General features: G+C 37.9%; 1 long non-coding RNA gene across 1 annotated transcript; it reads left to right on the forward strand.

Moving 5' to 3' along the window:
* Positions 1 to 131,090: 131,090 nt before the first annotated feature.
* Positions 131,091 to 135,146, forward strand: LOC103879349. The gene is made up of 2 exons (XR_639940.3): positions 131,091 to 133,763; positions 134,790 to 135,146. It is a non-coding gene; the product is annotated as an uncharacterized LOC103879349 (long non-coding RNA).
* The last annotated feature ends 9,033 nt before the right edge of the window (positions 135,147 to 144,179 follow it).

A 144,179-nucleotide genomic window follows, 5' to 3' on the forward strand; every position in this document is an offset into this window, starting at 1 on the left:
ATTATGTGAATGTGGTCTCCATCTCTATCAAAATATCTTATTTTACTGTAGATCTTAGCAACCTTGACATACAATCTCTTTCTTTCCTTATGAAATTGAGAACTTTCACCTTTTCACTTAAAGGAAGCACTTTCTGGCTTATCTTCAGCATATCCGATTTGCCAGCATCGTTACTCTTGTGCTTTGGGGGCCATTATTAAGTAAAAGAAGGATCATTTGAACACAAGCACTGTAGTACTGCAGTGTGCGGAGTGAGACTGACCTCGTACTGTGGCTTTCTGGGCCTCAGTCCCGACCTCATCAAAACCATGTTACATTTAATTATACTCAAGGAGCATACTGTTTTCAAAAATAGAATTATTCTTTTCAATTGTGGCGAGGGTTGGGAGATTCTGTGGGGTAGATGAGCCTCACGAATTTCTAGGGTAGGGGACCCTCACAGAAAAGCCTAATTTTCTTTCATCTAAGTATGCAATAGTTCCTATAAACATAGGTTGTGACAGAGATATTTGTGTTCCTGGTGTGGGAGAAAGAAAAATAATTTTCGTGATGAGTTCCAAAGTCAGTTATTTTTCAAAACTGTGAATGGCTTAAAAAATGACATTTATTTTGTTCGTTAACCTGCATTTTGAGCAGGGCTTGTTGGAGATAGTTTGTTTTTCTCCAACTTGGCCTCAACTGGGGCAGCTTGAAGTCTGGATGCTGGAATCATCTGAAACTTGCTCATCCAAATGTCTGATGGTTAGTGCTGGCTGTTGGCTGAGACCACGACTGAGACCATTACCAAACATATACATGTGGGCCCCCATGAGGCCTGGGTTTTCTTACAACATAGTGACTGGGTTCCAAGGGTGAGCATCTTGAGAAGAGAAGAGAGATAGAAAAAAAGAGAGATGGAAGCCATATTGCCTTTTATGGCCTAACCTCAAAAGTTATACAGGCATCAATTCTGCCATATTTTATTCTTTCAGGAAATCCCACAAAAGGTGGCCCAATTGCAAGGACAACAAAAGAAATCTCACCTTTTGATGGGGGAGTGGCAATTTCTGGAAGAGCATGTGGGACTGAAAATATTGCTTTGGTCATTTTGGGGAAACAAAATGTCTACCATTAGCCCTCTGGCTATTGCAATATAATAGTAAGATACACTTGCCCTCTTCCAGGGCTTCTAAAATCCCATTTTTGTTTCAGCATCAGACTTAGTTTTGAGGTTCAGAATCTCGCTATTAAAATGAAATCCATATCTGTAATATGCTCTATGGGTGTAGATTATCAGGTCTCTGAGGCCTATTTTTCCTGGTCTAAAGATCTGTGAACTAAAGAGATAAATGACCTGCCTCTTACATAATCCATATGCCATGGGAGGGCAAGCACAGACAACTGCTATTGACATTCTCCTTCAAAAAGGGTAATGGGAGGAGGGAAATGGGAAGAATACAGCAATGAGTGGTCCAAAGAGACTTTGAAATCCAACTGGATGTATCTTTCCAATTCCATATTTGATTCTCAGTCCTACTACCTAACAGTAGGTTGAAAAATCTTCACAAGGCCTCTCCATGGGTCTTGGGCTTCCTCACAACATGGATGCTAAATTTCAGTTGCGATAGTCAGATAGTGAAGAAAATTGGTAATTTTTAAGCTATGTGGAAAATTACCTTAGTCAACACTGTAAGACAGTCTATTGAAATTTTATCTAGTTTTTACTAAACAGGATAGGAACAAAGTGGCATTTGCCAGTGAATGGGTAACATGTAATATATACTGTGGTTAAAAAATAGAGCCCTCTGTAGAATTACAAGTTCAGTTTTGGCAGCATAATTTGAAAGAATAAAATAATAAGAAACCCTCATGTTTATAGTAAAATGTTTTTACTACATACATAATAGTTTCCTGTAAACTATTATCTAATGTGAAAGGAGAAATACTCTTTATAAAATGAGTTCTACAATTAGGGCAATTCTAGAAGTATGCTTCTTTATATCTTACTGTGGCCTAAAAACTTGAACTCATGGGAAAGATTCTAAAAGGGAAAGATTTCAATTTGGGAGGGAATACGGTAGGAAAACAAGCATGGAAAATGTTCTGGTTATCTACTTGTGTATAACAAACTGTCGAAGCTTAGTGGCTTAAAGTCACTATTTCTTTCATTTCCCTCTCCATAATGTAGATCATGAGTTTGGGAATGGCCCCACAGGGATTACTCCAGGGCAGTTCAGGCTGTGGCATCCACTTCTGAGATGGTTTCTTTATCCATATATTTGGCACATCAGTGCTCCTTGGCCTGTTACTCTCTCTCTCCACGTGGTGTCTCACTGCTATGGACTGAATGTTTGTTCCCTCCCCTGCCAAATTTGTGTGTTGCAATCCTAACCCCCACTGTGATAGTACTAGGGGTTGGGGTCTTTGGGAGGTCGGGAGGGTTTGGCCTTCACAAATAGGATTTGTGCACTATAAAAAGAGGAGGATACATGGGTTGCTCTCTCTACTCTCTGCCAGAGATGCCACCTGCAAACCAGGAAGCAGGCCTTTACCAAGCACTGGATATGGTGGCACTTTGGCCTTGTACTTCCCAGCCTCCGGAACTTTGAGAAATACATTTCTGTCACTTAAACCTCCTACTTCATAGAATTCTGTTATAGCAGCCCCAGCTGACCAACATATCTTCAGGGCCCCTGCAGATGAATTATGCTTCACACAGCTAGGTGGCTTTAAGATGGTGGCCTAGGGCTGTCAGAGACTGGTGTTCCAATAAGCCCTGGCAGAATCTGCAAAGCTTTTCCTACTTGCCTCAGAAGTCCCAGCATGCCACTTCTACTATATTCTCTGGGCCAAGCATGTCATTAAGGCCAGTCAAGATTCAATGGGAGAAGCAGCAAAGATTCTGTGGACAACTTTAATCCATTAGAGTCTGCTTTTGGCCACAAATTATTTACATTCCTACCAAACACACAATACATTCATATATCCCAAAGCCCATGGAACTCATTCTTTTTCAGCATTGGCTTGAAGCCTAGGATCTGAATAGTCAAATCAGGTCCAGATGTGCATGAGTTCCTCAGGTGCAGTTCCCTGAGTACAATTCGTGTCAACCTGAAGACCTGTGAACTGCAGTCATATTTCCTCCCCCTGCCCCCAACACCCAACATAAAATGGTAGACCGGGCCTAGGAAAACCAGGTAGTCCCTCTGGTTCAAAAAGAGGGGAACAGAAGTCACATAGGTAGTCACAGGTAAGGAGCAATTATGAAATCTGGCCGGACATGTGTGAACTGCTTCTTAATTAGGGCCCAGACCTGTTCTCTGGGGGTGACTCTCTGTGGCTATTCACTCTTCCTCATGGATTCTTGCCTCTGCCCTTGGTCTCCCTCCCCTTTTGATGAGTAATAGTCCCTTTTTCCAGCTAAATAGTCCCTTTTTCCAGCTAAGTAGTTTTTTGCCTGCTTTCTCCTCAAAGAAATTAAAAGATTCGAAGGTCTGTTTCATTTTATAATCTCTTTTTCCCTCTCAGATGAAACTAATACAATTTGTTGGTCAGTGAATGTACCGAAGCCAGTCCATATTCAAGTAAAGAAAAGGGAATTTTACTGTAACTCTATGGCAGGAACAGCAAAGAGTTTGCAATCACCATTAAAGATTTCAAGAATTTGAGGCTTGAGAGATTAGGGCTGTCCATTAGATGTTAGAATTTTATTCATGCTAAAGATATTTTCCCTCCTTGAATGCACCATTATGTTGTCTTGAAAACATTTTCAGAAATTTGTAGAGTCAATCAGGGAACAGAGACAGCAATAGTTTTTAAAGACACCAAAATTTATGTATGTATTCATTAGTTTTGCTCTTTTACTAAATTTAAGGTCACCACAATATGGAAATCAATTATTACATTTATTGTGGAATATTCCTAGGCACTCAGACACTGGATATTCCCATAACTGATTACTGAATTTTACTGGGTATTTGGGTTTTCTTGAATCCAGAGAAATATAGCATTTTATTTATTTATTTTTGAGATAGAGTCTCACTCTATCATCCAGGCTGGAGTGCAGTGGCACGATCGTGGTTCACTGCAACCTCCACCTCCCAGGTTCGAGCGATTCTTGTGTCTCTGCCTCCTGAGTAGCTGGGATTACAGTTGCCCACCACCATGCCTGGCTAATTTTTTTATTTATAGAAGAGGTGGGATTTTGCCATGTTGACAGGGCTGGTCTCAAACTCCTGACCTCAAGTGATCTGCCCTCCTCGACCTCCCAAAGTGCTGGGATAACAGGTGTGAGCCACTGCACTCGGCCAGCACTTATATTTAATGTGACAGATAGTATATATTTGAAAGCATGTAACCAAAGGAACAGAAATTTCCAGTCTTATGTGGTGCTGGCTTAATGGAGAAAAATCCATGGAAAACTCACACTTCTGTCTGTATTCCCACAATCTGGTTAGTGTCATTTGTGAAACTCCCGCTGATATAGGAGGAAAAGGGATCTAGGATCCCCAGTAATTAAGACCTTGTAGGAAGAAAGAAAGCTCCTGTTAAAAATCCCCATTCTTCATATTTCTGATATTTTTTTGATTAAAAAAAATCTTTCTCAAATAAAAAGGTAGCAAGATGAAATTTCTTTCCCAGAGATAATGGTAACTTCAAGACACATTTCTAACTACCATCTATGGTCACCATGAACTTTATAAAACATGTTTTCTATTAAGTTTGTAGAGATGTCAGGCTTTGCTGAAAAACTGATGTATTTATGTGTGCATACTAAAACTTTTAAATATGTTAAAGGCATGTAAAATCAAACTTATTGACCAAGCTTTCTCAATTTTGTTGCATAGACAGTTGAATCTTAATCTTACCACAGTCTAGCTTTTGCCATTTTCTCAGCAGCCTGATAACTATTTGGCATTAAGGTTTTGTTCTCACACTTAGCGTAGACAGACATGTTGTCCAGCACACATGTAGAACTGATGGCAGTAATGAGATAATGACTTGATAACATGCATATGTTCCTCACTTTGAGTATGAGGTTGGGCAAATATCATTTATGACAGATTTGGAACCCTTATCCAAGTTGGACTAAACCAAGCCAAATATCATTGGCATTTTTCTTCTATGAATCAGATATTTCTCATGAAGCAGCTAACTTCTGACTTAGAAATAATTATTTCTAAAACCAATGCACTTCTGTTTACATATTCAGAAGTAACTATCGGTGAAAAGCAGATAATCCTTTGCAGAAGCTCTTGCTAATTTGGAAGCTGGACAGTGATCAGACAAACAAAATAAAGAAGGCATGTTCATAAAAATATAGGGTTTAGAAAAAGCAACGAACATGTTTATATTTTACTGGAGGGAGATGGTATCTGATAAGTTATTCTAATCAACAGAATTGCTGCTGCCAACGTGTGAGAAAATAAACTGGTCACCAAACTCCGGCGGAATTCTCTGCAGAGTCTGGTGTTGTCGATAAAAAATTGTTGCGTGTCTTCCCCTTCCCCCACAATATGATACTGGAATTTGGAGTTGGATAAATACCTAAAGTTGATCTAGTGATTCCGTGATCTAGGCAGTTTAAAATGCTTTCTCATTGCTCCTGGAGTTAGTGGCAGAGTCAGGTAACCCAGCTTAACCTATTTTTGAGCACGTAATGCTGCCAACCTGTATCCCACTGTTTTTGTTCTTCCTCAACTATATTTTTTATGAGAGTGATTTTATGAATTGAGTTATTTAAGAAACATGGCTGCATTGTGCTAGGAACCACAGATACAATAATGAAGAAGAAAATTTTTCTGTCTTAAAGATCTTACTCTCTAGAAGGAGATAAACAGCAAACAAAATGTTAAAAATATAATGACATTAGTAATAAATAGGAGTATTTAAAAGATGCTATGAGAGTATGAAGAAGATAGAACTCTGCTTTGAGGATCAAGAAGAATCTTGCAGAGGAGGTAACATTTGAACTGGGATTTAGAGATGAATAGACATTTCTAGGCAAAATAGAAAGAGGACACTCCAAATGGAGTGAAAAGTATGGACACTGGAATGGGAGTTTAAAGAAGCAAATGCTCAAGTCTTGTTCTCAACCCCAGCAAGGTGGGGAACATGGACAAGGCTTCCACTGTGGACAGACTTGGAGAAGACGTCTGATGGTCTTTCAAAAGACCAGAGAGAGGAGACATTGGTATGAGGGACACTGAAAGACATTAGTAGGAATACAAAATTGAGGGATAAGGTCAAGTAGAGTCAGACTATAGTTAGGAGAAATAGGATTCGTCACTATTCTAGATATATGTGTGAAATTAAGACATGAATGGAAAAGGAACCCAAGGTTCAGCATAAAGAAAAGAAGTTGGCATAATGAATGAAAGGTAGGGAGAGAGAAATGAGAAATAGGGTACCAGTGGATAAAGCATGACAGTTCTACAGCACTTTTTTGAGAGCAGGAATCTGTTTTCTAATCACACCCAAAATAGGCAAACACGCTATAGGTGGTTACTTAAGGACCTGCATATTTGGAAAAACCTATAAAATATCTGTGTATGGAAGAAGTTCTGAGAGCATGTCGTAGCATGGAGGGAAATGAGGATGGAGAGGCAGACAGTGATAATATCACAAACATCCTTATAGTCTCTGCTAAGGAGTTAGGAATTCCTCTGAAGTTATTTAGAAGACATTGAGGGATATTTAGTGTGATTTTAATTTTAGAACATTTTTTGGAAGCAGTGTCTAAGATGAAATTATGGGTATAGTCCAGAACTGGAATATAGGGCAATTAATTAGAAGACTATACCAATAATTGTTTTTCAATTCTGATGCTCTAAAGAGTGCTTTTAGTTCTTTTTTCTTTTTTTAGAGTTGAGGTCTCACTTTGTCACCCAGACTGGAGTTGCAGTGTTATGATTGTGGCTCACTGAAGCCTCAAACTCCTGGGCTTAAGTGACCCTCTCACCTCAGCCTCCTGAGTAGCTGGGTCTACAGGTGCATAGCACCATGTCTGGCTACCTTTTTGAGTAATGGAGTCTTACTCTACTGCCCAGGCTGGTCTTGAGATCCTGGCCTCAAGTGATCTTCCCACCTTGGCTTCTTAAAGTGCTGGGATTACAGGTGTGAACCACTGCTCCAAGCTTGTTTATTTTTTTAATGACCAATAATAATTGTATACATTTATGGGGTACAATGTGATGTTTCAATATATGTATACATTATGGAATGATTAGGCCAAGCTAATTAGCATATCCATGACATCCCCTACTTATTATCATTACTTTTTGTAGTGAGAACATTTAAAATCTATCTTTCAGCTATTTCGAAATACACAATACATTATTAATTATGGTCACCCCTCTGTGTTGTACACAGCATATGTTATATAATTATCTACCTCCTATATAACTGAAACTTTGTATCTTTTGACCAACATCTCCCCTTTTCCCCATTAGCTCCCAACCTGCACGTATCCTGGGCCTGTGGTAACCACCATTCTACTCTCCCATGATGTTGACTTCCAGGTTTTACATATGGGTGAAATCATACAGTATTTGTCTTTTTGTACCTGGCTTATTTCACTTAACATAATGTCCTCCAGGTTCATTCATGTTTTCTCAAATGACATTTTTTTTTTAAAGACAGTATTTCTTTGTTATATATGTCACATTTCCTTTAGGCATTCATTTATTGATAGACACTTAGGTTGCTTCCATATTTTGGCAATTTGAAGTCTTTTGTGGCTCCATACAAATTTTAGAAACTTTGTTTTCATTTCTGTAAAAATGGCATTGAAAGTTTGATGAGAATTGCACTGAATCTGTAGATTGCTTTGGGTAGTATGTACATTTTAACATCTCCCATTTAAGATGGGAGATTTGGAACATTTGAATCTCCCAAACCATGAGCAAGGGATATCTTTGCATTATTTTGTGTTTTCTTCAAATTTTTCATTAATATTTTCTAGTTTTCAGTATACAGATTTTTCAACTCCTTGGTTAAATTTACTCCGAAGTATTTTTTAATGCCATTGTTAATGGGATTTTTTTTTTTACTTTACTTTTGGATAGTTCATTGTTAGTGTACAGAATGCTGCTGACTTTTGTACGTTGATTTGATGTCCTGCAATGTAATTGAATTTGTTAATCAATCCTAAAAGTGTTTTTTTTTTCTTTTCCTTTCTTTTTTTTTTTTTTGTTTTTGTGGAGTTGTCAGGGTTTTGTATATACAGACAGTCCCTGACATATGATGGTTTCACTTAGTTTTTCAACTTTATGATGGTATGAAAGCTATACACATTTAGTAGAAACTGTACTTCTCTTGTGATGCTAGGTGGAAGCAGTGAAACACAGCTCTCAGCCACGGATTTTCAACTTATGATATTTTCTTGGTACATAACCCTATTCTAAGTCAAGGAACATCTGTATAAGATCATCATGTTGTCTGTAAACAGAGACATTTAACTCTTCCTTTCTAATTTGGATGCCTTCTAATTCTTTCTTTTGCCTAATTGCTCTGGTGAAGACTTACAGTACTATGTTAAATAGAAATGATGTAGCAGGCATCCTTGCCTTGTTCCCAATCTTAGAGGAAAAGTTTTCAAATTTCCACGCTGAGTACAATGCTAGCTACAGACTTGTCATATGTGGCTTTTATTGTATTGAGGCACATTCCTTCCATAGCTAATTTGTTAAGAGGGCTTTTTCTTTTTTATCATGAAAGGATGTTGAATTTTGTTAAATGATTCTTATGCATCTATTGAGAGGTTTATGTGGTTTTTGTTTTTCATTTTGTTTATATGGTGTATCACATTTAATTTGCATATGTTGAACCATCCTTGCATTCCAAGGATAAACCCCACTTGACCATGGTGAATATCCTTGTAATATGTTGTTGAATTTGATTTGCTAGTATTTTGTTGAGAATTTTGTATCTATTTTCATCAGGGATATTGACCTGCAGTTTTCTTTGCTTGTGTGTCTTTACCTGGTTTTGGTATCAGGGTAATGCTGGCTTTATAAATGAATTAGAAAGTTTTCCCTCTTCTTCAATTTTTTTTGGAAGAGTTTGAGAAATATTGGCATTAATTCTTTTAAAAATGTTTAGTAGAATTCAGCAGTGAGGCCATGAGGTTCTGAGCTTTTCTTTGATGACAGACTTTATTACCAAACCAATCTCCTTACTTGTTTATTGATCTGTTCAAATTTTCTATTTATGATTCAGTTATGGTAGGTTATATGTTTCTGTACTTTTTTACATTTCTCCTAGGTTATCCAATTTGTTGGTATATAATTGTTCATAATAGTCTCTTATGATCTTTTATATTTCTGTGGTATCAGTTTAATATCTCTTTTTTATTCCTAATTTTGTTTGAGTTTTTTCTTTTTTATTGTTAGTCTGGCTAAAGTTTTGTCAATTTTGTTTATCTTTTCAAAAAAAAAACCAACTTTAGTTTTATTGATACCTTCAATCTTTTTCTAGTGTCTGTTTATTTCTGCTCTGATCTTTATTATTTTCTTTCTTCTATCTCTAGGCTTAGTTTATTCTTTCTAGTTATTTGAGGCGTAATGCTAGGTTGTTTATTTGAAATACTTTTTTAAATGTAGGCATTGATTGTTATAAACTTCTTAAAACTACTTTTGCTGCATCCCATATGTTTTGGTACATTGTATGTCTATTTTCATTTGCAGAGACTATGTCAATAATTCTGGTGGAAGCTTATGAGGACCCAAATTAAGGCAGTAGTAATAGAGATAGTGAGAAAAAGAAAAAATTGAAAAATATTTAGATGCCAAAACAGACATATAAAAATGATCATATGTAAGAGATGAGTGTATTAGTCCATTCTCACACTGCTGTAAAGAAATACCCGAGGCTAGGTAATTTAGAAAGAAAAGAGGTTTAATTGATACATGGTTCCATGGGCTGTACAGGTAGTATGGCTGGGGAGGCCTCAGCAAACTTTCAGTCATGGTGAAAGGTGAAGGGGAAGCAGGTATGTCTTACATGACTGGAGTAGGAGGAAAAGAGAGTTGGAAGAGGTGCCACACACTTACAAACATCCAGATCTCGTCAGAACTTACTCACTATCATGAGAACAGTGAAGGAGAAGTCTGCCCCCGATCCACTCAGCTCCAACCAGGCCCCACCTGCAACATTGGAGATTGTAATTCGACATGAGATTTGGGTGGAGACGTAAACCCAAACCACCTCAATGAGAGAGAGTGGAAAACTGAGAATTACTTTCAGTGTTCAGCTTGAGAGATCTATTAGAAGAGATTTACTGCTGTAACAGTAACTCATAATCTTAATGTGCTTAACCCAATAAAAGTTTATTTTTTCTCATGGGACAGTCCAATTTGGTATGGTGGATAGGGGTGTCCTTGCTGTATACAATCATTCAGGGCACCAAACTTCTTCTATTTAGTGGCTCTGCAATCCCACAGGGCTTCAGACTCTGCTTCTGGGTCAGAGTCAGATGGTTAATAAAGAACGAAAGCCTAGGGGATTGTGAAATGTTTTTTAGAATCCAGGCATGGAAATGGCTCATCTCACTTCTGCTGAAATTCCGTTGGTCAGAACAGATTCATATGGCCATGCCTAATTGCAAAGAAGCCTAGAAAAGTTGGTCTCTCTGGGTGTCCAGGAGGAGAAGAAAATGAAGTTTCTGGAGACATAAGCACAGACTGTCTTTCCAATGACCAAGTATATTTATCACTATTCCTCTCTCACTTAGACATTTATCCTTTTTCCAATGGAGACAGCTTAAAGTCCCATCCAGTCACTCATTCTGCTCAAAGTGCAGAATCTTCAGATGATTTACCGTGAGATATGTGTCCCTTCCTAGTCTGGTGACTTATGGTCTGTAATAACAAATTTTCTACCTCCCCCACACCTGCATACCATTGTGTGATAGACACTGAATAAGCACAGATAAACACTCATTTAGAAAGAGACAGTGGGAAAACATGTAGTCACTGGTGTATAGCAATTCTGAAATCCACTAGACAGACATTGTGAAAAGCCCTTTCCTTGGAGGCAGAAGAAGTTCCTTGATTAGTCCTGGTTCTCTTCTCTGGGAGCAGCTTCTGGTCTATGATCCCTTTCTGCCCTCTGGGATGTTGCCTATTTGTATATTCCTTGACCACATTTGAAGTAGATGTTGGGGAGTTTGTCTTTTTGAAGAAAGCATTATTTCATAGTCCATTCTTGCTTGAGGGATGTTTTAAGGCTCACTGAACATTCACATGCATTTTTAGACCAAGGTATTCATTTTTTTATCAGAACAACTTTAAAAAACAAACAAACAAACAAAAAAAAAACAAAAAACATAGTAGCCTTCTGATTTTATTGTTTCCAGACAGTTCCATGTGCCAATAACCACATTCAAGTTTCTTTGCTAAACTAGTTCTCAGATTCACTTTTTTTCATTTTAAAATTATTTGTCATTTCCGTGTTTTCCTTTTAATATAACAGAGGCTACCTATGTCTATATGCAATAATTAGCATGGATAGGAGGTTAGGACACTTAATCAGTTTTTGCCAAGGTTGAGATGTTTCGTTTAACTGAGAAGCTTTACTTGATATTTTTTGCTTTCTTTCTCAATTTATCTCTTATTATTAAAGGTCTAGTAACAGTAGCTTTTTCTAAACTTCTATACTCTCTTCCATTTCTACTAGTAAGCAAGCCAATTCTTTTTTGAGCTCATTGCTTTCCTGTAATACCTTGCCTAAGCAAGCCCATAACAGGCATTCTGATTCTTCCTGGCTACTTCTCCTAGATCTTGAGATTTTGTTGGCAAGTGGTCTGTCTTCTAAATTGTCATGGGCAACCGTTTTATTAAATATTTTCGTGTTGCATAACATGATTTGCCATCTTTTCAGAACCTATGGCAGCTAAAACTTATGACAGCTGTATCTTTACTGCTTGATTTCCAACTGCTAAGCCAGTGCCATGTATTTTTGGTATTTATTATCATAGTTTCTCACTTCAAGATACTAATTAATTAGGAAAGGCAAACGTTTATGATTATAATCTCCCAGACCTCAATGTCCCAATACAATAAAGTTTTTCTTCCTTATATGTCAGTCTAATAATAGTCTGTCATGGGGAATGGTTCTATTCTAAATAGTCATTCAGGGACCAGGGTTCTTTCCTTTTAGTGCCTTTGCCATATCTCAGTGCCTTGCTGTCTTCACTGGATTCTGTGCATGTGACTGTCAGACAAAGGGAGGTAGAATATAAAGAATTAAGAACTGGGAGGGACAAACGTATTTTGTATCCACATTCTACTATTGATAGAGTCAGCTACATGGCTACACCTAACTGAAAAATCTGGGCGATATTTTAGTTTTTTCTTAGACTGGCAAATACGAATTGTATATGTTTATACGATTTGTACAACATGATGTTTCAATACATGTATACATTGTGGAATGGTGAAATCAAACTAATTAATATATGCATTACCTCACATACTTTTGTGTGTGTGTGTGTGTGTGTCAAGAACACTTAAAATGTACTCCCTTTGGCCAGGTGCAGTGGCTCACAGCTGTAATCCTAGCACTTTGGGAGGCCAAGGTGGGCAGACCATGAGGTCAGGAGTTTGAGACCAGTCTGGCCAACATAGTGAAACCCCCTCTCTTCTAAAGGTACAAAAATTCAACCAGTCATGGTGGTGCACACCTGTAATTTCAGCTACTCAGGAGGCTGAGGCAGGAGAATCACTTGAACCTGGGAGGTGGAGCTCGCAGTGAGCCAAGATCGCGCCATTGCACTCCAGCCTGGGCGACAGAGTGAGACTCCGTCTCAAAAAGCTAATCCCTTTGCAGTTGTCCAGGATATTATATGTTGTTGTTAACTATAGTTGCCATATTGTACAATAGATCTCTTGAGCTTATTCTATGTAACTGAAATTTTGTATTCTTTGACCAATATCACCCCTCCCTGCAACCACCCCAGACCTTTGTAATCACCATTTTACTCTCTGTTCCTATGAATTCAACTTTTTCAGATTCTACATATAAGTGACCTCATGTGGTATTTGTCTTCCTGTGCCTGGCTTATTTTACTTAACATCATATCCTCCAGGTTCATCATGTCGTTTCAAATGACAGAATATCCTTCTTTTTAAAGACTGAGTAGTATTCCATTGTGTGTATCTATTACATTTTCTTTATCCATTCATCCATTGATAGACACTTATGTTGATGCTATATCCTGGCTCTTTTGAATAATGCTGCAGTGAACATGGGAGTGCAGATATTTCTCTAACATACTGAATTTATTTCCTTTGAGTATGTATCCAGAAGTGGGGTGGCTAGATCAGATGGAAATTCTATTTTTGGTTTTTTGGAGAAACTTTCATATGGTTTTCCATAATGATTTTACTAGTTTCCATTCTCACAACAGTGTAATCTATTTTTTTTTTTTTCTCCATGTCTTTGCCAACACTTGTTTTGTTTCATGTTTTTGATAACAGGCATTCTAACAGATGTGAGGCGATATCTAACTCTAGTTTTAATTTTCATTTTCCTGATGATTAGCGATGTTGAACATTTTGTTTCACATACCTATTTTAGCCATTTTTATGTCTTCTATTAAAAAATGTCTGTCTGGGTACTTTGTGTTTCTTTTAATAGGATTGTTTTCTCGCTATTGGATTGTTTGAGATTCTTATATATTTTGGGTATTAACTCCTTATCAGATAAGTGGTTTGCAAATATTTTCTAATTTGTGGCTTGTCTTTTCACTCTGTTAAATCTTTCTTTGCAGTGCAGAAACTTTTTAGTTTGGTATAAGTTCATTTGTTTATTTTTGTTTTTGTTCCCTGTGCTTTTGGGGTAGTATCAAAAAAATCACTTGGCAATATTTTCTATTTATGTTCAGAAAGTAAAAAAAAAAAAAAAAAAAAAAAAATAGGGTTTACCACAACTGCCTAGGTAAATGACTAGGAAGTACAGTACTACTTACTTTGATTTAAAAAAAAAAAAAATACTGGGAGTGGCAGGTTTAGATGTATACATTTAGGGAAGAAGGGTGTGTTCGGATAGATGGTGTGATTTTAACCTGTTGATTTTGAAGTGTCTCTGACTCATCCCATGAGCGAGTGCAGAAAATAACCATAAACATCAACCTGGAGATCAGATGGAAGGTATAGTTTTTAGCAATAGATTTGTTAGTAATTTACAAATAGGTTAATAACTTAACCATCCAATGCAATTTTACTATATCTATTGCTTCTCAACCTCAAATCATCTCTTACTCTCAGACTACTTCTTTGCCCCCATTTTTTGTTCATTTTCCATTGTCTCTCCTTCTTTATTAGCATTTTTACTTTTCCTATTTTTTACTTTCTTCTTTTTCTTTACTCTCTTCACATTCTGCTAGTATTCTTCTTTATTTGAAGTATGTCAGTCTGTATCCTAACAAATATAATTTTAAAACAATAGCGTATTTAAGTTTTAAATTAAGAAATATGCCATTAAAGATAAATGCATACATTTTAGAATGGGTATTTAATAATAACCTAGAAAAGCCATAGACATTGATTATTACCATGTGTATTCATACTTAAGTTGGCAAAACGTTTTCTGAAAGAAGCTGGGTAGCAACTCTGGATTTCACATTTCTAAACATCATACTGATATTTTTCCAAGTTGGTGTCCAATATAATTAATCTCCAGAGTTTTTTGGGGTTTGCTTTAACTGTGGCAGATGTTTGTATATTCTCCTTTCTCTCTTGTTGCAAAAGACACACAAGAAAGATAAACTTTGTATTTGATTTCATGTACTTAATAAGCAGTTACAAAAGCTCTTCATCAGACTTATTATGGTCTTTAGCAATGACTTAAATACCTTTTGGTAAGCCGTATGTAGCTAATGAACCACTGGTTCTATGAAAGAAACAAAAATAATTAGCATAGAAAAAAAGACAGTGATATTAAAGGTGTCATTGGTAATGTCATAGAGTTGTACCTAAAGGAGCTGTGCCATGAACTTCTAATCAACATTGTGCAGTTCGTACTAACAGGAAAGTACTGGTTAGAAATTAGAAAGAATTACATCAGTCAGCAATGTCACAAACTAAGTTGAAATGAGTAATCTGTATGTATGTTACCTCACTGTGAAGAATCCGGGATGGCAGCACTAAAAACAATCTGGCCCAGAAGTATTGTAGCAGTATCTTCACATAAAAATTGTCTGGGGGATGTTCTTTTTTTTTCTTTCCTACTTTATTTTAGGGCTCTGTGGTATCCTTTTGAAGAGTTGAAGGTGATTTCCTTTCTTGGTGTGACTTCTAAGTCTGACCTGATGAACAACGGAAGGGCTTTCTTCACTCCATTGCTTTTCTGAAGCAACACTGACAAGAAACCAAGTTCAAATTTGTTTCATTTAAAGAAGCTAACAGTTACCTGAAATCTGTGTGACTCCTACTTCCAGAATATGAATGGAATACATATTCTAAAAAGTCTTCACACTGCGAAATATGTGTCCTGAATAAGCAACAATAACAGCAAGACATGTATTGCCCAGATCACAAAGAAGGAAGAGGAGCTTCCCCTCTGTGGGTTAAAAAAAAGGGGAAATAAAACATAGTAAGCATAAATTAACTGAAATAAGGGTGGTAGGTAAAATAGAAAACTCAAACTGCCTTAGGAGTAAGTATCAAAGTCAGGAACTTAAAGTTTGGAAATTAATGGCAATGAAAGAAAATGAGAGAGACATGAACTGGACCTGTAGGGAAAGCAGCTGAACTTAATATGATTGAAGTGATGACAGATTTTCTTTTTTGATTATGACTGACTAGATAAATGTACCAACTCATTGAGAGCAAAGGAATAACAATAATACTGTCAATGTTCCTAAGACTTCTTTTTTTTTTTTTTTTTTGACACGGAGTCTCGCTGTGTCGCCTGGGCTGGAGTACAGTGGCACAATCTAGGCTCACTGCAAATTCTGCCTCCCGGGTTCACGCCATTCTCCTGCCTTAGCCTTCCGAGTAGCTGGGACTACAGGTGCCCGCCACCACGCCTGGCTAATTTTTATATTTTTAGTAGAGACAGGGTTTCACCATGTCAGCCAGGATGGTCTGGATCTCCTGACCTCACGATCCACCCGCCTCGGCCTCCCAAAGTGCTGGGATTACAGGCGTGAGCCACCGCGCCCAGCCAAGACTTCTTAATAAAAACTAGGGGAAGCTAGGACACAATGGAATAATAGATTCTAAGTGCTGAAAGAAAATACACCATCTAGAATTCCATATTTAATGAAAATATCTTTTAACAATAAAGGTAGAATGAAGACATTTTCAGAGAAAGAAAACTTGAGGGATTTTTTTCACCATAGTATTTGTGCTAAAGAAAATAATAAAGGGTATTCTTCAAGGGGAAGAAGAATGATGAGAGATACAGAAAAGGCGTAAAGAGAAGTGAAAAGTTTAAACATGTAGATAAACCTAAGTAAATATTTGATGTTTCAAATAATAAAAATACTATCTTATGAGACATATATAGAACTAAAATACAAGATGAAAGAGCATGAAAGCCACAAGAAAGGAAATGCAACTAAGGAATTATAAGGTTCTTCCATCATAAAAGTACTAATTTATGTCTCCCATCAATTTAGATGCAAACATACTTAACCAAATATTAGCAAATGAAACCCACCAATGTATAAAAATAATTTTACTTTGTGACCAAGTGGGGTTTATTCCAGGTATGCAAGACTAGTTCAATATTTGGAAATAAATCAGTTTAATCCACCAAATCAGCAAGCTAAACAAGAAAAATCATATGATCATAAAAATTGATGCAGAAAAATCATTGGCAAAATCCAATGCTCAGTCAAGATAAAAACTTTTTACAAGTCGAGAATAGAGGGGAAATTACTCCAACTTGAAAAATAGCCTTTACAAAAACAAACAAATTTACAACGAATATTATTCTTAACGATGAAAGATCGAATGCTTTCCCTCTTGACTAAAAACAAGGCAAATATATCTGTTCTCCCCACTCTTATTCAAAATAGGGCTGGAACTAGTCAAGAAAAAGAAAAGGCATAAGGATTGGAAAGAAAAAGTGAAACTTTTTATTTACAATTTTATTTATAGGCAATGCCAAGAAATTTATAAATATTCCTAGAACTAATAAGTGAATTCAGTAAGGTGTCAATATAATAAAAATCCATTTTGTTCCTATACACTGTCAATGAACAGGCAGAAACTAAAAATAAATATAATACCATTTATAATCACTCTAAATGAAATGCTTAGGTATTCACTTAATGAAACAAGGAATGTATATATGCTGGAAGTTATAAAATTCTGATGAAGAAGCTGAAAGAAGATCTAAATAAACAAAAAGTCCTATCTTGTCCATTGATTAGAAGAGTTAACATAATAAGTATATCAGTTCTTCTCATATCTATCAGTTTAGTGTGGTTCCTGCCAATGCCCCATCAAAAGTTTTGCGTAGACATAGACAAGGTTACATAAAATTTATGTGGAAAGGAACAGACCCTAGAATAGCTAAAGCAATCTTTATAAATAATAAAAAGTTGGGGGAAATTACTCTATCCAATGTTAAGTCTTATTATATGACTATAGTAGTCAAGACAGTGCCATATTGGTAGAAGGGTAGACATACAGCTCAGTGGAACAGAATAGAAAACATAGGAACAAAGTCCCACAAATATGTACCATTAATTTTTAGGACAAAAAACCAAGAAGTAGAAGAAGGATAGGCTTTTCACTTTAAAAATGACAAAATTTTGGAAATAAAGAGCCGATTAATAGTTGCCAGGGATTAAGAATGGGGGTGGGGGCAATATAGAACTTTTGTGGCATTGGAACAGTTCCATATTTTTATTGTGATGATGAATATGCAATTCAGGCAATTTTTAGTCTTTGAAAGCAAACCCAAACCTTGTAAGGTCAATGCACTTTCATCAAAAACTTTGTACAATCACTTCACCAAAAAACACTGAATCTACATAAATGTTTCCAACCAAGTTAGAATCATTTCCCCTTTGACAATATGACAGTGGATATATTATATGACCACAGCTTCAATGATTACCGGGCCATTAGACACATCTCAGAAAATTTATCCAAAGTATATTAAGAAAAATGTTACCTATTTCATTTTGAACTTCATCATTGTGTTCAATTGCTTCTTGCTGTTCTTTTTCTGCAAAAAAATGAGCAAAAAACTTAATTCTACAATAAATTTACCTAATTTCCAGATGTTAATACTAAATATATGGGCCTACACAGGTGATAAAAATTATATAAAATTATATAGAATTTAATATACAGATGCAAATGAGCACAAGTAAACTGGGGACATCTGAATAAGATCAACAGATTATATCAATGTCAATATTTTGATTGTGACATTATACTATAGTTTAGCAATATGTTATCTTTTTAAAAAATGGAGCAAAGAATACAAGGATTTCTCCATATTATTTCTTAAAATTATTTCAACTGCCTGTGAATATGATTATTTCAATAAATAGTTGAATTTTTAAAAAACAAACCAAAAAACAAAGAATAGAAAAAAAAAAACCCCATAAGTACAGGTCAAATTAAAACCTATTGTGTTTAGACGAAATACCAAATACAATAGCGATTATGTCAAATGTAAATGGACAAAATAACAAAAAGACAAAGGTTGTAAAATTGAAAAATCTGTAGCTTAAAGGGGACACACTTTAAATGTAAGAACATAGGAAGTTTGAAAGTGAAAATATATAATTAAAAGGATAATATATGCAAAAAGACTAGTATGAGTACGATTTTATTATATAATACAGATTTTAGGCAGAAAGCATCCTCAGAGCTAAAGAGTGGTATTTTATAAAGTTACCTGGGAAGTTATATAATTCTAAATTAGTATTAATTTGAAGAAATTAAACTCTTTCAAATTTATTGAGAACTAAATAAAACCAGAAATAATGAAGACTAGCTGAGGAAGAACAAAGTAGGAAGATGTACTTTATTAAAACACTAATAATTAAGATTGTGGCATTAGTATAATTATACACATATAAATGAATGGGACATTTATATGTGTATAAAGTTCAGAAATATACTCAAACATAGGTAGACAACTTGGTTAAAAGAGTGACTTTTGTAGAGAATTAGGGAAGGATGAACTTCTTAATAAGTGACGCTGGGTTTATGGATATTCATATAATCCCTACCAAAACCTTATACCTACCTCATAGCATATACAAGTATCAGTCCTGAATGGATTGCAAATCTTAATGTGACATATACAACATACAACTTCTAGAATCTAATATGGGAGGGAGGATATCTTCATAATCTTGAGTCAGGAATTACTATGCAAGCAGAAGAAAAAGTGTACTAACCACAGAGAAAAAGATTGTTAAATTAGACTATATTCACATTTTTAAAATCTGTTTCTCAAAAACCACTATTAGGAGAGTTAAGCAGCAGAACTCCAGTATCAGATAAGATTTTTTGTAGCATATATACCTGACCAATTACTCATATCCAGAACATATAAAGGATTTATACTAATCAAATTAGATAATCCAGTGGAAAATCAGCAAGACGTTTGAATGGGTACAGGAAACAGTATATCCAAATAGCCAATACATGTGACAACATGGTTGAACCCAATGCAGGTCCCAGGGCAGCCACTGTGTTTGCTCTAAGAGACAGTCCTGCTTAGATGATCTCACAGAAGAGATCTTCCTAACTTGAATTATGACATGAGAGAGAAACTGTATTACATCTTGTGAAAAGCCGTTATAATTTTGAGTCTCTGTGTTGCTATAGCTTAACCAATATATTAAAAAACAAATAGCAAAATCTGTCAAGCTTACCATAACACTAATATAGAAAGATTAATTGTATTTCTGTGCTCTGGCAAGATACAGAGAGTATAACTTACAAAAACATTAGATCTATACAAATTGATATGTAGAATCAAACCAAATTTAATAACAGAATTTTTCACAAAACTTGATAAATTATTCTAAAATGGCCATGAAAGAGCAAAAGGCCAAGACTCACATGAAGAGCAAGGTGAGGGGGTTTAATTTAAAGACATCAAAAGTTATTATAAAACTGTAGCAATTTAATAATGTAACAATAGTACAGGAAAGTATACACAGGTCCATGCAAGACATTGAAATATTAGAAAGTGACCCATTCGTATCTAGAAATCTGTTATACAATGAGCAAAGAACTGTAGCGCAAAGAAAGAAAGGTGAACTCTTCAATAAGCTGTGCTTGGATTATTGGTTACCCATATGGGGAAAAAAGTAAAATTTCTATTTCATACTATACTGAAAACTTTATTCCAGATATTTAAAATATATTAATGTAAAAACACTAAAAAATTTTTAAAGGAAATATAGGAGAGAAATTTCATGACCTCATGAAGGGAAATTTTTCTTGAGAAAGACACCGAAAGGCAAAATCATCAAGGAAAAGATTAATACTTATCCTTTGCTTAAATTACAAACATCTGCTCATCAAAGGACATCATTAAAAAACAACAAGACATCACAATTCTGGGAAAAACGTATAAAGCCAACAAAGGATTTGAGCCTGTCAAAAATAACCACCTATAAGTTAATAAGAGGAAAACAAACAATTTAGTAGAAAATGTGGGCAAAAACAGATAAACTTTTCTTACAAGAAGAAACAAAAGGCCAAGAAATATATGAATATATACCTAGCCTCACTGGTAATATGAAAGACAAAATTAAGACCAAGGTCAAGTAGGATTTTCCATCCACTAGATTGCCACACATTAAAACACTGAAGGCTGGGCGCAGTGGCTCATGTCTGTCATCCCAGCACTTTGGGAGGCTGAGTTGGGCAGATAACCTGAGGTCAGGAGTTCAAGACCATCCTGGCCAATGTGGTAAAACCCTGTCTCTACCAAAAAGTACAAAAATTAGCAAGGCTTGGTGTTGCGTGCTTATAATCCCAGCTACTTGAGAGACTGAGGTGGGAGAATCACTTGAACCTGGGAGGCAGAGGTTGCAGTGAGCTGAGATGGTGCCAATGTACTCCCACCTGGGTGACAGAGTGAGACCCTGTCTCAATATAAACAAAAACAAAACACACTGGAGACTATTAAGTATTTTTTTTAAGAATTCTCTTATATGCAATGGATGGAAGTGTAAATTGGTATAACCATTTTGGGAAACAAGTTGTATTGTCTTGTAAAATTGAGTATCAATTTTTGGCATGGGAACTGAGCTACTATAAGACACTCTAAAAACCCTCGACTATGTTCACTGTTTATAGAAGCATCAATTGTAGTAGTGATGAACTGGAAACAACAAAAATTACTACTTTGAGAATGGATAAAGTGCGATAGAATGGAATAATTTATGGTAGTGAAGATTAGTGAACCATAACTACCAATGTCAACATGAATTAATTTCAAAACATAATGTTGGGAAAAAAAATCCACAAATCATAGGAGTGATGAGGGGAACATAATAGGGAAAGACACCCAGGGTTCACCAGTTTGGTATTGCTTGATTTCTTAAGCTTAGTGGTAGTTGGTTCATGTTCATTTTATCATTGTTTATAATAATACATGTATAGATTATACACATTGTATATATTTATATTGTATTATACATAAAAATGAATAAAATAATCAGTAGTTTCAGGTCTGCAACATGTAGTTAGGTAAAAAGTTAGACAGGAACACTTGTCATCAGATGACTTTATCCTCAGTTTGCTCTGCCATTTATTATGACATGATATGAAGAAAACTCAGTATGTGATGTTCCCTTATGTTGACCTGATGATAAATATGTTGCAAAAGTATATAAAATGCAGCCTCTCAGATGTTTTAGACCAAATTTGCCATTGATAAGGGTTGAAGATGTTGAATGGGTTGGAGCTCCTTCATCACTTCTCCTGTTTGCCTGACAAATAATGTTCATCCACTGACGGCAGTTGATCTCCAATCCCTCAGAGGGTGTCTTAGTCAGCTCATGCTGCTATAACAAAGTATCACAGATTGGGTGGCTTTAACAGCAGGTGTCTATTTCTCACAGTTCTGGAGGCTGAGAAGTATGAGGTCAAGGTGACAGCAAATTTTATTTTTGGTTTACCGACAGCCTATTCTCCCTGTGTTGTCACATGGTGAAGAGAGAAAGAGTGTCTCCCTCTTCCTCTAAGAGTACTAATTCCATCACTGGGGCTTCACCTTCATGAGCTCATCTAAATCTAATTACCTCCCCAAGACTCCACCTCCAAATACCATTACATTGGGAATTAAGGCTTCAACATATAGATTTTAGGGGGATATAAACATTCAGTCTATAACAGAGAAATTGGACAAAGTCACAAATTCTTTCTATAAATACTACCCTGGGTAGCTACTGTCAACTAACAAAAATTAACTCTCAAACTGGAACTCATCTGCCTTCACTATACTAGACCACAGTTTAAGACTAACTACCGTACTGGACCACATATGTGTAAAGAGAGGAGTAGTTTTGTTTTAGTTATTCTAAGTTAAGAACCAGAACAAATGAAAAAGTTACAAAAAGGTAAAATCTGGAGAGAAAAACCCCCAAAACCAACCTTTTCATTGTTTACATTTTTTGACATAAAATGTACATACAGTTAAATGTACAAATATTAAGTATCTACTTTGATATGTTTGACAAATACATAAATACATGTGTCTCCCATAACCTATCAAGTTACAGACTTTTCCATCACACCAGAGAGTTTCTTGGTGACACTTCCCAGTTAATTTCCTCACTTTTCTATTTCCCATCACAAATAGTTTTACTTACAGGAGAACTTTATATAGAGAATCATACGGTATGGTCAATAATCCCCCTTTATCTGTGGTTTTGCTTTCTGCAGTTATCCTGTCAACTGCTGTCTGAAAATACTAAATGAAAAAGTCCAGAAATAATTTCTACGTTTGAAATTACGTACCATTCCTAGAGGTCAATCAGGTTTGGTGGTATCTGAGGTTTCAGGTCTTGAACCATATTTCCCGAGGATAAGGCCGGGACTACCATGTCTGATTTCTTTCACTCAGGGTATTGGGTATGAGATTTATCCATGTTGTTGTGTATTAAAAGCTCACCCCTTTTTCTTACAGAGTAGTATTTTTTTGTGTGACTATATCACAGATTGTTTGTTTGTTTTCCTGTTGATAGACATCTGTGTTGTTCCCAGTTTTGGGCTTTTATAAATAAAGCTGTTATGAACATTCATGTACTAGTGTATTTTGTGGACATGAGTTTTCATTCTCTTGGGTAAGTATCTAAAAGCGAGAGGCAGGTCCTAGGTAGATTTGTGTTTAATCGTATGGGAAACTAACAAACACTTTTCTAAACTGATTGTTTCATTTAACACTGCCCACCAGTCTATGAGAATTCTTATGCTTCACATTCTCATTAATATTTGATGTTGTCAATATTTGAATTTTAACTATTTCAGTGGGTGTGTAATAGTAGCCAATTGCTCAATTTAATATTTACTAGCAGCCGGGCGTGCGTGGTGGCTCACGCCTGTAATCCCAGCACTTTGGGAGGCCGAGGGGGGTGGATCACAAGGTCAGGAAATCGAGACCATCCTGGCTAACACAGTGAAACCCTATCTCTACTAAAAACACAAAAAATTAGCCGGGCGTGGTGGCGGGCACCTGTTGTCCCAGCTACTCGGGAGGCTGAGGCAGGAGAATGGTGTGAACCCGGGAGGCGGAGCTTGCAGTGAGCAGAGATTGCGCCACCGCACTCCAGCCTGGGCGACAGAGGGATAATCTGTCTCAAAAAAAAAAAAAAAAAAAAAAAAAAAAAAAAAAAAAAAATTTACTAGCTAATTTAATACGCATTTTCCTGATGACAAATTATGTTGAACACTTTTTCATGTGCTCATTGGTCAGTTGTATATTTTCCTTTGTGAAGAATCTGCTTAAGTCCTTTGCCAATTTTTATTATATCTTTTGTCCAGATACATGTTTTGTGAATATTTTCTCTCAGTTTATGTTTGGCTATCATATTCTTCATGGTGACTTTTGGGAAGTATTTTTAAATTTTGATGGAGTTTACAGATATTTTCATTAATGGTTTTTGCTTCCTTTTATTCTATCTAAAAAAAAAGTCAGCCTATGTCAAGGTCACAAAAACTCAAATTTTTTTTAGATGTTTTAAGTTTTGTATTTGTCTTTAGACTTATTATCCATCTAAATTATCTTGGCTTGTGTGTTGTGAGGTGATGATCAACATTCCTTTTTTTTTTCTCAGCTGTATGCCAGTTGAAAATATTATACTTTTCCCAATGAATTACCTTGACGTTTTGTAGAAAATCAATTGACCTTATAACTGTGAGTCTATTTCTGAACTCTCTATTCTGTTGAACTTTTTAATCTGTCTTCATGTTAAACCACCATATATTTATTATTGCAGCTTTATAGTAAGCCTTGAAGTCATGTGGTATGAGTCTTTCATCTTCGTTCTTTTCAAAAAACGTTTTTGCTATTCTAGGTTCTTTGTACTCCTATTTAAATTTTGAGTTAGCTTATACATTTCTGTTTAACAATGGCTGCCAGAATTTTGATATGAGCAGCTTGAAGTGCAGAGATTGATTTGGGGAAAATTGATACCTAGTATTGAGTTTTCCAATCTATGAACATGGTTTATCTCTCCATTTATTTAGGTCTTCTCTACTTTCTTTCAGCAATGTTGTTTTTCAGGGTAGAGGTCTTACACAGTTTTTATTAAAATTATTCCTAAGCACAGTATTTTAAAGAATATTGTATTTTAAATAATATACATAAATAATATATACATATGAGTATTCTGATACTATTCTGATATATATATAGAGAGAGTAGCTTTAAAAATTATGTTTTTTAATTGTTTACTTTAAAAATAGAGAAATACAGTTGGTTTTATAATTGTCCTTATATCCTATGACCTTGATAAATTTAATTATGGTAGATGTTTTGTAGATATTTTAGAATTTTCTATGTAGGCAATTACAGTCAATAAATAGAGACAGTTGTTCTTTTTCTTTTTTTGCCTTATTACATTGACTAGGACCACCAATAAAATGTTGAAAATAAGTGGTGGAGTAGATATCCTTTCTTTCCTTTTTTTTCCAATCTTAAACATTAAATATTTCACTATTATTTTAGCTTTAGGTTTTCTGTAAAATCCCTTTGTCATGTTGAGAAAGTTTGTGTTTATCAGTTTTGCTGAGAGCTTTTTACCAAGAACGGATTTTCAATTTTATCAAATACTTTCTCTGTATATATTGCAGATCATATTTTCTTTTGCTGGTCTTTTGATATTATAAAAAACAATGATTGTATATTGAATGTTGAGCTAACCTTGTGTTACTATGATGGTCTTCACTTAGTCAAGGTGTGCTATCTGTTTTAAATATTCTTGGATTTTATTTGGCAGTGGCTTTTTTTTTTTAAAGATATGTATATCTATATTCTTGACGGATATTGGTCTGTAATTTTTTTCTTGTAATATACTTAAGTTTTCATACTGGGCTGTACACTGGCCTAAGCAGGTTGTGAAATGTTTTCTCCTGTATTTTCTGAAGGAGTTTATGCAATATTACTATTGCTTCTTCTTCAGATGTTTAATAGAATTCACCATGAATACATGTAGATTTTAATATTTCCTTTTTGTTGCTCTTTCCTTTCTAAGATTTCCACCTCAATCTTTGAGCTTCCTCTGGCAACCTCAGTCTTTGAGCTTCTTTCGCTAATAAGATTATGGCTTTCTACTTGAGTTCTAGCCTGTCCATGCCAAATGAGCAGTAGAGGACTTAAGTGAAAAGCCATATAAATGTAAATTTTACCTTGTGCGGTTCCCTGTTTTGTTTTCAGTCCCCTCTCACCAGTTTTGTTTGTTTTTGATTATTCTCTAGTGCCTTCAAATGTTTTTATATTTATATTTTTCCAGAGTTTATGACTATGAGGAAAGTTATGTCCAATATAAACGTCTCTATTACTTGGAAGTCAAATAAGTTTCTATCAGAAAAATGTTTTTAACTCCTAAAGCCAACCTATCATTTGAAGTAGCTTGCTGCATGAAGTATTGAGCTAACTGGACCCAGAATACTCAACAGGGGCTATATTAGCAGTTAATTTATCAATAATAGTTATCACATAATAGACAGCACATGGTACTAATAAAAATGAGTTTCGGATTAGAAAAACAATGGATTGGAGAATATAAATATACATATCTTAAAAAAAAAAACACTGGCAAATATTTATCCCTTCAAATTATGTCTGAAGGTCTGAACATTTCACTCTTGTAATCAGTAAAATACAGTGCTTTAGGTACTTGTCAGAGAATGTAACCTCAATTTCACTGCCACTAAGACTTATTAAATGTTTTACTGAGAGAAGTTGCATTTATGTATTGTTTTTAAAAGAATATTCAATTCACACAAAGGTTCATGGTCATCCTGAGGGTAATCCAGATATAATATTAATATACTGTTGTGTTTACAAGTATTGGCCCTGGGGTTACACACCATGGACTCTGCTGCTTTTTACCTATGTGATCATGGGCAAAATACTCAAGTTTTCCATACCTGAGTTATCTAATATATAAAATAAGGGTGAGAATAATAATCCTTATAGGCTTCTTATATTCAATGTGTAATGCATGAAAAGTTCTGAGAAAGTTTTTGACACATAAGGTGTATTAAAGGTACATGTTATAACCACAGACCTCAATTCCTGAACCCAAATATGTTCTTATTTCACAAACCTGCTTTCCATTACGCTATCACTTTGCAGTAAGGGTCATTAAAGAATATCTTATAAACTTGTTATTATGTGTAGGTAATGACATTATTATCTCCACTTTGCACATGAGAAAACAGATGCTTAGAGAGTTCTGTAATTGATCCAAGGCCATTTTGTAATACTTATACCCAGACCTGCATGATTCCATGCTCTGCTGTTAACCATGAGGCCATGTTTTATTTGGCCTGACCAATCTCAAGCATGACAGAGCACTGACTGGCTTGCTATGGATCTACAAATACTGAGTTTTTGTAGTTCACACTTATTTTCTTATGACTTTAATGATATGGCTTAGCTCTTCTGTTCAGGGTCAAAACATGCATTTAAAAGGATTACAGTGAACTAACATTAGGACAAACTCACTTTGACAGGTAGAAAATAAAATCACTACTACTGTTATCACTGTTATTATCATCCCTGGTAATTAATACGTGTGATAGTAATGATACAGAATCATATGATTGGAAAGCCCATGAAATGACACTTAGTGTCTCTCCTTTAAACATTTGCAACATCAGATGACCCACTGTCCAGGTTGGTGCAGGAGTTTCGCAGGATGGGATCTTCATTGCTAAAACCCAGAAAGTCCTGGGCAAGCTTGGACAAGCTGGCCCCACTATAAATGAATGCTAACCTTTCCTGCTTAGTTTTTGCCTTCTATCTTTGTACCAAACTGGGTGGAAACAGATGCAGCTGGTTACCATTTAAAAAAGTAATAACGCTTCACGTATCTGAAGACCATTGTCATTCTTTTAGCTGTTTTCCCCCCAGGTCAACTAACAGGCCTTTACCAAGGACTCCCTTCACCTGGTATTTCATACTCATGGACCAGGAGATGGAAAAGAAACATGATGCAAAAGCCCTGTCTGAAGGAGCTAAAGAAGGGAGTGCTAGTTCCTTTCACCTTTGCCCATAGGCCTTGTTTCCCAACCCTTTAATTATCTGTATTGATTTGCTTTGAACATTGTGCTAATTCAACATGTCCCTTGTAATTTGTGGAAACCAGAAATGTGCACAATATTGAACTGTGAAGCGACTGTGCCATGCTGCATAAAGTAAGATCCCACAGAAGCTCTGAGAACCCCTGAGATGTCTAAGGAAGTACTTCTACATTTCTATTTGTTATGTCTGCTTTGCAACCATTTTAAACTAACTCCATACCATAGCAGATTGCAGCTTGCCTGGAAGCCCTGTGTGACACTTGCAGTAAGAGCTCATCGGTACCAAGATGGAGATTTGTGTTACAAGGAGGACTATTCATAAGCCGCTCAGCCTTGTGTTAATCTCTGTGGTTTGAAATTAGAAAATTATACTTGATCTTTCATTTATAAATACTTTTCATGACAAAAAATTGAACTGCATGTATTCCATTATTCTAACCATCCCCTCTTCCAATTTGCCATCTGCCTTTTATTAAATTGCATTTGGACAACTTTCTCTAGAAAAAAAAAAAAAAAAATTCTACCCTTGCCAATTACTGTCTCACATATATTAGTTTAGGAATTCAAACCTATGTCATAGTGACCTTGTTCCTTGATTCAAATCTTTTCACCATTTAAACGTAGAAAATGTTTCTTTGGAACAGGTGTTTAGAAATACCTAGGAAACTCCCGCAGCTTACAAAGGAATGAGTTTACTTTGTGTTTCTAGATTAGGCTCTGGAAATACGTAATCATTTAGCATTTTGTTTTTGAAATACAGTATCATTTATGGTCTAGACACCACAGACAGCTGTTCAAATTCAATTCAAATGGGCCTTGTTTCTGCTATATTTATTTAAGATGTCTAGCTAAATATCTGAGTAATCTTGGCTTGCGTCCTTAAACAGGGATTAGAAAATTCCAATTGTTGATTTTCTTTTCTTTCAAGCTGTATGCTAATGGAACTTTCCTACAAAAGTTGGGTTATTTTAAGTAAAAAATGTTGTTGCTTTTTATTTGCTCTTCTTTATATGGCAGCCAGTCAGCCTTGCCAAAAATTTAGGGAAAATTAATAAAAAATGAAATGTAAATGGAAGTTTATCTTGAAATAAAATATCTTTTAAAAATAAATGTTTGGGTTTCCCTTCTCCCTGTTGACCATATTGTATGTTGCCACATTGGAAACTATAGCTTTCGTGTTTGAGAAAACTGCATCATTTACCTTATAAACATTTATTTTAAAAAAATGTGTTTTTTCTGTTCTACTCATTGACAAATATTTGTGTAAATTTCAGTACACCTGGCAATATTATTAGAGTCGAGATGTTTTCTCTTAACTTGGGTTGTTCATTAATTTATCAAAGAATAGTAAAAATTTGGATATGTTACAATACTTCAGCATATAAGCATAAAAACACATTTCTGAGTAATGTTACATTTAAAAATGATTTTACGTTAATTTACACTTGCTTCTGGAGCATTAGGAACTATAAAACTATACATGCATTATAATAAGTTTGTCTCATATAGTTGGATAAATAGAGGTGTGTAATCGCCACCTTTCCTTTCGCACCATAAGAGAGAAAGAAGAGAATCAGTCCAGGGTTTTGCGAGGCCAGCACATACTTTTGTTTTGTTGTGAAATAACTGTTTTTTGCCTGAAATCAGGCAAGCATAGCCATTTTGTGTTTCCTATGCCCTGAGGGGGGGAAATTTTCTATCTCTGATGTAATTAAATTTTTCCTTGTGGTTTTTGGTTCTCATCGTCGGCGGTGGGCGGGGGCGGGGGGAAGCAAGTAATTATTTCTGATGAGTATGATTAGTTCCACACATCTGCAATAATGCTTTGATTTATTTTTTTGAAATAAGGCTTAACTTACAGTGAAATTCACTCCTTTCATTGTACAGCTTTGCGACAGAAGCATACAATCATGAAACAACTGCCACAATCAAGATATAGAACAATTTCACTACTTGCTTGTCTATTTTTAACATGTAAATTAAAAGAAGTCCAGTGCTTTCAACAGACACATTTGGGCTGAGTGGTTCAGGTACATGAACAAGGACAAAGAAGCCTACAGGATTAATCTATCCATTTTCTTATTAATCTAATCCTTGTGGTTATAATAGTGATGATGATGGTTACAAATCACTGAAGCTAATTATGTGGCAGGCATTATGCTAAGCATTTAATATGCATATTGTATTCAACTGCATTAATAATCCAAGATCTTTCACACACATTTCATAGACTAAACAAATCTTAGATGCAGGGAGATTAAGTAACCTTCCCTCTATCACATGGCCAGAAGTGGTAGAGGTGGGATTTGTACTCCTATGATTGCTAAGTATGTGTTCTTAAACCAGGGCATTATTCTACCTGGATTTCAATGATGCCAGTGGTATTTAAAGGACTTGATCTTTTCTTGCTTTTCCTGATCCAATATTTATGAACAATTGATAAGTCATTGAACTATGTTGAAATTACTATCCTCACAAGATTAAATAAATGATTCAACATGTATTTATTGAATGCTTACAATATGGTAGGCAATGAGTGTATAACAGTGAATAAAAGAGACAAAATTCTCTGCCCACTTGGAACTTCATTGTTGGCAATGAGCAAAATTAATGAGTACAATATACAGTATGAATGTGGATTATATAGTACTATGTAGAAGGAAAAGCTGAGAAAGTGGGTAAAGAATTGAGGGAATGTTTCCATTTTTGCCATGTTGGTCACTGAAAACCTGTCATCTGCGTAAATACTTGAAGAAGGAGGGGAAGTAAACCCTTTGGACATCTGAGGGAAGAATGTTCCAGGCAGAGGGAAGCAGGAAGACCAGTTAGAAGGCTTTTGCAACCACCCTGATGAGAGCTGATGGTGGTTCAGATCAGTTGTTGGGAGAGGAGGTGTTGAGAAGTGGCAGGATTTTGGATATATTTTGAAAGTAGAGCACTCATTATCTGCTGATAGAGTCGATATGGGTTGTGAAACAGATTGAGAAATTAATGATGGATCTAGGGTTTTGGTCTAAGCCTCGAATTGGCCAGCAATGACCCATGGGACAAATCTGGCTTATGATCTGTTTTTGCATGACCCAGAAGCTAAGAATGGTTTTAACATTTTTAAAAATTGTTCAAAAATCCCCACAAATAATGTGCATCAGAAGCCATAATCTCTAGACTTTTACTGAAAAATTTCTCTGACCATTGGTGGAAACATTGAAAGAATATATGTACTATCAATGAGATGAGAAAAATTGGGGCAAGAGTAATGTTTAAGGAGGAATATTAGAAATTGAGCTTTCGACATGGTGAGTTTGAGATACCTAGCAGACACTCAGATGGCACTGAATTTCTGACTCAAGACACAGGACCTGTGCTAGAGGTAACATTCCAGACTCGCCCATGTAAAGATAGAATTTCAAGCTATGATTTAGATGGATCATCAAAAAAGTAAGAGTACACAGAAAATAGAAGGGAAGTTCAAAAGGTGAACCCTGGGATGTGCCAGCAAGGAGATGTGAAGGAGATAAGAGAGAAAACTGAGACCCCTGAGTTTGGAGTAGCAGGAGATAATGGTATCCTAGAAAAAAGGAAATTCAATAGATCATGTGAGTTTTAGTTCTGGGAAAAATATACACAGTTCATGTGCTTCAGAAGCACCTACATGGAGTGGAAAATTTGAAAGTATTTCCTATTGGCAAGGTTGTAAAATACTTAAAATTGGAAACTGCTCATAAATGACACATAGGTAATATATGGGATGTTAATCTGTGATATATCAACACATCATTGGATATCACTTTGCTGGATGTTAATTGTACACAAACACATATAAAAAAACCTTTCTCTTTTCATTTGAGAGTTTAGATGGTAAGATTGCACAAATACATGTGTAAACAAAAAGACTTTCAGTGCTTAACATGTTACCTCCAGATTCTCTAACACATGAGATGTTTTTTTTTTTTTTTTCTTGCTCATATCTGACTACTTATTCAGTGGTTTAATTTCTCAAATATCTGGAAAAGATTTTCATGGTTCCTGATACAAGAAGTTTACACTTTTGATGATAGTCAAAGGGATAGGCAAACAATTTAGAATGAATATTATCATAGGGGTTGTATCAGGACAAAATCTGGCTCTAATTGTAATGTTCTATAACATGAGGAATGGACTTAAATCTGAAAATTATTGGATATAAAAGTTTAATATATTAACTGAGAAAACTTTTGTATAAAAAGTTTCTACTACATAATGGAATTAAAAGAATAATGAGAGGATGAGGAAGATAAAAATTAACCAGGATACCAAAAATAATTAACATGTCTTTATTAAAAATAAGGTTTCTAGTTAATAAACACACTGGAAATAAATTCTTTTTACTAATGGTTTCTGAATTTACCTAGTCGTGATAAACCATTAGCCCCACACTGAAGTTGGAATAGACAACCTCTACAGTTCCTTCAGCACTAACGTTCCCCACCACCCACAGAAAGTATGAGATTCTATTTCATTCAAATATGTATTTTCTTTAAGAGATATTAATTATCCCAACAAATCAGAACATAGCCTATTCTGAGCTTTTGGAACTGAGACTGCATGCTAGCATGAAACTTTAATTTGAAAGTAAATTAAGTTGACTAAATAATGGAAATTGAATAATTACCCATTTAAAGTTTGAAGAAAAAGGTGAAAGATTTATACAATCTGAATTTAAAAAAATGGAATTGCATCAAACTAAAAGTTTGCACATCAAAGGCAACAACAGAGTAAGAGGCCATACAGACTGGGAGAAAATACATGCAAATCGTATATCTGATATGGAATTAATATCCCAAAATACAAGGAACTCGAACTACTCAACAAGAAAACAAATAGCCCTATTAAAAATGGGCAAACAGCGGTGCGCAGTGGCTCATGCCTGTAATTGTAGCATTTTGGGAGGCCGAGGCATGTGGATCACCTGAGGTTGGGAGTTCGAGACCAGCCTGACCAACATGGAGAAACCCCATCTCTACTAAAAATACAAAATTAGCCGGGCATGAAGGCACATGCCTGTAATCCAAGCTACTCGAGAGGCTGAGGCGGGAGAATTACTTGAACCTGGGAGGCGGAGATTGCAGCGAGCCAAGATTGCACCACTGCACTCCAGCCTGGGCAACAAGAGCAAAAACTCCGTCTCAAAAAAAAAAAAAAAAAAAAGGCAAAGAACCTGGTTAAACATTTCTTGAAAGATACAAATGATCAGCAGATGAATGAAAAAATGCTCAACATCACTAATCACCAGGGAAATGAAAATTAAAACCATAATAAGATCACATTATTCCTGTTAAAATAGCTATTAACAACAACAACAAAAAATTGATAACAGGTGTTGTCAAGGATGTGGAGAAAATGGAACTCTTGCCCGCTGTTGGTGGAAACATAAATGTGTACATCCATTATGAAAAGTAGTATGGAGGTTTCTAAAAAGGTCTGAAAATAGAATTACCATATGATTCAGCAATCCTTCTGGGTATATATCCAAAGGAATTGAAATCAGATTGTCAGGGAGATACCTGCGTTGCCATGTTCACTGCAACACTATTCACAATAGCCAATTTGTAGAATAAAGCTAAGAGTCTATCAGCAGATAATACATAAAGAAAACGTGGTGTAGATATATACAATGAAATACTATTTAACCTTAAAAAAGAGATATTCTGTCATTTGAGACAATATGAATAAATCCAGAGGACATTACAGTAAGTAAAATAAGTTAGGCACAGAAAGACAAATCTCATTATCTCACCTACAGGTAGATCTGCATGATATCACCTAAATGTAGTATCTAAAAAAGTCAAATTTATGGAAATAAAGAGTAGAATGGTGGTTACCAGGGGTAAGGGTACAACATTTCAGAGAGCAGGAATATGTTTCAGTGATCTAGCGCACAGCATAGTGATCATAGTTAATAAAGTATTTTATATTTTGAAGTAGCTAAAAGAGTAGATTTTTAAATTGACTCACCACAAAGTAATGATAAATATGTGGAGGTGATAGATATGTGAAATTAGTCTGATTTAATGCTAATGTATCCATGCACTCCATAAATATATACAATTAATATTTGTCAGTTAAAAATGAGATACAATTTTTTAAAGCTTGATGTAATAAAGACTTTTATGTCTGTACTTTATCTCAGCATATCAATGTCCTTATCACACTTTAGAATTGTGTCATTTGTGTGGCATGCTCATGACCTTTTGTCTTCTAGTGACTCCTTTATCAAGTTGTCTGCTAAAATCTTCCTAAAACACAACTCTAGTTATGCTATCTCTGCTCTTTAAGAACCAAAGTATTAGTCTATTTTCACACTGCTATACAGAAACACCCCAGACTGGATGATTTATAAAGGAGAGAGGTTTAATTGACTCACAGTTCCACATGACTGAGAAGGCCTCAGGAAACTTACAATCACAGTGAAAGGTGAAAGGGAAGCAGGCACCTTCTTCACAAGGAGGCAGAGGGAACAGAGAGGGAGCGAAGTGAGAAGCACCCCTTATAAAACTATCAGATCTCGTGAGAACTCACTCACTATTACAAGAACAGCATGGGGGAAACTGCCCCCATTATCCAATCACTTCCCTCCTTCGACATGGGATTACAATTCAAGATGAGATTTGGGTGAGGACACTGAGTCAAGCCGTATCACAGATTCAAGTCCAAATTCATTATTAGCTTGGTATTCATGATCACACATTAGTTGGACCCATTTATTTTCTCTATCCCACCTATTTCCTTTACTTTCCAATACCTGTCATTCACTCTTGTTAAGACAACCTCACTAGAGTCTGCTTCATACACACAGACACGCCATGGCTCTTTTTTCTTTCTTAGTGTTCTTTCTCATTGTCTGTGCCCTCTGAATTTCCCAATTAACGTACTCATTTGTTCAATCAACAGATATTTTTCAAATACAAGGTACAGGGAAGCACAGGTGAGAGCTTATATATTACATGTGTGTCTCCTTGCAGCTTTTGTTACTGGAGCTGCTTTCATGGTTTCTTCAGCCCTGTTGTGATTCCTTCAGTAATACCACCTCCCATTCAGACTGAATGATTCTGTGGTTAGAGATCTGTGCCTATTGTAATGGTCTTTTTCAGCAATCTGTATTATTAGCATAAAGACAGGTCTTTTTTAGCTAGGTTTAATAACCATAACGATAATAGTAGTAGTCAATGTTTATTAAACACTATGAGCCAAGCTCTGTTCTAAGCATTTCATGTATATTAAGCCATTGAATGATGATGACATGAGCACAAATATATTAGCTTACATACAGTAATGAGGCACTGAAAAGACTATTATGAAACTATAGGCTCGGAACTCTTGTCAGTATAGCCAACTGAGGTATGTTATTTGCTTAATCCAGTCAATAATTGGATGCCATGGGGACTGAATACTTTGTAAGCAATAATGTTATAATGTCTTTGATCCATAATGTGTATCATCCATAAATTTTATAAGCAGACTTTCAGTGCATTTACCTACATCAGATAAACACTTGAATAGGACAAGTAATGAAATAAAGCCTTGGGAAACTTCTCTTTAGTTGATATGAGTCCATCAGTTAATCCATTATGAAATAATCTTAAAACTGATTGCAGATTGTCTACCTGCAACATTGTACAAGCCATATTTCTTTGTCTTGTTCACAGCATATCAAAAACCCTCTCCAGTGTCTTGTTGAAACCCATGTACACTATATCTATTGGATTCCCATAATCTACCAGCTTAATTTAATTAGAAAAAAAAAGCTCAATTTATCATGGTTTATTGGTGAATTTGTGCTGGCTTATAATGAATGCTATTTTTATTTCCCAAAAACCTCATCAAGTCATACTATGATATATGGTAGAAACTCTTCTAGAGGCTCACTTTAGTATTCCTTTCTTGAACTTTGGTAGGGTCAGCTTTTCTTCAATTTCTGGAACCATCCTATTCTTTTGCATCATTTCCCTGATTCTAATCTTTCTATGATTCTCTCATTCTCCATGATTCACTTTTATCTTAATCTCAATTCTGTGATTACAATGGCAAACTCTGGTCATTTAGAACCATATTATTTTAAAACATTTCTCTGGTTTCTTATAGACGTCTTTGGTTTTTACTGGTGAAGATTTGAGGTTAGGCAGAAGCAAGGATTGCTAGAAAAGATAATAATATTAGAAAATAAAACTGTGCAGCATATCAGTCAGGTTCTTAGTTGCAAGCAGTGAGGTGTCTATTAAGTATATTTGCTAGATTAGAGTCATTGGAAGGGTTGGATAATAGGGCTCAAGGCAAAGTTTCCAAGCACAAGATTCAAAACCAAGCTGCCAAACCATTCGTGAGTAAACTGCTCTCTCTCTCTCTGAGCACCGGAAGTGACTGTTTGCAATGCAGCTACCTCTGCATCAGGAATTTGAGCTTGTAGTCTTTGCTTCTGTAGGCACTGCCAGGGAGAGAAAATATAAACTGCCTAGACTTTTGCTCTCTTATATCCCATGTCTAGAATCTAAGTCTGGCACTTTGATTGACAGATTCAAGGTTACGTACCTCACTCTAGGTGCAACGGAGGCTGGAGAAATAAGTATCCAACATATCGTGCTCCTATAAAGGGAGCTGGTCTTGGATCGCAGCCCAAACTCATGAAGTGAGGCGTTCCCCAAACATAAAGAAGTTCAATATAGACAGTAACGTATAAGAAAAAAACTCTAACTCCAAGAGTTCATCTGTCTGGGATCATCTCATGTCAGTGAAATAAGTCAGTCCATATACCTTAATATCTTCTGACAGTATAATTGAGATAGATTACCGCTTTCAGTGTTCGAATATAGAATTTGAGACTTGGAAGGCTTAAGTTACTTGTCCTAAGTCACACGCTCACAAAGTTTCAGAGTGAGGATATGAACTGAAGTCTCTATTTTAAATATCTGTGATTTCTTCATTATAGCATTGAGAGGTTTTTCATAGAGAAGTATTAAGTAGATGTTGGCACTAATAATCTAACAATTTTTTTCCAGCCTTTGTTTTAGGTTCATGGTATATATGTGCAGGTTTGTTACATGAGAAAATCGCGTGTCACACGTGTTTGGTGTATAGATTATTTCATCATCTAAGTAATGAGCATAGTACTCTACAGGTAGTTTTTTTATTTTTACCCTCCTCCTACCCTCCACACTTAGGTAGTTTCTGGTTTCTGTTGTTCCCTTCTTTGTGTCCACGTGTACTCCTACTTATAAGGGAGAACATGTGGTATTTTGTTTTCTGTTTCTGTGTCAATTTATTTAGGATAATGGCCTCCAGCTTCATCCATGTTGCTGCAAAGAATATGATCTTATTCTTTTTATGGCTGCATAGTATTCCATAATATATATGTACCACATTTTTTTTTAACTTGTATCTTAAGTTCAGGGCACATGTGTAGGTATGTTATATAGATAAATTTTGTGTCATAGGAATTTGGTATACAGATTATTTTATCACCCATGTAATAAGCATAGTACCTCACAGGTAGTTTTTCCATCCTCACCCTCCTTCCACCCTCCTCCCACCCTCAAATCATCCCTGGTGTCTGTTGTTCCCTTCTTTGTGTCCATGTGTACTCAACATTTAGCTCCCATATATAAGTGATAACATGTAGTATTTGGTTTTCTGTCTGTGTGTTAATTTGCTTAGGATAATCGTCTCCAACTCCATCAATGTTGCTGTAAAGGTCATGATCTTGTTCTTTTTTATGGCTGCATAGTATTCCATGGTGCATTTCTACCACGTATTCTTTATCCAGTCAATGGTTGATGGGCATTTAGGTTGATTCCATGTCATTGCTATTGTGAATACTTCATGTGCCTTTATGGTATTGTGAATATGCATGTGCCTTTATGGTATTGTGAACATGCATGTGCCTTTATGGTATTGTGAACATGCATGTGCCTTTATGGTAGGATGATTTATATTCCTTTGGTTATATACCCAATAATGGGATTGCTGGGTCTAATGGTAGTTCTATTTTAAGTTCTTTGAGAAATTGTCAAACTGTGCTTCCACAATGGCTGAACCAATTTACATTCTCACCAACAGTGTATAAGTGTTTCCTTTTCTCCACAACCTTACCAGCATCTGTTATTTTTTGACCTTTTATAATAGCCATTCTGAGTGGTGTAAGATGATATCTCATTATAGTTTGGATTTGCATTTATCTAATGATCAGTGATGTTGAGTATTTTTTCATATGCTTTTTGGCCACATGTATGTCTTCTTTTGAAATGTCTGTTTATGTCCTTTGCCCACTTTTTAATAGTGTTTTTTCCTGCATATTAATTTGTTTGTTTCTGACAGATTTGGGATATTAGACCTTTGCCAGATGCATACTTTGCAAATATTTTCTCCAGTGCTGTAAATTGTCTGTTTTACTCTGTGGATAGTTTCTTTACAAATCTTCACTGATATTGCACTGGAATTTTGAGAAAATGATTAACATACTCAGTTGGTTATCTTGAACCCAAATCTCCCTTACACATGTTTTTATAGGATTTGATTATGGCACACTACTTGAGAGTTCAAGAAAAAATTACATCATATTTAATATGCTTTGAATACTAACTCAGGAATGGTATAACATATTTTATAAAAATTTTCACTTATAATTTGGCTAAAATATAAATTATTATAGAATGGGATGTTTCAGGTGCCTGAAATGTCTATTCTACTGGAGTATTTCATTTTTCAAATATTTCAGTTATGTGCAGTATCATTGTATTTTATTATTATGATTTATTTTACATTAGTATTAGGAGAGTATTATACTTATGTCCTTATCTTCTGAATTCTGATTGTTACATCTGTGTAATCATCTATTTTTTCTCTCTTGTTGCTTTTAAATCTGTTTGTCTCTGGTCTTGAGCAATTTCACTGCAGTATGTCTGGGGTGGATTTATTCTTTTTTATTCTGTTTAGGATTAAATATGATTCTAGAATCTGATAATTCATGTCTTTCATAAATTCTGGAAAATTCTATTTCCTATCTCTTTAAGTATTTCCTTTTTGACATTATCTCTATTTTTTTGTTTTAAAAATACCACTGGACATGTTGGATTTTCTCATTCTACCCCTTGTGTCTTTATCTTTCATATTTTCCATCAGCTTTACTCTCTATGCTGAAGAGTAATGTCTTCAGCTGTATCTTTCAGCTGAGTAATTTTCTCATCAGCTGTATCACATCTACACTTACCCATTCATTTGGTTTTATATTTCAGTAAGTATATTTAAAACAAGTTTTGAAGTTCCACTTGGTTCTTTTTAAACTTTGCTGGGTTGTCTTATTTTTCTTAGTAGTATATTGTTCTTTTTAAAGTTTTGAGTCCTTCGATTATACCTTTAATCACATCAACGGAGTCATTTCAGGTTTCACTGTTTATTTCAGAGAGTCCTATCATTTGTGTTCTCTTAGGGTGAAGCTGCTAATACTGCTGCTACATCTGCTCTCTCTTCATACGGATTGTTCGATCTGTAATTCAAGATTATAAATTCATCATAAGCAGGCCTTTGTTTGTGAGAATCCCTGCCTGAAGGATTGTCCTTCTCAAGGAGTTTTGAGTTTGCTTTTGTGGTAATTTTTAATGTTAATTTCTCATTCTGGGCTTCCCAGACCACAAGAATATGATCATTTCAAATCCCAAAGCCATGGAAATTGTTACCCCATGATAAGAAATTCTCAGAGGAGATTGTTTTTACTCTGGAATCTAGACTGAGATAGACATGGTTTCTTGTTGTCTTATTGTGTGATTGGCTGTATTGTTATTTTCTAACTGGGATTGTAATCCCTCGAGTGTCCTGACATTACATGGAGTTCTTACAAGTTTCCGGTCCTCATAGGCCCAGGTCACATTTTCTGTCCAAACAGTTGGCTTTAGAACTCAGATTCCTTTTCTTTTCTCTTTTCTTTTCTGTCTTTTTTCTTTCTTTCTTTCTTTGAGAAGGAGTTTCGCCCTTATTGCTCAGGGTGGAGTGCCGTGGCGTGATCTCGGCTTACTGCAACCTCTGCCTCCTGGGTTCAAGCGATTCTCCTGCCTCGGCCTCCCAAGTAGCAGGGATTGCAGGCACCTGCTACTAGGCCTGGCTACTTTTTTTGTGTTTTTAGTAGAGACAGGGTTTCATCATGTTGGCCAGGCTGGTCTCAAACTTCTGACCTCAGGTGATCCTCCTGCCACGGTCTCCCAAAGTGCTGGCATTACAGACGTGAGCCAATGTGCCCAGCCAGAACTCAGATTCTTGATAACTGAACCCAACAAATACAAACCCACTGGGACATTTGCAGTTTCAATATGAATGATTCCATTTTGTTTTTCAGATCTGTCTTCAGGGGTGTAAGAGTCCATCCTTAGTTCCTTACAAGCTTGCCTTTCTTTTTAAAGGATGCAGATGGTATTTTAGCCAGAATTTCTAGGTGTTTTGTAAGAAGAGGTTTGCCATTTCTTTTTGCAGATTGTCTTTTCTGTAATTTTCCAAGAAAATGTAGTGTACAATTTTTTGAAAATTACATAAAAACTGTAATTTTAAAAGAATACTTTCCTACTATAAAAATCTTATTTTGGTATATCCTCTATTCTTTGAAACTAAAGTGTATTTTCTGAAGAAGAAATGAACAGCAAAATAAAATTGAAATCATGACGATTTCAGCAGTTTTTAATGGTGCTTCATTCTTGGCAAAATGTTAGTAGTTATTACAATTTGAAATCACTTTAATAAATACCTTCCATGTGTTAGAAGACAACCTTATATTTTCAAAAACAATGCACATTTTCTTAATGATAAGAATATATTTTAATAAATTTATTAAGCTATAACTGACACACAATAAATTGTGCACATCTAAAGAAGATATAATTAAGTTTTGACATATATATGCACCTGTGAAACCAGCATCATAATTAAGACAGTGAACATATTCACCACTCCGGAAAATCTCCATGTGCCCCTTTGTAATCCCTTTTTCTGGCCTGTGTCTAACACCTCAACCCTGTTTCTAGGCAACTACTCATGTGCTTACTGTCACTATGAATTCATATGTGAACTTTCTAAAGTTTTATGTAAATCGACACAGTATATTCTCTTTTATGTCTGTCTTCTTTCCCTCAACATAATTATTTTTAGATTTATCCATGCTGTTATGTATATGAATAGTTATTTTTATTGATGAGTAGTATTCCATTCTACTGATATGTCATACTTTGTTTATCCATTCACCCGTTGATGGACATCTGAGTTGTTTCTAGTTTGGAGAGCTTATTAATACAAATAAAACTTCTATGAACATTTGTGTATAAGTCTTTGTATGGACATATAGAGGTAATGATCATGGTCATTGCTTATAGAAAGTGAGAAAAAGAGATTTTTGACCTGGGCAACAGAGATAGTGTACAATCATGCATTGCTTAATGACAGGGATACATTCTAAAAAATGCAACATTAAGCAACTTCATCATTACGGGAACATCATAGAGTGTACTTACACAAACCTAGGTAGTATATAGCTTACTACACACCTAGGCCACACACTTATTGCTCCTAAGCTACAAACCTACATAGCTTGTGACTGGACTGCATACTCTTAGCAATTTTAACACAATGGTTAAGTATTTGTATATCTACATAATGAAGAGGTCCAATAAAATAGAGTATTATAATCTGATTGGACCACCAATGTAAATTTCTGTTGTTCACCAAAATGTCATTATGTGGCACATGACAATACTTGCCATGGATTAAGAAGCAGAAAGCTGCAAGAATGACAGGTTTTGCCACATTTAGGGTGTTGAGTGTAATTCAGTAATTTAACTTTGGGCAGTCTGAGTTTGAGACGCTAGTTAGAAATCTAGGTAGAGATGTGAAATAAACCATTGGAAAACTAAGGCTGAAGTTCAAGGGTGAGGTCTATGCTTGAAATATAAATTTGAGAGATGTCAAAATATATGTTACTTAAGGTTTTGATAGGCAGAATAATAGCATCCAAAGATATCCATTTCCTGTTTCCCCAAATCTGTGATTATATTTTCTTATATGGCAAAAGGGACTTTGCCAATGTGATTAAGTTAAAGATTGTGTGATGGGATTATTATCCTGAATTAACCCAGTGGGCCCAATGTAGTCACAAGGGTTCTTATAAGAGGAAGGCAGAAGGGTCAGTGTGGGGATGGGGCCAGGCAGGAAAGAGAGAGAGACAGAGAGACTTGAAGATGCTACACTGCTGGCAGTGAGGATAGAGGAAGGAACTAAGAGCCAAGGAATGCAGGCAGCCTCTAGAAGATACAAAAGGCAAGAAAATAGCTTCTCTCCTGTGCATCCACTAGGAACCTAGCCTGCTAACAGCTGGATTTTAGCCCAGTAAGTCTTCTGACCCTCAGAACTGTAAGATAACAAATTTATGTTGATATAAGCCAGTAAGTTTATAGTAATTTGTTACAGCAGCAATAGAAATTAATATAAAGCCATAAGATTGGATGACATCAGCTTATGGAGTGAGTGACAACTGACATACATGTTTAAAATATGGCAGAATATACCTAAAAAGTACAAATTTTGAAAATGTTTACTATTTTAAAAGTGTGTATAGTTCCTTTTCTAGAACTCTTCTCAGCAAGTGAATGTCTAGGTAGCTTCTCCTTCAGAGGACACATATCTGTGAGACCATTCCATGCCTGAATGTGATACAATTACAACATTGTCTTCTTTGCAACCTTAATTTCTATTTCCTGTGGATGTTTTATTTTTCACCTATGCTGTTTTAATGGCCAGTGTGTTCCAAAGTGTGCTATTCCAGTTATTTGCCCTTTATCTATATTGCCGTGTTCCCTTTTGTCCCACTGGTTACAGAAGCTACATGGACTAAATTCAATTCTCACTTCAAATCACTTTCTGCCCTGTTGGGGTGCAGATGAGGCAAGGTTTGCTTACTGTGAAATTTTAGCCTTGGATCTAATTGTTTTTCTTCACTATCTCCAAGATTTTGAATTGTTGTAAATCTTGATCACTAGGTCCACTTCTTGGTCTCTAGCTGTTTGGATACTTTTCTGACTTTTGGAAAATTACACCTTGTTGTTTGTCACTATACTGCCTTAACTTCTTGGTTCTTAGTTGTTTACCTGTTTCTGAGCATATATTCTCATCTTTGATTTGTCTTCCTGGTTTTGAGACTTTTGCACATATCTTTTAGGTATCCACTGTTTTGTTTAGTCAGCACAACATGACCACAGATGGTTCTAAATTAAACAAGATTTAGAGTTTAGACAATATATGCTCAGGGGTCCCAGTGGCAAAGCCAGGTTTGAATTGCAAATTGGTCTGATGGAAAAGTCCGTGTTCTTTGTTACTATGCTGCTTGGACTCTCTTACTCTCAGCCTTGTGACAGTTGACTTGCTTGTGACAACTTCTTTCCCTCAGGTAAACCAAGGAGGACTTCATGCTTCATGTGTCAGTCCCAACCCAACTTGTCACTGCTGCTCTTCTGACAAATGAACATGATTCTGCTGCTACCTGCCTCTATCTGTATTTATGTTTTATGAGCTATTTACACACTTTAGCTAAAGACATTTAGAACATCTGAGTTTGCACTGATTATGTTTTTGACAATTGATTTACTAGTAAACCTTCAGTTCTTCCTCTAGCTAACATAGTTGGAAGGAAGGTTCTTTTATTACTGAAATAACCAAATTCCTTCAATCCATTGCTTGAAACTCCAAAATTTTACTTAACATAAACGATGTCATTAAGAATGTCACAGTTTCAGAATGTTACCATTATGCCTAACAAACTTATTTCTGTAACTGCTCCACTCTTTTGTTATATCTTACTTAACTCCGTGTCAAAGACCTGGCTCTCCGCTAAAGATAGAAACCCAAGAGGTGCAGAAGCCAATGAGTCAGCAATACAGTCTCCCTCCCATCCCAGGAGCTTAGTTGCAAGAGATGAAGTGTGAAACTTCTATAATAAAAAAGTAGCATCAGAATTGTTATTTTTATTCAACGTTTACGTAACTTGAGTATTCTCATTCTCCAAATCTAGGCTGTTTCTTCTGGCGGTGGCAGGCCTCCAAGGAGAGCTTTCACATGTCAGGAGTTCTGGTGGGTCTGAATAATGTCTCTTGAGGTTGTTTCTGATTTCCTCAATGGGCCCCTATTGGCCTTGCTATGAATCCTGGGGAAAAGTAGGACTCTGTATGAAGCACGTAAATGCTCAGAGCTCTTGGGAAGGGGCCAGCATTATTGATGATTATGTAGCAGGTTGAAAGTGATCTTTGGGCTCTTTCCCATGTCAGGAATGCGTCAAACACAGCTGGTGTGGGAGGCTCTGCAGACCCCAGAAGCACCAGTCATGTTTTAGGGGGAGTAAACTCCTTTTCACACTACCTCTGCCGTAAGGACACACAAAGATGAATGGCCAGCCTGAATGACAGGACTGCTTCTCTCTGCAAGCTACATACAGAACGCTTTGTGTTCATGACGATTGCAATACTTCCCTTCTGGCAGAGGGAAGCTGGCTTCTCTAGAGCAGCGGAAAGTAATGCTTGTTTCTGAGTTGGTTAGAGTTCAATCTCAATTATGTCTGGAAACAACACACACTCCTTTCCCCCTTCTGTATGACTGCAGTGTTAATTTTCAAGGGAACTTGTGCAAGTTACTTTAAAGTTGAAACAGCTACACAACACTGACATTTATTGGGCACTCCCTTTGGAGCCTTCCTGGCAGCATGGCCACAGAAGGTGTTGCCTCTACGCCAGAGGCTTGGAGGCTCACTCTTTCCAGTCTTCGTGTTCCACCCTAGAGCAAGGTTGGAAGAGATTATTTGAACAGGATCACATTCAATTCTGCCTCTCCTCCACCCACACAAAGCCTAATTTCAACTTTTCCCCAAGTGGTATGAAGCTGGAACCCCAGACCAAGTCCAAGAAAGAAAAAAACAGATATTATAATTTAATTTGCTTGCCATGTAAAAGTCATTTTTATTATGCAGATGGCTGGATTCTTGGATTTTCATAGGGTAGTATGCTCACCAGTATTAACATAACTCTCAATTTTTTCTACCATTATTGTGTTTTAAAAGCCTTAGTATTTCAGCTGACCATGTTTCTGAATTCCTTTATGCCCCTCTAAAACCTACTTTATATAAACCTTGATCTGGTGAAGAAATGCATGTCATTTGTTAAAAAGGCACACAGCACAACAGTCATGAGGTGCACCTGTTTTTAGTATCTGCACATACTCAGCCAGGGCGTGTCATCGAATCTGCCCCTGCAGCTGTTGTTTTGCCATTAAAAAATTACTACTGTATTCATGTAGGTTTAAGCCTTGTGAACTCTGTAACTTGGACTTGTTAAAGGGAGGTTCTAAGACTCTGTCTGGACTGCTGATAATAGGTTAGATAAAGATCCAACACCAGCCCTCACACAATTACATTTACAGGAATGGGAGGAAATCTCTCAAACAGTATAGAGTCCAGAGGACAGCAGATGTGGACCATGCAAAATTAATGATTAACTGCATGCCAGTGTGTTTGTCAGGGAACAGTGCTGCTCTTTAAGGGCTTATATAGTCTATGAAAGAAATTAGCTCATGAGAGGGCTCATAAGGACAAAAGAAAAAAACTTAAGTAGAGGCTCGACAGATCCTGCTTTTCTCACAGGACAAAAAAATTAAACATAAAGCTCTCCTTTTAATAGTGTGACGTTCTGATTCTGAAGCTGGGGCAGATCATCCACTTGTTAAAACAAGATATGAACATTCTTGTTATTACTTAAGGGGGGAGGGGATAGTGTGCACTCAGAATGAACTCTAAGTGTACCAGAAAGAAAGGGGAAATTATTGAACAATTATCCTAGGCATTGAAGACTGTGAAACCAAAAATTATAGAAGTGACAAGAAAGCAGTAAATAAGACTTGATGTTCATAATTTGTTATCCCCTTTGATTATATGGGCTTTGAAATGCCCAGAAAGTCTAATCAAAATTCATAAGTAAAACTGGAGATAAGTTATGAGTTAAGTAGTAGGCTTGTAATTTATTAAAGATGTGTTGCAATGGACATAATCTTCTAAAATATCTAGTGAAAATGAATTTCATAATGATAATTTCTTCACATGACCTAAATTCCCTTTTAAAAATCCTAATGATGGTTCAGCAGATTAAAGATAGTAGAAATCCAGGAATTGTAAGACAAATATAAATCCTGTAATGTTCATTTGGCTGAAGAACTGCTGGGATCCCAATTCCTTGCCTGCCCTGCAGCCCCTCCAGAATGCATTTGCTTACTGCAGCCAGCACATCTTTGTAATGACAAGATTCAGTCCATAAGACTGGAATGATTGTTCACAGTCTGGTAGTTTATTTTTATTTTTTTTTATTTTTTAGGGAGGAGTAAGTTCAGTAGAATTAGGAAGAGGGAGATTGGAATTAGTAGTAGGAGAATATTCTAAAAGGAACTAATAAAGGAGGAGGAAATGCTTTGATTTTTTGCCTTATATCCAGGTTCTTCTATCAAGTTTCTAAACTTGTTCTTCTAACAAGTTTAGATGCCATCCTTCTGCCCCCATCCTGATTCTCCCATCTAGAGATGCTGGCTTGTTTGCCGGTTCTCCACATGTGTTATCTTTATAATTACTATCTACCTCCTGAAATTAACAATTCCAACATGCATTACTATTTTTCTTTTTTGGATTTAATTTACTTTTGTCTTTATTACATTGTTGAAGTAGTACATTCTCTTACACTATTGATTTTTGTTTCTTTTAAAACATATTTTAAGTTTCTTGGGGACTGAAAACAGTTCCTTGTGCATTTCCTGAGAGCTATCTGGCAGGAACTAGACATGATGAAATCAATGATTAAATAAAACTGAAGAACATGTGTTTTATTACATTTAATTCCATTTACGTTATTCTCCTTTCGATGTTAGATGGTATAGTCTGCTTTGTATAACAATAAAATGGCCACATTGTGGCTTCTGAGACTACTCCTCTTCCTATCAAATCTCCTTTCCTCTGACTCCCTGATTTTGGTGCTGAGATTGTTCCTGCCTCCCCAGGTTTCTTGCATTCCCTCACTACCCGGGCCAGTGTCAGAGGACATGGGATTGGACACTGCTTTTAAATATTATACATGCGGTCTCCTTTCTTTGTGTTTATAATTGATAGCTGTCTTTATATTATCTGAATGTGAAAAAAGATGCAGTATGGGTGATATGGTTTGGCTCTGTATCCCCACCCAAATCTCACCTTGAATTGTAATAATCCCCATGTGTCATGGAAGGACCCAGTGGGTGGTAACTGAATCATGGGGGTGGGTTTTTCCCATGCCGTTCTCGTGGTAGTGAATAAGTCTCACGAGATCTGATGGTTTTATATAAGGGATTTCCCCTGCACACGCTCTCTTGCCTGCTGCCATATAAGACATAACTTTGCTCTTTATTTTTGATAGCACATCTGCCAAAATACCATAGTCATGAATATAGGAGATGGCCAGTAGATGCCCTGAGGGGTTGGAAAACTAGAATTTCATATCTGGAAAAGTGATTTCTAGATTTTGGAACTTTATCATCTAGTAAATTTTTGAAAATTGGGGTATGGAGTTTAAAAGTATTTCATTTTTCTAAGTAAGGATGTTAAGAACATAAACAAAAATAACTTTCACATTGTTCTTCAATAATTTTTGATTAGAATTAAAATTCAATATATCTCACTTTCTGAAAAAAAAGACACATTATCTTAATTTTTCTTATTTTTCTAAGGACTGGGAACTTCATGGACCACTACTCTTTCATGGTTTAGCATTAGGAACTTCTGGCCTAGAGCAAGCAGAAGAGACTTAAACTCAAGTTCCCTTTTGTCCCTTTGCTGGCTGGGAGAGGGGGTCGTATTTTGTCTAGAGAGTCCTTGCCATGATCTCTTACTGAATAGGTGAAGAGAAAATCCTCAGGAGAGACTTGGGAAGAGAAAGGGCTCAAACACAAGCAAGGAAAAGTAGGAGAGCCTGTAAGAGAGCCCAAGGTATAGCTTGAATATCTCACATTTCTAAATCTGTTGGGAAAAGCTGGGGAGACTCTTGGAAGATGAAGCACCAATTGTTGAGATAAGACTTTATCCCATCCAAGATATGTACACTCAATTCTGCTACAGTGTGACGTACGTTTTTGCTGGATCAAATGGCAGTTCTATTCTCAGTTATTTGAGAAATATCCATATTATTTTCCATAGAGGTTGTATTTACATTCCCACCAACAGTGAATAAGCATACCCTTAGTTTTTCTGCATCCACATCAACATCTGTTGTTTTTTGACTTTTTAATTATAGTCATTCTGACTGGCGTAAGATGATATCTCGTGGTTTTAATTTGCAATTCTATCATGATTAGTGATGTTAAGCATTTTCTCAGATGTTTATTGGCCACTTGTATGTCTTCTTTTGAAAATTGTCTTTGCCCAATTTACTTATTTTATTTTATTATACATTCTTTGAGATGAAGTCTCACTGTCACTCAGGATGGAGTGCAATGGTATGGTCTCGACTCACTGCAACCTCCACCTCCTGGGTTCGAGCGATTCTCCCGCCTCAGCCTCCTGAGTAGCTGAGACCACAGGCGCATGCCACCACACCCAGCTAATGTTTGTATTTTTAGTAGAGATGGGATTTCACTATGTTGGCCAGGTTAGTCTTGAACTCCTGACCTCATGATCCGCTGGCCTCGGCCTCCCAAAGTGCTGAGATTACAGGCGTGAGCCACTGCGCTGGCCTCTGCCCAATTTTTAATGAGTTTGTTTGGTTTTTATCTTGTTGAGTTGCTTGAATTCCTTGTAGATTCTGCATATTATGTCTTTTTTGGATGCATAAATTGCAAATATTTTCTCTCATGGGAACTTAGGTTTACCATATGCTGCCTACTGTTGATGGGCATTTAGGTTGATTCCATGTCTTTGTTATAATGGGTAGTGCTGTATGTTATCTGTTTATGATTTTGATTATTTATTCTGCTGTGCAGAAATTTTTAATTTTAATTCCTATTTGTCTATTTTTGTTTTTGTCAGATTTGCTTTTGGAGTCTTAGTCATAAATTCTTTGCTTAGGCCAGTGTCCAGAAGAGTTTTTCCTACATTTTCTTCTAGGACATTTATAGTTTTGGGTCTTACATTCAAGTCTTTAATCCGTCTTGAGTTAATTTTTGTATATGGTGAGAAATAAGAGTCTAGTTTCATTCTTCTGCATGTGGCTAGCCAATTTTCCCCAGAAACATTTATTGAATAGAGTGTCCTTTCCCCATTTTAAATTTTTGTCAACTTTGTCAAAAATCAGTTGGTTGTAGGTTTTTTTGGCTTTATTTTTGTGTTGTCTATTTTGTTCCATTGGCCTATGTGTCTATTTTTGTACCAGTACTGTGCTGTTTTAGTTACTATGGCCTTGTAGTATAATTTGAAGTCAGGTAATGTGATGCCTCCAGCTCTGTACTTTTTGCTTAGGATTGCTTTGGCTATTCAGGCTATTTTTTGTTTCCATGTGAACTTCAGGATTATTTTTTTAATTCTGTGAAAAATGTTTGTAGTGTGATAGGAATGGCATTGAATCTGTAGATTGCTTTGGGCAGTATGGCCATTTTAATAGTATTGATTATTCTAACACTTGATCATGGGATGCTTTCCCATTTGTGTCATCTGTGATTTTTTAAAAATCAGTGTTTTGTGATTCTCTTTGTAGAGATCTTTTACTTTCTTGCTTAAATGCACTTCTAGTTTTTTTTGTGTGTGTGTGTGGCTATTGTACATGGGATTGTGTTCTTGATTTGGTTCTCAGTTTGAATGCTATTGGTATACAGAAATACCATACATTTTTTTCATCAGTTTTATATCCTGAAACTTTATTGAAGTCATTATCAAGTCCAGGAGTTTTTGGGGGAGTCTGTTGGGTTTCCCAGGCATAAGATCATGTTATCAGTGAACAAGAATGATTTGATTTCTCTTTTCCAATTTGGATGGCTTTCATTTCTTTCTCTTGCCTGATTACTCTGGCTAGGACATCCAGTACTATGGTGAAAGTGGACACATTTGTCTTTTTCCAGTTCTTAGGGGTAATGCTTTCAACTTTTCCCTGTTCATTATGATGTTGACTATGTATCTGTCATAGGTGGCTCCTATTATTTTGAGATATGTTCTTTCAATGCCTAGTTTGTTAAGGATTTTTTTTATCATAAAGGGATGTTTGATTTTATCAAATGACTTTTCTGCATCTAGTGAGATGATCATATGGTTTTTAAAAATTCTCTTTATGTGTGAATCACATTTATTGATTTTAGAATGTTGAACCACCCTTGTATCCCTGACATAAAACCCACTCGAGTGTCATAAACTATCTTTTTGATGTGCTTTTGGATTCAGTTTGCTACTATTTTGTTTGCTAGTATTTTTGCATCTACATTCTTCAGAAATAATGGCCTGTGAGTTTTCTTTTTGGTTGTGTCCTTGGCTGATTTTGGTATCAAGCTGATACTGATTTTGTAGAATGAGTTATAGAGAAATCCCTCCTCCTTGATTGTTTGCAATAGTTTCAGTAAGATTGGTAAGCTATTCTTTTTACATGTTCAGGTTTGTTATATAGGTAAATTGCCTGTTGTGGGAGTTTGGTGTACACATTAGTTAGCCAGGTAATAAGCATAGTACCTAATAGGTATTTCTTTTATCCTCTCCCTCCTCCTAACCTCCACCCTCATGTAAGCCCCAGTGTCTGCAGTTCCCTTATTTGTGTCCATGTGGTGTCATTGTTTAGCTCCCACTTGTAAGTTAGAACATAATAGTATTTGGTTTTAGTTCCTGCATTTGTTTGCTTAGGATAACAGTCTCCAGCTCCATCCATGTTGCTGCAAAGGTCCCATTGTTTTATGGTTTTATGATATTCCATGATGTAAATGTACCACATTTTCTTTATCCAGTCTACCATTGGTGGGTATTTAGATTGATTCCATGTCTTTTCTAATGTGAATAGTGCTGCAATAAACATATTCATGCATGTGCCTTTATGATAGAATACGTTATATTCCTTTGGGAATATACCCAGTAATGGAATTGCTGGGTTGACTGGTAATTCTGTTTTAAGTTCTTTGAGAAATCACCACACTGCTTTCCACAATGGCTGAACTAATTTATACACCCATCAGCAGTATGTAAGTGTTCCCTTTTCTCTGCCACTTTGCCAGCATCTGTTATTGTTTGACTTTTTTCATAACAACCATTCTGACTGGTGGGAGATGACATCTCATTGTGGTTTTGATTTGCACTTCTGTAATGATTAGTGATGTTGAGCATTTTTTTCCATGTTTCTTGGCTGCATGTATGTTTTCTTTTGAAAAGTTTTCATGTCCTTTGCACACTTTTTAATGGAGTTGTTTGTTTTTTGCTTGTAAATTTAAGTTTTCTGTAGATTCTGATATTAAACTTTTGTTGGATGCATGGTTTGCAAATACTTTCTCCCATTCTGTAGGTTGTTTACTCTGTTAGTTTGTTTTGCTGTTCAGAAGCTTTATAGTTTAATTAGGCCCCATTTGTCAATTTTTGTTTTGGTTACAATTGCTTTTGGCATCTTCGTCATGAAATCTTTTCCAAGCTTTATATCCAGAATGATATTTTATAGGTTTTTTTCTAGGGTTTTCAAAATAGTTTTGGATTTTATATTTAGGTCTTTAATCCATCTTGATTTGATTTCTGTATATGGTGTAAGGAAAGGGTCCAGTTTCAATCTTAGGGATAGCCAGTTATCTCAGTACCATTTATTGAATAAGGAGTTCTTTCCCTATTGCTTGTTTTTGTTGCCTTTGTCAAAGATCAGATGGTTTTAGATGTGTGGCTTTGTTTCTGGGCTCTCTATTCTGTTCTATTGGTTTATGTGTCTGTTTGTTTTACTAATACCATGCTGTTTGGGTTTCTGTAGCCTTATAGAATAGTTTGAAGTTGAGTAACATGATGCTTCTGGCCTTGTTCTTTTTTCTTAGGATTGCTGTGTTTATTTGGGCTCTTTTTTGGTTCATGTGAATTTAAAATTGCTATTTTTCTAATTCTGTGAAGAATGTCTTTGGTAGTTTGATGAAAATAGCATTGAATCAGTAAATTGCTTTGGGACTATGGCCATTTTAATGATATTGATTCTTCCCATTCATGAGGATGAAATGTTCTTCCATTTGTTTTTGTCATTTCTGATATCTTTGAGCAGTGTTTTATAATTCTTGTTGTAGAGATCTTTCACCTCCCTGGTTAGCTGTATTCCTAGGCATTTTATTCTTTTGTGGCAATTGTGAATGGGATTGTGTTCCTGATTTGGCTCTCAGCTTGGATGTTGTTCATGTATAGAAATGCTAGTGATTTTTGCACATTGATTTTGTATCCAGAAACTTTGCTGAAGGTGTTTATCAGATCAAGGAGCTTTTGGGCAGAGACTCTGGAGTTTTCTAGGTATAGAATCATGTCATCTGCAAACAGGGATAGCTTGACTTCTTCTCTTCCTATTTGGATGCCTTTTATTTCATTTTCTTGCCTGATTGCTTTGGCTAGAACTTCCAGTACTATGATGAATAGAAGTGGTGAGAGAGGGTATCATTGTTTTGTGGTGGCTTTAAAGGACAATGCTTCCAACTTTCACCATTCAGTATGATGTTGGCTGTGGGTTTATCATAGATGGCTCTTATTATTTTGAAGTATGTTTCTTCAATGAGTAGTTTACTGAGGGTTTTTAACATGAAATGATGTTAATTTTATCAAAAGCCTTTTCTACATCTATTGAGGTGATCATGTGGTTTTTGTCTTTAGTTCTGTTTATGTGATGAGTCACATTGATTGATTTTTGTATGTTGAACCAACCTTGCATCCCATGAATGAAGCCTACTGGATCAAGGTGGAATAACTTTTTGATGTACTGCAGGATTTGGTTTGCTAGTATTTTGTTGAAATTTTTGCATCTGTGTTCATCAGGAATATTGGCCTGAAGTTCTCTTTTATTGTTGTTGTGTCTTTGCCAGGTTTTGGTATCAGGATGACACTGGCCTCATTGAACAAGGTGGGAAGCAGTCCCTCCTTCCCAGTTTCTTGGAATAGTTCCAGTAGGATCAAAAACAGCTCTTCTCTGTACAGCTGATAGAATTTGGCTGTGAGTCTGGTCCTGGGCTTTTTGTGGTTGGTAGGCTTATTTTATTACTGATTCAATTTTGCAACTCATTGGTCTGCTCAGGGATTCAATTTCTGCCTGGTTCAGTATTGAGATATTGTATGTGTCCAGAAATTTATCAGTTTATTGTAGGTTTTCTAGTTTGTGCACATAAAAGTGTTCATCTTAGTTTCTTTATTATTTTATTTTATTTTATTTATTTATTTATTTTTGAGACTGAGTCTCACTCTGTCGCCCAGGCTGGAGTGCAGTGGCCGGATCTCAGCTCACTGCAAGCTCCGCCTCCCGGGTTTACACCATTCTCCTGCCTCAGCCTCCGGAGTAGCTGGGACTACAGACGCTCGCCACCTCGCCCAGGCTAGTTTTTTGTATTTTTTAGTGGAGACGGGGTTTCACCGGGTTAGCCAGGATGGTCTCGATTTCCTGACCTCGTGATCCACCCGTCTCGGCCTCCCAAAGTGCTGGGATTACAGGCTTGAGCCACCGCGGCCGGCCATCTTAGTTTGAGTGTGTTTTTTTTTTTTTCCCCAATTTCTCTGGGGTCAATGGTAATGGCTCCTTTGCCATTTCTAATTGTGTGTATTTAGATTTTCTCTCTTTTTTTCTTCATTAGCCTATCTTTAAAATTTTTTTTCAAAGAAACAACTCCTGAATTCAGTGATCTTTTGTATTTTTTTGTGTCTCAATTTCCTTCAGTTCAGCTCTGATTTTGGATATTTCTTGTTTTTGCTGATTTTGTGGTTGGTTTGCTCTTGCTTCTTAGTTCCTCTCATTGTGATACTAGGTTTTTAATTTGAGATCTAACTTTTTGATGTGGGCATTTAGTACTATAAACTTCGCTCTTAACATGTCCTTAGCTGTGTCTCAGATTCTTGTATGTTCTGTCTTTGTTCTCATTAGTTTCAATGATCTTGATTTCTGCCTTAATTTCATTATTTACCTAAAAGTCATTCAGGAACAGATTGTTTAATTTCCATGTAATTGTATGGTTTTGAGTGATTTTCTTAGTGTTGATTTGTAATTTTATTACATTGTGACCCAAGAGTGTGGTTGGTATGATTTTGGGTTTTGTTGTTGTTTTTTTGTTTTTTTTTGAATTTGCTGAATATTGTTTTATGTTCAATTGTCTGGTCAATATTTGAGTATGTGCAATGTGGTAATGGGAAGAATGTATACTCTGTTGTTTTTAGATGGAGAGTTCTGTGGATGTTTATTAGGTCTATTTGGTCAAGTGTTGAGTTCAGGTCCTGCGTATCTTTGTTAATTTTCTGCTTAGATGATCTTTCTAATACTGTCAGTGGGATATTGAAGTGTCCCACTATTAATGTGTGGGAATCTGAGTTTCTTTAAAAGTCTCTAAGAACTTGCTTTATTTATCTGGGTGCTCCTGTGTTGGCTGCATATATATTTTGGATAGTTAGATCTTCTTGTTGAATTGATCCCTTTACCAATATGTAATGCCCTTCTTTGTCTTTTTTGATATTTGCTGGTTTAAAGTCTGTTTTGTCTGAAATTAGGATAGCAATCTCTGGTTTTTTCTGTTATTCATTTGCTTGGTAGATTTCCCCCATCCCTTTATTTTGAGCCTATAGGTGTCATTACATGTGAGTTGGGTCTCTCGAAGACAACGTACCATTAGGTCTTGGTTCTTTATCCAGCTTGACACTCTGTGCCTTTTAAATGGGGCATGTAGCCCATTTACATTCAAGGTTAGTAATGATATGTGTGGATTTGATTCTGTCATTGTATCATTAGCTGGTTATTATGCAGACTTGTCTGTGTGGTTGGTTTATACTTAAGTGTGTTTGTGGTTTTTTTTTTTTTTTTTTTTTTTTGAGATAGAGTTTTGCTCTTGCTGACCAGGCTGGAGGGAAATGGTGTGATCTCTGCTCACCTCCTGGGTTCAAGCAATTCTCCTGCCTCAGCTTCCTGAGTAGCTGCGATTACAGGCACCTGCCACCACACCCAGCTAATTTTTTGTCTTTTTAATAGAGATGGGGTTTCTCCATGTTGATCAGGCTGGTCTCGTATTCCCAACCTCAGATGATCCGCCTGCCTCGGCCTCCCAAAGTGCTGAGATTACAGGCATGAACCATCGTGCTGGCTTTGTGTTTTTGTAGTAGCTGGTAAAGGTCTTTCCATATTTAGTGCTCCTTTCAGGACTTCTTGTAAGGCAAGTCAGGTGATAATGAATTCCCTCAGCTTTTGCTTGTCTGAAAAAGATCTTGTTTCTCTTTCACTTATGAAGCTTAGTTTAGCTGGATGTGAAATTTGGGGTTGAAAATTATTGTCTTCAAGAATGTTAAATATAGGCCCCAATTTCTTATGGCTTGTATGGTTTCTTCTGAAAGGTCTGCTGTTAGCCTGATGAGGTTCCCTTTTTAGATGACCTGTCCTTTCTGTCTAGTTGCCTTTAACATTTTTTCTTTTATTTTGACTTTGGCAAATCTGAAGATTATGTGTCTTGGGGATGGTTGTCTTGTGTAGTATCTGGCAGGGGTTCTCTGCATTTTCTGAATTTGAATGTTGACCTCTGTAGCAAGGTTGGTGAAGTTTTCATGGATGATATCCTGAAATATGTTTTCTAAATTGCTTGCTTTCTCTCTCTCTCAGGGACACCATTGAGTCATAGTTTTTTTCTCTTTACATAATCCCACATTTCTCAGAGGTTTTTGTTTATCTTTTTTTCTTTATTTTTGTCTGACCGAGTTATTTCAGAAAGCCAGTGTTCAAGCCCTAAGATTCCTTCCTCAGCTTCATCTATTCTGCTGTTAATACTTGTAATTGCACTATGAAATTCTTGTAGTGGGTTTTTCAGCTCTATCAAATCAGTTTGTTTCTCTTTTTTATAATGGATATTTTTATCTATCAGCTCTTATATTGTTTTATTGTAATCCTTAGGTTAGGTGTCAACTTTCTTCTGTATCTCAATTATCTTTATTCCTATCTGTCTTCTGAATTTTATTTCTGTTATTTCAGCCATTTTAGCCCAGTTAATAACGCTTGCCAGGGAACTAGCATGGTCATTTGGAGAAAATAAGCCATTGTGACTTTTTGAGTTGCCAGAGTTTTTGCACTGGTTGTCATCGTGTGAGTTGGTGTTCTTTAACTGCAGGGTAATTTGAGTACAGTCAGTAGACTTCTTTTCAGGATGTTTTCAGAGGGCTGAGGCTTTGTGCAGGGTCTTTGTAGCTGAATTCTTGTCTTTGGTTTCATACTGGGGTATAACAAAGTATTTTTGGTGTTGAAGTTTTCATCTGTGATCCAGTAGGTGGCACTTAAGTGAAATGGCCAGTAGGTAGACTGTTGCTCAGTAACATGGCTCCTCTGCATTTCCTCATGATTGCAGTTGTGCTCCCTCTTAGTGCTCTGAAAGTGTGGGCTCTTCTCCCACTCGAGTGCTGGCTGCAGATCTCAGCTTGGCATTCCTGGGCTGCACTCCTGACCACAGCTCTGGGGTGAGCTCAGGCTTTATGTTCTCTCTCCAACCTCGAGGCAGCAGGGGAAGGAACCTTAGCAGTGATTGGTGTCAGATAGCTTTTCATTTGTCTCTTAGGGCTCCATACCATAGAGGTGTGGAGCCACTATCAATCAGTGCAATCAGCCTGGTATGCTGAGGCTGCACGGTAGACCCAAGGTGGGTCAGGGGTTCTTGTTAATAAATGATGGAGCATGTGGGTCACAAGGGAGAGACTGGCCTCTTCTCCTTAGGGCACCTGCAGCTTGTTGGAGGTATGGTTAAAGCACTCAGGGTCTTTGCCCCTTCTCAGTCCCAAGGCAACAAGGAAAGTACTGCTGCAGCAGCAGTGGAAGAAGGGTTTTCCATTGCCTCTGGGAGCTCCACCTCTGAGAAATGTGGAGCCATTGCTACTGGGAATGTTCAATAGCAATGGCTCCTGAATGGTGGCCTGAGCTGGGGTTTTGCTTGTTAAGGAGCAAAGTGTTAAGGGCTCATGCGGAGGAGAGACTTAGCTCCTCTCATGTGGTGACTATGGCATGCTGGGAGTGCATGTGAAGTCCATAGGCTCTTTGTATCTTCCCCAGCCCAGTGGTAGCAGGGACACAATTGCTGCTGTGATAGTGGCAGAGGAGCTGTTGATTAGCTCTGGGAACTCCTCCCCAGGAAAACTCAGAGACACTGTCAGTGGGTGTGCTTAATCATGAGTGGGGTGGCAGATCTGTGGTCATGAGCTGGGGGCCCTGCCTGGTGAAGGGTGGATGGGGGTACTCACAGGGAAGAGGTACTGGATTCCTCTCCATGTGGTGGCTGCAGTGTGCTGGAGGTGCCAGTGTAGTGACTAGGCCCTTTTTCCTTCCCCAGCTTGAGGGCAGTTAGGGTGGTACCACTGCAGATCCAATGGTGAGGGCTTCTGGATTGTATCTGGGATTTCCTCGTTGGAGAACTGCATAGCCATCTTCAACTGATGTGTTCAAGTGGGGGTAGGATAGTTTTGCTGGAGTGCCAGGTCAGGAGGCCCCACCCAGTAAGGAGAAGTGGATTGAGGACCTGTGTAGAAAGTGGTCTGGCCACCTTTTCTGTGGGATGGCTGCATTGTGCTGGGAATCCACACCTGCCCTTAGTCATCATGCACCCTACAAAGACTGAAGGCAACAATGACAAAGATTGTGAGATAGCAAAAATGGTGGCTTGCCTTTCCCTGTGAGAGCTCGGTCCTAGGGAACTGCAGGGCTACTACCAGTTGGAAAGCCCAGTCAGGGGTAGCTGGAGTCTTGGGTTGGGAGGTCCCACCCAGTGAGGGGAAACACTTAAGAAAGAGCCTGGCCACTTTTCTGGGGGATGGTTGTGTTGCTCTGGGAATCCACATCTGTCTGTAGTCACCATGCACCCTTCAGAACCTGAAGGCAACAGCAATGAGGGCTGAATGACAGCAAAAAAATGGAAGTTTGCCTTTTCCTGTTGGAGCTCCATCTCAGGGGTGTGCATGGTTGCTACCGGCCTGAGAATCCTAGTTGGGGATGGTTGGAGTCCCAGGTTAGTGAGCTTTATTCTGTAAGGTGCAGTAGGGGTGAGGCCTGCAGTTCATTGCTGCTCATGGATTTGGTCTTTTTCTTGGGAGTGTGTGAGGGAGCCTGACCTCTGCTGTTGCTGCTGGAGCTGCAGCCACTAATGCTGGGATGCCTAGAGGTCCAAGGCTCCCATGACTCTGTATGTGGCTTAGTGGTGGCCCTGCCCAGACTTTATATAGCTCTGTGAGACAGTCGGAAGGTACCAGTGGGGTAGGCTCACAAGGGAATCTACTGAGCCCAGGGTTGCAAAGGTCCACGGAAGAAGTATGGGTCCCTGGGGACTCTCACTTACTCAACATTTTTCCAGTGTTGAGGAGAAGCCTGCCCTGACTTTGTGCCGTTCCCAGGTGGGCAGTCAACCTGTCTCACTCCTCTCCATTCTCTGTGGGTCAAGTTCTTTTCTTGATGAATCCCAATATGTCCACCTGGATGTTTGCAGTTGAAGATCTAGTGTTTATGTGCCAGTTTTCATTCTCTCTGTGGGAACGGTGCACACTAGCTGCTTCTAGTCAGCCATGTTGGCCCTAGCCTTTTCTCTTTTCTTCTTGGTTAAACTAGCTAGTGGTCTATAAATTTCTTTTTTATTTTTAATCCTTTCAAATAAACAGCTTTTCATTTTGTTGCTCCTTCATATCATTTTTTTGGTCTCAATCTCATTTAGCTCTGAGCTGATTTTTATTTCTTGTCTTATGCTCGCTTTGGGTTTGGTTCGTTCTTGTTTATCTTGTTCCTAGAGGCATGACAATAGGTTTTTAATTTTTGATCTGTCTTTTTGATGTAGTCATTTAATACTGTGACCTTTCCTCTTAGCACTGCTTTTGCTGTATCTCAGACATTTTGCTAAGTGTGTCTCTAGTTTCATTCATTTCTAATTTTTTTTTTCCTGACTTGATTTTGTTGTTTACCCAAAAGTCATTCAGGAACAATTTGTTTAGTTTCCTTGTACTTGTGTAGTTTTTAGAGCTTCTCTTGGTATTAATGTTTAATTTTATTCCACTTTTGTCTGAGAAGATAATTAATATGATTTTGATTTTTTTGAATTTATTGAGATTTGCTTTACAGCCAAGCATGTGGTCAATTTTAGGGAATGTTCCATGTGCAGATTAAAAAAATATGTATACTCTGCAGTTGTTAGGTACAATGTTCTATAAATGTCTATTAGATCCATTTGGTCTATAGTACAGTTTAAGTCCAGAATTTCTTTGTTGACTTTCTGCCTTGATGGTCTGTCTGTTACTGTCATTGGGGTGCAGAAGTCCCCCACTATTATTGTATTACTTTCAGTATCTTTTCTTAGATCTAGTAGTATTTGTTTTATGAATCTGGATTTTGGGTGTGTATATATTTAGGATAGTTAAATCTTATTGTACTGAACCCTTTATCATTGTATACTGGCCTTCATCTTATCTTTTTTTTTTTTTATTGTTATTGGCTTAAAGTTTGTTTTATCTCGTATAAGAATGGCCACTTCTGCTCACTTTTGTTTTCAATTTGTGTGATATGTCTTTTTCAATTCCTTTACTTTGAATTAGGTGTCTTTAGCCATTAGATGGGTCTCTTGTAGGCAGATTTTCTTTTTTAAAAAAATCCTATTTTTTTAAATAGGATTTGCCAGTTCATATCTTTTAAGTAGGGCATTTAGACAATTTATATTCAAGGTTAATATTGATATTTGAGGGTGTTTTTCCTGTCATTGTGTCGTTAGCTAGTTGCCTCAGAGTCTGAATTGTGTAATTGTTTTATAGAATCTGTGAGCTTTCTCACCTTTTTTTTTTTTTTTTTTGAGATGAAGTCTCACTCTGTCACCCAGGATGGAGTACAATAGTGCAATCTCAGCTCACCGCAACCTCCACCTCCCAGGTTCAAGCAATTCTCCTGCCTTAGCCTCCCCAGTAGCTGGGATTACAGGCATCTGGCACCATGTCCAGCTAATTTTTGTATTTTTAGTAGAGACAGGGTTTCACCATCTTGGTCAGGCTGGTCTCGAGCTCCTGACCTCTGGTGATCCACCTGCCTTGGCCTCCCAAATTGCTGGCATTACAGGTGTGAGCCACCATGGCATTACAGGTGTGAGCCCACTTTCCTACTTTTTTCTACTCTGATTGACAGCATGTTCTCCTGGATGATACTCTGATTTCAAGGACATTAAGATAGAATTTATTTATATAAGGCCAATCAAGGGTTATGGCTGTTCTCAAAAATTAGGGACCAGCACTGTTCCATAAATGGAACAAAAATGTTAATCACATTAAAATGAGATCTCAATTATTGAAACAAGTAAGGCTGCAATTCAGAATGATTAATTATGAGAAAACAAAAGAATCTGAGTTTTCTACTTATGTGTACTTTTATGATGGTAAGTGTTGTCTTTTCATTTCCATATTTAGAACACCTTTGAGCATTTCCTGTAGGTCTCGTCTACTGGTGGTGAATTCCCTTAGCGTTTGCTTATCTGGGATACATATTAATACATTTCAAACAACAGCAAGTTCAGTAAACAAGGCATGTAACTTGAAACCTAAGTAAACTCTTTGCCTGTGTGCAAACCAGACATTAAATTTAGACTCTGACTCTTGGTATCTAGAAAGAATAGTCTTAAACCCCTGATTCGATAGCCTGGGGAAGTCTAAGCCTCCCAAGATTTCCATGGGCCTCCTAGTTTCTGGGCTTCTGAATTCTCAATTTTTTAAAATCCATTGACCCAGATGTGAAATTCAACAGCCCCAAAGAATAAGCTCATAAAAAGAATTGGCTTCCCCTTGAGTTTTGTCAATGGGGTGGTGGGGAGCCAGTGGAAAGAGGAAAGGGTGTGTGTATTCCATGTTCTAAGCCCCCAGCTTCCTCTCTGTGGTCACCATGGGCTGACCATGTCCCAGACTGAAGGTCATAGCTTCCGAAAGATGGTCTTCATCACACAATTCACTGATAACCACTACCTCCTCTGCAACTTTGTATCAGGATAGTAACATTTCTACAGGAATTAGCCATGGAAGTACTTTGTGGCTTCCTTGCACCTTCCTCATAGATTTAAATTCTCTAAGTTCCAACTTTTAAGTGTCATCTCTTTTTTGCTACAGCCATGATTAGAATATCTGGATATGAATTTTGCTTCCATTACTTAGAGTTTAACCTTAAACAAGTTACTTAAATTGCCTGGTTTCAATGACATCATCTATAAAATGGAGGTTTATTGTAAGAATTTAAATTTGCTCTTAAAGTTAGATGGGATTAGATAGGTAGATAGATAGATCAGCATAATACAAATAATAAATAGTGAATTGAAGTAATAATTATTGTAATTGTTACATGTTTTATTACATTTGCTCCTTTCTCATTGTTTCCTATTAAATCTGAGTAACAACTAATCTTGTTTATGCAATAATCTGAAGTTTCAACTTAAGATGGCCGAAATGTCACTTTCTTTCAAATTTAAATAGCTTCATAAAGTTTACTTGAGGCCACCGTCTTATTAATAAAAGTTTATTTCATAATAAGTACTGATTATGAAAAGAATGACATAGAATACCCTCACACTAAGAGATACATCTTTGGCCTGCCTCCCATAAATGTGTCATGCTTGTTTATCACTTCCAACACGAGAGATCTTTGCTATTTGGGAGGGCAGGTGTTATTACAATTTTATAGAGGAGAAGTTAAAGTGAAGATTTACATTGAGCATCCCACATGAAACAATTTTTAAGCCTGTATGAGACATTTCTCTTCCTTAAAGTATTTTCTGGCCCATTTCTATACTGGATTTCCTTGCTTGTTAGTTTTCTTTCTCTGGACTATTCCTTTTACAGAATCCAGCCTTGATATTTACTCTTTTTATTTTCTGCTCAAATTATCCTCATTACCCAGACCTTCTAATTCCATTTCTTCTCCCCTTTATATTTCTGGATCCTACTCCTAAACTTACAAACACAAACCCATCTCCATACAATGAAGGTCATCCAGCCCCCTTAGACAGTAGGCAGAATTTCATGTGGCAGACCATTTCTTTTTCTGATACACATTCCTTTTCCTGCCACCCATGGACTTTAATCATTTTTCACAGCAGCCCCTTCCCTGTAACGGATCATTGCACATGGCAAGTAGTGGAGTCAGTATACCTTCAGGCGTGTTTTCTCCTCTGTTTAACATTTGAGATAATCTCGGGCAGCTACAGTGGCTGGTGAAGATCAAAGGTATTTTGCCTACCCGAGGTCAAGATCACTGTTGCTTTGCAAGCCTATGAGTCTGAAAGTTACGTCAGCAGATATACTACTTTCTCTCCAAAAAAGTTTTGGCAAAAAACACTAAGTGAAATATTTAAGTATTTCTGAGGCAGCTCCTAAGTCATATAAATTTGTTTCTCTGCGCTCTTTTCCTGAAATATTTTGTATGTTATAAACTTGAGGTTTCTGATGTGTCTTGACTACATGTGAGGCATTTTGGTGGTACCTTTTTGGACAGAGAAACTAAAGAAGCCATCCTCTAATGAATTATTTACCTAAGGCCCCACTTGAACACACTCTGCCTGTATCCACAGGTTGTATAAATGAGCTAGACTATATTATTCAGAGATTTAAAGTTAAAAATTAATGACTTCTGGTCAGTAGCTTTCTGGAATTTTTACCACAGATAAATATATGTGTTGTAGAAGAAAAGAAAGGGGAAAATAGCAAAATTATCAGAGTATTTCAGTGCCACAGTGTGTTTGAGAAAGAAGATTAGGGAGTTCTAAAATGATTCAAATCATCTTAACCTGTTGCTGTTTTTCATACCTTGCACCTTTAAGTTGCAAGTAAAAAATTCTAAACAAATTACCTTAGGTGAAAAAGGGGGATTTACTGAATGGACATATATGCATGTATCATAGAGTTTAAAGGCAAGAAATAACTGAGTCTTCCTAAATGCTAGAACAAGGGCCTAGAAAGTAGAGGCAGCCAACATCCTTCCATTGCTTTGCCTCTTGTTTTTACTTCTGTCGCACATCTGCTTCCTTTCCCTGTACCTGCTTACAGGCTTTCTCTACTTCTCCCATCATGTGATAGGTTGGTGTTATCCAAAAAATTTCTATAGTGAGGGAAAAATTTGCTCTATTCCACATTTGCTCTGTTCAATATGGTAGGTCACTAGCCACATATGTCTACTGTGCACTAGAAATATGGCTGGGGTGACTAAGGTTCAAAAGTTTTAATTTTTAATTATTTTAAACTTCAAAATTCCACAAGTCTAGTGATAACCATATTAGATGATAAAGTTATAATGTATGACTCTCCAATGGTGTCAGAGCTTGCATACCTGAATCCCAGTTTGAAGTTCTCAAGATAGAACCGTCGATTGACCTAACTTGCTTCAGGTACCTCCCAGGTTCAACCAGCTTTGTCAAAGTAATATGTGTATATGGTATAAACATGACAGCCAGGGTCAACCCTTATGTGTGGAGAAAGAGATACAATACTCAGAAAAATGATTATGTTCTGGGCAGTCAGTCCAAAAGATCTCTGCTCCTCATAGTAACTTCCTACCCTGATTAATTTTACTGATTAATTTTCATTTCACTTTCACTTACTACAGGCAAAAGAGATTTAGGATTCTTGTTCATGCAACAACAGGAATTACAATTTCCCTGATATCATGGAGATATGTCAGCAATACACATCTTGCCATTCAATGGCAAAGATATAACAACAACTTAGGAATGATTCGGAAATCAGAAATCAATATCTGGAGGCATTTAGCCCCATTTCAGCTTCCTTTTTTACAGAGAATTTAATTTGAGAGAACAATAGGCAATTGGATGAGGACCCTCAGAATATGGAAATATTATTCTTATATACATACTTTTTTTTTTTTTCTGTCAAAAGATAGCTCTAGTTTTTAAACAATGGAAGCAGTGGAAGAGTCCACATAGCTGGGCAATAGTTGACCCTGGGATGGAGCCCTCTGCCCCAGGGTTAAGCAACCTTTCTAGTGTGGGTAGATGGGGAGTGTCAAGTGTAATCTGAGGCCAAAGCTTTCTGGGAAGCGTGCCCCTGATGTGGGCTATCTGAATGCTCTGACCTTGTCCATCTGCCTACCTCATCTGTCCTGACCTAGGAGGCCTGTAGCTCATTAAGATCTTGGCTATTGACATCTGACTTGCTGTAGCCTCAAGCTTTGCTTTCTGGCTTTCCACTCTTCATGCTCCTTGATCTCAGTTTTTAAATCAGTTTCCCAATCTCTAGCTTGCCATGATCATATCAGCCATGGTTCCTGATTACTCAGCTTTTCTGTCTTAATGATCTTCCCTGAGGGCTCTGGCTAATGAGTCCTAGTGCCTGGCATGATGGATGAGCCTTTTAGCAAATGCTTTCAGATAAACATTTTTCCTTCTTCTTTTCTGTTAATAAGTACACATGATGCACTGATACCTCAACTAATGACAAATGCATTCTAATGAGACTTCTTAAATATTGTCAGAAACTTATAAACTAGATTGGAATAACAGCATAGTATTAGGACTTGCATTCCTACTATAAAGAAAAATTATCTAAAACCTGTAAATAAGGTCCAGAGGATAGATGCATTATCTTTTAGTGTATATTTTAGGCACACCCTTAAATTATTTGATTTTGTAGGCTGATGTACCACTATTTGACTTTACCATTTACTGTTGATTAGTGCACATACACTGAGGAGTTATGTCTTTACTAGTAGTTTTTGTTCAATAGAGATGTGAATAATTTCTGTGTGGTAAAAAAGATAAGCAATAGTTTATTACCTGGTAGGACACTAAGTAGTTTTGTGTTTAAACTGAAAATAATCTTACTCTAGTATTATTATTTTTTAAATTGCCTGTAAATAGTTTCTCAAAATGTTTTGTTTGAAATAACTTTATATCTACTGATTCCCTCATTAATACATGAGTTGAACACATTTGAACATGTTCGTTGTATATTTGTATGAGTCATGTCCTTAAGTTATGACAATTGTATTTTGCCACTGCAGATGAAATAAAAAGGTTAATAATAGTAAACTAGTATTAGCAACAAAATCAAACATGAGTCTTCAGGAGTGGGAAGATGTTGCATTGAAGATAGTGAGGTTGAAAGGAGTGAGAGAGTCCAAATTTGCACTCATTCAGGGACAAACATGCCAGAAAGAGGACACTTACACAGAACATGGAGCTCCAGTTGACACATGAGGGTTATCCTGGGCTCATTCTTCCCCTTGCTTTTATCACTAAGAAGCCATGGAAATAACTCTTTTGGGGCTTGTGGCTACTCATCTTCAGCCAAGGAAGAGTTAGTAGAGCAGTGTCCCTCCTGCCTAAGTCTAGGGTGCTGAAAGAAGGGCTAGGAGACCATCAATTATGATGCTATTCAGATTTATGTCCCTAAGAGACTCTGCACAGGTACTTTCGAAGACTGGTCTAAGGACTTTGAATGTGAGCTGCAGCTAGAAGTTTCTGAGGGTCTCTGGAACACTTAGGGAAAGCCCGCTCTGCTTGGGTCTGCCCTTCAGAACTGTGGAAGGCAAGAGCCTCAGATAAGCAGCAGCTTGGAAACACCAGAAGCCCTCCCAGGAATCTGCAGAAAGAACCAGCCTAGGAAGAACTTATTCCTTGCAGACCTCTACTTCCATTTTTCACCTCCAATTAATTTCTATGTTGATAAGGGGGTCAATCCATGGTCTAGTGAGTGTCTATCTACATGGAGTGTAGACATTGTTGGCCTGTTATACCCCTCAGCAAGGAAAAATAATCCATTTCTCTCCCAGAAATCAAGTTGGATGAGTCTCAGCAAGTTACAACAAGGATCTACCCTACTCCCAAAGTAACCAAAAACTCAACTATCAGATTCCTGGCAGAGAAAGGATGGAGGTAAACATGACAATGAACTGAGAAGCTTCAGGCTCCACTGGTAAAGCAAGTGGGAGAAAAAGGCAAGGGAAGCGCTTCTGCAGCCTCCACCCAGATTTTAAATTTATTTTTGTGTCTTTTAAATAGGTTACTCAAGTCTCTTGGTAAAATGACAAAATAAGGTTTTCAAATCTTCCTTTCACATCTCACAGATATGAATGGTACTAGGTTTACCATTTTAAAAAGTCACAGTTGAGCTTCCAGCCTGTGTTTTTTTTTTTTTTTTTTTCCCTTTCATTAATGGGTTCTTTCCAAGTCAGGAAATCAACAAGAGACGAAATTTATAGCTAGACTAAGTTAAAGAATGCTGTTTTGAGCACTAATTTTCTTTTCTGCTTTTAAATATCCCCATTTGTCTTCACATTTTCTTTTCCAAACCCCTCCCCGTCCTATTCCATGTGGCTGGAGGCTTAATATGCTAACACTTAGGAGAACAGAAGGCTTTCTCCAGAGAGAGCTACAGAGCTGTTCTGTGTAACTGCCAGAACCGCCAACCTGAGCCTCCCAACACAGACCAGCTTGGCCCTGCCAGGATGCAATCTGTCTCCAGTCCCACAGCAGAAGAGAGGCCCAGGGGCACCTTGGACTGGCTTTCTTCCTCCAGCATTGGAGGATGGCTTCAAAGATTGAGCAAAGTCTCTGCAAAGGTTTTTTTTTTTTTTTTTTTTTTAAAAAAAAGGTTATCTATTGAGGTGACCAGTTGAAAAAGATCCTAGGAACATATGACTTATTTTTTTTCGCCATTTCTCTGTTCACACCAGGCCCTCTTCTCACCCAGGTACAATCAAAGAAGGGATTTTTTTTAATTAGTTTTTTCTTTTGTTCCTTCTAGTAATATGTGCTGAGATGACTAAGAAAAAACTCTAATCTTACCATTATACAATTAATATAATTTAATTTTTATTCATTTCTTGGAATTGTGAAAAGCCATAGAAGTAAAGAAGAGGATATTATCTCACACTTCACGAAATTTCTTTTTTTCTCATTCTTTTTAATTCAAAAATAAAATGAGATAAATTTTACCAAGAAACTTGGCAAATATTATTTTTATATGATCATACCTACTAGTATAAGGAGGTAAGGAAATGGACATCTTAAACACTGCTCATAGTGAATATAAACTGCATAAATTTTTAGAGAACAATTAAAAATATACATATAATTTACAGATGAAATGACATGACATCAGGAGTTTGCTTTAAAACTATCTAGTAAGACATGAGTAGAGAGAAATAGGGTAGGAAGAATAAAACAAGATTGATCATATATTAATAACTTTTGAAGTGAAAATGCATTAAATAATTTTCTGTAATTTGTATATGTTTTTACAATTCCATAATGAACATTTATTTAAAAGGAAAAAAATATACAATGCACAACCTTTCATTAATTTGTTTATTCGTTAAATGTGTTTCCCAGGTGCCTGCGATGGTGCTAGGCACAGTTTTAAGTACTGAGGATATAGTAGGGAACAAACACACTTTCTCTGAGTGAGCTTAATTCTAGGGACAAGAAAAAGGCTTTAAGGGCATTAAAAAATGTACATAAAATATATCAAGCAGTGATCACTGCTATAAAAACAGGAACAGATAAGGGAATGGCAGGTGCAGTTAGTTTTGTGCTTTTCAAGACAAGCCTCTCTGGTAGCATGATATTTAAGCAGAGACTTAAAGAAATTTAGAAAGTAATCTCTGAATACTGTGTGGAAGAACATTCTATAAATGTTCCAGGAACAGGTAACAGTAAATGCAAAGGTGTGCTTGGTGTGTTTAAGGGCTGGCAAGGACAATCTGTGAGGAGGAGAGTGGTGTGAGATAAGAATAGAGAGATACCAAGAGGCGAGATTTTTGGGGACCTTGCAGGTCATTGGAAAGACCTTAGCATTATTCTGAAAGAGATGAAAATCCACTGGGGTTTTGAACAGATGGATAACATAATCTGGTTGGTCTAAGAAGAGTCTGTTGGAGGAGCAGACAAGCAAATGTAAAAATCAGGAGACCAGTTAAGAAGTCTTTCTCTTATCTAGGTGAGAAATGACAGTAGAGAGTTGATGAGAAGCTGTTGGATTTCTGTCCATCTTGATGTCAGTCAACAGGATCTCCTGAGAGATTGGACATGTGATAAGGGAGAAAGAGAGATGGCTCCTGGGTTTTTTACCTAAGATACAAAACAAATGAAATTTCCATTTATACATTTACAGGTAATAACAATTCAAGTGTTAGTTCTACATTTGTGAAAATAGAGATAATTCTGGTTGAGATGTTGAGTAAGCAGTTGGGTATATGAGTCTGGAGTTTAGGGAAGAGGTACTAACTGCATGTATACATTTGGAAGTAGCTGGTATAGAGATGATAGTTAAATCCATGGAAATAAAGGAAATCACCAAGAATAAGTATAAATAGAGAAGACAAGAGGTCTGAAGACTGGGGCACCTACCACTTCCATGTCAGAGGTTAGGAAGGTTAAGAAGAACCAGCAAAACACAGTGGAGAGCTACAGATGATATTCTGGGAGTGAAGTGACCAAAAGGTGTTTCAGGAAGGAAAGGCCAAATACTGCTGATAGCTCAAGAAAGGTGAGGACTGAAGTCTGCACTTCCGATTTAGCAATGTGGGGTGCATTGCTGTTTTGTGATTATGATAGGACAGAAGCATGATGGAAGTTTTTCAAGATAGAAAAAGAAGAGAGAAAGTGACAGTAAGTAATGAAAACTCAACATGAAGGGATTTGCTGTAAAGCGGCTAGCTCCATCAGTGGCATGGCCATGAACTGATGGCACACTCAAATTAGGGAATTTGGAATTTTAATAAACGGACTACATACAAAGGTTTGAACAGACAGTAGAGAACCTACAAAGGATAGTGCACTACCATGGTGCCACCTAACACTGGGCTCTGTTGCTATGCGAGACCAGATGAGTGAGGGGAGGGAGCCATGGCTGGAACCTGCAAACAGAAGGGAGAGGAGTTGCTAGACAGAACTTCCTGGCAGGACCTGTGATGCTTAGTAGAGGAATCAACCAGCCCATGGCAAAGCTCCAGGGGAGTAGAGTCAGCACCCCAACTTCACTGTCCTCTCTCCATCCTCCAATCTTTGCATCATGCCGTGGTGGCTAAACCTAAACAAAAGCAAGAGAGCCAGGGAGTTTGTTAATGAAGTTCATGCAGATCCACCTCTGAGATGCTGAAGCAGTACAGGAAGTGAATCTGAAGAGCTAAATGGGAGATACTCAGCACAAAGAAGATCAGAAATGGACCAGTGAGTGGAGGAAAGATATAGAGTTAAGAGAGCAAGAGTTGATGGTAGCAGAAATTCCACTACAGAACATTTCTTCTAAGGATATAATAATTGATACATAAAGGTTTTAGCTATAAATTGCCATCTCAAGATAGCTAATAATAGCATAAAGTAAAAAATTTATGAAAATTCATTGACACAATGAAATACTGTCTAGCAATTAAGAACAATCACATAGAAAAATATAGAATAACAAGAACAATCATGATAAATCATTAATTGGGCTGGGTGCAGTAGCTCATGCCTGTAATCCCAGCTTTTAGGGAGGCAGATGCGGGAGGATAGCTTGAGCCCAGGAGTTCAAGACTTGTCTGGACAATATAGCGAGACCCCATTCCCCACAAAAAGGAAAAAAAAATCATTAATTGAAATAGGTGTATAAATTCATAAATGCATTACATATATTTTGATTCTAATTTCTAAAAAAAGAGAAATATATCTGTTTACTTAGAAACAAAATTGGAAGCATTTGTACAACATGTTAAATACCATTCTCTTTGAATAACTTTATGGTTTTCTTTTGACTCATGCTCTTTATGGCATAGACTGCATGATAGCTCACTTCCCTTGAATGAATGCACCCCAACATCCACACCACCACGTAGTCCATGTGTATTTTAAGTTGGCCATCTCATGCTGCTGCTCTTAATTCTACAGATGCAACACATTATTTGAAGTTGAGCTCCAAGGCATCTACATGGGGCCTTAATCACATGTTCTGCTTTGACTCTATTTCTTACAATAAAAGTCACATGTTATATGTCTGGCTGCAACATATCTTTCCCATGAGGACCAAACTGGAGGAAGCACCAAGCCAGGTCTAGGGAATGGGAAACACACCTGAGTCCCATTGTTGGTGATGCTAGGATAGTAATAGATAGTAACTGCAGGTCAAAGGCACAGCTGAGAGAATCAAGCACCAAACAAAATATTGCCACATTGTAGCTTGATTTGTGGGCCCTCTATATGGGTGGTTGATGTAAAGGTAAATGGTGATTGTGATAAAACTATTTCAATTATCAATTTAATAAACAGAAGTATTTATTGAACCTGATTCTGTGCTGAATGCTAGGTTGGGAATTATGGGGGAAACATAGGAAATGGTCTTTGCACTCAGAGAACTTATTATTTAGCTAGACATAAAATTAATATACAAACAAATGAGAATGATAAGTAGGATAAATTAAATATGTAAAATTGTTTGTTACAGGACATAAATTTTATGCATTTTGGAGGAAATAAGGGTGGGATTAATCAGAGATGTGCTATTAAAATGTTGAGCTGAACTCAGAAGGAGGAGTAGGGCTGGAAGAGAATCAGGACAAAATTTTGTGAGGGAACTAGACAGCCATGGGCCTGTTAGGGCTAGATTTAAAAATTCAAGGAGCAAGCAAGGGCAGAATGATGACAGACAAAAACTTTTTGGTTTGTTTTTTTAATAAACACGAACTTTCCCAAGTTAACATGTGTGCATCAGAATACTCCTGTCCTGGGAAAATATTACATTCTTTAGCCGACTGACTGTAACAGGACAAGAGAATTAACTTTTTAAAAAAATCTTTAGAGAAAAAGAACCACTTGGTAGGGAGATGATTTAGTTTAACAGGCCACTGAACAAGTTAGGAAACATAAATTTTAGTTCCCATAACAACTGTCTTTTGTTACTAAGTCTGTTAACCACCTTGACCTTGCATCAGATGAGACAATTATTTATTGACTGCTTCCTCTATGCTAGGCCTCTTATATACATTATATTATTTAATTCTTATAACAACCTTGAGTAGGATTTTTTAAAATTATTTTAAAATTTCCAGTATACAAATGAGCAAACTGAGATGCAGAGAATACAAGAAACTTACCCAAGTTCACATAGCTAGAAGTGGTAGAGTTTTGATTAAACTGAAGCCATCTGACTCCAGGACACCATAGTGTCTCAAATAGTCCTAGTTTCAGAATGTCAGAGTGTTCCACAGTCATGCAATGAAAACACATATGGGAAGGTTTACACAAATTCCACCTTTCTAACCCTTGTAGGTTTCTGTTTTTCCATCTTGTGATAGGGCATGACTTAAATCATAACATAGCTGCACACTTCACAAGAGGACTCCTTAGAAACTGAAGTATCTGTTTCCAAATAGCACTGAAATTCTAGAGGCCAATATGTTTTCTAAGAGTGAGAAGTTCTTGGCCCGGTACCCAGGCACAAGAGTCTCCTGCTATGTGCTTCCATGGAAACGAGCCAGGGATGTCCACAGCTACACAGCAGAGGAATGTAGCCCTTGCAGAGATAGTCAGGGAGGGTGCTTAACAAGACTAGGAAATGGCTACATTTCAGTAACCTGCAGGAATTGGAATTCACAGGAAATGATTTCTTCCCTTGTGGGAGCTAAGGCGTTCAAGTAAATCTGAGCGCCTGTCAGAGAAGCAGCCGTCACTAGGCTTGCTGATTACATTGGCAGTTATAATCCAAAATCCCCACTCCTAGTAGTTCTTACTTTGAAAATTACATCTCACAGGTATCTTTGCTAATGTCTCCCTTACAAAACAGATGTAATCTTCACTGAAAATCCTTGAACTCAGAGATAAGCTACCCATGCAGATGCAAAGTAGAATGTTTTCCCAAAATGTAGGTGGAATTGGACTCCAGTGTGTTAATCAATTTCTACATACCCAGATCTGCCTGGAAGGTTAGGTAATTCTTAACAACACCACCTTTTACCTCAAATTCACAGAAGGCCATTCATGTTACTTTTGGGTTTTCAACCTGGTGTCTGATTGGTTTTTCCAGTGGGGCCATGGTTTGGTTAAGAGGACTATATTCTTTAGTCAGCCAAAAAGCAAACTATTCAGCAACCCAGAAGATGTTGGTGTAGATTATTGAGAGTTCCTTGTGAAATAATGCTGGTTCTTCTGGAAGCTTATGCAGCCAGCTAGGAAAGTCATTGCAGCAGTCTTTTTCTTTCAAAGCATTTGGAATTTCAGAAATTTTTGGTGTGTGAAGGGAGAAAAGAAGCACCTGGTAAGAAAATAATCTTTAAAAAACATATGTCTGTTTCACAAACGTGCTCCTCAGAATGGTAGAAAGGCCCCTACAAAAAAGTCAGACTAGAAATAATGATTTAATTCAGCTCCTTTGACGTGAGAACCCATCATCTTTTGTTCCATGACAGCAATCTCCATTAAATAATAATAATTTAAAGATATCCCTGGCCAAATATCAGTTTCAGAGTGAAACCCTCTTTTAAGTTATTCCCTTGCCTCCCCTTAACGTTTGTGAGGTCAGATGGGCAGGCTGCACATTTAGAATTGGAGATGGGCTTTTCTTTACAGCTTCAGAACCATAGCCTTTTTCTCTTTATCAGCCTTTTCTCTCTATATCTCCCCATTTCTTCCTCTTAAGACCTTTTCCCTTACCCTCTCCCTTTCAGATCACCCTCACTTCCATCTTTTTTCTCTGTTTTCACTTTTTGCTTTCTTTCTCTCCTTTTTCTTCTTTTTTCCTTTGTCTTTCTTTTCTCATTCTCTTTCCATCCCTTCCTACTTCCCTCTCAAAAATGAAAAATGAACACACAAACACACTCATATCTGCTGAAATGTCCATCGTAATGGAGGAACACAAGGGCTTCCAAGGAGGCAAACTTGAGCTTCAGTTTAGCTCAGCCTGTTTTGGGTGCAACCTGAGCAGGGCAGGGCCCGTTTTTAGTATGCTCTTGCTTTTAAGCTACTCTTCTAAAATTATTTACATCGCTGTAGAATTGTGAACAATTTAGAATATTATCATTGCTATGGTTTAGATGTTTGTCCCCCAAAACTTCATTGAAATTTGATACCGGATGTTAGAGGTGCAGCCTAATGGCAAGTATTTGGGTCATGGGGACAGATCCTTCATGAATAGGTCAATCCCCTCCCAGGGGCTGGGGGTATAGGGTGTAAGTGAGTTCTTGTTCTGTTAGTTCCCATGAGAGCTATTTGTTACAAAGAGTCTGGCACCCTGCCTCCCTCTCTCTTGCTTCCTCTCTCACCATGTGATCTCTGCACATGCTAGCTCCCCTTCACCTTTACCATGAGTAGAAGCAACCTGCAGGCCACAGAGATGCCCACTCTTGAATCTTCCAGTCAGCAGAACCGTGAGCTAAATAAATCTTTTTTCTTTATAAATTATCCAACCTCAGGTATTCCTTTATAACAACACTAAATGGAGTAAGACAGTCATGGGTTATTTATCATACAATTTTAAGAGTGTAATGGGCAGAAGTCATATCTTCATAGAAAAACTAGGTACTGGATGGTTAATAACTGAAATCCAGTTATAACAGAAGACTGTAACAATCAAGAGATCAACAAAACATTGTTGAATTCCTATTATGTTTAGGACATTGTAATAAGCAAGATGGGGGATACAAGCAAACATATGCATTCTCAACCTCAAGTAGCTTGTGACCACATTTGAGATGACAAAGAACTTATACAAGAAAAAATAGCTGGAAGTGGCTCGATATTTATTGAGCATTTACTGATTGCCAGCCACTGTGGTGAGCTATTTACATGTGTTCTCTCCTGTAATTCTTGAAACAAATATAACGAATGCCACATACCATTATGACCTACATTTTATAGATGAGGAAACTGAGGCTTAGAGATTAAGTAACTTGCTTAAAGTCTCACAGCATATGACAAGGTTGGCAATTGAACTAGTACAAGTCAGCAAATGTTAAGCACCAAATGAATGGGATAGAAGAATATTTATCCAGTTCAGAGCTGGAAAATCACTGTGTACTTGGTAAGTTACAAAAAGACAGCATCTCAGAACTGGAGGAGAACTCAGACACCTGAATCTTCCCCACTCTTGTCAGACTTGGAGACACTGGAAGCCAAAGGCAGGGATAATTTGCCTAAAAAGGTGGAATAGAAGTGGTATTTGGAGGATGAATAGAGGTTTGACAGACAGAGAATGCCAGAGAGCATTTCCAGGGAGGGAAACAGGAATTTTGGTTTCTTGAATAATATTCCGATTGTTTCTGATATTGTTTTATTTTCACTAAGAACTTTCTTCCACATCTGGCATTCAGAGAGAGGAGTTTGGGGAAGGGAAGAGGAGTACTTTTAACTGTTACCATCTCCTGCAGTTTGAAAGTTTTCATCCCCATGGAACTCTGGGTCACTCAATGTGACCAATTCTTGTGTATCTAATGAATGACTATGGGTATATAGGGTATATCCAGGATAGGCAATAACACAAATGAGGTAAAGCTATGGTAGAAAGATAAATAAAATAAAAAATATGTTAGAATACAACATAAAGTATTGAAGCAGAAAAAGTCAAACTTGCAGGAAAATCTGCCCTGGACTCTTTCTTCTGTGTTGTTCTAACAGAGCCTAGTTTTATATAGAATGTTTGCTGCAAAACGAGACACAAATAGTTCCGAGGATTAACTTTGAATTTCCTGGATTTGGTGGGCATAAATCAGGGCCTTCATGCTATTTTAACACTTTTTGAAAACAAGGTCCTTATGAATAAATGGCAAAAGTGGGTCAAGAAATGCTTTATTCATTAATAAGTAAAATCTAGAACTTGGAGTAATGCTCCCTAATTATGAAATGGGCAGCACTCTCTACTATGTTCTGATTGGCTGACATCAGTTTGAATGCAAAGCTTTATTTCACTGCAGAGTCCTGGCATACTTTACACATTAAAATTCTAAGCTGTCTAAGTAGGTGTGAAACTAATTTTGTGTTTATTTTTTAAAACCCACCTATGATCATTTAGGACCATCCACTTCACTTTGGGAGGGCAGCACCCGGTTGTAGGTAGGCCCTGGGAGACAATAAAGGAGAGGATAATTTCTTAAATGCCTTAAACCAGAATATTTATAGCTTCCTGGAATAGTTGTAACTACTTATCCATTTTTCCAGCCACAACTTTTCTTAATAAGAAGGGCTTTGAAAAACCTGCTAAATCTGGGCATAAAAGGAAACACAAGTTTTCCTAGAGCAGTGGAATTTTTTAAAGTCACATAGTAACCTTATTGATGAAATCAGGAAGAGAGCACTTTCAGATCAGACTTAAGGGAGGTTATTTACAAAACATAGGCTTTTCTCAGCAGAGCAGGCACATTCTGCGAGGTTTCTTGCAATACGAAGATACATACTATAGCTGGTTTTAAGCAAGTCATATGGTCTTGTGGACCCTTCTTCAATGGGAGGTGTTAAATAGCATTACTAGCAAGTGATTCATTCAGAACCACCAGCAAGGCTATTTGCAGAGGTCGCTCGACACTTTAAAAATAGTGATAATAATAGAGTCAGATTCATTAGCAGTTAAATTGGAAAAAAATATTTTTTTCTGCTTAAATAGAATGTATCTTCCTTGAATTAGGCTTCTCTTGAAAGCACTTTCTTGTTTATGAATGTCTATTCTGATAAAATCTAATTTTTAAATTTTATTGGGCCATGGACAATCTAACCTAACATACATTTTTGGAAAAGCTATATTCACACTGACCACTAAAAACAGATGCTTTGGTACCTTCCCCCATAAAGATTTTAACTGATACATTTTCTCCTAATATTCATTCTCCTTTAAAAAAATTAAGTAAAATAATTTTGAATGTTGTAAAATGTTGTGAAACAAAATCTCCCTCTCCGAACTAGTGGCCTTCCATTCTAGAGGCCACCATCCTTTTATTAGATCTCCTTCAGTTAGGTCCTTTGAACTGGAATTGATAAGGAAAAGGTTAAGTGTGGTCTACGCCTTTTGGCTGTAATCTCTTCACACTGCTGAGCCTGGCCAGGGTTCTGTAGATGCATTTCATTAGTCCTGAAACTGCTGAGAAACTGGGAGTCCATCACCATGGCACAGGTTATATAAAACACACAGATCAGCAGCATCAATTTGGAATGCAAAAAGTGTAGATCATAGCTAAATAATGAGACTGATCTTATAATAAGCACATTATATTAAATGCAAATCCCTTTTATTTTCCAACAAATATGAGACACTATACAAGTTATTACAAAGCATTAAGGAAAATGCAAAGATGAATAAGATGTAAAGCTTTCCTTCAAGAATGGTTGAAGGAAAATTTTGTTTCCAGAACTGTACATAAGATGATACATGAACACCAACAACTGAAAATAAATGGCTATAAAATAGCATAAGAATAGCATAAGGAAGAGACTGTAAGATTTAGGAAGGTTCACTTTTAGCTAAGAAAGACTGAGTAGGGGCAACTAGTAAAGATGTAAGGATGCTGAATGTCATGAACCAAGCTAGAATGTAGGCAAATATATGTGCAATAAAAATAACATTAAAGGGTGGCTCCATTATTGAGGCCTGATCTCCCAGTTACCCTCAGAGACCCTTGGGTCAGATGTTCCGTTTCTCATAACCAAAGAGGAGACATTAATTACAGTTCAATATTATTTGGTTAAAGAATAATTAGTTGACTCTTGCTAGAAATTAGATTTAGAATTCTGAAACTATATGGATGTTAATTGTTATGACTTTTCATTATCTTCATGAAAGACCAGGGCTATTAAAAATCCCATCTGATTCTCAGGAAGCGAAGGTGAAATAAAAGGTTTTAAAACTGCATTGACTCCTGACGAATTTGTTAATATTTTCCCTCAACTATTCAGTTTTCTTTAACTAATTAAGGGTTTTATTTTGAACTTACTAGCCAAATTTGGCCACATCAAAGAACACTTAGTTTTTAAACACATTTTTGAAGTGACTCATTACTATCTTATTTAAATTGTGAACTATAATGCCTTACTTAGGGAGTAAATAACTGTCCATGCTAAATAACTGAACATTTTCACAGAAATTATTTTGAAGACAAGTCTTAATCTAAATAGTTACTGTCATCTTCAAACTGAGGGATATACATAGCAAATAATAGTGTGGAACTGTGGAAGGTAAGTCACTTTCTCCCTTCACCCACTTCCCTTATTTTCTACTCTAAACTGCCACAATCTGTATCCAAAATGCAGCCTGGCTTTTCTTAGTGAACTAAGCACATTCTTAGACTTTATATGCATTTACTAAAGTCTTATAAAGGAATTATTAGTCGGAGACTGCTGGGAAACAAATCAAACACATTTCTTGCCCTCATGAAAGATAAAATCAATTAGGGTAGGCACATATCAAACAAAAAATTACACAAATAATTATTTAATTGCAGTTCTTATGAAGGGAGAGATGTGTCCTGGGAGGCTATGAAGGCATTGAGTGTCTGTAGCTTTTCCTGGTGCAAGGTGCAAGCTGTTGTTGACTCTAACATTTTGGGGTCTGGAGGATGGTGGCCGCCTTCTCACAGTTCCACTGGGCGGTGCCCCAGTAGGGACTCTGTGTGGAGGTTCCAACCCCACATTTTCCTTCTGCGCTGCCCTAGCAGAGGTTCTCCTTGAGGACCTTGCCGTGGCAGCAACTTCTGCCTGGGCATCCAGGCATTTCCATACATCTTCTGAAATCTTGGCAGAGGTTCCCAAACCTCAATTCTTGACTTCTGTGCACTCACAGGGCTCAACACTATGTGGAAGCTGCCAGGGCTTGAGGCTTGCACCCTCTGAAGCCACCACCCATGCTCTACATTGGCCCCTTTCAGTCACAGCTGGAGCAGCTGGGACACAGGGCACCAAGTCCCTAGGCTGCACACAGAATGGGGACCCTGGGTCCAGCTCATGAAACCGCTTTTTCCTCTTGGACCTCTGGGCCTGTGATGGGAGGGGCTTCTGTGAAGACCTCTGACATGCCCTGGAGACATTCTGCCCATTGTCTTGGGGATTAACATTTGGCTGCTCATAAGTTATGCAAATTTCTGTAGCTGGCTTGGATTTCTCCTCCGAAAATGGGATTTTCTTTTCTATCTCAGTGTCAGGCTGCAAATTTTCTGAACTTTTATGCTCTGCTTCTCTTATAAAACTGAGTACCTTTAACAGCACCCAAGTCACTTCTTGAATGCTTTGCTGCTTAGAAATTTCTGCTGCTAGATACCCTAAATTGTCTCTCTCAAGTTCAAAGTTCCACAAATCTCTAGGGCAGGAGCAAAATGCCACCAGTCTCTTTGCTAAAACATAACAAGGGTCACCTTTGCTCCTGTTCCCAACAAATTCCTCATCTCCATCTGAGACCACCTCAGCCTGGACCTTATTGTTCATATTACTATCAGCATTTTTATCAAAGTCATGCAACAAGCCTCTTAGAAGTTCCAAACTTTTCCACATTTTTCTGTCTTCTTCTGAGCCCTCAAAACTGTTCCAACCTCTGCCTGTTACCTAGTTCCAAAGTTGCTTCCACATTTTCGGGTACCTTTTCAGCAGTGCCCCACTCAACTGGTACTTATTTACTGTATTAGTCCATTTTCACACTGCTAATAAAGACATACCTGAGACTGGGCAATTTACAAAAGAAAGTGGTTTATTGGACTTACAATTCCACATGGCTTGGGAGGCCTCACAATCATGGCAGAAGGCAAGGAACAGCAAGTGACATCTTATGTAGATGGCAGCAGGCAAAGAGAGTTTGTGCAGGGCAACTTCCATTTTTAAAACCATCAGATCTCACGGTATTCACTATCACAAGAATAGCATGGGAAAGATTCACCTCCATGATTCAATCATCTCCCACTAGGTTCCCCCAACAACATGTGGAAATTATGGGAGCTACAGGATGAGATTTGGGTGGGAACACAGAGCCAAACCATATCAGATACCAAATGTAAGCCGAGGACAAGAGAGGAGAATGAGTAGGCAAGAAAGGGGCTGACAGAGGCCAAAGCAGGGAGGGGTCATGTGTGGAGCTAGTCCTGTGGCTCAAGACTTTGGCACCATCTGGGGATAGGAGACACGAGAGACGGTCAAAATATTTCAATGTAGGCCGGGCGTGGTGGCTCACACCTGTAATCCCAGCACTTAGGGAGGCCAAGGTGGGCAGATCATGAGATCAGGAGATTGAGACCATCCTGGCTAACATGGTGAAACCCCATCTCTACTAAAGATACAAAATATTAGCCCGGCGTGGTGGCGGGTGCCTGTAGTCCCAGCTGCTCTGGAGGCTGAGGCAGGAGAATGGTGTGGACCCAGGAGGCGGAGCTTACAGTGAGTGGAGATGGTGCTACTGAACTCTAACCTGGGCAACAGAGTGAGATTCCGTCTCGAAAAAAAAAAAAAAAAAATTCAATGTTTCAGGCTATGATGGACTGAAGAGATTGGAGAATATAAGACGAGAGAAGAGAAGAAACCAGACAAGAATGAGAGTTTCAGGAAGGGGAAGAGACAACAAGACCAGAGAGAGAGCCATTTGCAGTGGATCAGTGACAAGTTAAATTTCAGTGGCTGAATGAGAGGAAGACGTACAAACAATGAATTGAATGACGAAGTAGGTGGAGACAAAAGTCAGAAGGCAACAGGGTCCATGAAAAGTTTTGTTTTTAAGATTGGAGTAACTTGAAGGGAAAGAGCCAAAGAAAAGATGAAGGAGTGACATAGGGAGCAAAATGGGAAACATGTCACAGGTTGATAGATTGGCCTTGAAGAGGAAAGTGGACTGCTATACTCAGAAGAATTTGCATTTTAATAGAGAATAATACTTTAATTCAGAGCAGTGTAGTCTAATAAAATATACAATAGGAGACATATATGTAATTTGACATTTTCTTTTATTCACATTAAAAAAGTAAAAGGGAAGAGCTGAAATTTAAAAAAAATTATTGTTATGGATACATAGTAGGTATATATACTTATGGGGTACATGAGATATTTTGATACAGGCATGCAAGGAGTAATCATCACATCAGGGTAAATGGGTTATGCATCACCTCAAGCACTTATTTCCTTTTTACAAACGTTCCAATTATTCTTTTAGTTATTTTTAAATGTACAATAAATTATTGCTGACTGTAATCACCCTGTTGTGCTATCAAATGCTAGATCTTATTCTTTCTATCTAACTCTATTTTTGTATCTGTTAACCATCTGCATACTCCACCCACTACCCTTCTTAGCCTCTGGTAACCATCATTCTAGTCACTCTCTCCATGAGTTCAGTTGTTTTAATTTTTAGCTTCCACAAATAAGCGAGAATATGTGAATTTTTTTTAAATTATACTTTAAGTTCTAGGGTATATGTGCACAAAGTGCAGGTTTGTTATATATGTATACTTGTGCCATGTTGGTGTGCTGCACCCATCAACTTGTCAGCATCCATCAACTCATCATTTACATCAGATATAACTCCCAATGCCATCCCTCCCCCATCCTCCCTCCCCGTAATAGGCCCCAGTGTGTGATGTTCCCCTTCCAGAGTCCAAGTGATCTCATTGTTCAATTCCCACCTATGAGTGAGAACATGTGGTGTTTGGTTTTCTGTTCTTGTGATAGTTTGCTGAGAATGATGGTTTCCAGTTGCATCCATGTCCCTACAAAGGACACGAACTCATCCTTTTTTATGACTGCATAGTATTCCATGGTGTATATGTGCCACATTTTCTTAATCCAGTCTGTCACTGATGGACATTTGGGTTGATTCCAAGTCTTTGCTATTGTGAATAGTGCCGCAATAAACATACGTGTGCATGTGTCTTTATAGCAGCATGATTTATAATCCTTTGGGTATATACCCAGTAATGGGATGGCTAGGTTATATAGTATTTCTAGTTGTAGATCCTTGAAGAATCGCCATACTGTTTTCCACAATGGTTCAACCAGTTTACAATCCCACCAACAGTGTAAAAGTGTTCCTATTTCTCCACATCCTCTCCAGCACCTGTTGTTTCCTGACTTTTTAATGATTGCCATTCTAAGTGGTGTGAGATGGTATCTCATTGTGGTTTTGATTTACATTTCTCTGATGGCCAGTGGTGATGAGCATTTTTTCATGTGTCTGTTGGCTGTATGCATGTCTTCTTTTGAGAAATGTCTATTCATATCCTTTGCCCACTTTTTGATGGGGTTGTTTGTTTTTTTTTCTTGTAAATTTGTTTGAGTTCTTTGTAGGTTCTGGATATTAGCCCTTTGTCAGATGAGTAGATCGCAAAAATTTTCTGATTCTGTAGGTTGCCAGTTCATTCTGATGGTAGTTTCTTTTGCTGTGCAGAAGCTCTTTAGTTTAATGAGATCCCATTTGCCAATTTTGGCTTTTGTTGTCCTTGCTTTTGGTGTTTTAGACATGAAGTCCTTGCCCATGCCTATGTCCTGAATGGTATTACCTAGGTTTTCTTCTAGGGCTTTTATGGTTTTAGGTCTAACATTTAAGTCTCTAATCCATCTTGAGTTAATTTTTGTATAAGGAGTAAGGAAAGGATCCAGTTTCAGCTTTCTACTTATGGCTAGCCAATTTTCCCAGCACCATTTATTAAATAGGGAATCCTTTCCTCATTTCTTGTTTTTGTCAGGTTTGTCAAAGATCAGATGGCTGTAGATGTGTGATATTATTTCTGAGGGCTCTGTTCTGTTCCATTGGTCTATATCTCTGTTTTGGTACCAGTACCGTGCTGTTTTGGTTACTGTAGCCTTGTAGTATAGTCTGAAGTCAGGTAGCATGATGCCTCCAGCTTTCTTCTTTTGACTTAGGATTGTTTTGACAATGTGGGCTCTTTTTTGGTTCCATATGAACTTTATTTTTTATTTATTTTTTTTTTGAGACGGAGTCTTGCTCTGTCACCCAGGCTGGAGTGCAGTGACGCAATCTCGGCTCACTGCAAGCTCCGCCTCCCGGGTTCACGCCATTCTCCTGGCTCAGCCTCCCAAGTAGCTGGAACTACAGGCGCCCGCCACCGTGCCCGGCTAATTTTTTGTATTTTTAGTAGAGATGGGGTTTCACCGTGGTCTCGATCTCCTGACCTTGTGATCCACCCGCCTCGGCCTCCCAAAGTGCTGGGATTACAGGCATGAGCCACTGCGCCCGGCCCCATATGAACTTTAAAATAGTTTTTTTCCAATTCTGTGAAGAAAGTCATTGGTAGCTTGGTGGGAATGGCATTGAATCTATAATTTACCTTGGGCAGTATGGCCATTTTCACGATATTGATTCTTCCTATCTCCATGAGCATGATATGTTCTTCCATTTGCTTGTGTCCTCTTTTATTTCACTGAGCAGTGGTTTGTAGTTCTCCTTGAAGAGGTCCTTCACATTCCTTGTAAGTTGGATTCCTAGGTATTTTATTCTCTTTGAAGCAATTGTGAATGGAAGTTCATTCATGATTTGGCTCTCTGTCTGTTACTGGTGTATAAGAGTGCTTGTGATTTTTGCACATTAATTTTGTGTCCTGAGACGTTGCTGAAGTTGCTTATCAGCTTAAGGAGATTTTGGACTGAGATGGTGGAGTTTTCCAAATATACAATCATGTCATCTGCAGACAGGGACAATTTGACTTCTTTTCCTAACTGAATACCCTTTATTTCTTTCTCTTGCCTGATTGCCCTGGCCAGAACTTCCAACACTATGTTGAATAGAAGTGGTGAGAGAGGGCATCCCTGTCTTGTGCCAGTTTTCAAAGGGAATGCTTCCAGTTTTTGCCTATTCACTATGATATTGGCTGTGGGTTTGTCATAAATAGCTCTTATTATTTTGAGATATGTTCCATCAATACGGAATTTATTGAGAGCTTTTAGCATGAAGGGCTGTTGAATTTTGTCAAAGGCCTTTTCTGCATCTATTGAGATAATCATGTGGTTTTTGTCTTTGGTTCTGTTTATATGCTGGATTACATTTATTGATTTGCATATGTTGAACCAGCCTTGCATCTCAGGGATGAAGCCCACTTGATCATGGTGGATTCACTTTTTGATGTGCTGCTGAATTCGGTTTGCCAGTATTTTATTGATGATTTTTGCACTGATGTTCATCAGGGATATTGGTCTTAAATTCTCTTTTTTTGTTGTGTCTCTGCCAGGCTTTGGTATCAGGATGATGTTGGCCTCATAAAATGAGTTAGGGAGGATTCCCTCTTTTTCTATTGATTGGAATAGTTTCAGAAGGAATGGTACCAGCTCCTCCTTGTAACTCCAGTAGAATTCGGCTGTGAATCCATCTGGTCCTGGAATTTTTTTGGTTGGTAGGCTATTAATTATTGCCTCAATTTCAGAGCCTGCTATTGGTCTATGCAGGGATTCAACTTCTTCCTGGTTTCGTCTTGGGAGAGTGTAAGTATCCAGGAAATTATCCATTTCTTCTAGATTTTCTAGTTTATTTATGTAGAGGTGTTTATGGTATTCTCTGATGGTAGTTTGCATTTCTGTGGGGTTGGTGGTGATATCCCATTTATCATTTTTTATTGCATCTATTTGATTCTGCTCTCTTTTCATTAGTCTTGCTAGTGGTCTATCAATTTTGTTGATCTTTTCAAAAAACCAGTTCCTGGAGTCGTTGATTTTTTGGAGGGTTTTTTTGTGTCTCTATCTCCTTCATTTCTGCTCTGATCTTAGTTATTTCTTGCCTTCTGCTAGCTTTTGAATGTGTTTGCTCTTGCTTCTCTAGTTCTTTTAATTGTGATGTTAGGGTGTCAATTTTAGATCTTTCCAGCTTTCTCTTGTGGGCATTTAGTGCTATAAATTTCCCTCTACACACTGCTTTAAATGTGTCCCAGAGATTCGGGTATGTTGTATCTTTGTTCTCATTGGTTTCAAAGAACATCTTTATTTCTGCCTTGATTTTATTATGTACCCAGTAGTCATTCAGGAGCAGGTTGATCAGTTTCCATGTAGTTGAGTGGTTTTGATTGATTTTCTTAGTCCTGAGTTCTAGTTTGATTGCACTGTGGTCTGAGAGACAGTTTGTTATAATTTCTGTTCTTTTACATTTGCTGAGGACTGCTTTACTTCCAACTATGTGGTCAATTTTAGAATAAGTGCGATGTGGTGCTGAGAAGAATGTGTATTCTGTTTATTTGGGGTGGAGAGTTCTGTAGATGTCTATTAGGTCCGCTTGGTGCAGAGTTGAGTTCAATTCCTGGATATCCTTGTTAGCTTTCTGTCTTGTTGATCTCTCTAATGTTGAGAGAGTGTGGTGTTGAAGTCTCCCATTATTGTATGGGAGTCTAAGTCTCTTTGTAAGTCTCTAAGGACTTGCTTTATGAATCTGGGTGCTTCTGTATTGGGTGCATATATATTTAGGATAGTTAGCTCTTCCTGTTGAATTGATCCCTTTACCATTATGTAATGGCCTTCTTTGTCTCTTATGATTTTTGATGGTTTAAAGTCTGTTTTAGCAGAGACTAGGTTTGCAACCCCTGCTTTTTTTGTTCTCCATTTGCTTGGTAGATCTTCCTTCATCCTTTTATTTTGAGCCTATGTGTGTCTCTGCATGTGAGATGGGTCTCCTGAATACAGCAAACTGATGGGTCTTGACTCTTTATCCAATTTTTCAGTCTGTGTCTTTTGATTGGTCCAGTTAGTCTATTTACATTTAAGGTTAATATTGTTATGTGTGAACTTGATCCTGTCATTGTGATATTAGCTGGTTATTTTGCTCATTAGTTGATGTGATTTCTTCCTAGCATTGATGGTCTTTACATTTTGGCATGTTTTTGCAATGGCTGGTACCAGTTGTTCTTTCCATGTTTAGTGCTTCCTTCAGGGTCTCTTTTAGGGCAGGGCTGGTGGTGACAAAATCTCAAAGCATTTGCTTATCTGTAAAGGATTTTATTTCTCCTTCACTGATGACTTAGTTTGGCTGGATATGAAATTCTGGGTTTAAAATTCTTTAAGAATGTTGAATATTGGCCCCCACTCTCTTCTGGCTTGTAGAGTTTCTGCTGAGAGATCTGCGGTTAGTCCAATGGGCTTCCCTTTGTGGGTAACCTAACCTTTCTCTCTGGCTGCCCTTAACATTTTTTGCTTCATTTCAACTTTAGTGAGTCTGACAATTAGGTGTGTTTTGAGTTGCTCCTCTTGAGGAGTATCTTTGTGGCATTCTTTGTATTTCCTGAATTTGAATGTTGGCCTGCCTTACTAGGTTGGGGAAGTTCTCCTGGATGATATCCTGAAGAATGTTTTCCAACTTGGTTCCATTTTCCCCTTCACTTTCAGGCACCCCAATCAGACATAGATTTGGTCTTTTCACATAATCCCATATTTCTTGGAGGCTTTGTTCATTTCTTTTTCCCTTTTTTTCTCTAGAGTTCTCTTCTTGCTTCATTTCATTCATTTGATCTTCAGTCATTGATACTCTTTCTTCCAGTTGATCGAGCTGGTCACTGAAGCTTGTGCATTTGTCACATATTTCTTGTGTCATGGTTTTTATCTCTGTTGGTTCGTTTATGGCCTTCTCTGCATCGATTATTCTAGTTATCCATTCTTCCGTTCTTTTTTCAAGATTTTTAGTTTCTTTGTGCTGGTTACGTAGTTCCTCCTTTAGCTCTGAGAAGTTTGATTGACTGAAGCCTTCTTCTCTCAATTTGTCAAAGTCATTCTCTGTCCAGCTTTGATGCATTGCTGGTGATGAGCTGCGTTCCTTTGGAGAGGGAGATGCACTCTGATTTTTTGAATTTCCAGCTTTTCTGCCCTGCTTTTTCCCCATCTTTGTGGTTTTATCTGCCTTTGGTCTTTGATGCTGGTGATGTACTGATGGGGTTTTGGTGTGGGTGTCCTTTCTGTTTGTTAGTTTTCCTTCTAACAGTCAGCACCCTCAGCTGTAGGTCTGTTGGAGATTGCTTGAGGTCCACTCCATACCCTGTTTGCCTGGGTATCAGCAGCAGAGGCTGCAGAAGATAGAATATTGCTGAACAGCGTGTGCTGCTGTCTGATTCTTGCTCTGGAAGCTTCGTCTCAGGGGTGTACCCCACCGTGTGAGGTGTGAGGTGTCCGTCTGCACCTACTGGGGGATGTCTCCCAGTTAGGTGTCTCAGGGGTCAGGGACCCACTTGAGCAGGCAGTCTGTCCGTTCTCAGATCTCAATGTCTGTGCTGAGAGATCCACTGCTCCCTTCAAAGCTGTCAGACAAGGTCATTAACATCTGCAGAGGTTTCTGCTGCTTTTTGTTTAGCTATGCCCTGTCCCCAGAGGTGGAGTCTACAGTGACAGGCAGGCCTCCTTGAGCTGCGGTGGGCTCTACCCAGTTCGAGCTTCCCAGAGGCTTTGTTTACCTACTTAAGCCTCACAATGGTGGGCACTGCTCCCACAGCCTTGCTGCCACCTTGCAGTTAGATCTCAGACTGCTGCGCTAGCAATGAGGGAGGCTCCGTGGGTGTGGGACCCTCCAGGCCAGGTGTGGGATATAATCTCCTGGTGTGCTGTTTGCTAAGACCCTTGGTAAAGCGCAGTATTAGGGTGGGAGTTACCTGATTTTCCAGGTGTTGTGTGTCTCAGTTTTCCTCGGCTAGGAAAAGGAATTCCCTTCCCCCTTGTGCTTCTCAGGTGAGGCGATGGCTCGCCCTGCTTCAGCTCTCACTGGTCAGGCTGCACCAGCTGACCAGCACCGATTGTCTGGCACTCCCCAGTGAGATGAACCCGGTACCTCAGTTGAAAATGCAGAAGTCACCTATCTTCTGTGTCACTTGTGCTTGGGAGCTGGAGACTGGAGTTGTTCCTATTCGGCCGTCTTGCTCCGGGAGCCCCCTCGAATATGTGAAATTTGTCTTTCTGTGCCTGCCTTATTTCACTTAACATAAGGTCTTCCAGTTTCACCCATATTGTTGCAAATGATAGTATCTCATTCTTTTTATGGCTGAATAGCACTTCATCGTGTATAGGCACCATATTTTCTTTATCCATTTGTCTTTTGCTGGACACTTAGGTTGCTACTAAATCTTGACTACTGTGAATAGTGCTGCAGTAAATATGGGCATGCAGATATCTCTTTGATACACTGACTTCTTCTGGATATATATCTAGCAGTGGGATTGCTGGGTCATATGGTAGGTCTATTTTTAGTTTTTTGAGGAACCTCCATACTGTTCTCCAGAGTGGCTGTACTAATTTACATTTCCACCAAAAGTGTATGAACGAGGGTTTCCTTTCTTCCATGTCCTAACCAGCATTTGTTATTACCTGTCTTTTAGATAAAAGCCATTTTAACTGGGCTGAGATAATATCTCACTGTAGTTTTGATATGCATTTATCTGATGATCAATGATATTGAGCACTTTTTCATATGCCTGTTGCGACATAGAGAAATGCCTATTCAGATCTTTTGCCCATTTAAAAGTCAGATTGTTAGATTTTTTCCTGTGAAGTTGTTTGAGCTCCTTATAGACTCTAGTTATTAATCCCTTGTCATATGGATAGTTTGCTAATATTTGCTCCCATACTGTGGGTCATCTCTTCACTTTGTTGATTGTTTCTTTTTCTGTGCAGAAGCTTTTTAACTTGATGTGATCCTATTTGTCCATTTTTATTTTTGTTGCCTGTGCTTTTGGGGTATTACTCAAGAAATCTTTGCCCAGACCAATGTCCTGGAGAGTTTCTCCAATGTTTTCTTGTAGTCATTTCATAGATTAAGGTCTTAGATTTAAGCCTTTAATCCATTTTGATTTTATTTTTGTATACGGTAAAAGACAGAGGTATAGTTTCATTCATATGGCTATCCAATTCTCTCAGCACCATTTATTGAAGAGACTGCCCTTTCCCCAGTGTATATTCTTGTAACCTTTGTTAAAAATGAGTTCACTGTAGATTTATCAATTTGTTTCTGGGTTCTCCACTCTCTTCCGTTGGTCTGTATTTTATGCCAGTACCATGCTGTTTTGGTTACAATAGCTCTGTAATATAATTTGAAGTTAAGAAATGTGATTCCTCCAGTTTTCTCCTTTTTGCTCAGGATGGCTTTGGCTATTCTGGGTCTTTTTTGGTTCCATATACATTTTAGGATTTTTTTTTCTATTTTTGTGAAGAATGCCATTGGTATTTTGGGTTGCATTGAATCTGTAGATTGCTTTGGGTACTATGGACATTTTAACAATACTGATTCTTCTAATCCATGAACAAGAAGTATCTTTCCATTTTTTTGGTGTCCTCTTCAATTTATTGCATGAATGTTTAATAGTTTTCATTGTAGAGATCTCTCACTTCTTTGGTTAAGTTTATTCTGAGGTATTTTATTTGTAGCTGTTATAAATGGGAATACTTTCTTGATTTCTTTCAGCTTGTTCGTTGCTGGCATATAGAAATACTACTGATTTTTGTATGTTGATTTTTTTTCTCTGCAACTTTACTAAATTTGTTTATTAATTATAATAGGTTTTTGGTGGAGTCTTTAGGTTTTTCCAAATAAGATTTCCATAAGATTATGCCATCTGCAGCACAAAGGTAATTTGACTTCTTCATTTCCAATTTGGTTGGCTTTTATTTTATTCTCTTGTCTGACTGCTGTCGCGAGGACCTCTAGTACTGTGTTGAATAACAGTGGTGAAAGTGGGCCTCCTTATCACGTTCCAGATCTTAAAGGAAAAGCTTTCAGTTTGTCCTAATTCAGTATGATACTACCTATAGGTCTGTCCTATATGGCTTTTCTTGTATTGAGGTATGCTTCTTCTGTAACCAGTTTTTTGAGGGTTGTTTTTTTTTTAAGCATGAAGGGATGTTAAATTTTATCAAATGCCTTTCAGCATCAGTTGAAATAATTATGATTTTTGTCCATTCTGTTGATACAATGTATCACATTGATTGCTTTTACTTATATTGAACCATCCTTCCATCCCTGTGATAAATCTCACTTAGTCATGATAAATGATCTTTTAAATGAGTTATTGGATTTGGTTTGCTAGTATTTTGTTGAGGACTTTTGCAATAATATTCATGGGGAATATTAGCTTGCAGTTTTGTTTTAGTTTTGGGATTTTTTTTTTTTTTTTTTTTGGATGTGTCTTTGTCTAGTTTTGATGTCGGTAATATGACCTCATAAAATAAGTTTGAAAGTATTCCCTCCTCTATTTTTTGAAATAGTTTGAGTAGTATTGATATTGATTCTTTATTTGGTAAACTTCAGCAGTGAAGTCACTGGGTTCCAGGGTTTTCTTTGCTGGGAGACTCTTTATTATGGCTTCAATCTCATTACTTGTTATTGGTCTATTTAGGAGTTGGATTTCTTCATGGTTCAATCTTCGTAGTTTGTATGCGTCTAGGAATTTATCAATTTCTTCTAGGTATTCTAATCTATTGGTATATAGTTACTCATAGTAGTCCCTAATGATCCTTTGAATTTCTGCAGTATCAGTTGTAATGTCTCCTTTTTCATCTCTGATTTTACATATTTGGGTAGGCTCTCTCTTTCTGTCTAAAGGGTTGTCAATTTTGTTTATCTTTTTGAAAAATCAATTTTTCATTTTTGTTGATCTTTTGTGTTTATTTCATTTCATTTTCATGTATTTCTGCTTTGATTTTTATTATTTCTTCTAATTTGGGTTTTGTTCTATTTTCTAGTTCTTTAAGATGCATTTTTAGATTAGTTATTTGAAGTTTTTCTTCTTCTTTTGTTGTAGGCACTTATCGCTTTTCTCTAGTACTGCTTTCACTGTATCTTATAGGTTTTGGTATGTTGTGTTTCCATTTTCCATTTTTATTTTTTTCCAAGAAATTTAAAATTTAAAATTTTAATTTGTTTATTGACTCACTGGTTGTTCAGGAGCCTATTATTTAATTTTCATGTGTTTATATAGTTTTCAGTGTTCTTGATATTGATTTCTTGTTTCATTCTGTTGTAGTCAGAGAAGATATGTGATATGATTTTAATTTTTAAAAACGTTTTAAGACATGTTTTGTGGCCTAACATATGGTCCATCTTCAAGAATGATTCATGTGCTAAGGAGAAAAATGTGTATTCTGCAGCCATTGGATGAAATGTTCTGTAAATATCTATTAGATCCATTTGGTCTATTGTACATATTAAGTCTGATGTTTCTTTTTTCATTTTACATCTGGAAATTCTGTCCAATGCTGAAAGTTGGGTGTTGAAATCTCCAGCTATTTTATTGGGGGCCTATCTCTCTTTATAGCTCCAATAATATTGCTTTATATATCTAGGTGCTACAGTGTTGGGGATGTGTGTGTGTGTGTGTTTGTGTGCATATATATGTGTCTGTATATATATATATATATATATATAACAATTATAAATATTTTTGTTGATCTTTTCATTGTTCATTTCATTTCAATTTCATACATTTCTACTCTGACCTTTATTATTTATTTTCTTTAATATTTATGTGTGTGTATATATATATTTATAATTGTATCCTATTGCTAAATTGACCCCTTTATTACTATATAATGACCATCTTGGTGTCTTTTTATAGTTTACGTCTTGAAATCTATTTTATCCTATGTAAGTATAGCTACTCCTGCTCTTTTTTGGTTTTCATTTGCATGGGATATCTTTTTCCATGCCTTTATTTTCAGTCTACATGTGTCTTCATAGGTGAAGTGTGTTTCTTGTAGGCCATAGATCACTGGGTCTTGTTTTTTTAAATCCCTTCAGTCACTCTTTTGATTAGAGAGTTTATTTCATTTACATTCAATGTTATTGATAAGTAAGGACTTACTCCTGCCATTTTGATATTTGATATTGATATTTTTTATTTTGTGGCCCTTCCCTTCCCTTCCCTTCCCTTCCCTTCCCTTCCCTTCCCTTCCCTCCCCTCCCCTCCCCTCCCCTCTTCCTTTCAGTGAAGGCAATTTTTCCAGGTGGTATATCTTAATTTATTGCTTTTTATTTTTTATGTATTTGTTGTAGGTTTTTGGATTTGAGGTTACCATGAGGCTTACAAATAACATCTTATAACCCATTATTTTAAACTGATGACAAATTAACACTGATTGCAAAAACAAGCAGAGATAAAACTAACAAAAACTGTATACTTTAATCTCATCACCCTCACTTTTTTAACTTTCTGCTACTTCTATTTATATCTTGTTATATTGTCTAGGTCTTAAAAAGTTGTCATAGTTATTATTTGTGATAGGTTCATCTTTGAGTCTTTCTACTCAAGATATGAGTAGTTTACACACCACAATTTCAGTCTTATAATATTCTATGTTTGTCTGTGTATTCACTATTACCAGTGAGTTTTGTGCCTTCACATGATTTCTTATTATTTGTTAATGTTGTTTTCTTTCAGATTGAAGAACTCCCTTTAGCATTTCTCATAAGACAGTTCTGGTATTGATGAAATCCCTCTGCTTTTGCTTGTCTAGGAAAGGCTATTTCTTCTTCATGTTTGAAGGATATTGTTGCTGGATGTACTATTCTAAGATAAAAGTGTTTTTTCTTCCTTTAGCACTTTAAATATGTCTTGCCACTCTCTCTTGACCTGGGAGTTTTCCACTGAGAAGTCTGCTGCCAGACATTGGCATTCCATTGTATGCTATTTGTATTTTTTCTCTTGCTGCTTTTAGGATCCTTTATCCTTGACCTTTGGTAATTTGATTATTCAATGTCTTGAGATAGTATTATTTGTGTTAAACCTACTTAGTACTCTACAACCATCTCGTACTGTAATATTGATATCTTTCTCTCAATTTGGAAAGTTCTCTGTTGTTATTCATTCAGATAAAATTTTTACCCCAGTCTGTCTGTCTACCTCCTCTTTGAGGCCAGTAACTCTTAGATTTGCCCTTTTGAGGCTATTTTCTAGACCTTGTAGGTATGCTCCATTCTTTTTTATTCTTTTTTCTTTCATTTCCTCTGACCACATATTTTCAAATAATTTGCTTTCAAGCTCACCAATTCTTCTGCTTGATTAATTCTGCTGTTGACAGACTCTGATACGTTCTTTTTTGTTTTGTTTTGTTTGTTATTGTTGTTGTTTTTGAGACAGAATTTCAGTCTTGTTGCCCAGGCTGGAGTGCAATGGCACAATTTCAGCTAACTGCAACCTCTGCCTCCCAGGTTCAAGCGATTCTCCTGCCTCAGCCTCCCAAGTAGCTGGGATTACAGGCATGCGCCACTATGCCCAGATAATTTTGAATTTTTAGTTGAGACGGGGTTTCGCCATGTTGACCAGGCTGGTTCTGAACCCCTGACCTCAGGTGATTCATCCACCTCGGCCTCCCAAAGTGTTGGGATTACAGGCGTGAGCCACTATGCCCAGCCTGAAATTAGTTTTAATATATTTTATTTAATCCAGACTATCTAAAATGTTATCCTTTTTATATGTAATCTATTATAACTTATTAATTATATATTACAGATTATATGTACATATTTATACTGAGTCTTCTAAATCTAGAATATGGGTTGTACGTACAGCACTTTTCAGTTTGGGCTTGCTACACTGCAAATGCTCAATAGCCATGCAAGGCTGGTGGCCACTGTATTGGATACTGTCAGCTCAGAACTCCCCAACTGTTGACCAATATTTTGGTCCCCTCAACCCTTGGAACAGCTGTGATGGACCTGAAGCCCATAGCGTATTTGTATGGAATGTGGGTTAAATAGAGGAGACTGGTTATGCTTCAGATGACTGAAGCAAAATAAGGCCACTTATGCTATCCAAGATGTAAAGGTAGGAGCACCTTATCTTGCTTGACTACCTAAAGTCTCATCTTTTTTTGTTTCCCTCATTAAAGTTTCCTGGGAATGTTGAGGGAATGCTTCCATGTTCCCCCGAATCCATTCTGATTATCCCTCGTGCTTACGGACAGCTTTCAACTGCCCTACTCTTTTGAAAATCACGTTGGGCCACCATAAGTCCAGCTGCTCGTAGGTTGCTGTCACTCTGTTAAACTTTTTCTCTCAAAGAGTAGCCCAAGGTTGTCCCTGAATTTCCCATGCAGAGTTTACATTCTTGTAACTTTACTGAAGACTTAGAGAGCCACAGAAGGGAATCTGTGCACAGACCTCAAGACTGAATGCTAGATATGGGTGCTCTTAGAGTCTCAGATACAGGCCCCTTACTGTCTTTCTTGTGGGCACCTCTCTGCTGAGCTTTTGGCTGGCTTCACCTTGATAGGTTTCAGCTTCTCCTCCTTGCTTTAAACTGATTGGGGCTGACTCACCTGTTCCACAAGGAGTCTATCCTAATTGATGTCTTTTCTATCTGCACACCCCCAGGTCCAGGAAAGAAGGCATTTTACTAAAAGAATCCTCATGTGCAGAGATACAGTTCCAGCCACAAGAAAATGTTTTCCTTCATAACCTAGCTCTTGTAAGATCTTGCAATTTCAGCAAAAAAGAAAGAATCTGAGGCTCCACTTCTAGAGAAGCAATCTGCTTGTCCTTTAAAATGAGAGCCTATTTAGCAATTTCGGGAGATAAGTACAGTCTCAGCTAAAACTCCTCGTTACATAATGTATTTCTGTGTATATCACTTTATAAACCCATTAAGGAACACTAAGTTTTGTAGATAAATTCTAGGATATAAATTAGATATTAAAATATAAATAATTCTTTTTCTCTGATATTTCTTAAAATGGGTTTTAGTATTATTTATCAAGATTAAAAATCAGTTTCACTTTGAATTGTTTTTCATGTAAAATTATTGAAATAAGGATATGTGAGCCACTTTGGGGTCTAATTCAGGCTGCCTCACAGTGGCTGGCTATATTTCATTTAGACATCCACCTATCACACTTTTACTGGTGTTCAATAATATGCTTAAGCAGCATAGGTGCTAAACAAACTCATGGGCACTGAGAAATTTCCAAGGTAATATATAATCATATCCAGTACTTCAAATAAACACAAAATTTACTTTATAAAATGTTGTCAGTTTTGTACTCAAAACTAATGATAAACTTTAAAATGATTTTATTTGGCAGCAATCTAATATTTGTATTGTTTAGCTAGGGCTATAAAATGGTGAATATTATTTTCATATACTAGCATTATTTTATTTGTATTACACTTACATACATTTTTAACTGAGATTATTTTAGGTTAATCATCAATGTAATTTAGCAGACAAAAATGATAAATGCATACAGACAATGAAGAGATTTTTCTAGAGCTGAAAAATCAGAAGCCTTTGTTTCTGTCTCTTTAGCTCTGGGTCTACAATTTATTTCCTATGATATCAGGAGGCAGTCTCCTTTCAGAAAATAGTGACATTGCTTTGATAGAGTAAAGCATTTATGTTAGTAAAAACTAGTTATGACAGACTGTGTTTCCTCCACTGACTTAACTGTATTTAGATAAACAAGTTTATTTGAATGAACAATATAGACAAATCTCTTCTGTCTACATTGCTAATGTTTTTTGTCCTCTTTTTCTCTTACTCTTTCTGGATTTCCTTATGGGATGGTAACACACCCAGTTAAACAATGCAAATCTGAAGTAGACCATGTTTGTTTATGTCTTCGCACCTGTTATCCAAATTTGATTGACTACTTCTTATTGGTTGTCTCAATATTAGGTAACAATAATAATAAAATGATAATTGCTTCATATATTTCATTTTACAAAGATTTTCCAGTTTAAGTCTCTGTGGAATAATATTATTTTAATTTTATAGGTATGGAAACAGAATTCAAACAGTTGAATGATTTCCTAAATTTTTGGAGCTGGGACTCAGACTCAGGTTATCTGATTTCAAATTCTATTCATGTTAATTTCATTATACCACATTGTTTTAGTCTATTGACTTATTCATTAAACAATTGTTCAACACCTTCTAAGTATTCAGCATTTCAAGAATGGAATGTTGGTAGAGGCCAAGATAAACCAGTTCATTAAGATGTTTGATAGTAACTAATGTTTATTGACTACTTAAAATATGCTAGGAATTTTTCTTCTATTTCCTTTAGCTATCACCATACACTATGGTAAAGATTGTTTCTGACTTACAGATGAGGCAACTGAGGCTTGAAGAGCTTAAATACCTTGCCCGAGAGGCAGAATTTGAAGCCCAATTGCCTGACTCCAGAGGCTTATGGTTGGAGGAAGCTCAGTTATACACAGCTGTTTATTGAGTGCTATGTACCACATATTTTTACTAGGTCCTGTTTACATAGGATGAAGAGACAAAGTGCCTGATTTGAAAGACTAAACAATCCTATTAAGGGTATAGAAGAGTAAATAATGAGCGAGACTATCATTACCAAGGGGACAAGGTGTTCATTAGAACAACCATAGGTGAGCAGGCTCATCACTAATGCAAAGAAGTAATTGCAGAAGTATCTCCAGCTATTTTCATTTTTATTATCTATTTGTAAACTTCTAAATATGTATTTATCACAAACTTCTAAATTATTTTTTGTCTCATACAACAAAATGCTACAAGGATCAGAATAAAGACAGTATTCAATGAATCCTTTTTAATTGAATATATTATGTAGAAGAATTATTTCAAATAAACATGATTTGGTGGGTTGCTAATAGTAAGTGCCTTGCTCTTAGATTCTTAAATTTAAGAGGCTATAAGATAATTTCTCATTTGAATAATTTATCTTTGAATAAAAATAAAATACATATATTTGCAAAACTATATTGTCAATAAAGCACTATCCAAAATATCATCATTTGGCCTTAAGTTTCAGTTTGCTAAAGCTAAAGATCCTAGAAGAATACATGTATATGCCTTTCTACGGCTGCCACTCATGCTGTCAGTTTTAGATGTTTGTCTATTACAAAAGACGTTGTAAAATAACAAATAATTTTTCTTTATAACATACATATTCAATAGTTAATAGGCTGAATTTTGCATTTCGTGTTTAAGAAGGTCCTCACCTGAAACTCCTCTTAAAAGTGAACAAAGTAAAGCATCTCTTTGCACCATTATTATTAATTCTGGTTTGGGCAAATGGGCTTTCTTCCATATTGTGCTTTTACTAACTGCTGACAAGAGGATCTTACAGATAAGGAAGGTGGGTTTCTGATGAGTTTGCTGTCAGTTAGGTCATTTAACCTTAGAAACTCTCCTTGTTGTAAAAGTAATAGTAATAATAAAATAAAAACATTGCAAGCCTCTAACAGAAGGTGACATTCACAGCCCACGGGCAGACAGAATTTAAAGATGGTCACTGTAGTTGTTAGCGTTGAATTTTGCATTTCGTGTTTAAGAAGGTCCTCACCTGAAGCACCTCTTAAAAGTGAACAAAGTAAAGCATCTCTTTGCACCATTATTATTAATCCTGGTTTGGGCAAATAGGCTTTCTTCCATATTGTGCTTTTACTGTAGGTTTCTTAGAGAGGTTCATAATGAGCTCAAAAGTACAAAAAGCTCAAAGATTTATTTTGGATAACTCAAGCACCCCTTTACTTAAAATCAGTGCTCTTGATTTCCAACTGCAGGAAAAGAAGGCCCTTGTTGAATCCACTTCCAGACGCTTTTCCAGTTTTGAAAATCCATATTCTCTTATGGATATAGAAAACCTACACAAAGACATTGGCCCTGATTACCCTGAATGATGGCTAAATCTTTGCAGATGGCTCCTAATGAGTCTACATGTAAAATCTTGATATTGGGTCCAGAAAGAGCTTCTATAAAGGATGCATGAAGAGGAGGTGCTAGCATTGGTTCATTTAAAAAAAAAAAAAAAAGGAAAAGATACATTTTTTTTTAACTCACCATGAGTTCAACATGACTTCTCAGTTTTTGGTAACTCTCCTCCCAATATTGCTTTACTGCTTTACTTTCGGCTAATTCACGAGAGACACTATTTCATAAATGAGAAGGTGAAAGTTCAGCTGGTCAGAGTTCTTAGAGGATTGTGCTTCATTTAATTCTCAGAACAATCCATGAAGTGTGTATAATTTTTATTTGTGTTTTACAAGTGAGATGATTGGGATACAGAGAAATTAGGCAATTTGAAACATATCACATAAGTCACATACCTAGTAAATGGATGATCTGGAATTAAATATATGTCAATGTATAATAGAGCATGGTAAAAAAAATTACAAATGTTCTAGAAGAAAATAAAATTAAAGTTTCTACTTTCAATGATTTTTTTTCTTTGCAGTCCCGCTTACTAGAGATAACCAAACTGGTAGAGTTAAAAACGAACTCTTTTTTTTTTTTTTTTTTTTTTTTGAGACAGAGTCTCGGGCTGTGTCACCCAGGCTGGAGTGCAGTGGCGCGATCTCGGCTCACTGCAAGCTCCGCCTCCCAGGTTCACGCCATTCTCCTGCCTCAGCCTCCGAGTAGCTGGGACTACAGGCGCCCGCCACCACGCCCGGCTAGTTTTTTTTTGTATTTTTAGTAGAGACGGGGTTTCACCATGTTAGCCAGGATGGTCTCGATCTCCTGACCTCGTGATCCACCCGCCTCGGCCTCCCAAAGTGCTGGGATTACAGGCTTGAGCCACCGCGCCCGGCAAAACGAACTCTTACTGTTTTTAGTCTTTCTAGGGATGACTACTAGAACTCCAAATAGTATGGCCTTATTTCTTGACCTATGATTGTAAACAGTTTTGATAATGCTCTGCTCCAAGAAGTAAGACATTTATTGTGTTATTTCCTTTCCCTCATTTCTTCTCCCCTTTGAATCCCAGGTTTCGTTGGTTATGTTTTTTAGTTCTTCTATTTTTTTTATCTTGACTTTAAATAATGTACTTAAATCTCATTCTTGTTTTTTCAAATGTTCACTGTATCTTTTGATTTCCCACTCTCAGAATCTATCAGTTAACATCTTTTTACATCTCTCCTCTTTTCCTCTCCATCTTTATTTCAGGCATCTGCTAGCTAAGATGTTATTTTTCATTGTTGAGATTTTTAACAATTGCATTCTAATACGACACTGTAGGTAAGTCTTCTGTGCTTTGTAGGTTGATTCTAAAATTAAAAAGTAATTTAAAAGATTTATAATACAGTAATTATGTGTATATTTTTTCTGAAGAACCAACTAGTATAATTTGAATCACAGATAAGTAAATAATAACTCTTTTATCACTAAACAAATATCAAAGATGGATTTTAAAAAAATTTATGCTCAAAATCATTTCTCTTTTTAATTTACTTGTTTTCATTTTAAATTTTTTTGAGCTTTCCCCCTGAAATTTTCAATTATCTCTCTTTATTTTTGTTGATGTAAGAAACATTTTTATATAAACCCTTTTTTATATATTTAAAAAGTTTATAAATCATTAAGAAGTTTAAGCTTCTTAATAATGCTGTTTGTCAGGAAGTTCTAGAAATTTTGACTTCTCAGAGTTCTAACTGCCTATTCTAATTTGGTCTGACTCATTTCTGGACCTGCCATAGAAATCTCAGGATTTATTTTCATCGTGCTCCTGGATTAAGTCCTCTATGTCTTGAATCACATTTCTTTTTTTAGTGGATATCATCTTGGGAACATTTTGTGCATTTCTGGAGAATATCTTCAAAAGATTTTTATTTTTTCAGAAAGATTGCACAGAAAGTTAGGTTTCTGTGGCCTTGTATATTAGAAAATTATTTAGCCTCTGTCTTGAGGTTGCTTTGCAGTGGGCAGGATCAATTCTCCACCCAAAATTGATTTAAGTGTTGAGACTGATGACATCATACATTCCCCAAGTTGGTGTAAAAATACATAATGGGGCTTTCTGAGGATAGCAGAGCAGGTACCAAAGCCAATCAGAAATGACTTGAATGAAGGAACAAGTGACTATGACTTTATTGTGGTTAGCAGGTAAAGCCAGGGTGAGAATTTGAAATTCCTGATAGTGCCGAGGAAGGAAGTGCAGGGTCCTTCCTATCAGTTTGCCGACATATGGGGCAAGAGGGGAAGAGAGAGGAGTGGAGATTGAAAACGTCCGGTGTTGAAATATGAAGAATGGAGTCAGATTCCTTATTATATCATTTATTATACCCTCAAATGATAGTTTGGTTGAATGCACAACTTTACATTGAAACTCATTTGCCTATAGAACTTTAAATACATTCTTAATACGTTTTTCTAATAGCATCCTCCATTGATGATGAAAAGTCTGATGAAAATTTCTTTTTTTTTTTTTTTTGAGACGGAGTCTCGCTCTGTCGCCCAGGCTGGAGTGCAGTGGCCGGATCTCAGCTCACTGCAAGCTCCCTCTCCTGGGTTCACGCCATTCTCCTGCCTCAGCCTCCCGAGTAACTGGGACTACAGGCGCCCGGCACCTCGCCCAGCTAGTTTTTTGTATTTTTTAGTAGAGACGGGGTTTCACGGTGTTCGCCAGGATGGTCTCGATCTCCTGACCTCGTGATCCGCCCGTCTCGGCCTCCCAAAGTGCTGGGATTACAGGCTTGAGCCACCGCGCCCGGCCGAAAATTTCTTTGTAGATAAAAATTCTTGTATTTTCTTCTTGGAAGCTTGTTAGATCTGTTCAGTATTCTTACATTCTGAAACTTCCTTATAATGTGCCATACTATAGACATTTTTTCCACTCATTTTGTTTGACATTTAGTATTTCCTTTCAGTTTCATGTGTATGCTTTACTTCAGTTCAGAGGTGGAAAAAAGCTCTCTCAAATTTTTTGGTTCTATTCTTCCATGTGTTCTTTTCTCTCTAAAGATATTATTGGACCAAATTTTGTGCCCCTCAGTTCATCTGCCATTTATCTCAACTTTCATTTCATATTTTATGCTTCTGCTGTTTGTTTCATAATGACAGAAAATGATTTTACTCTTTTAGTCTTCCCATTGTATTTTTTTTATTTGCCAATCTTATGTTTCAAATTCTTTGGTTGTTCCCTTTTCATAGCAAACTGTTCTTGTTTTAAGGATGAACTATCTTATGAATCTCTTTGAGGATATTGTATCAATTGTAAGTGTGTTTGGCCATGAGTAGTAGAAAATCCACTTACAGTAGCTTCAAAAACAAAAGAGTATATTTATCTCTTGCAGCAAGAATCTGGGGATAGGCAGATTGGAGTTGTTCTAGTAAAGACAGTCTGTCCATTTTGAAGGTCTGTCATCTTTAGCATGTGGGCCTCTTTCCTCATGCTTACCCCTACATGGTCACAAGAGAGTTACTGAGCTTTTAGACATCACATCAGGTTCCACACAAGAAGAAGAGATAAAAGTCAAAGACTGAATTTAATCTATATCTTTTCTTTCTTTTTCTTTTTTTTAAGACGGAGTTTCACTCTGTTGCCAGGCTGGAGTGCAGTGGCACAATCTTGGCTCAGTGCAACTTTCGCCTCCTAGGTTCAAGCAATTCCCCTGCCTCAGCTTCCCGAGTAGCTGGGACTACAGGCGTGGGCCACCATGCCCAGCTAATTTTTTTGTATTTTAGTAGAGATGGGGTTTCACCATGTTGGCCAGGATGGTCTTAATCTCCTGATCTGGTGATCCGCCTGCCTTGGCCTTTCAAAGTGCTGGGATTATAGGCGTGAGCCGCCGCTCCCAGCCCTAATCTATATCTTTTTATATCTAAAGATATCTACATATTTTAAAATACTTTCCTGAAAGTCCTACACAGTGACTGATGCTTACATAGCACTGTTCAGAATTAAGTCACATGGCTACACTAGATTAATCATTGGGAGGTATTTCAAGAGGTGTTGTGAGTGGAATTGAGTCAGTAATTAAGTGTCCACCAAAGATACTAACTGAAGTTTTAATAGATGTCTACTTCTTTCTTTCTTTTCTCTTTATTGTTCTGTTTCTTAAATAACTGATCATACTTGGCATTACTTGTATCTCAAGAACTAGATAGATAAATGTATGACTGTCCTTTTTAGTTTCAAATTATTTTTCTCTTTTTGTGTATTTGCCACTTATGATAAAGATAAGGTTCCTCAGGTTTTATTATCTATTCAAGCATTTCTCATTTTGAAAATTTGCTATATTACTTATTCTCTTACATGGTGAGATTATGATAGTCACAAAATGCTGTCACATATGAGAAAAATTCCAGGTTTTACCTGATTACCAAAGGTAGCTTTTTCTTCAATTAGATGTGTAACTGTTTAGTCCTCCACTTAGTTTTACACTATATACATTTTCACTTTTCACTGTAGGTATGTGATCTTGTTCTTATTTAATCCTGGATCTTTGCCAAAAAACTTGGACTGAAGTAGAACAGCTCATTTTCCAAGGTTTGCAAAAACATTTAGCTTATATTTGTTTTCATTCTTTTTCTTTTTTTCATGGGCTTCTGAAAAGTTTCTGCTTTGGGTTTTGGGGTGGAGGAAAGTGAGAAGACAGAAATAAAAAGATTAGGGGATTGGGCCTATAGAAAAAGAAAAGTAAAATGTTCTTTTTGGAAGTTTCCCTTCCTTGAATTAGTATCATTTTACAAGTATAGTTACATATTTTGTTTGTATAAATGCTAAGCTATACTAGTTTGCAAAATATTTAGAAATAAATTTTTAAAAAGTGTATTAGGAAGATACTAATTAACCCTGTACTGACATAACAAGGCCGAGAATGGGATGTAATGGAAGGTGGAGTGTGGGGAGGAGAGAAGACGGGGAGTGTAAGAGAAGCACCTCTGGCTTTCTTGTTTGGGCCTTTGCTAGAAGGTAGGAAGAGAAAAACATATATTAATAGATCTTGATCATCTGTTAACTTTTTGGAAGCTCAGCAGATACGTATCCCTAAGATAAGATTTGAACGAACATTTAGATTTTGAAGTGTTTTAATGGTAAAGTCCATGATGCTTTGCAGAGCAAGTCTAAGAATTCACCCAGAAATGGCATCTGTATAGTCCAGATTGATTAAGATGGTTTTGATTTCATATGCATTTTTTATTTTCAACATACATTTTGTTAAATATAACTAACTGCATTTAATGGATATAGTTTCACAAAATGTATTCCATATAAATATTTATAAAAATATTCTGTCGTATTAAATGTACACAGAGACTAGGTGGCTACTGGAAGGGAAAAAATAGGTGAAATTACATTCCTAAGATTATTCACTTAACAGCAGAGGCAGGACTAAGTAAGAAAAAGGATTAATGTTTGAGCCACTGCATTGTGTTAGATGCACAGTAGGCTATGTATATAAATCATTGTTTTTAATCTTATAACTTTCAAAGAAAGTATTATCTCTATTTTAAATATAAGGAGTCTGAGAGCATAAATACCATTGACTCTTGAACAATGCAGAAGTTAGGGGTACTGACCTCCCTACAATTGAAAATCTGCATATAACCTTTAACTCTACCCAAACCTAACTACCAGTAGTCTACTGTTGACTGGAAGCCTTACCAATAACATAAACAGTCAGCTAGCACATATTTTGTACACTGTAAGTATTATATGCCGTATTCTTACAATAAAGTAGCTAGAGAAAAGAAAAAAATATTTATTAAGAATATCAGAAGGAAGATAAAATGTATTTAGTATTCATTAAGTGGAATTGGATTATCCTAAAAGTCTTCATCCTCATTGTTCTCATGTTGAGTAGGCTGAGGAAAAGGAGGAAGAGGAGGGGTTGATTATGCTTTCTCAGGGGTGGCAGAGGAGGAAGAGGTCGAGGAGGTGAAAGTGGAAACAGGAGATACAGGACAGTCCATGCAACTTTTACTGAACTCGATCCCTGCAGTTCAAACCAGTGTTGTTCAAGGACCAAACTGTTCAAAAAGTCTCAGAGTTAGTTCAAGGGGTGTATGAATTTGCTATGGTTGCTGTGACCAAATACCATAGGCTGGGTGGCTTAAACAACAGAAATCCATTTTCTCACAGTTCTGGAGGCTTGAAATCCAAGATCAAGGTGTCAGCAGGGTTACATTCTTCTGAAGGCTCTCTTCTTGACTTGTAGATACTGTCTTTTTCTGGTGCCTTTTTGCTGTATCCTCATGTGGTCTTTCCTCTTTGTGAGCACACTACTTGTGTCTCTCTCTGTGTCCAGATTTCTTCTTCTTATAGGAATTGAATTAGGGCACACCCCCAACAACCTCATTTTGACTTAATCACCTCTTTGAAGACCCTGTCTCTAAGGCAGTACCATTCTAAGGCAATAGGGGTTAGGTCTTCAACATGAATTCTGGGGAGGGGGGGCATAGTTAGTTTATAAGAAGGGGGATAGTTGTATTTAAGAATAGTGAAATGGACATCAGCCATATGAAGAAAAGTTATAACTTTTTTCTTATTATTTTGTGTCCTGAAATATAGAGGGAACACATGGCTGGAGGGACTTGATCTCCAACCATTCATGCAGCATAAGGTTAGCCCAAATACAGAAATGGGTCCAACTGGCGTGGGTAGAGAGAATGCCAAATTCAAATGCCTTATGCTAGAATATTCAGTGTAGGAGGAATCTAGAAATTACTTAGTCTAAGTTCTTCATTTTACAAATGAAAAAACAAAAGTCCAATTATGAAATGACTTGTAGAATACTACAGAATTAGTGAGTGTAACAGGATGAACATTTTTATAACTTGCTATATGCTACTCATTGAGTGTATATATATGTATATATATATAAATATCAATGACTATATATACACATATGTAAATATAATTTTTTAAATGAAATTTTAAGGTAGTCATTTTTATCTCCATTTTACTGAAAAAAGAAATCCTGAGGATGAGATCTAATTCTGAGTTTTTATATGGATTCACTTTTCTTCTTCTTTTTACTTTATTTGACACAAGGAAGAGTTCACAAAATCTCCAGATGGGAGAGAATCTAAAGGAATCCTGACTGTCACATGTGATACATGCTAGTAGGTGCAAAAGACAGTATCTCCTTGTCACTCATTTTCACATCGATTATATAGCCATGAAAATCACAATTAGATGTGACTGAAGACTAGGTTAACTTGCTTCATTTTGTTTCCTTTGGTTGCTTTGTGAGTAGAAAGGCTGATGCTTTAAAGTTCTTGCCCTTTATAAGGTGGTTTAAATAGCATGCCATTGATGAAAGAAGTGAAATTTGTCACAGTTAATTTCATTTTTTCAGAGAGTTGCATCAACAGTTTATGGATACCGACTTTATTTTTAACAAGGAAAAAACTTGCTTTGTTGAACTCTGCCTTTGAAACATGAAAACCTCTGTTCATGTCCCAGCCCTTTCTCTTGAGATTGGGCCTATAGGTGGCAGCAACTGTTAGCTATTGAGCTTGGGTGACATGTGCCAAAAGTTCTCTTGAAATACTTTAAATAGTTTAAATATTCTTGGGTACTTGAAAATGAAATTTTCTCTAGATAAGAAAGTGAAAGGTCAAACTTGAATCGTGACTGTTGAAGGATTCATACACTACAGTCAACATTATATAGATTAAAAATGGTGTAGGGGCTTGGACATTCTATATTTTAAAAGTTTGCAATGTGATGATGGTTGGGTTCAGTCTTTAAGATTTGTGACTGCTGTGGTCAGATTGGTTATCCTTTGCTCTCCATTATTTTGTGTAAAATGGGCTTTTGAACTTAGAGTAATCTAGAATAAATCAGTTCCTCTGAGCTTAACATTCAATAAAAGTTGAGATTTTGATTCATGTACCATCTGTTTTACACAATGAATGTGTCATAGAAATGTTTAGTACAATTTAAGTTTTTGCAAATCACACAATGCTTACTTGCATAAAGCAGTTTATACTTTAAGGGGAACTTGCAGGGAAAATTCTAACTCCAGTTTGAATTATTTCATAGGAACTCTTCTGAGAATTTGGAATTTTGTTAACCTGTTTTCCTAGATGAGGGACACCTGCATTTAATAATGCCTTCCAACAGCCTGTTAGATTGGGAGAGAACTGAAACAATATGGACTTTAGCAGGCTATCTATAGGTGACTGCTAAACTCCACTTTGGCATGACTAATCACACCAATTATCTTCATGGTTTATATTACTTGTGGCTCAGTCCACCGAGGAGACAGTGGATTGCATCAGCCCCATTTCAGTCAACTGGATCCAGCCTTTGTGTTTCCTTATTCTGAAGATTACTTAAAATGCTGCTTCTGTATTCACTAGGCTTTTATAAACCTCCTAAACTACCATATATGATAGAAGACAAGCTGCTTTTAATATTGACCTTTGGCCATTCCTCAAAAACAAGCTTATTTCATTTAATTTCCTAAGAGAATTTTTGTGTGCACTATTTAGTTGGGCTACTTCTATTGTGTGAAGAAAACATCATTTCCTTTTATTACAGTGACCCAATTTGAAAAAGAAAAAAAAAAAATGGCATCACATTTGGAACTAAAGTTTTAGCGCATGCCAACTGCAAGACTCACTGAATCAAAACAGATGGCTAAAAAATAGTTTGGAATAGATGTATCTATCCTATAAATGCCTGTTAAAGAATTTTAGAAAAATGAGGTATGGCTTTTTCATACTATAACCTTGGTAATAATTTATACATTTTGATTTTTTAAAATATATTTTGATATTGAAATAATGTGGCTAAAATTAAAATTGAGTGTGAACAACTGAACATTGTTTGTACTGGGATTTATCGAAGATTAAAATCAAAGGGTTGATTTCCTCCTTTGGGACTAGTCTGCAGTTGATCTGTTAGGTATTTGTTGTTGGTTTGTTTGGTTTTGGTTTTTTGAGTGTGCTGTGTGGATGGATGAGGGCATAACAGATCCATGGACATTGACCTGCAAAAGCAAATGTTATGTATAATCAAATCAGCTACAATCTGTATTACTAGGCAAAAGATATTAGAACCCAACAAGAGTGGACTGAAAAACAAAATATCACATAACTTTTAGGGGAATGCAGAAGAAAGAGCCTAATACAAGGCAAAGGTAAAGAAATAAAATAAAGTACTTCAAACAGATGGGCCTTTTCTACAGAGAACTTCCCTATTGTCCTTCCACTTGAAAATACACTATACTGCATTTAATCCTTTAATCCTTATCTTTAAAGATAAGGATTTGTCCCAATGATTATTTTATTGTTGCTCTGAACTTCTATAAAATGTAACAAGTCACACCTTACATTTTTAAAAGAGACTACCTTTCTACTTTTCAAATCCAGGTTGTATCATCATTAGGTAATACTTTCTCTATTTCCATGCACCAAACAATATTTAGCAGGAATAGTGCTGACTAAACGATTAAATTCCAGATGCATCCTTTCCTTGGTAATAGCCCCTCATCTATCTGTGGATTTGGTCCTCATTATTACTTTCTTGTACTCAGTGCATCTTCTTGATACAGTTCTCCTTTGCCTTGAGTGGGGTGAACTGCAACCATGTGGCCCTAAAGGAAATGTCCCAGGGGGTTCCAGAAAATAAATAAATAAATAAATACACACACACACACACACACACACACATATACATATATATATATATATATTTAGACAATGCTGTGATCTTGGATGAAAGAACTATAGAGTGCCTTTAAGATCTATCACCTCTCCCCAAAATAATTCCTTCTCTCTGATATCTTCTGAATTCTACATTTTAAAATGCCTCCCTTGTCCACCAAAACACACACACACACACATACACACACACACACCCCCCACAAAACCCATCAAATTAAGCTCTGTACTACATCACATAAGATGTCTCTTTTCTCCAAAGATTAATCATAAGACTTCAGCATTTTACCTTACATATACCTTGTTAGAGAAAAATGGCCAATCTTTTCACTCTCAACACTGTTGTATTTATTATAGAGCAAAATGATAATAATCTCTAAGATATGTGATTGTATTTATTATACAGCAAAATGATAATCTCTAAGATATAACCTTTATGATGGCAGGATTATCGTCTATTTTGCTCTTTGCAGTTTGCAGTTTTGCCAACACTGTAACAGAGCTTGGTATATAATAGTTTCTCAATAAGTACTTGTTGAATGAATGAATCACTAAGAAAATTAGTGGAACAAATTTACGGTTTTGCTGTGATACAATCTCTAACTTCTGTCCAGTTTAGAATTAAGCTCCAGTTTCATACAAATGCTCTGGTACTCTAACTTCTCATTAAGCACCTTAATTTACCAGAGACTTATTCTGTTCCTATTATCTTGCCAGTGCTATCGTACCATGACTAGAATAACAGCCATTTTCTCTTCTCTTCAATACATAAAAAGCCTACCTTTACCCCAAGAATGAATGCTTTCGAATTTTTCTCACTCTTGAGTGCTCTAAGGCATTGCAAGGCTTTGCTGTCCACTTGAACAGCTGATAATAGTCCTTTGATGTAGAGCTTTGAACAAGAGATAAGAAACAGTAATCTAACTATAGCTTATGCTGATAGTCAACAGGACCATCTTGCTATTCATGCTATTAAAGATTATTTTCTACCTTGCTGTCCGATTAACATAAAAACTCTCAAAATTATGTAAAGGCTATAAACTATACCTTCTAATTGTTCACTTCTCTCTCTCCCTCTCCTACCTTCTCCTACCTTCTAGTATCCTCTATCTTTTCTGAGTCTTATCTGCACGATAAGACATAGGATGTAAACAAGAGTGGCATTCTATGTCAACTCTCCTTTTCATGGACAGTATCGCCTGAAATGAAGTAGAGTCAGAGTGTAAATATATACACCTTTCTTTGTGATTAAACAATTTCAAAGAATAATCCACAACAGAAGTGTTATTTTTAAAAACTGTTGATCATAAATATTGGGGAATTTTTTTTTTTTTTTCCCTGAGTTGGAAGGAGATTTGACAAAAAGTCACAGTTGATGGTACCAAGTTTTTGGTGCTGAGACAGGAATTGTGCGACCTTCTCATTCAACCCAGATTTGGGAGGTGATAGACCCAGTGCAAGTCTACTTTTGCATTCTTATGCTTTGAAGAATCTTGAGATAAACTCTCAGAAATGGGCTAACTAGCCACAGGAAAGTTTAAGTTATCTTTAAAAGACTTAAACATCCCACCTTCATCCTTCCTTCATTTGGTCTTCACATTGCCCAAGAGAAAACCAGTCAAAGGGCTCATTTAGAAACATTTTCATTCTGTTGAGACTGGTTCAAACATTTTCCCAAAACTTCTTTCTAGACCAATCTGGTTTTCCTGCCAAGAAATTCACTCTCACTGCTCTGCTTCCTGGGATTTAGGCATTAGCTATTGATCTCTTTCTGTGGTTTTCTCTGTTTTTGTCTCCATGTTCAACTTACTTTCCTTAATAAATCTAAGTTATCTCACTCTTTGAAACTTCTTGGTCCACATTGCTCAAAAGCAGAGCCAGAAGGAAACGTAGTTCACGTCTCATTACTGTGGCAGAGGTTTGGACACTCCCAGTGGGCTCTCTGTTCCTCCTCCTCCCGCTGGCTATTGCAGCAGGTTCCTGGAGTCAGACAATGCATTATCATGCGGATTACACTGATCAGCACTAAGTCAGTTAGGTAACAGGAGCTCTTTCAGTGGTGTCCTAGGATTCTGTCAGGTTGACTGTTCAAACACTGGTTGTTGGGATCCCCTCCAGCATTCCTTAATGTAATCCAGGCATGTTATTGCAGGTTCTATTTGAGAAGGGGCTACTTACTTGTCACTTAGAATATTTTCAGTTTTAAGTCAAAACCTTTCCAGAAAAAAAAAAAAAAAAAGGCAAAAGCTATAAGAGCCCATGTAGGAGAGGCAGAAAAGAACAAAATGCAGAATTCGATCAAATGCCAAACTTACATTAAGTGCACGTGTGCTCCGGGGAATGAGGTTTCTGTTTTGTTTTACATAGAAACTGCAATGATTGTGCACTGTTTTGGTAACTACTGAGTAACTACTAAGTCCAGTGAATTCAAAGGCAGAGGAACACAGGCAAGAGTGCAGGTCTGAGGCGCTTAGAAGACTCAGAGATGTGTGTCTGTGTTTGACCCTCAGTGGGAGGAAGTGCTATAGGCTCCTGATAGATGCCCAGTTTTACCATATTATACTGTTGGACTAGATACTATTAAGAAGACAGACACATTTCTGGGTGCCAGGGAAGAGAGAGTGGTTCCAGATGAGTCAGACTGCTGCTGTCACCTCCTCCCTGCTGGAAAGACAAGACTCAGCAGCTCCTGGGAGATGATCAGAACTTGGAGTGAAGGCGTAAAGAGATGAAGTTTTCAAAGACCAACCGTTTGCCAATGCTCTTTAAGTAGATATGGGTTGTCATATTTTGGCAGAATTTTTCTGGACAGAACCCCTTTAGATCTCTACTGTGATGCAGCAGGCTCTTCCCAAACTTGCATAGAGAAGTGAAGTGGCTAGGTACAGAGCAAGGAGAGAGAAGACACTGTCTATAGATTTCAACCAAGGACCTTTTCCAGATCCTACTCTCTCTTTTTTATTTCTCATCCATTGTAATCTCATCCTGGGGTTCTACAAAAATACATATTACTGGGGTGCTATTTAAATTATGGGATATGAATATAACATACCCCATAGTGACCTCCATTAAATCTAATGGAAATTCAGACTTCATGGAAATCAACTATGGCACTTTTCTTGAGTATTTCTGGATATTTAGTAATAATATATCTTTCTTAACCCCAGCCCCATATATATTATATATATACCCACTTATATACAGCACTGAATATTCTGAATTAGTAATAATTTGTTCACATTTTATCAGACTTTACTAATAGGTCAGGATGATTTGGTGCAATCCAAGAAGCAATATGGCAAAATACAAAGTGCAGGCAGAGTAAAAAAAGAAGAAAAAGTTCTTCTCTTTAAAATGTAACTATCATTTATGGCCTTGGGTAGTTGATATCAACTCTCCACAATTGAGGGTCCTAGTTAGTAAAAAAGGCTTCATAGACTTACTGTACAACATTACTTTGTGGTTTATATATACATGTTTTTATATATATTCCTTTTTAATTAAAGTGTCAAGCTCAGTGCCTGACACATTCTAAGTACCCAATAAATGACATCTCCGTTTTTCTTTCCGTATAAGTTAAAGGCCTTCTTATAAGACTTGGTGCCTAAAAGAAATCAATGCATGAATATTTTAAAAACTGAAGTGCTTTAAAGAATGCGTGTCTCCCACTCTAAATTTCCTTAGATCCCTAGTCGTCTTTGCAGTTAAAAATGTCATCAGTATACTATGTAGATTCTGCCTTTGATTTGTAGTGATTAGATAGGCTTGGTGAATCATTAGCTAACTCATAAGATTGTTGAATACTTGGAGACAGTGAGACGCAAGCGTATCTCTAGATCTCAGTTGGTCCAAGGTACCTGTCTCTGCTCCTAAAATTATGCCATTCTTTCTTAATTCTCTCAAAAAACCCTAAAATAGATAATCCATCTCTGATGTTATGTATTGGCCTATTTTCATTCCCTGTGGGTCTGAGTCCAACTGTCTAGCAAATGCACTTAAAAATAATAATGCTTTCGTCAACACTATATTCGGGGCTCCCTGCCAGTTAGATGCTTTCAATGTCTTCTTCTTTCTTTCTTTCTTTCTTCTGGCTTCTCCCAGCTGTTGGAGCTGTCTCACAATGCTGCCAACCTCTATAGCCCCCTGGAGAAACCAGCTCAGCTACAGGTTGGGATGGGGGTAGGGAATGGGAATGTGCAGCTTTATTCCATCTGAGACGGGGGCCATATGTGCTCACATCCACGCCTATGTATTTTTTCCTCACCAGTAGTTGTTAAGTTGTTAATTCTGTTCTTGATAGGTTTTAAAAGAAAGGGGGGGAAATGCTCAGGCTAAAAGACCCAAGAGAAGGAAGCAGGAGTGGTTGCTATGAGCTTTGAAACATGCACACGAGCGTGCGCGCACACACACACACAAATACATGGACAAAAGGATAAATTGAAAAAGAATGCGACAACGCTTGCTTGGTTTAGCAGTCCGGTCAGCCCCACAGATGAGGAAGTGCTGCTTTGTCCCAAGCTAAAGCCTTGTTTTCTTGTTCATTGTCTTTCAGGGTAAAATCTGGGGGAAATTCACCTGTCTGATGCAAAGTTAAACTGCTGGCTTTAATGTGACTGCATGGGAACTTGGGTTTATTAATGAATACAACATACCCTCTTTGATTTGAAAGCTTTCACCCTGCTGAAAAGATTCAAAAGGCATCGCTTCCTGCACCAGCGGCATTCCTTTATCCGTCTCAGTGGTTCACCCCTACCCAGCTGCTATATCTCATTAACAAGCATTTGACCACTGCAGCCGGCCTGGGAGTGTTGACACTTGAAAAGCCCAGGCAGGCGTGGGCAGGCCATCAGCTATGGCAACAGGAAACTGCCCCGGAGACAACACTGAGAAAACAGCAGCTGCAAAAGCCAAAGTCAGAGCAGACATAAAGGGCTGCCTATATCCACGTTGGTCTGGGCTATCGGTGCGTGCCTGTGGGTCTGAATCCACATATCTATTTACTGTATTCATAGGATAGAAAGGTTGCTATCAGCATGTATCAGAGTCAGGGGTTTTTGACAACCCAGAATAACTTTTTTGGCTTACGATGTTCTTGGATCCTTAGGTTTCTTATTCTCCTAACAACCTAAATTCTTGTTTGTGTACATAAGAATATTCACCAGAGGCCTCAAACTTGATACACACATTTACTCTAGTGGAAGACATATGCACAATTAAAAAAATGTATATGCATGAATGCTTATACATTTTTCATGCTGCTATATTATTTTTCAAGAACAAGTCAATTTGTGAGACTGTCATTTGAATATATAAGATTACTTTAAAGCCTTTGGCTTAGGAATCAAAGTGATAGTTTTGTGTAAAATATTTAAGAATGAAAGCATTGTTTCAATTGTGCAATAACTTGTAAAATTAAGTGGGTTATTTCATATATATTATTGATTATAGTTTTAAATACCTATTTTAATATCATTTATTGACTATTCATTTAATTGTAGGCCTTTCAATCCCGTGTTGTTTCTACATTTATCAGAATAGCTTAAAGTATAGACTGTCTCATGTAATATTTTGAGCAAGTATTTTTCCATATCTCTGTGTCCATTTCCAAGCCTGTAAAAGCATTTTTAGTGGCTAGGTAAGCAATAGCTCAAAATCAATGTTTTTCATCCATAAGGAAAGTAACCCTTTTCAGAACAGGAAAGAGAGATCACTTCATAATAGCAGAAGAAAGCAAGCTAAATGAAAGCTAAATGAAAAAAGACAGTAATGCAGTTACAAGTGAAGTTAGTGGTCTGCCATTCAAAGAGTGGTGAATTATTTTCCTGTCATCATCAGTACAATAGGCAATTAGTGATTATCACATTGAAGTATACCATTACTTGATTCTTTTCAGTAACTCAGATGTATGTTTGCCTATCACTCATCATGAAAGCTCTTTTAATTTATTCACATTGTTACTCTAAAATAATTAGATGTTAAAAAGATGTGAATGTGTTTTAAATTATCACAGCTTCTTTTGGGGAGGTTAGAATATGCTTCTTGAGGGCGGTGAATTTTCCAGTTCTACTTTCATTCACCTTTTAGGCTCCAGGGGAAGAGAAGACTGTACCAGCCTTAACTGGTAATTTATGTTTTTAACAAAATGATAGTGATGGAAACATCTTCCTGAGAGCCATTAAGATATTTACATTTGATGTCAGTTTTTCTGACCCAGTCATAGGGGATCACATTCATTTCTGATAGGCAGGATGCTGCCCAGGCACTGGAATCAGACAGCTTGGGAGCAACTCTCAGTCCTGCCACCTACTAGCAAGGCAAACCTTGAGTAAGTGACTTAAAGTTTTCTGTGCCTCAGACTCCCAGTCTGTTTAATGGTGGTAAGATGAATAGTATTTAATTAATAGGGTGGTGTAAGGATTAGATGGATATACACACACATACACTTCAAAAATTGCCCATCACATACTAAGCAGCCAATAAATGTAAACTGCTGCCATTATTAATACCAACCTCTTCCCTCACCATATCACACTTTATCCTTTTATACTCATTTATATTTCCATAGAACTCATTCTAGTTTATATAGTTATATGTGGGTGTTGACTTATTTATTTTACAACAAAATTCTTTCCCTGTCTTCCCCTAACCTAAGACACACACACACACACACCACTACAGGCTTTATGAAATCATGGACTTGCTGAGTGAATGCATTTGTGTAGATCTAGCCTCGGAGACAAAAAAGAACCAAGGATGAATTTTGATAAATTAATCCCATAATGGGAAAATGTCTGATGTATACAGTTTTAGGAACAGGATGATTACTATTTTAAGACATATCTATGTTCATCTATATTGTAAAGGTTATGCCCATGCCCTGGCAAATCTTACTCTGATGCTATTGCCACATAATTAATTCTATTAGACTGATGATTCACAGTTTCTGTCCTATATAATATTATAATCTCAAGATTGAGTTGTTTATTTTAGGGCTCATATATTAAGTTCTGTATAATGTACAATGTTCTTAATAAAAATTGACATGAATTTAAGTATCATTTAGAGTTCCTGTAAGTTGAACTTTAATTTTTGTTTGAAATTTTTTCCTGGTAGTTAACTGGGGAGGAAAGGGGTGATAGGGAAAACTATGGTGGTAAAACAAGAGCATCTAAAATCCAACCAAGATATTTGTGAGTGGACCAAATTTTAAGCCATTTCAAGAAACATCCAAGAACTTCTACAATAACATTTTCTTTTTAGCTGCACCCTGTGCACTTTCTGGACTACAGTGATTTCCACATGTTTTTTGTTTTGTTACCCTTGCCTTGTTTATATATTTTTTGGAGGATATGATGGAATTGGAGAGCTTATAATAAAGTAACCTGCCTTGGAATTTACCTTGCAAACAGAAGGACTCAGATAAGGAAATTAGAAGTGTCTGTGAGCAAAAGAGGAAACATAGCTGATACATGGGGACAAACTAGGTGCTCCTGGGGACAAAGTAGAGGCTAATCTGAAGGCCTTAACTACATTGAGGCTTGAAAGTGATGTCTCAATGTTTGCAAATGATGGACTTCAGTCTGCCTAGGGCAGGAACAAACTGTGGGTCATTTTGGGAAAATCGACATTTTAGAGTTGAAAATGTTCCAAACCACCCAAAAAAGTATTTATTATGAGGAGAAACAATCTGATGCCTATCATAAGTACAGGTTCACTCAGACTGTGATGTACAAAATAATTCACTCCACCTTAGCATTAATCGACTTGAATTCTATTTTTTTATAACTTCACTCATAAACAGAATCTCCCTGACCCCTAAATCACTCATTTTGGAAAGGAGGTAATCAGCATATATGATATACGCTGTTCTGGGATTACATGTATTCTCTCATTTAATCCATAGCATAGTTGATCAATATTGGTATTTTTATTTTCATTTTTGAGATGATGGCAGAGACTAGTTTTAATAAAACAAAGTTTTAATAGATGAATAAACTAGTTTTAGCAGAACAAAGACGTCAAGTTTGTTCTAATATTTTTACAATTCAGAGATGTAATTTTTAAAAAATGTTTCAAAGTTGCTGGCTCCTGAAGGAAACCAAGTGGCAGTTTCAACACTCACCTTGAGGTAGCAGCTGAGGAAATGTATTACATATGGGGTAGGCAGTTGTGTTATGTCACCCCTATAAAAAGAGCTTGAAGGAAAAAAGGACTAGGTTGCTCTAGCTTTGCAGGCACATTTTGGATTTGGAGAATATAAGGTCTATCTTTTAAAACTAATTAATTTTTTAAATGACAAAAATTATATGTATTTATTATGTATGACATAATGTTTTGAAATATGTATGCATTTATGAAATGGATAAATCCTGCTGATGAACACATCTGTGATTTCCTCTACTTATTTTTTTGTGTGGAAAGAACACTTCAAATCTACTGTCTTAGTGATTTTCAAGTATACAATACACTGTTAATAACTATAATCATCATGTTGTACAATAGATCTCTTGAATTTGTTACTCCTACCTAACTGAAATTTTGTATCCTTTGACCATGATTTCAGCCAACCAGTCTTGTATCCCCAGGCTCTGGCAACCCCCATTGTATTCTCTACTTCTACTTCTTTTAGATTTCATGGGCAAGTGAGACCATACAGCTTTTGTCATTCTGTGCCTGCCTTATTTCATTTATCCCAATGTCTTCCAGTTTCATCCATGTTGTCTCAAATGACAGGATTTCCCTTTTAAAGCTGAATAGTAGTTCATTAGGTATATATGCCACATTTTCCTTATCAGTTTATCCATTGATGGGCACTTAAGTTGACTATTGTGAAAAATGCCACAATGAACTTGAGAGTGCAGATAATCCTTTGACTTAACTGATTTCATTTTCTTTGGATATATACCCAGTAGTGGGATTGCTGGATCATATAGTAGTTCTATTTTTAATTTTTGGAGGAACCTCCATACTGTTTTCCATAATGTCTGTGCTAATTTACATTCCCACCAATACAATGCAAGGGTCCACTTTTCTCTGCATCCTCACCAGCTTTTGCTATCTTTCATCTTTTAGATAATAGCCATTTTAGCAGGTGTGACTTCATTGTGGTTTTAATTTGCATTTCTCTGATAGTTACAGATTTTGAGCATTTTTCCTTATACCTGTTGGCTATTTGTATGCCTTCTTTTAAGAAATGTCTATTTGGATCCTTTGTACATTTTTAATTGATTGTTTTCTTTCTATTAAGTTGTTTGAGCTGCCTATATATTTTAGATATTAACTCCTTATAAGATGTATAATTTGCAAATATGTTCTTCCAGTCCTTAGACTATCTCTTCTCTCCTTTAACTGTTTCCTTGGCTGTGCAGAAGCATTTTAGTTTGAAGTAATCCCATTTGTCTATTTTTGCTTTTGTTGCTAGTGCTTTTGAGTGCATATCTAGAAATCATTGCCAAGACCAATGTCATGAAGTTTTCCCCTTTGTTTCCTTCTAGTTTCTGGTCTTTAAGGTTTTAATATAATTTGAGTTGATTTTTGTATATGACATAAAATAAGGGTTTAATTTCATTCATCTGCGTGTGGATATTCAGTTACCTCAACATAATTTATTGAAGGAACTGGCTTTTCTTCATTGTACGATCTTGGCACCCTTGTCAAAAATCAATTGACTATAAATACACAAATTTATTTCTGAGCTCTCTATGTTGCTCCATTGGTCTATGTTTTTATTTTATTTTTTTTCTAATACCATGCTGTTTTAATTACAATAGCTTTGTGGTATATTTTGAAGTCAGATAGTATAATGCTTCCAGTTTTGTTTTTGTTTAGTTCAAGATTTCTTTGGCTATTCAGTGTCTTTTTTGGTTACATGCTAATTTTAAGATTGTTTTTTCTATTTTTGTAAAAAAAAAGCGATTGGATTTTTTAATAGGGATTGCATTGAGTATGTAGATTACTTTGAGTAGTATGAACATTTTAACAATATTCTTTCAATCCATGAACATGGGATTTTTTTTCATTATTTTGTGTCTTCTTCTATTTCTTTTATCAATATCTTATAGTTTTAAGTGCATAGGTATTTTACCTTCTTGGTTACATTTATTCCTAAATGTTTTTATTTTTTCTATAATTTTAGTCATTATAAATGAGATTTTTAAAAAATTTATCCTTGGTTATTTCTTTGTTAGTGCATATAAATGCTACTGACTTTATGATTTTTTATCTTGCAACATTACTGAATTTCTTTATTCTAACAGTTTTGGGTAAAGTCTTTAGAATTTTCTATATGTAGGATCATGTTGGAGGTATACACATTGGAAAGAATCAAGTGAACAACTTAACCCATAAAGAATGGAGAAAAGTAAGGCAGGATGACTGCCCACCTGGGAGTGACACAGAACCAGGGAAACCTCTCCCACCCAGGGAAGTGGTGAGTGAGTGAGCAACCCCAGGAATCCACACTTATCCCATAGATCTTATCCCTTGGGTCAGGTGATCCCTTTGTGAACCCACTCTGCCAGGGCCTTCAGCCTGACACACAGAGTTTATGTGGAGTCTTGGCAGAACAGCTGGACAGGCACATGCAGAGCCCCTGTAGCCTTAGATACCCAGGCTTCCCAGAAAAAGCAGCTGCAACTCCACCAAATTGGGGGGTTAGACCCCTGTAAGTACCCCTAGGAAATGGATTGAATCCAGGGGCCAAGCAGTGATGGGTTGCAGGTCTTACTTGCACTGTACCTCACAGGATAAGGCCCACTGGCTTGGAACTCCAGCCAGCCACTGGTAGCAGTGTTACATCTCCCTGAGACACAGAGAGAGGCAGACCACCATCTTTGCTGTTTCACAGCCTTAGCCATTGTTGCTTTAGGACTCTAGGGAATCTGAGACAACTAGGGACTGGAACAGTCCCTCAGCACAGCCCGGAAGCTTTATGGAGAAGTAATGAGACTGCTTATTCATGCAGATCTTGGTTCCTGTTTCTCTTCACTGGGCAGAATCTTCCAACAAGCGTCTCCAGTCACCCCCTCTTGTGTTTTCCAGTTGACAGTGGTTTCAAACCACCCTAAGATGGAGCTCCCAGTGGGAGAGGTAGTCTGCTATCTTTGCTGTTTGGCCACTTTAGTCGTTCATGTCTTTGGGCTTTGGAGAGTCCAAGGCAACCAGGAGCTGGAGCAGATCCCCAGCACAGCGCAGCTACTCTATGAAAATGTGGCCAGACTTCTTTTTTAAGCAAGTCTCTGATACCCTTCTTCCTCACTGGTGGGAACCCCCGAACAGGGTCTCCAGCTACCTCTGCTGGTGTTTTCTGGCCAGCAGCTGTTCCAAACCTCCCTGGGGTGGAGTTCCCAGAGGGAGGGGTGGCCTTCTATCTCTGCTGTTTGGCTGCCTTAGCCATTCTTGCCTTTGAGCTTTGAAGAGTTTGAGATGACTAGGGCTGGAGCAGACCACTAGCACAGCACAGCTGCTCTTTATCTCTCCATTTCTGAAAGACAGCTTTTCTGAGTACTGTAATTCTTGCTTGCCAGTTTTTTTCCCTTTAGCATTTTGAATTTAACATCCCACTCTCTTCTAGCCTTTGAAGTTGCTGCTAAGAAATCCATTGCTAACCTTATTGAACCTTATATGTGTTTGCCTATCTTCTTTTGCTGACTTCAGGATCCTCTTTTTGTTTGATTTTTAACAGTTTTATTTTAATGTCCTGGTGTAGTTTTGTTTGGATTGAGTCTGATTGGAGACTTTTGACCTTTCTGTACCTGAATATTTTAAATCTTTTCCAAATTTTGAAAGTTTTCTTCCATTATTTCTTTAAATAAACTTTCTACCCCCTTGTCTTTCTCTTGTTTGAAATGAACTCCTATAACTGGAATAGTTGCTGTCTTATAAATCCTATAAATTTTATTTCTTTTCTTTTCTCTCCTCTGATTTTATATTTTTGAATAATCTATCTTTGAATTCAGATTCTTAATTCTGCTTTATTCTTGTATTGATGCTATTACATTTTTGAATTTTTATTCATTTTATTATTTTAGCTCCAGAATTTTTGTTTGATTTTTTAAAAATATAATTTAATCCCTGTGTTTAATTTATCATTTTGGTCATTTGTTTATTTGATTTCACTGAATTGTTTTTCTATATTTTTCTGAAGTGTACTAAGTTTCTTAAAACAAGTATTTTGAATTCCTTGTCAGGCATTTCATATATTTCCATTCCAACATCAGCTATTGGGAGATTATTCTGTTCTGTTGGTGGTGTTATGTCCTCTTGATTTCTCATGTTTCTTGTTGCCTTAAAGTAATGTCTCCATATGTGAAGAAGTAAGGGCTTATTCCAGTTTTCGCAGAATGGGTTTGTTTAGAAAAACTTCATCGAACAGCCAAACCAGAGATTTTAGGCAGGCTGTCTTATGTGGTCTGCAGGTAGAATTGCTGCTGGAGTCCTCAGGCAGGCTGGTCTGGTGCCTGGGTCAGCAGGAGGACTGGCCAGGCTCCAGATTTGGTCCTGGAGCCTGGATCCACTAGAGTAGATCTACTGATTGATTGATTGATTGATTGATTGAAAGATTCAATCAATAGGTGAGTGACCCTGTACCATGTATCTGAGGGGGCTGGCTGAAACCTGAGTCCATAAGACTGACCTGGCACCGGGGTAGGCCTTAAGTCTGAGTCTACAGATGTTGGCCAGGTTCTGTGATGAGTCAGTACCTGGGTCCACTGGGAGGTGCCTGGAGCTTGATTCCATAAAGGCTGGCCTAGTGCTGGAGCAGGTCTGGAAACCAAGCCTGGTAGGGCAGGCCCAAATCTTGGGTCCAGGAGGCTGGCCTGGAGCCTGAGTCTGGAGGGATATTGCTAGATCCTTGGTCTGTGGGAGTTGGCCTGGCACAGGGGTCTACTGGAGTAAGTCTCAACCCTGAGTCTCCTGGAGAAGGACTTGACCCTTGGTTACTAAATCCTGGGGCCATGAGGACCAGCCTGATGCTGGGGCAGGTGTAGAGCCTGGGTCTCTGGTGGCCAGCATGATGTCTGGGATCATGAGTGCTCTCTTAGGGCCTAGAGTCATGGGAACTGGCTGGGAGTCTGTGTCTTCTGGAGTTGGCCTGGAGGTTGGATGTGTGGGTGCTGCCCTGGAGGCTAGGCCCATAAGGGCTGCCTTGGGTCCTACAGGCTTGCCTGGAGCCTGAGTCTGTGAGGGCTGGTCTAGTCCTGGATGAGCCTGAACCCTAGGTTCTGCTTGAAGTTACTGTGAGTCTGTTGGAGCATGGGGCCACAGGTGCTAACCTACAGAGTGGGGCTGCAGTGTCTACCCAGGCACTGGGCAGACCTGAAGTCTGTGTTTGCAGGTGCCAATCTGGTATCTGAGACGAGGCGTACTGACTTGGTGCAGGAAAGGGTCTAGGACCTAGGGTTGTGTGGGTAAACCTGGTTCTGGGCTAGCCTGAAACCTGAGCAGGCTGCAGGATCTGGACTACAGGCTGGGTCCATGGTGCTAGTCTGATGATTAAGACTGCAGAGGTGAGTCTACTGTTGGGTCAGGCCTGAAGTTTGGGCCACTGTGGCCACTCGAGTGCTGGGGGTGGTCCAGAGCTTGGGGCCACTGAAGCCAGCCTGGCCCTGGGTTGGGCCCACAGGCTTAGTCCACTGGTACTGGCCTGAAGTCTGGCACAATGGGGACCTGCCTGGCACTGGATTTTCCCGCAGTGGGCTTGGTGTTGGAGACTAAGGCAAAGTTTGGTCCTCACTTTCCTCTCCTTCCTCCATGTGGAAAATATCTCTTTCCACACTGGACTGCCTGGGTTTGGGAAAGGAGTGACTTAGGTAATGTGAAATTGTCCTTCCTAGCTTCTCCTACATGTCTTAAAATTTCTGTGCTGTACCCAGGTGTTCTAATCTCTCATCTGGTTTCCTTAGCTCTTGTGAAGGTGGTTTTGTGGATAGTTAGTTGCTCAAATTAATATTTCTGCAAGAGGAGCAAGTGTTACTAAGTCCTATTTTACCACCTTGGTGACAACCACTCCTGGTCCTTCTTCTTCTGCCCATTGCTCCCTGCAACAGCTATCTTAGCATGTGTTAGTCCTGGGTATAAAGTTTTAGTTATGCAAGATGAATAAGTTCTGGAGATCTAATATATAGCACAGTGACTGTAGTTAACAATATGGTACTGCATACGTAAAGTTTTCTAAAGGGTAGATCGTAAGTATTGTCATCATACACACACAAAAAGATAACCGTGAGGGGAAGGATATGTTAATCAGCTTTGTTGAGTGGTTATTTTACAATGTATACATATGTTAAAACATCAAGTTGTACACCTAAAATATTTACAATTTTTATTTGTCGGTTATACCATAATAAATCTGAAGGAAAAAAAATAATGTTGCGGCTGCCCAACATGTGGTAGATTAGTTGCAAAAGTGGCCCAAATTAATGGTCTCTCTTTATCTATGTCCGTCAATGTGTCTTTGCAGTTACTCTCATCAAGGGTTGCAGTCTATTTTCCCACCCTTTGGATTTGGGCTATATTTGCTTTGGCTAATAGATTGTGGCTCATATAACATTATGTTAGTGAGAGATGACAACATGCTAGCAGCCCTCGCTCTCGGCGCCTCCTCGGCCTCAGGGTCCACTCTGGTGGCACTTGAGGAGCCCTTCAGCCTGCCATGGCACTGTGGGAGCCTCTCTCTGGGCTGGCCAAGGCCAGAGCCGGTTCCCTCTGCTTGCGAGGAGATGTGGAGGGAGAGGCATGGGCAGGAACCAGGGCTGCGCATGGCACTTGTAGGCCAGCGCGAGTTCTGGGTGGGCATGGGCTCAGCGGATCCTACACTGGGAGCAGCTGGACAGCGCCACAGGCCCAGGGCAGTGAGGGGCTTACTACCCAGGCCAGCAGTTGCAGAGGGTGCGCCAAGTTCCCCAGCAGTGCTGGCCGTTGGCGCTGTGCTTGAATTCTCACTGGGCCTCAGCTGCCTCCTGTGGGGCAGGGCTCGGGACCTGCAGCCCACTATCCCGGTGCCCGAGCTTCCCCACCCCGCCCCATCCCCACCGCCACCGTGGGCTCCTGTGCATCCAGAACCTCCCCGACGAGTGCTGCCCCCTGCGCCGTGGTGCCCAGTCCCATCAACTGCCCAAGGGCTGAGTAGTGCCAGCGCATGGCACCGGACTGGTGGGCAGCTCCGCCTGCAGCCCCAGTGCGGGATCCACTAGGCTAGTGGGGACTGGGAGAACCTTTATGGCTAGCTAAGGGATTGTAAATATACCAATCAGCACCCTGTGTCTAGCTCAAGGTTTGTAAGTACACCAATCAGTACTCTGTATCTAGCTAACCTAGTGGGGACTTGGAGAACTTATTTGTCTAGCACTCTGTCTAGCTAAAGGATTGTAAACACACCAATCAGCGCTCTGTGTCTAGCTCAGGGATTATAAATGCACCAATCAGCACTCTGTCAAAATGGACCAATCAGCTCTGTAAAACAGACCAATCAGCTCTTTGTAAAATGGACCAATTAGCAGGATGTGGGTGGGGCCAGATAAGGGAATAAAAGCAGGCTGCCCGAGCTAGCCAGCGGTAACCTGCTTGGGTCTCCTTCCGCACCGTGGAAGGTGTGTTCCTTCACTCTTCACAATAAATCTTGGTGCTGCTCACTCTCTGGGTTCATATTGCCTTTATGAGCTGTAACACTGGCCACAAAGGTCTACAGCTTCGCTCCTGAAGCCAGCGAGACCACAAACCCACTGGGAGGAGAAGAATGAACAACTCCAGAGGCACCGCCTTTAAGAGCTGTACCACTCACAGGGAAGGTTTGCAGCTTCCTTCCTGAAGTCAGCGAAACCACGAACCTACCAGAAGAAAGAAACTGTGGACACATCTGAACATCTGAAGGAACAGACTCCAGACACACCATCTTTAAGAACTGTAACACCCACTGCAAGCGTCTGTGGCTTCATTCTTGAAGTCAGCGAGACCAAGAACCCACCAATTCTGGACACATTCGTTCCCAGGCTAAGTCTCAAGAGACCATGTATAACTCTACAATGCGCTGGTAACTTTGCTTCTCCCATGAGAAGCAAACAAGCCTGCTGGAGGACGAGAAAACTAGGTAGTAGAGATGACTTATCCCAGCTAAGGCCATCTCTCAGTGACAAGACCCAACCCAACACTGACCAAAAATGCATAAGCAAGCCCAGCCCAAACCAGCAAACTTGACCCAAATCAGCAAACTTGACCTAAATCAGCAGAACTACCAGTTTCCATGAACTAGTGAGCAAGAAACTAGTGATTGTTCCATGCCACTGAGACTTTACGGTTGCTTGTTATGCATCATTATTGTAGTAATAGCTAACTGATAGAAAAGATCACTCTGCTAGAGGGTAACAGAGATAGGACCTACATTCTGAACCTACGTTCTGCCTCCAGAGTCCATGCTCTTAACCACAGCATAAGTGCCATCCTTAGAACATCCATAATCTAGTAGAAAAAACAAAATCTAAGCAAGAAATAACATTGTGATAACTGAAATAATTCAAGTACAATTTGTCAGTACCTAGAGAAGAAAGTAGTTAATTTTGTTTGGATGCAAGAGAGCAAAGAAAATTATATAATCAAAAACAGTGTAATAGGGGAGTTTTCATCAGAGCTGTGTTTAGGTGGAACTAGCCAGGTGGACAGGAAGGAGAAGGACTTGTGTAGGCTATGTGAAAGAATCATTAAAAGCTTTTAATCTAGGAAATGCTATGATGATGTTCATGCTTGGAAAGACCAGTCTGGCAGCAATATGGTAAATGCATTTGGAGGTGACTGTGATTAAAAGGAAGCGGAGCCTTCATAATAATATATGGTTAATAATAATATAGATAGGTCATAATATAGTGTACTGAGGTCATAATATAGAATTCTGAAAATACTGAATAATGGTAATGGTGAAGATGGAGATGACAGAACATCAGTACTTTCTTGGGGGGAAGAGTGGAGACAAAGGGCTATTTGAGGAAGTGCTATTTGACTAGGTTCTTGAAGAATGGGTAGACTTCAGTAGTAGACTTGGAGATGATATTTTAGCCTGAAGAACTGGCACAGAAGATGCCATGAAAGTAAAGAATTATAGGTTATTCTCAAAATACATGTATTATAGGTAGATAAGTTCACGTGAAGCCTAGAATATGAGGTTGATTACCGAAGAGAAATAAAGAAGTGTATATAGGGTTATAAAGCCATGGACTATTAGATCTTTTTCAAATCAGCAAGTTGAGTTGAAGTTGTAATATGCAAGGTCTTGAAAATTAGGCTAAGGGCTTTAAATCAATTTAGTCATTCTTTGGAATCACTTTTAATTTGTGAATAGCTGTGAGCAAGCATTTTGTGAGCCATAGTTGATTTAATACTAGGTAGGTCTCTGGCATTTTGTAAGAGTCTGGGAGAGAGATTAAGGTGCTTCTGGCGGTGGGGAAGGTAAAATGTGGGTTTGAAACACGTTTATGGGTTCTTGGCATGGAAGAACTTATGGGAAATGATATATGATTCTACTGACAAAATGACTTTAGGATATTAAGCTTTATTCGTTGTCTTTAATAAAAATAATGCTGAGAACGAGGGACAGATGACTTAACTGAGTCTGGTTCTAGAAAACCTCTGAAATAGACATATGGAGCACTGAAACAGAACTGTATGTCTGGAGCTTTGGAGAAAGAGCAAGGATAGAGGATTAATTTGGTAGACATTCATATTGAGGTATTATTTTGATGCTGCAGAAATAGATATTACAGCAGAAGGAAGGGAAGAAGGCAAGATACAGAGAAGATGACCATATAAATTTATCCTCCAAGGTGGGGCACTGTTGAGAGTGAAATGCATTACTATTAATAATTATGCCAGAACAACAAGCTACTTTAGGATAGTCCCAAGGCAACTGAGATATATTGACATATTAGAGAGAGAGGACAGACTGTGGAGGCTCTTTGAGGTTGGTAATTGACAAGGAGGAAACTCAGAAGGGCTAGGAGGAAAAGTACTAGAATAGGGAGGGGTTGGCTCCTTATTCTGAATCCACTCCGAGTAGAGAGACTGAGCAATCAGGAGGTGTCTGTTGAATTGGACTAAAGAGCCCAGGTGAAGGACTATGAGTCCTGAGGAAAGCAAATGTCACTGGAGCCATGGTTTATTTAAAAGCTTCCACTCACAAAATAGTATCTGCTTTTGAGGGGTTAAACCTGGCTACTCCTCAACTCTCTGCCATCTATATTTTTCTCATGTCAGAAAGAACTTCCTACTCTCTCCTTTGAAACATCTTTAGGCTCCTCCTCAGCATGTCCCAGGACAGTTTTATAGCTCTGTATGGAATGCAGATGGATGGCTGCCTGTTTCCATTTCATGCTTTGGATTTACAGGTGCAGGTTGTATAGCTTCTCAGCGTTACTGAAATTGGAAAACGTTTCTAAAGCTTTCAGCATGTCAAGCCCTGTGATTTTGAATAAAATTGGATTTTACAGTCTGTTGTGTGGCTTGAATATTTCTTGTGCTGAGAAAATTATAAAAATAAAGCAACACACAACAAAACAACTGCTCTGTGTGAAATGTCTTCTGCGTTTTATTTGAAAATAAAGTTTGAATTGGGAAGGTGAAACTGCTTTGTTAAGTATAAACTGTCATGAAAATATTAGTTCCTATATGGTTATTTTTCTTATGATTTAGGAATATCATGGTATCCAGTGCGTCAGGAAGGAGCACTCTATCATTGGGGTGGTAGCTTTTAAACTAAGCTGCTTCTCAGGCAGGGGTTAGCTTGACCTTAGAGGGATCGCTTTATGGCTGAGGTGGTAAATCACTTTGATATAAGATGGTTCTGAAAGGCTCTAGGAAATTTTCTTTGAGGTTCCTGGGCAGTTGTATATCTTGCCACTTGCCCTAGTTGGGTAATGAATCCCACTTATTCAGATGAACAGTTCCGAGCAGGCAAAATCGTCATTTTCTACCTTTCCCTAGTATTTTTCTCACTATAAAATAAGTTCCACTGAACTCTTTCTGTTCACTTATATCCATTATTGATCTGTTCAACCAAATTTGCAAAATTGAAGGTTAAGCCCCTGGCACTGGCCAATGGCTTGTATATTTTAAAAAGTATACAGCAGTTTAAGATGTTCATAATGTATCATTCATTTGTTGGAGGGTGGATGTCTGCTCAATTTTCCAAGTAAAAAGTTACAAAAATTTTTCTTAAAAGATACAACACTCCCTCAGGTATCTACTAATAGAATTCCACAAAAATGCTCTCAGAGTAGATTGAAGTCAGTTACCATTATCCTGTTTGATTGTAAAATTATATAATCCCAGGTGTTTTGAATTGGATAAGGACTTTAAAGCTCATATAATCAAACGCTCACCTTTCAAGTGAGGAAGTAGAGGCTGAGAAACAATGGAACTAGCCTACACCCACACCCACACATCCTGGTGGCCAAGTGAGGCCCAGACCCCAATCACTGGCATCCCAGCTCCATGATTTCCCCACTGTGTGACTAGCATGACAGGTGTCTCCTGATCAGAAAACCAGAGCACTTCAGAGAGCAATTGTCTGACACTACGGGTGATATGTGAGCCAGCTGCATGGCATATGCTTTGTGTTCCTTAGAGAAAATTTCAGAAGCTCAACTGTTTATAGACATAGGGCACATTTTTGGATGCATAGGTCATTCGGAAATGGCAAAGATGCTCTTCAGGGTCACAGATCTGGCTTCAACACCTGCAATTTGTGCAGGTGACAAGTGGATCTTTGATGAAAGGTTGAGACATTTATAGGAAAGGAAGAATGTAAATTGTTCACCATGCAAATATTTACCTGAATTGTCTTTCCTTAGTGAAGGAAGTATTTTAAGCAGGATCACTTGCTTCTATGGTGTGAACTCCCTTGTAGACTGATCAGTCTTGTCCTGCTTCCTTCAAAATACTGTGTAATGCCATGATTGAGATGACAACATGTTCAGTAAGTGCTGCTCAATTGTTACATATGTCTTGTTTCCAAACCTCAAATCAGGACACAGTTTGAGTAGCCTGACTGTGCTGAGTGTGCCTATGAAAAAGAATATTTGAAACTATGCTGTTCACAGAATTCTGCAGTGAATGATTACCTTGACTACACAGCTAAAGAGATGTTCATGGAAGAAAACTTGGATGGCTTTAGAAAGAATTTTGTGAAAAGACTTTTAAAAAATGATGCACTCCAATTCTGCCTCTAATCCTCAAAGATGACACCCATATAGGTATCCAGAAGATACCTCTAACTATGAGTCTACAGTCCTCCTCTTAAAGAGTCATTTTAACCATGAAATTGCAAAAATTTTAAGTGTACAGTTTGTTTAAAATTCTGCAATTGATTGTAAGAACTAAAGACTCAAGTTCCAGTTGATTAAGAAATGACATTAGAGGTGTTCGTAATCTCTTTGTATAAAATAGATACATAAGCAAATATTTAGCTGTAAAATAATATCTGGATTGATTTTGCCTCTTTGGATCCCGCTGGGTAGAATAAAATATACTGTCATGATATAGAAGAAGGACATATATACAAATATATCGTTTTTTTCTTGGTGCTATGGCCATATGAACTTCAGGAAGGGGAGTTTTGATTCCTGAACACTAGCGGGAGTGCTGTTTTTGTGGCACCCTCCGTGAGACATCAAAATACAGTAGAGTTTTCTGGGATGAAATCTACAGAGCCAGATCATAAAGGCTGCTTCTGTAGGATGAATTTCTTACGGAAAATTCTTAAATATTTTGTGGAACTGAAGCAATGATACTCCATTGGAAGGGATTTGAGGATGACCAAAAGGTTGGGATTTAGGAGCAGCAATCATTTTTCTGAGGACTGCTCAGGCACATGGAAATGAACAAGGGCAGTTCAGGAATACTTTCTGGCTCCTATCTCTGTTTTTGACTGCAGTGCATTTCCAGAATCAAAGCCTTCCATCCCCATTCCTTCTATTTTAGAATCCCTGAATAGAGGATCATTAATAATTTCCTAGAGCAATTTAATATGATAGAATTAACTCCAAGAAGAGAAGGGAGGTAAGAAGAGGAGGGAGTCTGTAAGAGAAATCATGCTGCTCAAAGAAATAGTGTTGAGCTTTCCAAAAAAATTCCATTGAAATGACAATGTGCTCTCTGAACTCAGTTAAAATAGTTTAGTGATTATAAGCAGATTATTTGGATTCTGTATTATTACCTATTTGTCCTTAGCCCGTTGTTCAACCACCTTACCTCAATTCCCTTATCTATAATCTGGGCAAAACAAGGTCTCCCTCACAGGACTATTATTAGGATCAAATGAGACAAAGTACTTATTTCAAAGCACATTTACAGGCTGGGAGCAGAGGCTTACACCTGTAATCTCAACACTTTGGGAGGCTGAGACAGGCAGATTGCTTGAGTCCAGGAGTTTGAGATCAGTCAGGAAAATATACTGAGACCTTGTCTCTACAAAAAGAAAATTTTAAAAATTCACCGGATGTGGTGAAGCACACCTGTAGTCCTAACTACTCAGGAGGCTGAAGTGGGAGGATGGCTTGAGCCCAGGAGGCAGAGTTTGCAGTAAGCTGACATTGCACCACTGCACTACAATCTGGGTGACAGAATGAGACCCTGTCTCAAAACAAAGCACACCTACATTAGCGCCTGGACTTGGTAAAAGTTCAATAACTAGTAGCTATATTATTGTTAGTATTATTACTACTAGTACTCTTACTACCACCACTATATAAGATTATCCAGTGCATGGCTATTTATGTAAACCATGGGAATTCTCAGTTATTCATTCAACAAATTTTTTTCAGAAACATTATGTGTCAGGCTAAGGACTAAAGAGACAAGATATTAAAGACACAGGCTGGGTGCAGTGGCTCATGCTTGTAATTCCAGCACTTTGGGAGGTCGAGGTGGGCGAATCACTTGAGCTCAGGAGTTTGAGACCAGCCTGAGCAACACAGTGAGACCCCAGTCTCCAAATAATAAAATTTTAAAAAAGATACACGTATCTACACATATATAGAGGGACACTACAGTAACTGAATATGAAATATGTATAAATAAATATACATTTCCCATGTTTGGCTCAGAAGGACCTTTATTTTTGTTACATAGCAAAATGAGCTTTGGGTTTAGGGCATTACTGACACAAAAACACTGATAGGGCCATGGCCAGATGTCATATTTTTATAATTTAGTCCCATGACCCAATATTAAGAATTTAAATAAGCTTCAAATCAATAAGGTCATCATAAGCTAATGACAAGTATTTTGACTTTATGTGAGAGCCAAACCAGAGAGGATAAAAAGAGTGAACTCAACTTCATTTTGTTTTTGTTGCAGCTGGATTGCTATCGTTTAGGAACCATTTAACAGACAGACAATAGACACATGGCTTTATTTATAGCAGTCTGGAGGGAAGGAATGCAGTCAATTGCACATGTCTTCCGCAGTAGTTTAACTACAGAATTATCTCTGTCAGGTGGAGGATGCATTAGGCAAACATAAGCTCATTCTGGAATGTAGGCAAATTGATCTCTAAATGGGTGTGCTGGTGAATTAGGCAGGGCAATGTCACCTGGAAAGTGACACTTTTACAAGTTGGAGAAATTCAGTGCAAGAAATTTTTCAAAAAACTTCCTGAAATAAGCATCAGAATTTTGTAATTGTTCTGCCAATTCACAGATTTTGAGTTAAAATTGTCCTAATGAATACCAATGATACTTCCCACCATGTGTGGGTAATGCCTGGCCTGTTTCAATTGCACTGCTCTGATGGTATCACACTTATACCCTTCACTCTGAAATAAACATTCTCCAAAGCTCTCAAACAGATAGTGCTCAGAGTTTTCCCCTGGGTCCTCTTTTGAATTAAATCAATTAGGAGAAGGCCATATGTTCACCATATGTATGTCAGCTTGCCAGGGATTCTTAAAAAGAGACATTTAAAAAAAAATCACAAATCACTTAAAAACACACAAACTGAGAAAGAATTAATCAGCTAGTCAAATCTCTATATAAATTAAGAGTTGATTAAAATTAGACAAGATAATGTCTGTCCTGATTATTGCTATATTGTACTTCCATTTTTTTTCTCATTCTCATATGCAATTAATTTCTCAGGCAGTCTAGGGAATCAATCACTCTTTATCAAATTTTCTTTACCTGTTTATTCACCTGGAAAGAATGAAATGATTGCCAGGCCATTGATAGTTAATCTTAACAAAATTCTTCAGGGTTCAGTAATCTACAGATTATATGCATTAATTGGTGAATATTTTTGGCTGTCCTTCATTAACTGGATTGTGAAACTGCTATGGCATGTTAGAGTTGGGATGTACAGAACAGGTCTCTTGGTCTGACTTCTTAATTGTACAGATGCTGTTATTTAATTTTGAGTCCCATAGAGTACCTCTCATGATGCTTGGCACATAGCAAAAATTCCATACATATTTTGAAAATGGAAACATTAAGAAAACTGAGGGTTAGAGAAGTGACATGAGCAAGGTTATCTAACTAGAGAACAGATCTTCTGACTCCTAAACATTTTGCTTCTACACTACAAACACTAATGAATATTCTCTTCCGTGGGTTACCATACCCTGCTGTATTGTCACCCATGCTAAGCACAATGTTTTCAGCAGGGCATTTCTCATAACTGTCCAATCCCATCTCTCTCACTTTTCTTACATGTATTTGTGTTCTAGTCCATATGTTACCAGAATTTACCCTCATGTCTCCTTTTTTTCTACTTTTGCTTGAGCTCTTCCCTTCACATTGTTCATTTTTTCTACTCATCTCTACTTTTTAAAATCTTCTGGGCCTCTTAATGTGATTGGGGATGAATTCGGTAGAGGGTAGAGAGCTGGGACTTCATCTGGTTTAAAAGTAGTTGATTATAAACAGCAAATACCCTAGGTGATTTCCAGAAGGGTGGCAGAAGGATGTCCTTGAGTATATGCAGTGAGATGCATTTATAGCTCTGATTACAAGGCATTGAGGGACTAAGAATGTGGACAAAGATTCTTGAGTTAGTCTGGTTGGACTCAACCCTGAAAAAAGGTAAAGCTATGCAGAAATTATTTTTAAGGCATCACTCTTCTTCCTTTCTCCCTTTCCTTTGTTCATCCCCCAGATGCCGTCAAAGTTGTTCAGAATTCCAGTGCTATCCCTATGTTGGTTGACTTCACAAAGGTCAAAATAATATAAGTTCCTTCTTGCTTCTTGGTTTTGTCCTATACCAAAAACAATAACAACAAATTCCTATGTAGTGCTTCCCATGAGTCAGCAACTGTTTTAGAAAATATACATGTGTGTATGTATGTATATGTGTGTCTTTATATATGTGTGTGTATATATGTCTACACATATATTTACATATATACATGTGTAAATATATATCTACATATATGTAGACATACATGTATATATACACATATGTGTGTATATATACATGTATTTATATATGTGTGTATATATATAAATATATATATATAAAATACATGTATTTTCCCCTTTAGTCCTCATAATCAATTTTTAGGTACATTATTATTATTCTCTTACAGATGAGGAAACTGAAACATGAAGAGGTTAGACAACTTGGCTAGATTACCCAGCTAGTAAATGGCAGAGCCAGGATTTGAATACAGTCAGTCTGGCTTTTTCGTGTGCACTTTTAATGGAGACATATACCCCTGATGTATATCCTCTTTTCCTCTAGGACCTGCTCACTGGGGTATGGTAAATGGGGTATAGTTAATTCTACTTCTACCTATCTATTCTGGCTGGAATTTCTCTTTGGCTTTTGAAGAAGTAAGCTTTTTTTCTTTATATCTTTTCAAGATTGAATATAGTTCCTTTTATGCTAAATTTAGTTTTCAAATAATTCAACTCATTTAAATCACATTAAAAAGTGTTTTTACTTACTTTCCACTTTCAGTCTTATAAATTATTCAGTTAATTGTCCATGACTTGACTTTAAATTTCCCATTTTTGTTCTCCACTTTCAAATCTCTTGGTTTCGTAGGAGTTCCTGCAGCTCTGCACAGCTATATCTTTGGGCAGCACTCACCATGAAATGCAGTTGAAGCTATTTTGCTCTTCTCCAGGCAGACCGCTATCTTCCTTTTCAATATCTTCTTTCAGATATCCATGATGACTGCTTTCATCTAAAAGTCCACTGATTGAGGGTTTTTTTTTTTTTAAATAACATCCTCCAAATGCCTGAGATCTATTATTTACATGTTGAATGAGATGTTTTAGCTCCTAAGTTATGTACACAGGTACAGAAGAGGCTTGGAGGAGAAGTATGTAAATAAATTTATTTTTCTACTGACATTGCGGCAAAACGATACAGAGACAACTATGTCCTATATATTTTTATTTTGGCAAAGATCCTTGAATTGAGGTTGGGCAAAACATTGTTACCATAAAAATGATGGAAATGCTTATAGTAAACTAGAATGAAGACAATGAAGGTAATCATAGGCAAGGGAAACATGATAGTTCAGGTGAAAAACAAGGAATAGCTGTATAAGACAAATTTACAGTAAGAAATGCTGAAACATTTTGGGAAGAAGAATCATGTATTTTATGGAGAGAAGTACTTATATTTGAAGAGGACATAGATTCAAAGAAAAAATAATGAATGGATTGGAAGTATTTCATTGTATTTTATCTCATTATAACAGGAAGTAAACAGACAAAATGAAATTAACACTTGGGACTCAATGCCCTGGTGGGTTTCTTGGAACCTTGCAAAAGGAAGGGCCATATGGTAAGGAGTGCCTCTGTGACAACATAGGCTCAGCTGAAATTTCAAGGATTATAAATCTTCTTGTTTCATCTTATAATTTGATGACCAGCTGGCATTGGGAAGTATAACATTGCACAATTAAGTGCTTATGGGTTTAAAAAAAAAAAATAACTTCCTCAGTAGCATCCGGATTTGGCCCCCGAAAAACAGAATGTGGCACTACTCCAGGATAATCATTAATCTGCCTCAGTAGGGCATCTTCCCACATGGGGGCCCATCCATAATGGTCTGTTGTAGTGATCTGTCACACCATATGGGGAAAGATGAAACAAGAGACTGAGCAGCAGAGGGACACACAACATAACTTGGAATCCTGGCAAAAAATGGAAAAGAAGGAAGGAAGCATTGCGTATCATCTGTCCACATAGCTGAGCAGAGGTCAAGTAGTTAATTACATGCCCATTGCTAGGTCGCAGAGTGTCATACAGACATAGAGGGGAAAGAGAACCAGCAGGGAGGGTAAATCAGTGTTTCTGGAGAGGTACCAAATTAAATATCAGGGAGCAGTTGAATGGGAGAGAGCGAAGCTCCTGGAAGCCACTGCTATGCTATGTACACAATGCCTGCTCATGTAGCAGAGGGATTACAGACAAGGCCTACAGGGATAGGAGATAAAGTCATGAGTGTGTCTAACCGTTCTTTATTATGGTAGCTGATGAACTCTATGCCCTTTTACAGTTCAGTTTTCACCCATCCCTTGTCCTACCCTATGCTGCAGCCACACCAAACTACTTATAATAATTCACATTTGTCTACTTTTTAGAGCTCAGGCCTGTCTGGAAGGGGAAGAGATGAATAGTTAAATGGGTAGTTGGGTGGGTCAGAAGAATGCATGCATGCGTGAATGAATAAATGCTTGCATGCAGCAACACTTCCCATAGCAAGTCAGCTACTTAGCACAAATGCTAGTGGCAGTTAGAATGTTCATCTCCTGGAAACAGAGTTGGTAGGATGCTAAAGCAAGCAGGTGAGGTGGGGTAGTAGACATAGTAAAGAGAAAAAAAGCATGATCCTTTGGGGAAAAGTGTGTGATTTTCTTATTTAAATCAGAACTTTCCCCATATAATCTACTTCTCCATGGTGCTTCAATTATTTAATATATGGTTTTCCATTAGCTCTGAACATTTTAAAACAGCAAACACAGGTACATTTTTAATGCAACATGTAGGAGTCATAGACTAACAGGTGTTGGGAAACGCAGTCTGGGAAATGATTGCAATCAAATGGGGTAAGACGGTATTACAGCACATACTCCCTCAACATTCTCCAGGTAAAACTGAACTAATGTGAGCTCAGCTGCAGCAGTGACAAAACGGTTTGGTGACTGGGGGGAAGGAGAAAGGGTAAACAACCTGTCTCTAACCTTTCAGGAGATGTAGCTCACTCAGCAGGCAGGATCTCAGGGCTATGGGACAGCAACTGCACTGTGTAAGCACAGCCAACAGGAAGTGAACGCAAACACATTCTCCTCAACATAAACACACACAGACTTCACCTATGGCCGAACTTCTGCCCTTGGGTGACCAACACCACTAGGACATGGGTCAAAAGGTTGCAGTATGACAGAAAATGCAGCCTTATTGAATGAAAAAGAGAATGAAAAATTCTTTTGTTTGCTTTACTCTGTGGTTTGCATAGCTAGTGTGATGTCATAATGGAGTTGAGTGGGAAAAAGAAGTCCCTGCTCTATCACAGTCTGAGGAAGGCCATCGGAAATTGTTAGGCGTGAAAGAAAAAATCGTATGGAAGACCTACACGAAATAAAAGCAAGTCTCACTGCTTTTCAAGGGAAGTATAGAAGTGATTAGTCTCTGATGATAATAAGGTATGAGAGCAATGTCAGAAAATTTATCTTCCCATTATGCAGAGGATGGAGGAAATACAGATGCAGAGACACAGCTTGCTGACACACTCCCCTCCCTTCCTCTCCAAGGCACCCTCATCACAGTAGGCCAGAAAAAAAGATTTTATGCTTAAAGCTGTATGATCTGGGAGCACATTTTTTATGTGTGTGTGTGTGTGTATATATATACACACATATGTATATAAATGTATATATACACACACACATATATACACAATATTTAAACATGTATATATGTGATACATGTGTGTATTTCCAAATACATATATACAAATCATGTACAAAAAGGCCTGTAAACATGAAGCTTACCTGGCAGATTGAATAACCTCACAAAGTGTAAGAACTGGGGATCTCCTGGTGTGTTTGGCTATTTCCATCCGTTCAAAATTTAAGCAACTCTGCAAGTTCTGGATGATTCTATTGCAGAATGTGTCTTCAGGGTAAAAAATTTTGATCATTTATGTGGGTAAAAAATCCTGATCATTTGAATGAGAACAGCCTGTGTTCAAATTCAATCAATCATTCTGTTGGTAAAGATTACATTTAAACAAAAAAAGAGGGGGGAGGGATAGCATTAGGAGATATACCTAATGTAAATGACGAGTTAATAGGTGCAGCACACCAACATGGCACATGTATACATATGTAACAAACTTGCAAGTGGCACATGTACCCTAGAACTTAAAGTATAATTAAAAAATAATTAAAACAGAAAAAAAAGGAGACTACATTGCATTTCTGAGGTTGTGGAATTCCAAAATGTCTGATTTTATTCTAGAACCTCTATTACTATGTGCCTTCTGATAGGTTGGACTTTAGCTACACATTTTTTCTTCTTACTATCTGAACAAATAATGAACTATTGATTTTCAAAATGAATTTATATTGGAGATAATTGAGCAAGTTTTTGGAAACACATACTACTATTATTTTTTAATGCAGTTTTCAGTAACCTGAATTAGAGCATTCATGATTTTTGTTTCCTAGGGGTACCCTTGTGTAACACAGCACAAGCTCTCAGAAGTGAGACTTTAGCTCCTTACAAATGCTGAGCAGACATGAACACCCTCCTGGGAGATTGATGAGTCCTATTAACCTTGTTGCATAGATGGAAACTCAGAAACAAAGTGACTCTGAGGATTAAGAGGAAGTCAATGTCAGCACCAGGATTAGAATTCACACTTGCCTGGTTTCTCAGCCCATGACCAGCTCCCCCATGGATTCCTTCTTTGTCTTCCTCCCCAAGTGAGGGGACAGGGTGTTTCCAAACTTTAAAAGAATCCTGTTATCCTCAGGCCTCTGCCTTGTAGGAAGGTCCTTTCTTTTAATAAATTACAGAGCTGAGAAGTGACTTTGAGGTGATTTATTCTAATCTCCCTATTTTATAAGTGGGAACAAGGTCATAAAAATGCTAGAAAACAATAAGAATGCCCAGTTTGCAGAAATATAATTGAGAGGCAAGTGGGTGTGGTGAAAAGTGCTGGATAGAATACGCTTTAGGGGCCTGGATTTGAAGCCTGACTTTGAATCACTGAACCTCAGTTTGTTGTCTGTAAAACGTAGAAAGCAATATTGCCTTTAGTGTTTTACGAAAATTAAATATGTGAAGTTCATAGATGTTGTAGGCACTTCTTCAGGTTTTTTGGCCATCCATGTTTTCATTTTCTTTCCTATTGTACTTCTAAAATTTCTCTCTGTGAGAAAAACAATACTCAGATGTTCTCACTTTAGGGTTTAATCCCAGGTCAGTGGGATTTTTTGAGACTTTAGTTTTAGAACTTCGTTGAACCCAGTGTTGGGAATTAAGACCTGACTGTAGCCCTCGGCAGTTTAATGCCCAGAGTTCTCAGTGTTTTCTGCAAGGTTAGCATTTGAAGAGCCCCCACATATAGAGTCCAGGGGGCTAGGCAAGCAGGTAGGTAGTCTGTGGGGTGGGGGTCACATCGAGTGTCAAAGTTCTGGAAGGTGTCACTCATTGGATGGGCACTGATGCAGATCCGTAACTGAAATGTTTTCTCTACAGTCTGGGAGCCCCGTATTCCTTATCTCATTGCCCATTTCCTCATTTTCTTTTTTCTTTTTCTTTTTTTTTTTTTTTTTTTTTTGAGGTGGAGTCTCACTCTGTCACCCAGGCTGGAATGCATAGATGCTATCCCGGTTCACTGCAACCTCTGCTTCCTGGGTTCAAGCGATTCTCCTGCCTCAGCCTCCCGAGCAACTGGGACTACAGGCACGTACCACGATGCCTGGCTAATTTTTGTATTTTTAGTAGAGACAGGGTTTCACCTTATTGGCCAGGATGGTCTCTATCTCTTAACCTCGTGATCCGCCTGCCTTGGCCTACCAATGTGCTGGGATTATAGGTGTGAGCCACCATGCCCGTCCCACTCCCCCGTTTTATTTTACCAGTCCTCCAGGAGAAAATCTACTTCTCAAACAAAGAACAAAGCACGGTCTTTGTTCTCTGAGGAATCACTAAGCATACTTTGCCTTATTTCCTCCGAAAGGGGATTAACAATTCATCTTCATGAGTCTGAAATGGGTGCAATATCTTCTTTTACTCTTCAATTTTGAACTGGGAATTTCCAGTCAAAAGCCTTGAGAGGATGTTTGGAGGAGGAGGGCACAGAAAGGAGACCTCTGCCAAGTAAGAAGAGTCTCTGGCCTTCCGCCTCCAGGGGGAGTCTCTAAGCTTACACATTAAAACTATGCAAAACCAGAATGGCCACCAGGAGGGAGGATTTAGAGCAGGAAGGACTGGGAAATTTTTAAGAAATAATCCTCTCCACGTAATGAGATTATTGTACCAATAACAATGACTGAACATCTTCTAAGTGCTGTGCTCTGTGCTGTGCTCTTCAGATACAATGTCTCATTTAGTTATCAAAACAACTTTCAAAAAACTAAAAATACAATTACCATTCAAGCTAGCAATCCCACTACTGGGTATATACCCAAATGGAAAGAAGGCATTACATCAAAAAGACACCTAGCTGTACTTGCTTGTTTATTGCACCATTGTTCACAAGAGTGATGGCAGCAGTGGCCTATCTAGAGTGCCTGCTGCCAAGACCCTGGCTACAGTGGGGAGGTAGGTCAGGCCTCCTACTCCAGAGCCTCACCCTCCTGGGTCTCTGTAGTCTGTAAACTCAGGGGCCCAGAAGGCCCACCTGCCCTACCCCCATCTCCACAGGCTGGGGGTGTCTGCTCCTGCTGCCTGGCCTTTCCCTGCTCATGGTGCGTGCTCCAATCTCAGAGTAGGGTGGGGCTGAACTTGGGCTCTTTCACAGCCTGGCTGCACGTGCACACACTTGGGGCAGTGCTGACATGCCAGTCCCCTGCTACCTCAGTGCCCTCTGGGCTTTGGGTGTCAAGGAGCACAGGAGGGGAAGCTGAGCAAGTGCTGAGGGCAGCTCGGTGCTGGCCTACAAGTTCCCCTTGGTTCAAGCAGCCTGGGAACCATGGACGACTGCAGGAGGCAGACAGGCTCCTGGGTGGAAGAGGGAAGGTCCCCAGCAAAGTCTCTTCTTCAGGCTCAGGGAAGGCCTGAAGCCTGGGGACCAGGCTGCCAGTCCTGTGGAATGGAGGAAGAACTCATAGTGTTTTTTACTGGGACTGCCCATGGCTGCCCATGGACCAATCAGGATGCACTTCCCCCCACTGAGGCCCATAAGAGCCTCAGGCTCAGCCAGAGCAAGGCGGACGACAGGTCGACCAACTGCAGAGAGGAGCTATCCTTTCTGCTGACAGCTGGAGAATGTTGGGACAACCAGAAGCAGAGAGGAGCTTCCCACTCCAGGGATGACCTGCCTGCAGAGAGGAGCAACCCTCTCCAGGGCCTCCTCTCTGCTAAGAGCTGCAGAGATGATGGGATGACTTGTCAGCAGAGAGGAGCCACCCACCCCAGGATTTCCCCATCTCTGCTGAGGGCTGAACATTTGTCAGGATACTCTGGCTGCAGAAAGAAGCTACCCACGGTGGATTTCTGAGCTGTTCCACTGCTCAATAAAGCTCCTCTTCATCTTGCTCACCCTCTACTTGTCTGTGTGTGCCTCATTCTTCCTGGTCGCAGGACAAGAACTTGGGGCCTGCCAAATGGCAAGACTAGAAGAGCTGTAACACAGACAGGGCTCAAACATGCCCCTTGCTCACCACATTGCAGGAGAAGAGATAGAAGAGCTGCGGCGCTTCAGGGAGTCCAGACCTGGGAACTTCCTGAATTGGGGCTGTGACTCCCTCTTTGGGGCCCTGCATTTCCTGGCATCTCTGAGCTTCCAGGTGCCACTGCATTCCCCCATGCCAGCTGGGGAAGCTGTTTGCAGTGTGCCTGGTCCAACTGCAGCCTCACAGAGAGCCGGCACCTCTGCTGGCACCTGGAGCTGCCTGTCCCACTGTACCTGCCAGCAGACTGTGCATAGTGGCCAAACCCCTGTTCTCTCATTCACACACCCCTCACTGCTCCATGACTGGCTTGCCTTTGGCAGGCGTGGGACCCAGGCCAGCAGTGTGAGTTGAGTACAGCCTGCCAGGTCAAGTGGGTGGAACAAGCTAAGCAGGGCTGGGCAAATGTCGGGCAAAGGCACCACTGGCCACAGAGATTTCCAGCCAGCCAGCCAGGAAAGCAACACCCCACAGATCCCATAACAATAGCAAAGGTATGAAATGAACCTAAGTGTCCATCAGTGGAGGACTGGATAAAGAAAATGTGGTATCAGAAATACAAACTACCATCAGATAATACTATAAACACCTCTACACAAATAAACTAGAAAACCTAGAAGAAACGGATAAATTCCTGGACACATACACTCTCCCAAGACTAAACCAGGAGGAAGTTGAATCCCTGAATAGACCAATAACAGGCTCTGAAATTGAGGCAATAATTAATAGCCTACCAACCAAAGAAAATCCAGGACCAGACGAATTCAGAGCCGAATTCTACCACAGGTACAAGAAGGAGCTGTTACCATTCCTTCTGAAATTATTCCAATCAATAGAAAAAGAGGGAATCCTCTCTAACTCATTTTATGAGGCCAACATCATCCTGATACCAAAGCCTAGCAGAGACACAACAACAAAAAAGAGAATTTTAGACCAATATCCCTGATGAAGATTGATGCAAAAATCCTCAATAAAATACTGGCAAACCGAATTCAGCAGCACATCAAAAAGCTTATCCACCATGATCAAGTGGGCTTCATCCCTGGGATGCAAGACTGGTTCAACATATGCAAATCAATAAACGTAATCCAGCATATAAACAGAATCAAAGACAGAAACCACATGATTATCTTAATAGATGTGGAAAAGGCCTTTGACAAAATTCAATAGCCCTTCATGCTAAAAACTCTCAATAAATTCGGTATTGATGAAACATATCTCAAAATAATAAGAGCTATTTATGACAAACCCACAGCCAATATCATACTGAATGGGCAAAAACTGGAAGCATTCCTCTTGAAAACTGGCACAAGACAGGGATGCCCTCTCACCACTCCTATTCAACATAGTGTTGGAAGTTCTGGCCAGGGCAATCAGGCAGGAGAAAGAAATAAAGCATATTCAGTTAGGAAAAGAGGAAGTCAAATTGTCCCTGTTTGCAGATGACATGATTGCATATTTAGAAATCCCCATCATCTCAGCCCAAAATCTCCTTAAGTTGATAAGCAACTTCAGCAAAGTCTCAGGATACAAAATCAAGGTGCAAAAGTCACTAGCATTCTTATACACCAATAACAGACAGAGAGCCAAATCATGAGTGAACTCCCATTCACAATTGATTCAAAGAGAATAAAATACCTAGGAATCCAACTTACAAGGGATGTGAAGGACCTCTTCAAGGAGAACTACAGACCACTGCTCAATGAAATAAAAGAGGACACAAACAAATGGAAGAATATTCCATGCTCATGGACAGGAAGAATCAATATCATGAAAATGGCCATACTGCCCAAGGTAATTTATAGACCCAATGCCATCCCCATGAAGCTACCAATGACTTTCTTTGCAGAATTGGAAAAAACTACTTTAAAGTTCATACAAAACCAAAAAAGAGCCCACGTTGCCAAGGCAATCCTAAGTCAAAAGAACAAAGCTGGAAGGATCATGCCACCTGACTTCAAACTATACTACAAGGCTACAGTAACCAAAACAGCATGGTACTAGTACCAAAACAGAGATATAGACCAATGGAACAGAACAGAACAGAACCCTCAGAAATAATACCACACATCTACAACCATCTGATCTTTGACAAACCTGACAAAAACAAGAAATGGGGAAAGGATTCCCCATTTAATAAATGGTGCTGGGAAAACTGGCTAGCCATAAGTAGAAAGCTGAAACTGGATCCCTTCCTTACACCTTATACAAAAATTAATTCAAGATGGATTAGAGACTTAAATGTTAGACCTAAAACCATAAAAACCCTAGAAGAAAACCTAGGCTATAATGCCATTCAGGACATAGGCATGGGCAAGGACTTCATGTCTAAAACACCAAAAGCAATGGCAACAGAAGCCAAAATTGACAAACAGGATCTAATTAAACTAAAGAACTTCTGCACAGCAAAAGAAACTACCACCAGAGTGAAAAGGCAACCTACAGAATGGGAGAAAATTTTTGCAATCTACTCATCTGACAAAGTGCTAGTATCCAGAACCTACAAATAACTCAAATTTACAAGGAAAAAACAACCCCATCAAAAAGTGGGCAAAGGATATGAACAGACACTTCTCAACAGAAGACATTTATGCAGCCAACAGTCACATGAAAAAATGCTCATCATCACTAGCCATCAGATAAATGCAAATCAAAACCACAGAGAGATACAATCTCATCCCAGTTAGAATGGCAATCACTAAAAAGTCAGGAAACCACAGGTGCTGGAGAGGATGTGAAGAAATAGGAACATTTTTCCACTGTTGGTGGGACTGTAAACTAGTTCAGCCATTGTGGAAGACAGTGTGGCGATTCCTCAAGGATCTAGAACTGGAAATACCATTTGACCCAGCCATCCCATTACTGGGCATATACCCAAAAGATTATAAATCATGCTGCTATAAAGACACATGCACACGTATGTTTATTGCGGCACTATTCACAATAGCAAAGACTTGGAACCAACCCAGATGTGCATAAATGATAGACTGGATTAAGAAAATGTGGCACATATATACCACGGAATACTATGCAGCCATAAAAAAGGATGAGTTCATGTCCTTTGTAGGGACATGGATGCAGCTGGGAACCATCATGCTCAGCAAACTATCACAAGAACAGAGAACCAAACACTGCATGTTCTCACTCATAGGTGGGAATTAAACAATGAGAACACTTGGACACAAGAAGGGGAACATCACACACAGGGGCCTGTTGTGGGGTAGGGGAAGGGGGGAAGGATAGCATTAGGAGATATACCTAATGTAAATGATGAGTTAATGGGTGCAGCGCACCAACATGTCACATGTATACATACGTAAGAAACCTGCACATTGTGCACATGTACCCTAGAACTTAAGGTATAATAATAAAAAAAAAGAAAATGTGATATATATGTACCATGGAATACTACTCAGCCATGAAAAGAATGAAGTCATGTCTTTTGCAGCAACATGGATGGAACTGGAGGCCAGTATCGTAAGTGAAATAATTCAGAAACAGAAAGTCAAATACTGCTTCTCACAAGTGGGAGCTAAACAATGGGTGCACATGGGTATACAGAGCAGAATAATAGACACATGACGTGAGAGGGGCTAGGGCTCGAAAAATTTACCTGTTGATTATTTGGGTGATGGGTTCACTGAACTACCAGACTTCACCACTGTGGAATGTATGCATCTAAGAAGTCTGCACTTGGTTGAGCGTGGTGGCTCACACCTGTAATTCCAGCACGTTGCGGGGCTGAGACGGGTTGGTCACCTGAGGTCAAGAGTTCGAGACCAGTCTGGACAACATGGGGAAACCCTGTCTCTACTAAAAATACAAAAATTAGCTTCACATGATGCGCACCTCTAGTCCCAGACACTCAGGAAGGTGGGGCAGGAGAATCGTTTGAACCCAGGAGGCAGAGGCTGCTGTGGGCGGAGATCACACCACTGCACTCCAGCCTAGGTAACAGGGTTAGACTCCACCTCAAAAAAAATCTGAACTTGTACCTCCTAAATCTATGAAAATAAAAAAATTAAGAAAAAAGAACTTTGAGGTAGAGGTGGAGAAATGGCTGCATATTTTTAAGACTCTACCAGTTAATAGAGCCTTTAAAGAACTCAGGCAGACTATGAGACCCTCTGAAGTCAGACCCTATTTTGCAGATGAGGGGCTGTGGTGCAGAAAGCTGCATATGGGTTTCAGGTCACGGATCTTAGAGACTGCACAGCACAGATTCAAATCCAGAGGAGTCTGTTTTCAGTCTGAGCTCTTGACCGCCATATCTTACCAGTGGTCTGTCAATCTTGGCTTAAGTAAACTAATGCATTCTCTTTTCCTTCCTTCATCTCATCCTTCAGCGTCTAGGAACTCCCCTCTCCTGATCTGAGAAATAGATCTGCTTTTCTGTCTGCTCCTTAGTCCGTCCTCCAAGGCCTGGGCCAGTAGTGCGCATAGAGTCTAAAAAGGTGTCATACAATGTGCCTTTGGCTCCCAGGTGGTAGCCCACTCACCTGGGCTGATGGCTCAGTGTGACTGGGATTTGGGTGTGATGGGGGATGAACCAATTTGGGGGGAATTAGTTGGCTGTGCCAGGCTATGATATCTGGCAGCTTACGAACAAGCCCGCCATGACAGTGTCTCTTACCTCTATTCTTCGAATAAAAGCAAGTGAGGGATGTGCTGAGTGCACATTCCCCAGTGTGGACGGAGCCCTCTCAGTCTACCCTCAAGGCCATGCATTTGTGTACCTCCCCCTTCCCTTCCCCACCGTGCCCCCCCTCCCGCCCCGCGCCGCCCCGCCCATGGGATTCAGGGCACTCTTGTCTCACCTGCAACAACAGTTCTCTGTCATCACAAAATCTGCTACTAAGATTTTATTTGAAAGGCTTAGGTTTGGGGCTTTCTGGGGCCAAAATATTTCTATCATTTTTCACTTCTTAAAGGCTAGACAGAGTGGACTTCAGGCCCACTCTCTTGATCTTTTATTTTGCTCTTAGTGATCTCTTTAGGTTTTTCTCTGTGGGTAATTGAGCAATGTTTTAAAGATGCCTGAAGATGTCTTGACTGTGACTTGATAGGGTCTGACTTCAGAGGGTCTTACAGTCTCCGTGAGTTCTTTAAAGGGTCTATTAACTGGTAGAGTCTTAAAAATATGCAGCCATTTCTCCAAAACTTACGTATTGGTTTGGGAGCATTTTAAATAGCAGATGCTTTTGATCCACCTTTCTTCTGTCTCTGAGATGACTCCCACCCACTGCACGTGGTCTATGCACAGGTTATCAAATCGGAATTGACCTCCCCACAGAGAAGGGAGGTTTAGAAAAACGACACGGAAATCCTCTTTCTTTTTATCATTGTCCACTGTTACCTCATATAATAAGTGGGCAGCTCTTTCTTTGGTCTTCCCCTTGAGGCTGCTGTATTTAAAAATGTAAAGAATGCAAAGAATGCTTACTGTGATCTGTAAGAGTGTCTTTCAGCCACAAATGCTCTTGTCACCTCTTAGCTTCCAGGCAAAAATACACTTGTAAGGGAAAGGCAGCCAGAAGTGTGGGGGCCTGGGGGCCCTGAGGTGGGGGTATATGTGGGGGCTGAGGGTTGATATTAATGGAGTTTGTTCTCCTTTTCTCCCTCAGACAAACTGTCATTTTCTGTCTTGAAAAATTACTAAGTAGCATTTGAAATAAACTCCCCCAGGGAAAGTGTCATGGATATTGTGAATTTTAAGTAAAAATCACTTTCTGCCTCTCTGCCTGATTAATTCTTCCTTATATCTTCTTTTCCAAATATCGTGTGTTTAAAACAATATTGAGTTTACATATAGTCCTAAATAACCATGGCTAACAGCAAAAGAAAGATAGTTCTTTGTCTGACTAAAGCAAGTAACTTTTTCAGTGCAGACTCTCAGGTGAAAGACTGGAGACGGTGGAAGTTTCTGTTCTGCCCTCTGTTTCTAGAAAAATAAAGTCTTTCTGAGACCAAAAAGGCAGCAGAGGACACAATTCTGAAAGGAGGAAAGTTTTCTTCTGATGATTAGGACTTTATTAACTTTACCCTGGAAATAATGAGCTTGGTTCTTTCTTTTATCCTCAAGAAGACTTCAAAGATACCGTAAGTTTATTTTACCCCTTTCTTCTTTCAGAGATCCTGCACTTCACTATACTAATGCCAATGTGGGGAGAACAGGTTTCTTTAGAATCCAGTGGGCCCAGTGGAAAGTAGTGTTCT

This window comes from Papio anubis, chromosome 15 (assembly GCF_008728515.1).
Source record: "Papio anubis isolate 15944 chromosome 15, Panubis1.0, whole genome shotgun sequence".
Taxonomy (NCBI): domain Eukaryota; kingdom Metazoa; phylum Chordata; class Mammalia; order Primates; family Cercopithecidae; genus Papio; species Papio anubis.